The following is a 131,807-nucleotide window of genomic DNA, read 5'->3' as shown; positions in this document are numbered from 1 at the left end:
TCGCGTCATGTAAGTGACGCTAAAGGGCGCCTAAAACGTCAAATATTGAAGCATGGTCAAAGGTGACGCCTTGGGGTGAAAATGCGTTGTATTTAATGAACCATTACTGTAACTTCCACGCTATTATTGAAGTAATTATTCATTATTAATAAAAACAGAACATTCTATTGAAAGTTACAAGTTGGTGACAGCTGATAACGACCTGATTAAATGTAAAAAAGCTGAATACCACACATACAATCATATAAATCAGTCCATCGAGAAAAACACGATTATGCGATTGCATAATTCAATGCATAATCAGGCAAAATACATATTCATGCGGGGGACGCAATTTTTCAAATACGTGTTAATATAATATAAGTCACTTAGCTACTTAGCTGCTATGACACACTATTGACTGTTTTTGTTGTTTTTCACCAACAAAAAGTTACAAATCAAGAGGATCAACTACTACTTACTCGACTTGACCTCATCTACTCACAGGTTTAATAAAAAGAAATGTCTTTGCAATGTGCAAATTCTTTGGTTAGGCTAAATATTAAATATAAAAACTCTCATTTCATTATTTAACATCGTTTTAATTTCTCAGTGCAAGATATTTAATAATTGGTTTTGTGAAAGCTTAAAGTTGGTGATAACAACTTAATTTATTTATCGAATTGACATCGAATTGACCTACTAATAATTAATTAGATTTTACTATGAATTAAATATCACAAATGTGTAAGTTTTATTAGAGCTTAAAATATATTATAATATTTAAAACACAAGAAGTTACTTAGGGACAATCAAGCCTGTCGTGTAATCACCATTAATAGCCTTTGTTTCTGCAAACACAGTGTGCAATGTTTTTATAGTTGCATTATGTCACTGTCTAGATCTATAACAATTAAGTTGATAGACGTCAATGGATAGACGTTAACTCGCTTAGTGTCTGTGGCGAGGGGTGCGTGGTTTGGCGAGATCTGCAGCGGGAGAGTGGGGGCGGAGCCAGGCGGTGAGTAAGCGGGTCAAGTTCAAATGACGAACACCTGTCTGTGATTGCAGTAATTGGCGTGAGGAGACCGCATATAAGCAGCCCGGGCAGACAGCACGAGTGAGAGAGATTGGGAGCTCGTGCACGGACCGGCCAGACACAGGACCCTTTGTGGTCACACGGCGAATTGGGGATCTTAACTATGAGGTTCTTCGATCAGACAGGGACGGGACACATCAGATTTATCACCTCAACCTCCTAAAGAAGTGGAGTGAGGCGGAGTCGGCGATGCTGGCGACGGTAGTGAGTGGGGAGGAGGATCTCGGGCCAGAGGCGAATATAAAGTCTCGATCCGCTACTCTGGCCATTTGCGGAGATCACCTCTCACCGTCCCAGATCGCTGACATTCAAAATTTGCAAACAGGGTTTGCGGATGTGTTCTCGCCCCTTCCTGGTCGGACGAACCTCATACAGCACCATGTTGAGACCGACCCGGGTGTGGTAGTGCGCAGCCGGCCGTATAGACTACCTGAACATAAAAAGAAAGTGGTACAGGATGAATTGGAAGCGATGTTGGATATGGGGGTAATAGAAGAATCCAACAGTGACTGGGCGAGCCCGATAGTTTTAGTGCCTAAAACTGACGGCTCCGTGCGGTTCTGCGTGGATTATCGCAAGGTGAATGCTGTATCGAAATTTGATGCATATCCAATGCCGCGGGTGGACGAATTGCTTGATCGGCTCGGCACTGCTCGCTTTTATTCGACACTGGATTTAACGAAGGGCTATTGGCAGATCCCCTTATCTCCAATGTCTAAAGAAAAAACTGCTTTCATGACGCCGTTCGGATTACACCAATTTGTTACGCTTCCTTTCGGTTTGTTCGGGGCACCGGCTACCTTTCAGCGTCTGATGGACAGAATCCTCCGGCCGCATGCTGCATATGCCGCGGCCTACTTGGATGATATTATCATATATAGTAACGACTGGCAGCGGCATATGCAGCACCTGCGAGCTGTCCTCAGAACGCTGTGAGGGGCTGGGCTCACGGCCAACCCAAAGAAGTGTGCAATTGGGCACGTGGAAGTTAGGTATCTGGGCTTTCACTTGGGTCATGGACAGGTGCGTCCCCAAATTGACAAGACGGCAGCAATTGCGACCTGTGCGAGACCCAAGACCAAAAAGGAGGTTAGACAGTTCCTGGGGCTAGCAGGATATTACAGAAGGTTTGTACATAATTATTCGGACCTTGCTAGCCTGCTGACTGATTTACAGTTTTTCTCAATTGCTTTGGCTCAGTTCTCAAATGTTTTTTTTATTTCCCAAAACATTAAGTTCATATCTCTGAACAATTCGCTTCTTGTTCACATCAGATTGGAATTTCTTATTGATTTGAGAAAATTGCAAATGCTTTGGCACATGTGTGCAAAGAGTACATACAACTGTCTGCAGTTTGGACAACAAATAATTGTATATGGCTTGTTGATCAAAACTGATGATTTGATTCTCACTTACACTATCAAACACTTCAGAACTTCTCAGACATTTTTTATTGTGTAAGCCATCACATTCAAAACGATCTATTCAATTATCATAATTAGTATACATGAATGTATATTCTAAAATATATCTGACATTGACATTGTTTGTAATGTTTGCTAAATTGGCACATGACTTCTAATTGCATTCGCAATCTAATTATAAATTACCTCTAATATGAATCAACCATTTAACCATTTAACCAATCAACTTTGGGAATATATATATATATATATATATATATATATATATATATATATAGAGAGAGAGAGAGAGAGAGAGAGTATATATTTAGAGTATATATATATATATATATATATAGAGAGTATTTAGAGTATATAGAGTATATATAGAATGGAGGACATTCACAACCCTGAACTGCAGCAACATGCTCATGGAAGAGCAATTGGAAGGCGTGTAAGAATACGTGGTGGTGGTGGTAGAGAAAGAAATAATCGAGGAAGAGGTGGAAATAGAAGAGTCAGAGTCTCTGATGAAATCAGAGCCACACTTGTGGATCATGTCATAAATCTGACCATTGCAGGGGATGGGTGCGTCATTCAAGGAGATTTTTTCCACGTTGTGTGGCAATGGTAACATCAGATGTGATGTTGATGAAAATCTTTGGCCTGACCAACGTGAGCGACAAGATGTCCACCAAGAATAATTTGTTTCTTTTTCTTTTTTTTTCCATGAATGTTATTTGTTGTTTGTGTATTTGTGGTAATACACAAATATGAGATGTAATGTGAAATCTTGTTATTCTTGTCAGTTACTTTACATGTACAGTAAATACACTTGTATTGTGTATACACATGAAGTACAAAAATAAACACTGTAAAAATACAAATGTTCATAGAATTTTTTTTCTACATACTATTGACTTTTCTCAACAAATATGAGATTTGTTTACAGACAGTAAACCCTTAATTTTCATGGTTGACTTATGGTGAAAAAATAACTAAACATTTTGACCAGTGTGGCTCACACAATGACAAAAATACTTTAGATTTTGGTGGCCTTGGCCAAATTATTGACAAAATAACTAGGTTTTGAAGCATGAATTAAATGTTTTGGGTGAGTAACTACATTTTGCAGACATGCTATAAAGTTTTGAAGTTCCTGCAAACAGTTGTGACATTTGCACTCACAGTTTAGAGAATGTTAAGACTGTTTCGAAAAATGTGCCAAAGCAATTGAGAAAAACTGTAACTAAAAAGGAGGCGCCAGATACCGTTCAGTGGACGGAGCAGTGTCAGCAGGCTTTTACCCAGATAAAGGCAGCCCTGTGTGGTGGCCTGCTGTTACAGGCTCCTAACTTTTCTCTCCCTTTTTCCCTGCAGACCGACGCATCGGACAGGGGGCTGGGCGCCGTCTTGACCCAGGAGATAGAGGGTGAGGAGCGGCCGGTGCTGTACATTAGTCGCAAGCTCTCGAAGAGATAGACAATGTACAGCACCATTAGCCGCGTTTCCACTGCCGGGCCAGGGCCGGGCCGTGCTAGTGCGTGCCAGGGCCAGTCGCGTTTCCACTGTCACTTCCGGGGCTTGATCGGGGCTTCCTCAGGGCCAACGGCCAGGATTTCTGGCCCGTCGAATACCTTGGGCCAGAGGGGGCCAGCTCGGGCTAGAGGCGTGCTCAAGGTAAAAGGCGGAGTTTATCGGTGTTATGAAACGTTATGATCTGAAGCAAGATGCACATAGGGGTGTCCATGTTTAACCGATTAACCGTTTAAAATTGCATAACATTTTAATTTGAACTGTTAGTAGGCCTATGCCAAATGCTGCGCAACAATATGCTATATATAGCTACATATCGACGAATTTTCAGATATTTGTTTGATTTTTTTGCCCCTTAAACATTTAAAATATTTGACAAATTAATATGAAAAAAATATTTTACTGGTTTTCTGAGGCCAAATTAGAACCTGGAAATGATATTTTCCCCGCAGTGCTGAATGAGAAGAGCCGTAACCACAGCCTACAGAAAGGGGATTTATGGGTGATTTATAGGCTATAATAAATGTGTCTGATAATAAAATAATATAAAATAACGAGGCATTAATTGTTTATTAATAAACTATTGTTTTCTAAATGATTTTCGGACGGCTCCCCGGCCTGAGTCGGGCGGTGGGGGTATGTGGCGAGGGGTGCGTGGTTTGGCGAGATCTGCAGCGGGAGAGCGAGGGCGGAGCCAGGCGGTGAGTAAGCGGGTCAAGTTCAAATGACGAACACCTGTCTGTGATTGCAGTAATTGGCGTGTCAAAATTAGTTGTTCCAAAATAGCATGCTTCGAGTTAAATAATCATTAACAAACTTGAAGTATACTGATGATTAGTCTGGCTTTAAGTATGCTCAAATTTAATATACTTAACATGTTTATTTTTTCACCTGGGAACGCGCGTGCATACGGATTCGTTCGGACCTTTCTGTCACTGAATCATCTGAAGCGGTTTCTCGGTCAGTAAGAACAAATAGAGAACAAAATATCACTGGTTTCAGTTGTTTCACTAGTTTACTTTGAACTAGGCAGCACGGCCCAGTGGATAACGGAACGCGTTTACTCCCGGTCCCGGACACTGTTATTAAACAGCGTTGCGACATCCATTGAGAAGCGTTTCAATCGGACATCCTCTGTTACAAACCACACATCACTCAATGATTTTTTTTTTTTTTAAACTCTTTATTTATTCAAGTAACAACAAACATAACAAACATGACATAACAAAACAGAACAGCAGGGTGTAATGTTGCAAAGAATCCCTTTCACACTTGAGTCTTATAGAGTAACCATTTCTTCCATCTCTTTTCAAAAAGAGCTGATTTCAGCCTAACAAAGTGAGTGATTTTTTCCATTGTAAAGATTTCTTCCATTATCTCCTTCCATTGTGACACTGTTAAAGTGTGACTCTTAAGCCAGTTCCTTGTAATAGTTTTTTTTGTGGCCATCAACAAAACTTTGTATAGATACAAATCCTCTGGTTGTATAACAGTATAGGAAAGTAAACCAAGATACATAGTTTGGAAATCAGTTGGAAACGCATAGCCCAAGACAACTCTTATTTCAGTCGCTATGTTTACCCAGAAGGGACTAACTTTGGGACAAGACCAAAAAACGTGAGAGTGATTGGCGTTCATACTGCCACAGAGTCTCCAGCAGTACTGGGAGGACTTAAGTTGTTTACTTTTGATATGAGGTGTAATGAAATATCTGATTATGTTTTTCCAGCCAAATTCTCTCCACTGTCTTGAGCTGGTGGAAGTGTGTTGAAGTAGACAAATAGAATGCCAATCATCCTCTGACACCTTGATCTGTAGTTCAGATTCCCACTTTTGTTTTATATAAAGGGAATTAATGCCATTACAGTTTTGTAGGCATTTATACAGTCTAGAAACAATTTTTGAGGGTAATTTTTGGTATGCACCCGACACCAATTCTATCAGCTTACAACCCTCCTGTGAAAGGTGAGGCTTTATCTCAAAATCATAAAAGTGCCGTAATTGAATGTATCTAAACAAATCTGAATTGTTCAAGTCAAATTCCCTCTTTACTTCCTCAAATGATTTAAACACCAAACCCTCAGTCAACATACACACAGCTGTGATTCCCTTTCCAATCCACTTTCTAAATGTGCTATCCAAATTACCACTCCTAAAATCAGGAGAGAAAGAAGGCCAAACCAAGAATTTACAATCACCTTCGAATTTGTATTTTTTCACCGTGTCCCACCAGAGCTTAATGGTTGTTTCGACTATGGGGTTCCCCTCTTTCAGCTGTATATTAGTTTTCTCACCCAGTCTTGATTGAGGTAGAGACGTTGGGATATAGTTAATTTCAATTTGTTTCCATTTGGAATAATAATTAGGTGAACACCAATAGATAATATTCCTCAATTGGGCAGCTGTAAAATAATCTTTGAAATTTGGAAGGGAGAACCCCCCTTTCAATTTCTCCAGCTGAAGTGTTTTAAGTCTAATTCTTGATTTTGCCCCCTTCCATATAAATCTACTTACTTGCTTATCCCATTTAGCAAACTGAGAGTCGGGTATTACAACTGGTAGAGAAATAAATAAGTATAACAATCGGGGTAATATATTCATCTTAATCACCTCAATCCTAGAATTAAAGTCTAAAACTAGATTTGTCCATTTAGTCAGGTCCCTTTGTATTACCTCATTTATTTTACTATAATTAGCTTCATATAATGAACTGAGATCTCGCGTCAAAAAAATACCTAAATATTTAATTTGTTCCGAGTCCCATTTGAGTTTGTGTTTTCTCCTAATTTGCTCAGATGGGCTGTAATTGATACAGAGGACTTGAGTCTTGGAGATATTTAGTTTGTAGCCTGATTTTCCTCCAAAGTCTTCTAAGATTTTCAAAAGTTTGGGGAATAATTTATCCGGATTCTGAAGATATACTATTACATCATCTGCAAAGAGACTTACTCTTTGTTCTTCATTGGACACCATTACTCCTTTAAGGTCTAATGTTTGTCGCAAGTATTGGGCTAGAGGCTCAATAAACAGGGCAAAGAGGGAAGGGCTCAAACAACAGCCCTGTCTGGTTCCTCTGAAGAGCTCAAAGTAATCAGTCAAATCGCCGTTTAATTTGATTCTTGCCATCGGCTTATGATATAAGGCTTGTATACAGTTAATATTAGAATCATTAAACCCCAGTCTTTTCAGAACTGCAAATAGATAATGCCAACTGACTCTATCAAAGGCCTTTTCGGCATCAAGGCTTACTAAGGCTATTGGAATATTTTGTTTTTTAACTTCATTAATTATATGTAAGGAACGTCGTATGTTGTCTTGGGCTTGGCGTCCCCCAATAAATCCTGTCTGGTCCTCGTCTATTAAATCAGGAAGGAAAGACTCTAGTCTTTTAGCTATAATTGAGGTAAATATTTTATAATCGACATTTAAGATGGAAATTGGGCGATACGATTCACAGTTAACACTGTTCTTCCCCTCTTTTAATATGACTGAGATAATAGCTTCCCTCCATGAGGGGGGGCACTTTGCGTATTTTAAAGTATAATTGAATGAGTCCAACAGTAAAGGAGCCAAGTCATCTCGAAATACCTTATACCATTCATTGGGAAAACCATCACTCCCTGGACTTTTATTGTTTTTCAATCTTTTTATTGCCTTATCAAGTTCTACTTTAGTAATAGGTCTTGATAATATCTCGTTTTGGGTAGATCCTATGGAGGGGAGATCTAAATTTGTCAAAAAATCTTCAATTTCGTTATCGTCTACTTGAATCGGTTGATCATACAAGGATTTATAATAGGATAGGAAGATATCTTTAATTTTCCCTGGGTCAAAATTTACCTCTCCAGATGAATGATCTCTGATTTTGCTAATTGAATTTCTCAATTGTTGTGATCTAAGACGTCTTGCTAGAATTTTTGTCGCCTTCGGGCCTGCTTCATAAAAAGTTTGTTTAGTAAATCTCATTTTCTTTTCAATCTCTTCTTTTGCTAGATCTGACAATTGGTTTCTTAAGTTTTTTATACTCTCAGCCAGCGATACACTTTTATCTGAATGTTGTCTTATTTCTTGATTTCTCAATTGTTCTTCTAATTTTGACTGAGTTAGTCTTTTCATTTTATGCATATGAGCCGTTCTTGATATCAATTTGCCTCGCATGACAGCTTTTACTGTGTCCCATAAAATAATAGATTCTATTTGATCATCTTTGTTATCAGAAATACAGTCTTGAATTTCTTTTCTCAATTCTTGCACCACCTTATCATTATTCATGATACTAACATTAAACCTCCATGTAGTTTTTCTAATAAGATTACTTAAATGAATAGTCAAATGGATAGCATTGTGGTCTGAGATATCTGCTATTCCTACGCTACAGTCTCTGACACAATGTCGATCAATGGTGTTCATCAAGAAAAAATCAATCCAAGAGTGGACCTTATGAGCTGCTGAATAGTGAGTATAGTCTCTTTCCAGGGGGTGGAAAGCTCTCCACACATCGAACAGGTCCGCCTCCTTTATCAGTTTTTTAAGATCTTTTGATTTATTATTAATATATCTTTTTTTTTTTGCTAGTTGAATCCTTAGCGTGGTTTAAAACAGAGTTCCAGTCACCTCCACAAATCAAAATTCCCTCACTGTTGGAAGCAATCTTATCAAATATTAGTTGAAAAAACTTCCGATCGCCTTCTGGAGGTGCATATACATTTACTAAAAAAACAATTGAGTTATTAATTCTGCCTTTGACAATCACGAATCTACCGTCCTTATCACAGTCTTCCTCCATCAAATCAAAATTAACAGAATTAGAAACAAGGGTGATCACTCCCCTCCTTCTGCTATTTTTATAAGCACTAGAAAAAGAATTTCTGAATCCTAATTTTTTAAATTTATCATGCTCTTCTTTTGGCAAATGAGTTTCTTGGAGGAAGATTACCTGTGCTTTACACCTTTTTAATTTAGTTAGTAATCTACTTCTCTTAATTGGACTGCCAAGACCATTCACATTTATTGAAACAATTTTAAGTTCACCCAAGCTACTTATGTTTGATGAACAAAAAAAAAACCCCGCAAACAAACATGAACTAAGAACAATAACTTCAAAAACAAAACAAACTGAATGATACTTGTGACTTCCATTCAGTGGGAATATTGCCTGACCCACCATGACCCCGTTGGAGGGTCTAGGGATAGTTCTCCAAAAAAAAGAGGTCCCTATGCAAAGGTTGAGAGGCGTAGACATCCCCTCCATCCTTTGTAAGGTCCACCCATTGGCCCAAGGACGGAATCCAATGGCTGGGCGAAGGGATAATGCGTGTATGTCTTTTCAGCGCTCCAGTTGAGTTCACTTAATTTATTAGAATTTAGTTTCAATATTGCTTTAGCTCTACGCTTAATCTGACTCCAATTTTTACTGATGATCAAGTTTAGATTGTGTTTCTTATTAGAAAACTATTGATTATAATTTAATTTAGATCTTTGATATGTCTGTGTTTCTTACACTTTCAATTATTCGTTCATTATGGACCCGATGCCGCACAGAGATCACGGTGGCCAGATCGTGTTTCTCACGGACACAAACCTTGTCAGTTCTGTATTTAGTCAGAGGGTGCAGGGTTAACTAATACTTCTTAAGTCGGTTGCCTACTGCTCACACGTACAAAGAATGTAGTTTATTTTAGCAACTTCCATACAACTTGCTAAATCAGTGATAGACAGAAATCAAAAGGTCTTCAGAGGACGTGCCTACTGCTCCATTCACATCTGTGCCTTTAGTTTGACCTATCCTGCAAGATTTGCGGTAGCACCAGCCTCCTATAATTTACTAAAATAATGACGTCAGAATACTCCAGAGTAAATCAAGATGTAACATTTATTTGTCAGGAAAAATGTATCATGCCAATTACCCAAGCAATTAACAGCCAATTCAGAAATAGTAAATACATGACATCAATTACTCAAAGATGATTCTAAAAGTAAGCAATGCATTCCTGACAGAGACACACAGTAGTGTGTGAGTGCTTTCCACCGGGAAAACACTGACACAGCACTGTATGGGGGTTTTCCTGGTTACAGGTTCCCGAAGACTGCTCTGTTACCTAGCCTTAAATACCCAGACCAGAACAAAAGGGTTGTACCAATCGCTTTCAGAGTTTGTTTTGGGTCCATTCCTATACCCCAGGGGGTAACACCTGGTCTCGGGGGAGAGGGGAGATATCTTGAAAAGACATCACCCTTGGAGGAGAACTGGAATCTCCTAAGTTCTCAATCTTTCTCCTATTTCCAATAACTGTAATGAAATGAAGACCATTTTACCAATCGCACTGAGACACTTAAAATGATACCAAACATGAAAAGGGAAAACCTTAGATTCACAAGCAAAAGAACAATAAACACCTATCACCCAAATCTTTATTGGGGCATCTCCCACAACAGAAGAACAGGCGTTGTTTTCTTGTTCTGCCTGTTCTGCTGCTGCAGGAATTAAACAATTTTACCACTCGCGCCAGAAGTATTTATTTTGCCCTTGCATAACACAGCTGGGGGCAGGAGGTTGGTGAGATTTGAATGCCTGAATGAGCCCTGGAGGAGAGAAGATATTGTGCAGAGTCAAGAACCACAACATGGGGGGGAAGATATCGGTTTGGGCCAGTTGTGTGGTGCCCTCTGTCCCTTTGATCTCTTTTACAGATTAGTAAGTTTTTATTGTTTTACTGCAGTTTCGAATTCCTAAATTCAGTCTTAGGAAAGTCCTTCCTTACACCTTAAAGTCCAACGATTCGACGCAAACAACATGTGCCGCTCTACAATGACAATGAATGCGCGAAGATTGCTTTGCGATTATGAAAATGTCCATATCCTAGAAATCAGATTCCGCTTCTTTGAAACTCCTTCAGCTTCAGCTTTGCCCTTTGAGCTGTAGCTGGTACGAAGCCTTTGGATGGTTGGCCCTCCCGCTGCCATACGTTTAGCTTTTGGAGCCAAGTTTCCGCGTCCTCTTCCGTCACAGCCGGCAGCTCCACATCGAGACCTCGCCTCCTTAGCTCTAGTCCTGCTTCACGTGCGGAGCCGTATACTTTAGCTCCGTCCTCCCAGTGAATACGCATATTTGTGTACGGTGTTTGAAAGCGAATGCCTTTCTCCTTCAGCACCTTTTTAATCTTCTGGTACTCCTTTCTCTTTTGGACAATTTCTGATGCGTAGTCGTGATCAAAGTAGATGTTCCTGCCGTTTAGTTGAAAAACTCCCCTTTTCCACGCTTCCTTTAGTATCATCTCTTTAATAGTGAATTCCTGGAAATTGATTATGATAGGTCTTGGTGCGTCACCGGGCCGCCTGGAAAGAGCTCGATGGGCTCGCTGTATTTTAAGGTCCAATTCAGCTGGTAATGCCAGATGTCGCTGGAGCAGATCTGCAACGAAATTCGCCATTGACGCCGGCTTTTCTCCTTCGTCAACTCCAAAGATCCTGATGTTATTTCTGCGGGATCTTGACTCCAGATCGGTCAATTTGTCTTGAAGGGCCTTTTGTCTCTTCATACCCTCCGCCACCTTTACGGCCAAATCCAAAGTAACGTCCTCAACACGCCCCACCCGAGACTCCGCTTCTTCCACTCGGTCGGTCAGGCCTCTCAAGTCCTCCGCCATCGTGTCAAGTTTGCCGCTTAATTCCTGCTGTAGAGAAGTAATATCCTGTCTCACTGTGGCGTTGTCCTGTTTCAGCTCAGTTCTGAGAGATTCGATAGCTTGAAGCAAGACGCTAGCTGTAACACCGTCTGTAACGTTAGCAGGGTTAGCATTAGCTTGCTGCTCTGCGTGGCTAGCCTTGGACGACGAAGCGTTTTTATCCCGAGTTTTCGACATTTTTGTTGAATTACCGTCTTCTTCCTTTCTCAAACCACCTTATTGCGTGTTTAATCACCGTAAAGGATATACCAGTCTCGAGTGTGGTGGAAAATATTATTAAAATTGAAGAGCGATCCACACGCACGTCTATTCTCTACGCCATTACACCGGACCACATCACTCAATGATTTTAACTTTTAAATCGGATGAAACAGCCTTAACATTCCCAACACTACTGATGAGGTAAATAGCAGAAACATGAACAAAGTTAGAATACTATAAATGCCCTAATCACCACCCTACAAACATTTACCATGAATGTAATAATACCATGGTTTGGGCACAAATGTGGAATATTTATATTGAACACTATGTTAAAGTAATTTATTTTGCATTAGATTTATTAGGGGGGTAGAGGAATATATAATTAATTGTGTGTATAATTGCTTACCTGTTTAAGCATTTTTTTATACAGTGGTAGTTAGCCACAAGTCTCACTGTCAGGATATTTTAATTTAAGCCTATAATAATTATTAATAAAATAATTCTTACCAATAGCTATGATATTGTATAATTCAAAATATTTGTGTATAGCTGTAAAAAGTTATTTATTATGGTCTGCATACTGTTGGGTACCACATTTAGTAAATGCAAAACCTTTTTTTTTTGTTTACTTTAGCTTACTTATTGATACTGTTATGTGTCAATAAATAAGCTAAACCCACCGGCCCAGCTCAATTTTTTGATTTAATAATGCGGCCCTCGAATGAAGCTAATTGAATAGCCCTGACGTAGATGATGTATAATATAATAGTAGTTAATTAATGTACATATAATAAAACACACCACAGATGCATAATATAGAAAATAGACGGACAGGGACAATAAGGAATATTGGAACCTTTGTTTATAATGTTTATTGAACATATTTTGTATTTTAATGCCTATAACACAATATACATTCAGACGCAGTCAATAATACGAATCTAATGTTGTATTTGATGCGAGACCCGTGGCCACGTGAGAAAAGAACGACGGACTCAAACCCGAAGACTCAAATGAACTTAATTTCTCTTTCCGGTACTGAAAGCATAGACTTAATGGGACTGACAGGAAGAACGAAAGACTCAGACCCGACCGAACCCGAACTCGAGAGATGAACTAATCATTCTTCTTTCCGGTACTGACAGCATAGACTCTATGGGACTGACAGGAAGAACGAAAGACTCGGACCCGACCGAACCCGAACTCGAGAGATGAACTAATCATTTCTCTTTCCGGTACTGACAGCATAGACTCTATGGGACTGACAGGAAGAACGAAAGACTCGGACCCGGCCGAACCCGAACTCGTGAGATGAACAAGGTGGTACGATGACGGCGAGTTGAGCAGTCGCGTTTTCTGAAGCTCGTTATAGCTGTTCCCAAAAGTTTGTCTGAAGTAAGTAAATCCAACTGATTTGTCACGCGATGACTTCTCAAAAAATAATTAAACCTGCTAAACTAAAACTAGACCCCAAAGGAAAAGATATCTCGCCTAATATTGAAAAGAAAATTGAGGTCAGAGAATCGGAACATGACTACGCAATGGAAGTCTCTGTAAACAGCAAAAGGGGACGCGGTGAGGCCTCCCTTCCTGCAACGCCGAGTAAAAATCCTGCGGATAAAAAGGTCAAGCCTACTACTGACAGTGAGAAGATGGAAATCTCCAACGAAACCATTTTGGAGGCAATTTTAAAACTTGAAAGAAGGGTGGATGAGAAGCTGGCGGATTTAAGCGAGCAAACTAAGCAAAGCAGCGTCATGATTGCAAGCTTATCAAAGGCGATTCAGTTCAACACAGAAGAGATAAAAGAGTGCAAGAAAAGAGTCAAGGACTTGGAGATTCAAAATGAGCTTCTTCGTAAGGATAATGAGGATCTTAAGGAGAGGGTGAGAGAACAAGAAAGATATAAAATGAGATGGTGTCTTCGAATCAAAGGCATTGAGGAAAAAAAAGATGAAGATATCAGATCACATGTCATTCAGATTCTCAACAAGTTTGCACCAGAGATGGAGGGAAAGTTGGATGAGGCTGTTGACATTGTCCATAGGCTGGGGAAAAGGATCGACAATAAAAACAGGAATGTCATTGTGCTGTTTACTCAAAGACGGGTGAAGGATGAAATCTGGCGTCGAAGCAAAAATTCTCCTATTTGCAAGTCGGAAGGTGTTCGGTTCGCGGAGATGCTTCCTCGAGAGGATTTGGAAGACAGACGAAAGCTTTGGCCTCAAATTGATCAAGCAAGGAGAGCAGGGAAGGTTGCGTTTTTTCGCGGTCCATATGGCTTCATTGAAGGACGACGGATCGGCGTTGATGGGTGAAATTATACATTTTTAAGTGTCAATAAGGTAACTTAGTTGGTAACTTTTCAAGGGGACACTAGAGCTCTATTTGAAAGTCGTGGTTCATACGTGACTGAGTGAGCTTAAGTGGTTCGATTTTTGGTTTTATAGTTCTCTTGTTTTTGTTTGTTTTAGTGTAATGATTAAAGACAAAATCGTCTTCGGTTCTTTGAATGTTAGGGGCTTAAAAGACATTGTTAAAAGGAAAGCAGTTTTTTTATTTTGTAAAGGGCAGAAAGCTAATTGCATTTTTCTACAAGAGACTCATTCTTCGGACTCGGATGAATCTTTCTGGACTAATCAATGGGGGGAGAAGATGTTTTTCAGCCATGGGTCTAACCGTTCTGGAGGAGTGGCAATATGTTTCAACAAATGTCCGGGGGAAATCATCGTTCATAAAGATGATGGAAGTGGGCACTGGTTGATGGTGGTACTGAAAATTGATGGTATTTTTTTTTCATTCTAATTAATATTTATGGATTCAACAATGCTGCACAAAACCAGAAATTAGTAGAAGATATTTCTAATATGATCTCTGAAACTAAAGTGAGGTACCCATCTGATAATGTGTTGATAGGAGGGGATTGGAATATGGTTCCTGACGAGTGGAAAGATAGATGGCCTCCCAGACTTAACAAGGGGCGGCTTAATGCCAGTGTTGATTTTTTGATGACTGAAAAAAATTTGAGTGATGTTTGGCGACACTTAAATCCTGAGGTGGAATGCTTTTCATGGTTTAAACCAAATGGGGAGAGCAAATCTAGGATTGATTATTGGATGGTCAGTGATAACATTCTAAAATATGCTTCAAAATCTGCAATTTCTAAAGCTCCGTTAACGGATCATTGTTTCATAGATCTTGTTTTACAACCCACAACTAAGCATTTTAGAAACAAAGGTTATTGGAAGTTCAATGCCTTCCTTTTACAAAATGAAGAATTTTGCAATAAAATTAAGGCGTTAATAAGAGATATAGATAAATAATTCTTTTGATTCTAATATAAATAAATGGGAATTTCTAAAATTTAAAATTCGTGAATTTTCAATTGGTTTCTCTAAGAAACTAATAAAAGAAAAAAGAGAATTTGAAAGAAATTTAATCTGTGAAATAAATCAATGTTGTAACAAACCTATTTTAAATGATTATGAAAATGGTAAGGTGATTGAGCTGCAAAGTAAATTAGATCATTTATATGTTGAGAGGGCACAGGGTGCTTATATAAGATCGCGCGCCAAGTGGATTGAGGAAGGTGAGAAGAACTCTTCTTACTTCAGCAATTTAGAAAAAAATAGGCAACAAAAGAACTCTGTCAGTAGTTTAATGATCCAAGGAGAGGAATGCAAAGATCCTAAAATAATTGAAAAAGAAGTGTTTCAGTTCTATTCCAAATTATATTCCTCAGATTTCTCCTCCTATGAGGCAGATCTTTTTTTTGCTCAAATTCAAAACAATATTCCACGTATTATCATACTCTTTCAAAGTTTTATGTGATTCGGATCTTAAAATAGAAGAATTGGATTCAGTTGTTGAGAAGATGCCTTTAAACAAATCCCCAGGGACAGATGGGCTCACTAATAATTTTTTTAAATATTTTTGGGGGGATTTGAGAAATCTATTATTCTCCGCCATAAAAGAAGGTATTGAAAAAAAAGAGTTGATTGAAAGTATGAAGCAAGGCTTGATTACATTGATTCCAAAAGCTGGTAAAGATAAAAGAGTCTTAGACAATCTGAGGCCTATCACTTTGCTTAACGTGGGCTATCGCTGCTAGGCTGAAAAAGGGTATTTCTACTATAATTAGTGAGACACAATCAGGTTTTTTGGGTGGAAGGTCCATTCACAATAATATTAGATTGGTTTTAGATTTACTTGATTATAGTGAAATGGTTCAAGAGAGTGGGTTTCTTATTTTTTTAGATTTTTATAAAGCTTTTGATGCTGTTGAACATCCTTTTATTTTGAAAACTTTACATAATTTTGGTTTTGGAGTAAAATTTATAAATTTAATTGAAATGCTATATAACGGAATCAATAGCTCTGTAGCTCTAGGGCATGGAACCTGCTCAAGATTTCCAATTAAAAGAGGGATTCGTCAGGGATATGGTAGCTCTCCATTATTATTTATAATGGTTGCAGAGTTATTATGGATATTGATTAAAAATAATGGTATGGAAGGTCTTACAGTGTTGGATAGTCACGTTGTTTCTAAAAAATGAACAACAAATTCCACTAGCTTTACAGTCTATTAACCAGTTTTCTAAAGCCTCGGGGCTACATTTAAACCTAAACAAATGTGTAATTTTATCTTTGCATGAGTTTCCTTTGCAGTCATTATATAATATACAAATTAAAAGGGAAGTTAAATATTTGGGGATTATAATTTCTAAAGATAAAGAGGTAATGGAGACTAAAAATGTGTTGAACAACTTAGATAAATGTAAGTCCATTCTAAATAGATGGCTGCAGAGGGATCTTACGATATTTGGAAGGGTTCTTTTATCTAAAATGGATAGTTTGTCCAGACTCATCTATCCAGCCTTCTCCTTACCCATATCGTCACGAATGATTAAATTAATAAATAAAGCTAATTTTAAATTTATTTGGAGAAATAAATGTCAGTACATAAGAAAGGATGACATGATTAAAAGATATGAAGATGGTGGGGCGAATGCTATAGATTTTGACATTATGAATGGTGTTTTGAAATTGAAATGGTTAAAATCCTTCATTCAAAATAGCCACTCCTTTTGGTTTATTGTCCCCAATGCTATCTTTAACAAACTGGGGGGAATACATTTTTTGTTATGTTGTGACTTTGAGTGCACCTCGTTACCAGTTAAACTTTCAGCCTTTCATCAGCAAGTGCTGCTCTATTGGAAATTATTGTTCAAACATAACTTCACGCCTCACAACACTCCGGTTTGGAATTGTAGATATATAAAGTTGGGCAGAAAATCTGTGTATCTTGAGGAATGGAAATCTAAAGGGATTTGGGCTATTGCTCATTTCTTGGATGAGAATGGAAATCTGTTACTGTATAGAGAGTTTTGTGAGAAATTCCAAGTACAGTGTACCGTTGATATGTTTAATAGAATGATTAGAGCCATACCAATTCCTTTAAGATTAATGATTAAAGAAGACATGTTGTACTCTCAAATCTCCCCAGATCTGAGACAGCTCTCCTTAGATGGTTATGATTTTTGCGATAAAAAATGTACAAATAAAGTTATTAGAAATTGTATTTTACAGGCTAACTACCCAAACCCAATTAGACGGCATTACGTGCTTAAAGATTTTGATACGGTAGGAGGTGAACTTCAAAATTTTAAACGAAATTTATCCTACTAATGAATTTTTGAGATTGAAATTTAATTTTGAGGTAAATAATTGTGTTTTTTGTGAAAAAAATATTGAGAATTTAGAGCATGTCTTCTTTGATTGTGAAATGGTGCAACCCTTTTGGAGTGAGGTGCAGAACTGGTTAGTGGCTAGGAGGGTTGAACTTCCACCTCTCTCGGTGAAGTTAATTAGGTTTGGTGTTTGTCTGGATAACAATGATTGTGAGTTTGTTATTAATTTCTTGTTATGTTTTGGAAAGTTTTTCATACACAAATGCAGATGGTTTAAATCTAAACCTAACTTTAATCACAGGTTGAATGAGGTGAAACTCTTGTGCAATTCTCTAAAATTAGTTAAAAATCAGAAAGCCCTTAAATTGATTTCTCTTTTGGATAGGTTTAAATTAATTTAAAAGTCCCTTGTTATATTTATTTATTTTATTTTTCCTTCTTTGTATTTTTTTTGTATTGCTTTTAATTATTTGTTTGTTCTAGTCTGTTTTTTTTTCTTTCCTCTGTTGTGATGCTCAACTGTAGGCTGTATAATTGAGATTATTTGCTGAGATGTGTTAATGTACCTTGCTGTTTTCTGTTGTTGAAGAATAAAAAAAATAATAATAATAATAATTAAAAAAATAAAATAAAAATAAAACTCGTGAGATGAACTAATCATTCCTCTTTCCGGTACTGACAGCATAGACTCGACAGGAAGAACGAAAGACTCGGACCCGCCGAACCCGAACTCGAGAGATGAACTAATCATTTCTCTTTCCGGTACTGACAGCATAGACTCTATGGGACTGACAGGAAGAACGAAAGTCTCGGACCCGACCGAACCCGGACTAGAGAGATGAACTAATCTTTAATCTTTCCGGTCCTGCTATATCGCATGGCACGGCCCAGACAGCACAGATCAGTCAGACACTGACGAGTCAACACGTCTCGAGACACGAGAGGAGAAGAACAAACCTGATAAATATGAAGTTCCAAAGGAAAGAACGTCTCGGATCAGGAGGTGAGGTGAACTATAACAGAATCAGACGGCAATAGCCTGAACTTAAGACCCAGCAACTAATTAATACAGTTATTTCAGTTGCTTTTGGCTTTGGCTGCATTACCCTAGTTATTTATGTTATTTTTACAAATGTAATTAAGATTTTCGTAAGTAGCCTACTATGTTTTGGGATATTTAACATGACATTTTAATTATATAATTATGAAATGACCGAAATGACTCGATAAAAGATTCGTTCATTTTACTGAACGTGACTCAAAGATCCGAGTCAGTAAAATGATCCGAACTTCCCATCAGGATGCAACATTTGGCTGCACAGTTTGACCAGCGGGCGGCAAGAACTTGCAATGACTATTTATCAGACCGGCCCTCGCAGCCTCGAAACCATAGAAACACTACAGGACCACTGTAAAAAAACCCGACTTACCCGATTGCCACTCCGCCCCTGCACGCCATTAAAAAATATAGCCTATGAATCGATTTTTGGAATTCTATGAATCGATTCTGAATCGGTAAAGATTGAATCGCGATTCAAATGTGAATCGATTTTTTTGCACACCCCTAATTATCAATGATGTAACCGTGAACATTGTATTGAAAATAAACAACAAACTGTGTTTCAAAACAAACGTCGATTTATTGATTGATTGAAGTTTATTGCGAGCAAAAAAGAAAGAAAAGAATATATATATAGACATATATATTAACAATGAAATAAAAAAAAAAAAAGTTTATTTTTAGATTAATTCTTTATTTACTTTATTTATAAGAGTATTATAATTATCAGAACGAGAGTGCAAATGTTAAAAATAGCGCTAATAGCGGGATGGGGAAATCGGAAAAGCTACACTCCTGAAATTATGCATAATCTGACCAATCAAAGCCCTTGCTGTCTGCGTCGCCTCGACGCGTAGTTACAAATTTTTGGAGGTGCACGTCGAGCTGCGGCGGAGGGGTCGGAGAGGGGTTCGCGTCGACGGATAGGGGTCTGCAGGGGTACGCCGTCGATACGACGCAGAAGCATAAAACAGGCTTTAGCCAGGCTAATCGACGTGCAGAAAAATCCACAAATAGTGGACTCCACCCACCGTTGACTCAAGCCAATCAGATAACAGCCACATTGAGCTGACCAATCGAAGCATGTTCTTGCTTCAATCGCTTCAAGTAATGAACAAGGCACTCAAACAACACTTTTGCGTATGTTCGTTTAGGCACTGCAAACAGTGAAAATCGTATACTAAAGGCTAAAGCAATCCAAGCAATACCAAGCAAAAAAAAAAAAAAAAAAAGCAAATAAAGCAAACCAAGCAATCCGACGTCTTTTCGTCAGGTCAGAGACTCTCCCTGATGCTGCTGTGTCCATTTCGGTAACCTAAAAAACTGTATTCCATTGTTCCTATGTTTTCCATATGTCTCGTGTGAGTTACTGGAGGAGTTTTTAACGCAGCAGTGACTTCCAGGCATGGTAAAACAGTGCGGTATTGCGAGAACCTCCTCTACTACCGAGCTAAAAACACACGTAAACAATACTGTCTTGCCGTGGGAATCCAACCAACATGGCGGAAAGGGCTCTGTACAATGACGTCAACTCCTCATTCTCAATACTATACCAGTCTCTGGTTATACTTAGCAGCGTCTGTTATCAAGAAACTCACCGTATTCTACATTAGAATTCTACCAAGCCATGTAATAAATGCCTATATTTAAATGCAAATATTAACAATTTCCGTCTATAATAAATCACTAATATATCACTAATCGTGCACCTGTCCTGTCCATGCTGGGTCCTTCCTCATCTGCACCTCTGGCTGCCACAGAACCCTTTTCAGTATGACTGCCCATTTCTTTCTCTTCTTTTCCCGATGACCAATCCGCCTCTGGTGGGAACAGACACCGAACTTGAGACCAACAACAGTTATGGTCGTGATGTGCTTCCTTCGATGACCAGGAAGCCATCACTGAAGCGCTTATTTATTATTTTATCTTTTTCTTTTCAGGGGTATTACATGGGCACTGAGAATGCGGAGCCCAGAGCTGACTACAGGAAAAGGTGCCATGGATGAGTCCCTCCATCCCTCCATCTGCCCTCATGAGTCCCTCCATCCATCCATCTGCCCTTATGAGTCCCTCCATCTCTCCACCTGCCCTTATGAGTCCCTCCATCACTCCATCTGCCCTTATGAGTCCCTCCATCCCTCCATCTGCCCCTTATGAGACCCTCCATCACTACATCTGCCCTTATGAGTCCCTCCGTCCCTCCATCTGCCCTTATGAGTCCCTCCGTCCCTCCATCTGCCCTTATGAGTCCCTCCATCACTCAATCCATCCATCCAGCCCTTATTAGTCCCTCCATCTGCCCCTTATGAGTCCCTCCATCCCTCCATCTGCCTGTTATGAGTCCCTCCATCACTCCATCCATCCATCTGCCCCCTATGAGTCCCTCCATCTGCCCTTATGAGTCCCTCCATCCCTCCACCTGCCCTTATGAGTCCCTCCATCACTCCATCTGCTCCTTATGAGTCCCTCCATCACTCCATCTGTCCCTTATGAGTCTCCCGATCACTCCATCTGTCCCTTATGAGTCTCCCGATCACTCCATCTGTCCCTTATGAGTCCCTCCATCACTCCACCTTCCCTTAAGAGTCCTTCCATCACTCCACCGGCCCTTATGAGTCCCTCCATCACTCCATCTGCCCCTTATTAGTCCCTCCATCACTCCACCGGCCCTTATGAGTCCCTCCATCACTCCACTGGCCCTTATGAGTCCCTCCATCACTCCACCGGCCCTTATGAGTCCCTCCATCCCTCCATCGGCCCTTTTGAGTCCCTCCATCACTCCACCTGCACTTATGAGTCCCTCCATCACTCCATCTGTCCCTTATGAGTCCCTCCATCACTCCACCTGCCCTTATGAGTCCCTCCATCCCTCCACCTACCCTTATGAGTCCCTCCATCTGCCCTTATGAGTCCCTCCATCCCTCCACCTACCCTTATGAGTCCCTCCATCCCTCCACCTGCCCTTATGAGTCTCTCCATCACTCCACCTGCCCTTATGAGTCCCTCCATCACTCGAGTCTCTCCATCACTCCACCTGCCCTTATGAGTCCCTCCATTACTCCACCTGCCCTTATGAGTCCCTCCATTCCTCCATCTGCCCTTATGAGTCCCTCCATCTGCCCTTATGAGTCCCTCCATCTGCCCGTTATGAGTCCCTCCATCACTCCATCCATCCATCTGCCCCTTATGAGTCCCTCCATCTGCCACTTATGAGTCCCTCCATCTGCCCTTATGAGTCCCTCCATCCCTCCACCTGCCCTTATGAGTCCCTCCATCTGCCCTTATGAGTCTCTCCATCCCTCCACCAGCCCTTATGAGGCCCTCCATCCCTCCACCTGCCCTTATGAGTCCCTCCAGCTGCCCGTTGAGTCCCTCCATCACTCCATCCATCCATCTGCCCCTTATGAGTCCCTCCATCTGCCCTTATGAGTCCCTCCATCGGCCCTTTTGAGTCCCTCCATCCCTCCACCTGCCCTTATGAGTCTCTCCATCACTCCACCTGCCCTTATGAGTCCCTCCATCACTCCATCTGCCCTTATGAGTCCTTCCATCACTCCATCTTTCCCTTATGAGTCTCTCCATCACTCTACCTGCCCTTATGAGTCCCTCCATTCCTCCATCTGCCCTTATGAGTCCCTCCATCTGCCCTTATGAGTCCCTCCATCCCTCCATCTGCCCTTATGAGTCCCTCCATCTGCCCGTTATGAGTCCCTCCATCACTCCATCCATCCATCTGCCCCTTATGAGTCCCTCCATCTGCCACTTATGAGTCCCTCCATCTGCCCTTATGAGTCCCTCCATCCCTCCACCTGCCCTTATGAGTCTCTCCATCCCTCCACCAGCCCTTATGAGGCCCTCCATCCCTCCACCTGCCCTTATGAGTCCCTCCATCTGCCCTTATGAGTCCCTCCATCCCTCCACCTGCCCTTATGAGTCCCTCCATCTGCCCTTATGAGTCTCTCCATCCCTCCACCAGCCCTTATGAGGCCCTCCATCCCTCCACCTGCCCTTATGAGTCCCTCCAGCTGCCCGTTGAGTCCCTCCATCACTCCATCCATCCATCTGCCCCTTATGAGTCCCTCCATCCCTCCACCTGCCCTTATGAGTCCCTCCATCTGCCCTTATGAGTCTCTCCATCCCTCCACCTGCCCTTATGAGTCCCTCCATCACTCCATCTGTCCCTTACGAGTCCCTCCATCACTCCATCTGCCCTTATGAGTCCGTCCATCACTCCACCAGCCCTTATGAGTCCCTCCATCCCTCCATCTGCCCCTTATGAGTCCCTCCATCACTCCATCTGACTTTATGAGTCCCTCCATCCCTCCACCTGCCCTTATGAATCCCTCCATCACTCCATCTGTCCCTTACGAGTCTCTCCATCCCTCCATCTGCCCCTTATGAGTCCCTCTATCACTCCACCAGCCCTTATGAGTCCCTCCATTCCTCCATCTCCCCTTATGAGTCCCTCCATCACTCCATCTGCCTTTATGAGTCCCTCCATCCCTCCACCTGCCCTTATGAGTCCCTTCATCCCTCCACCTGCCCTTATGAGTCCCTCCATCACTCTATCTGTCCCTTATGAGTCTCTCCATCACTCCACCGGCCCTTATGAGTCCCTCCATCACTCCACTGGCCCTTATGAGACCCTCAATCACTACATCTGCCCTTATGAGTCCCTTCATCACTCCACCGGCCCTTATGAGTCCCTCCATCACTCCACTGGTCCTTATGAGACCCTCAATCCCTCCACCTGCCCCTTATGAGTCCCTCCATCACTCCACCGGCCCTTATGAGTCCCTCCATCCCTCCATCTGCCCTTATGAGTCCCTCCATCGCTCCATCTGCCCTTATGAGTCCCTCCATCACTCCATCTGCCCTTATGAGTCCCTCCATCCCTCCATCTGCCCTTATGAGTCCCTCCATCACTCCATCCATCCCTCCATCCTGCTCTTATTAGTCCCTCCATCCCTCCATCTGCCCCTTATGAGTCCTTCCATCCCTCCATCTGCCCGTTATGAGTCCCCCCATCACTCCATCCATCCGCCCCTTATGAGTCCCTCCATCCCTCCACCTGCCCTTATGAGTCCCTCCATCACTCCATCTGTCCCTTATGAGTCTCTCCATCACTCCACCTGCCCTTATGAGTCCCTCCATCACTCCATCTGCTCCTTATGAGTCCCTCCATCACTCCATCTGCTCCTTATGAGTCCCTCCATCACTCCATCTGTCCCTTATGAGTCCCTCCATCACTCCATCTGTCACTTATGAGTCCCTCCATCACTCCACCTTCCCTTATGAGTCCCTCCATCACTCCATCTGCCCTTATGAGTCCCTCCATCACTCCATCTGCCCCTTGTGAGACCCTCCATCCCTCCATCTGCCCCTTATGAGTCCCTCCATCACTCCACCAGCCCTTATGAGTCCCTCCATCCCTCCATCTGCCCTTATGAGTCCCTCCATCACTCCACTTGCCCTTATGAGACCCTCAATTACTCCATCTGCCCCTTATGAGTCCCTCCATCACTCCACCGGCCCTTATGAGTCCCTCCATCACTCCATCCGCCCCTTATGAGTCCCTCCATCACTCCATCTGCCCTTATGAGTCCCTCCATTACTCCATCTGCCCTTATGAGTCCCTCCATCACTCCACCTGCCCCTTATGAGTCCCTCCATCCCTTCATGTGCCCCTTATGAGTCCCTCCATCCCTCCACCGACTCATAAGGGGCAGATGGAGTGATGGAGGGACTCATAAGAGCAGATGGAGTGTCTCAAAAAGGCAGGTGGATTACTTTAGTCTTTACCGCTGAAAACCTAAAACGCCATTCCATTACCCAACTCTCTACCTTCCCAATTGCCTCTTGCATCTTCCTGACTATATATTCTATATGTATTCCCTTTTTCCACATAACACCTTCATCTGCAAATAAAGCAACACTTATAGATCTATCAACTGCTTTACTAAACACTTCATTTATCATAATTGAAAACAAAACTGGACTAACTATACTCCCTTGAGGAGTTCCATTTTCCACTAAATACTTTGTACTCAATTCTGTCCCTACTCTTACTGCGACCCACAATATAGGAACAATAATTGATTCTTTCCACTGTTTTGGCAAATACCTTATTATATAACTTTAATAACGTTTCTTTACTCTATTTAAATTTTTTATCATACAATAACTTATGTGATCATTCTCTGGCGTTGTTTTTCCCGATTTTCTTAAGACATTATTCAACTCACCCACTGTAAACATCACATTTATGGTACTTTCATTATCCCCACCATCCTGTATTACTTCAACACTATTTCTTATTGTTTTCTCCCTCTGTATCTTTTCCTCATTACTCAAATTACTATTATGTATTTTAACAAATGTCCTTGCCAGCAACTCTGCTTTACCTTTGCTCTCTATTATAGGAGAGCAAAGGTAATTATTATTAGCTTTCATTATAGGATAACCATACTCTCTTTTATTTCCTGACATTCTCTTAATCATACCCCATCTAATGGTGTACTTCTTCCTAGAGATTCACAATACTTCCCCCAAAAGTTTTTCTTAACTCTCTCTATTGTCTTTCTTACTACAGCCTGCTTCCTCTTATACTCAATTAAATTCTGGAAGTTATGTGTTCTTTTCAGGATTTTAAATGCTTTATGTCTCTCTTTAATTACCTTTGTGCATTCTTGTGTCCACCTCGGGACAATTTTCTTTCTAAAACTGCCTCCTCTTTTTGGTATCGACTCTTTTGCTGCACCTAACAACAGATCGTCAAATCACAACCACAATAAACCACTCTATGATATATTAATTATATAGTTATTTATTTATTTAAAACAACCCAAGCACACCTATACACATGTGGATGCTGCATTAAACAAATTCTTAAAGGTGCCATCTGGAACTAAAAATCAAAACATATTCCATTTTCCATACCAGATGGGGGCAGTATACCTCCAGAAATTGAGTTGTGCCGCGGCCGCGCGCACTCTCACGTCTTCAAACAACACAAGCTAGCGCTGTTTTGCTCTCTCTTTCTCCGCATATTATTCAAATCATTTGACACGATAGTAAAAGGTCGGAAGACCGCAGTTTGACGTGGAGCATTTGGAGATTTTTAGAGATCATCTCAACATCTCAACACTAAATGATGAAGCTGGTGCATTTCGACGATATAGGAAAATAAAAGCCTGGGCTATTATTTTAAGTTTACGGTATTCGTTTTGTTCATATTACACTTTTATTGTTAGTTTGAATTAATTTGACAGACAGCATTCGCTGATATAGATCAAGCTAGCGCCATTCAGAGCTGCCAAGTGCCAACTCTCACGAATTGGCTTTATGCCCAGCTGCACTACTTCCTGAATTTCAGCCAGCTCCTTGTTTCCTGTCTGCCATTATAGGACAAATTTATTAATTCAGGTGTGCCTGTACTCAGTAGTCATGGCAACAATAATCAGACACACCTGCATTAATCAAGTTTGGCCAATAATGGCAGACAGGAAACAAGGAGCTGGCTGAAGTTCAGGAAGTAGTGCAGCTGTGCATAAAGCCAATTCACCGTGAGACACACGCAATTGACACTTATCCAGCAGGTTAGTTAAGCTCTCAGATTCTGTCAATTTTATTACGCAATTCAAACAATAAATACAGTTTTGGCGCTTGTACATGTTACACCACATCCCTAACGCACGTGAACCGATCATCTCTACTAGCTAATGGAAAAAGGACATGAACACTGTTGAAAGATAGGCTACAGTATGCTACAACTTACCAAAATGTATTCCTCATGCATGATGTCGACCAATCATTTTTTTAACTCATCCCTGAACTGAAATGTAGTAGTGGGCTGTATTTCCACACGACTGACTGACATCAGGTTCAAGTACACACATAAGCTGCGCAACTTACTCATCTATTGCAGTTTGGCTGGTGGTAATGTTGCCCGCCCGCATACCGCCTCCCATGGCCGAAACTGGTATTACGACACCTGACGGGCCGGGGCTAGTAATTTAGCATGCTAATTCAGGTTTATATCTCGGCAGCACTATAACTTGTCAGTTTTTTATAATGACATCATTGCACTTATTTCTTCTCATTCTTTTGATGCGTGTAGCTCATTTCCTGTATATTTTTACCTCAATTATTACATATGGCACCTTTAAAGGGAAAAAAGTTACAAATAAATCAACTCATAGCTGATTCAAAGTGATCAAGGGCTTAGGACGTTCCAGTTCAGCCCATTGCAGTTTCCGCCAGTAGTGGGCAGTCGTGCAACGTAAGCAATGACGGACATCCGAGTAAACGGGACGGAGGGAAGTTAGCGAGTGAAGGGCATGACAAATTTGGACTGGATCGCATTCATACTCAACAAGATTTGGCTATAAAGTACCTCTTTTAGCCTCTTTTAAAGTACCTCTTTCGTTAAGTAAGTATACTCATTGAAATTAACTACCTACTCATTGAGTATGCTTTTTGGAACGTGGAGTCCACTATTTGTGGATTTTTCTGCACGTCAACACTAGAAGTGTTTCAAAATCCACAGATGTGCGAGGGGATTTACAAATGCACAGGAACCGATTCACAAATAATTGCCAGGTAGAGTTGTGTTTGTGACATGAAACACATTTGTAAATATATTTTTTTAATTTACAAATCTAATTTTATTTATTTGTGAGTTTTATATTTTTTTGTGAAACTCTTTACATTTATTTGTGGATCTTAATCTATTTATTTGTGAATTTGATATATTTTTGTGAATCTTGTTTATTTGGAATAATGCAACAATTCTCACCCCATACACAATGATTACAGATTTTCAAATCCAGGCCTTTTTACTTATATTATTTTAACCGTACCTTTGGAATCAATGACACGCAGCCCAGTTAAAAGTGTTAGAAACAAAACCACACGCATGGCCATCCTGAAATAAGACAGAACAACACAGCATATGAAGGAATCATTTTTAATTTATCATCCTCGTTTAAACAAAGAAACACATATATTGATATTGTAATGATAAAATAGTATGTTGTAAATAGGCTAAGAGTAATTAACTATAATTCATATAAGGAAATACCTATTTGAATGTTTGGCTTCACTTTATTTTGATGGTCCCTTTAACACATTCTGTTGGCTATAAGTCAACTAACTCTCATTAGTGTTAGTAGAGACTAAGTCTGCTTGTGATGCTCCTCCAACAGACACTCTACTGACTATAAGCAACTTTGCAACTATGTCAACTTATTCTTACCCTAACCCTACCAGTCTATTAATACTCGCTTAGGGTAAGAATAAGTTGACATGTAGTTGCAAAGTTACTTAGAGTGTCTGTTGGAGGAGCATCACAATAAAGAGTTAACAGATAATAAAATACATATACAGCAGTATATAGCAGACAATTTAATAATATTTTTCGACAGGGATTCAGCAAGGCGCTACAAAACTCAGAGTGGTTGTGTTAAGTCAATTAGTGTATTTGACAGGACCTCACTTTAGAGCCTGTTACAAAAAAAAATGGGACTATGGTCTATTCGCTCGATCACTCGTTTTGTAAACAAGCTAATGGAAACCTTTCCAATTGAAGAAAAAAAATCTTTGGGGGACTTTTTTCCGGGGGCCAGTCTCCCTGATAGCGAAGACCCATTTCCCTGTTTCAGACGAATTTTGAAGTGTTCGGGTATTTTATTAAAACAAGAAAAATATTTTTTCCTGTAAAAGAAAAAACCTGTATAAAATGTGTGTTCTTATCCTTAACAAAAAAAATAATAAATATATATAAAAATAATAATAAACAAAAGAATTGATACCCCATGGCATTCAGTTTCTAAATTATGCAATGATGTAAAACCTGAATGGAGAGTGTTATATAAACCACCATTATTAAAAAAGAATTCTTCATGGAGCCATTGCTGTCAATACATTGAGGCCTATATCTGTATTGAATTCTAATAACAGCTCTGGTTGTCCTTTTTGTCTTTAAAAAGAGACTGTCTTTCATGCTTTTATGTACTGATTGTACTGATGAAGGCTTAAACCTTTATTTGTGTTTGTTCAAGAAATGTGTGACAAGTTAAATGAGAATTTTTATCCTGAAACTTTTATTTTTGGTTTCAAGTATGCGCAGATAAAACGTATCGAGTTTCAATTACTGAATTGTATTTTTGGACAAGCTAAATTGGCGATTTATACGAGTAGAAAAAAGTAAACTAGAGCAAGGGTGTAATGATGATGTGATTGTGGGTTTTAGGAATGTTGATTGATTTCAGCTTTTATAATGCAACCTTTTAACTTTTAAAATGAGATGGTCCAGTCATGATGTGTTGTGTACAATAATTGAAGATTATTTAATTTGTTTTGTTTTTGATTCTGAAGTAAATATAAATTATTAATAATAATAATGATATCTGCTTTGTGAAAATGGTATGGACTGCATTTATTTAGCACTTTCACAGACTCAATGGCCACCAAAGCACTTTAGATTTGAATTCCATCAATTCAAAATGTGGATTGATGTGTTTTTTTGGCTACTTGTGAATAAAGTTTTTTCAAAAAATCCCTCCCTCCCTCCCTCTCTCTCTCTCCCTGTAGGGACAAATTGACAATATAATCGATTCTTCATTAATGTTCTTTTGTCATTAAAGGATAGCAGTTAGTGCACCAAGACACTTCTACTAAATATTATATGTTTACACACTCACTTGAATTGTCCAAACAAAAGTTTTAAAGTTGTATTAGTAAAACCTTCAATGCATATCATTCTCCAGAAAGTGCATAAACATTCAACTCACCTGAATTTCATCAATGTATCAACCTCAAAGAAGACCTGCTTGCAAACCTAATTAAAAAAATATATATATATATATATAGTTATTTTATATAAGTTATTTTATAACTTAAAATAACTTATAAAATAACTTAAATATATAAAATAACTTCAAAATAAAATAACTTCAAAATAACTTAAATATATAAAATAACTTAAAAATAACTTATATATATAAGTTAAAATAACTTATATATATATATATAAAATAACTTATTTTAGTTATTATATATATATATATATATATATATATATATATATATATATATATATATATATATATAGTTGTTTTTTTATAAACAATTGCTATATTTATTATTTATCCGATATAACATATTATTAGGCATGATTAATATTTACCACACTGACCGAGCAGTAGTGCTGCGTATATCCTCCCGGTCTGATGGTTTAATCCGATCTAAAGTATTTATTAGTTATTCAGTCAGTGACAAACATCAGATGAACCCAATCAAATTGTAAGTCCCACCCAGCTCGTGAACACAACCAATCAGACAGGCGGCAGCCTGAAGCTAACGATGACCATGGTGCAAGAGAAGGAGACCGACTGACTGGAAATTAGGGATGAGCGAGTACAGCATTATCTGTATCTGTATCTGTTAACCATATGAATTATCTGTATCTGTATCTGTATCCGGACTGGGCGGGGCATAAACCGGAAGTGGGCGGGATTTAAACCGGAAGTGGGTCGGGTTGACTTGAAATGGGCGGGGCTTTAACTGGTATGTTATTTTAAGCATGCAAGTGATATGGGTTGATCAGAAATTGCTATAATCTATTGCTGATTAGAAAACTATATTTAGATGACAGCATCAGCATTGAGCTTCAGATCAATGTTTTTTTATCACGATAACAAACGAACTATATACAGAACAGAACAAGTTTTGCAACAATGAATACAACACATGTGGTTGCAATTATTAAGTAAAATGTAATGAACAAGAGTTTTCATACACAAAATAACTTTCTTTTCTATTTTTTTTTTACTTTTAATTTTTTTATAAGTATTTTTTTCCACACCAGGTGTGTGTGTGTGTGTGTGTGTGTGAGTGAGTGAGTAAGACAGAGAGAGATAAAGGGGGTGGGGGGGTACGATGACTGTGTTCTACGGATCAAATAGTCCAACGCTGTTTTTCAGATCTGTATTGACTTTAATGAAGACCAGTTGTTCCACATGGCTAGGGTCTAAGTTTGAACGCTGTGGACTGACCACATTTCCAGCTGTGCTAAAAACACGCTCAGACTGGACACTTGTAGGTGGACAACTGAGATGCTGCAGTGCTAAGCGTGTAAGATTGGGCCAGCACTGAAGCTTGCCTGACCAGTATTTCACTGGGTCTTCGGTAAGGCTGATGTCCCCATCTGCCAGGTAGGCCTCCACATCACCTGATGGTAAATGTGTCCTCATTGGAATAGCCAATTTCTTTTTCTGCAGGAAAGACAAGACTGAAGTGCTGCTGGTGGCAGGTGTCTCTTCTGTGTTTCTTGCAGGTGTAACCACAGGGTCACAGAGCTCCATCCTAAGGAGTAATGTCCTCTTCAGTGTCTCCACATCAACATTGTTTGGAAAACAGCTGTCCTTATATCTGGGGTCAAGGAGAGTGGCAAGCAGAAATGTGGAGTTTGCAAAAATTGGTTCGAAGCGCCATTTTAGTTCTTTGCTCAGATTGGCTGCCAGTTTCCTTGCTGCTGTGCCTAACCTTTCCCTGGACTCAGCCGCAACATCTTGGCCCAGCTCCACTGTGGGATCCTGATCATCATCACCAGCCATGAACTGATCAGGTTCATCCTCAGATTCCTCACTAGCATGCAGTGACCTGATGATGGAGCACAGCCCATGCAGGAGGGGGATGACCTCAGAGATGGAGGCGCTGTGTTTTGAGAGCGCCCGTGTGACCTCCTCAAAAGGAATAAGAACAGTGAGCATGTCTGATGCTAACTCCCACTCATTTGGATAGATGATTGTTGGAGCTTTACCCATGTTAGATTCTTGTGTCATAATCTGCACAGCCCTGCGCTGCTCCACCAGCCGCTGGAGCATGTAGAACGTATAGTTCCACCTTGTTTTTACATCTGTGATGAGTGTGTGATGGGGGAGGTTCAACTGTGTTTGCAGCTCATGTAGTCTGTTGCTGGCTTTGCTTGAGCGATGAACATGGCCAGATATGCTCCTGGCTTTGGAGAGAAGGGATGTCACAACCCTGTCCTTCTCCAGTGCTTTGATCACCACCAAGTGAAGCGTATGGGACACACAACGGATGTGCCCATATTCAGTCAAAGCTTTCACCATGTTCGCTGCATTATCTGAAACAACAAACCGTATTGTGACAGACTGACCAACAGACTCTTCCCACTCTCTCATCTTTTCCTTAAGGCAGCACAGAATGTTGTTTGATGTGTGCTCAATGTCCAGCACACCAACATTTAGCAGCCCTGCTTTCCTCTGTACTGAAGCTTCCCCTACACGTTCACACCAGTGCCCAGTAAGACAAAGATATGCATGTGCATTATGATTGCTGGTCCAGAGATCTGTAGTGAGATTGATGACACCTCCCTCAGCTGCCTTAAGTGACTGGACCAACTCCCCTCTCATTGCCTCATAGAGCTCAGGCACTACAGTTCGACTGAAATAGTGCCTCGATGGGATCTTATACTTGGGCTCTAAAAAGCCAACAAGTGTCTTGAAGCCTCTCCTCTCCACCACAGAGAAAGGTTCAAGATCAGTGCAGATCATTTTACCAATCATCTCTGTAATTTGTTTTGACCGGGGATGGTTTGCTGAGAATGGCTGTTTTGCTGCAAATGCAGTGAGTATTGTTGAAGAGGAAGATGAATGTGAGCCCTTAGCATCACCCAGCTGAACACCAGTGCCCTGAGAAGGAAGAGGAGAGGAGGAGGAGGAGGTGCCTGATACAGTGGGTTTTCTCATGTGATGAACATATAACAGATGGTTATGCAGAGATGTTGTGTTGTAATGTTTTGCATCTCTACCTCTGCTTAGCTTGGACTTGCATAGCTTGCAAATGGCTTTGGATGGATCATTTTCGGAAACAGTGAAAGAGTTCCATACTGTAGAAGTCCTCTTGATCTTTGGTGGAGGAGGACCTCCATCCGCAGATGCAATATTGGTCTCAGTGGGGGAAAGGTGTGTGCTACTGCCACTGTTTTCATTGTCACTGATTTGACCCTCACTGTCTTGCAAGGTTAAGCAAACTCTGACTGGTTGTGCAGTGTTAGCTGAAGTACTCTCTGTATCACTCATAATTCTGTATCACTGATCATGAGAGAGGGAGAAAGAGCGAGGGAATGGGGTGTTTGTGTGTGTATCTTAATTAATCTGTAATATTATTTATACCACAACTACCTTTATATTTTATATAAAATACCGCAATATATCAGAAACTCAGTGCATGAAGTCCAAAAAACAAACAAAACCTGACGGTTTAAAAAACAGCAGATGGTAAAAAATTAAAATAAAACCTCTGATGGCGGGCAGATAGAGGGAGTGTCAGTGTGTGTGTGAATCTATTCTAATTAATTTGTAATTTAGTTTATTAGTTTTATATCACTACTTCCTTTTTTTAAATATAAAATATACAGCAAGATGTCAGACACTCTGTGTGTGTGTGTGTGTGTGTGAATCTATTCTAATTAATCTGTAATATAGTTTATTAGTTTTATATCACTGATTCCTTTTTTTTAATATAAAATATACAGCAAGATGTCAGACACGTCAGTGCGTGAAGTCCAAAAAAAAAAAACGACGGTTTAAAAAAGCCAGCTGACGGTTTAAAAAAAGAAATAAATAAAACTCAGATGGCCGGCAGAGAAAGGTGTGTGTGTGTGTGTGGCTAATTAATTTGTAATATTAGTTTTATACCAAGTTACTTCCTTTATTTTTTTTTATGAAATACAGCAAGACAGTGTCAGACACTCAGTGCGTGGTGAGAGACAGCTGACGGTTTAAAAAAGAAAAAAAAATCTCCGACAGGCAGAGACGCAACGCGAGTCGCATTCAAGCACCACGTCTGAACAAACCCCAAGTTAACCAGAACTCTACTGGCTAATAAGTAAGTACAAATCTGAACCTGAAGAAACCATAAATGTTAACGGAAAAGAGAAGACACGGCCGCGAACCTGAGTGACTGAGGGAGAGACAGAGAGCTGTTCTCTTCTCAGTGTTCTGTGTGTGAGTGAGCAGAGCGGGACAGAGCAACACGGTGTTGACGCGCTGTGTTGACGCGCTGTGACTATAGCCTATCACAGAACGTAGACACAGTCAGCTACCCAATTAGGATTTTATTCAATCCGAGCACAGATATTGACTCGTATTACTCGTATAACACTCGTACTCGGCAAAAGTGCTTTATCCGTACCGGATACTCGTTTCAGCCGAGTATCCGGCTCAACTCTAATAGTTACCCTAGTGGAAAAAAGTATACTTTATTGTATTTGAAATATATTCCCTTTTTCAATAGTACATTGCAAATATACTAACAAAAAATGTACTATATTTAAATACATTAAAAGTATATTAGCATCATGCTTTTTACCTATTATTACAATACAACTTTAAACACACTTTAAAATAATTGTACTTAAGTATATTTTCTAGACGTATATTGAAAACAAGCATGCTTTTAACATATTTCTAAAAAGTGCAGTATAAGTACATTGGTTCCAAATATATGCTTTATTACACTTTTAAGAAATATGCTCAACACAAGTATACTTTTAACATATTTCTAACAAATGCACTAGAAGTACATTGGTAATAAATACATGCTTAATTATATTTTTAAGAAATATGCTAAACACAAGCATAATTTTAGTGAAGTTCTACTGCATTTAAAGAAAACATACTTATGTTGCTCTTACTTGAAAATACATTTTTGGAGTACTTTGTGTCAGCACATAGCAAAATTATTAAGCTTTTAGTGGGTTTAAAATATATGAACTTTATAAACATGTATGCCTACTGCAGTATATTTAAAAAAAATTAAGCATTTATCATTTTTATATATATATATATATATATATATATTAAATGTTAAAATGATAAATGCTTACATTTTATATATGAAGAGTTCAGATGCAAAAGCCTCTAAGTGCCATTTCAAATTTTCTTCTAAAATGATCATTTTATCAAACTTATATATTCAAGTTCAGTAATTTCACTTAAATTACAATTAATAGGTAATCCTCATTGCAATTTAAGTTAAATTACTGAACTTAAATATATAAGCTTGATAAAAATGATCTTACTAGAAGAACATTTCAAATGGCACTTAGAGGCTTTTGCATCTGAACTCTTCATATATATATATATATATATATATATATATATTAAATGTTAAAATGATAAATGCTTACATTTTATATATATATATATATACACAATGTACCAACTTGTATTAGAGACATTCACTGTCACTATCACCCTTTGCGAAGTCTTGAATGAAGGTATGACTCAACTGTTGTGTTCAGTTCCTAGTGTCTCCTAGTCTGTAATCCAGTCTGATATCTAGTCTTGATTCCAAGTCTGCTTTTGAGCGTTTCCTAGTTTGATTGCTCGTCTGTGTTTACGACCCTTGCTGAATCCTCCTCTCCTCGATTGTCTGCTGCCTGCCCTTTGACCTTCTGCCTGTTCCCTGGATCTCGTGTCGTGTTCTCCTGCTGGTATTTGGATAGTGATTTAGCCTTGTCTCCTAAGCTGTGTCTTCTGTCTGTGACCCTTGCCTGTCTGACTATCCTGTAAATAAACCTACGCTGTGTTTGGATCTACCGGTGTCTGATTGTTCATGACAATATGTTTAATTACATTTGTAAGAAATATGCTAAATGCAAACATATTTTAATGATATTTAAAAATTTGTTTACTAGAAATGCAATGGTAATAAATATTACACTTTTAAGAAATATGCTAAAAATGAACATAATTTTGGTGAAGTTGTAGTGTATTTACAGAAAACATACTTGTGTTACTAAATTAAAGTATTTTTTTGTGTTTACTTTGTGTGTAGCCTATAGCAATTTATAACCTTATAACTTATTTAAAGGGCATATTGCAGGTTAGAGGACCCAACGAGTCAATGCATAGAAAAACAAAGTAGGAACTGGATTTTCTTTAAAATATACTTATAAATACGCTACAGAAGCTTCTGGAGTTGTTTTTATGAGAAATTTTTACTTCCGCGTCTGAAAATGGGCGTGGCGCAATGAGCGGGAGAGCCGTCGATTCACACAACAGGAAAACAATGGATTGCATGACATTTCGGACGCTGAGGAAATACTCGTATGACGGATCAAGCCATAAAGTTATGAGCCTGCTATGCTAAAGAGATCAGGGACAGGCCAGGATAATGTCAGACAGAACGGTCAGAGACACATTGAGCTGTGATGTGAGGAGAACCAGTGGAGAACAGGACAGGTGCCTTCTGGTGAGAGACGTGCTTATAGATATACACGTTCGCTAACAATATACACTGTACTCACAATACTGAACAGATTATTATGATCCTATAACAGGCCAGCAGACAGTATGTTCAGGGTATATTTATACTATTAAATGTATAAAAACTTCACTAGAGTATATTTCTATTGTACTAAAAGCACTCAGGTAAATTTTTAATACATATTTTTCACCTGGGTTATACCATAAACAGAACATTAAAGATTTGAGTATTTAAACAACCAATTTTGTTTTTCAATCCTCTATTTAGGGCATGACAAGACTAAGTTACCTATATCACACTATTTGATGCCATTGGTATAGTGTACGACGATCAATATTCTTGCTTCGGCATCTCATGTTGATCGGAGGGATGATAATCATTTGATCTGAAGTGAATGCTAGGCTACACACGACCGCGTTTTCCGAAGCCTCTCTTCACCTGCACAAATCGCACCATGAACGAAAGAAAGGCTATAGCACCGTCCCTTTTCTTGTAATGGAAACTTGTGGACTCGACCTTGAAGTACTGACAAGCCTGAGTTTATGCAACCTCCACAAACACAATAATTTACCATGACGATGATAAATTATAATACAGAAAGTACCGAAAGCACACTGATAGACAACCGCTCTAACTGAACACCAGCCTACTCTTCACTGAGCCGAGGCCGGGCTCCCTGATTTGACGTTAAATGACGCGATGTTGAAAAAAAGCCATTTTTACTAGCAGTCCAAGAAACGCTCACTTTATCTACTAAATTAGTGCCCTTATGTTGTTTTAAAACATTTTAAATCATGCATTAACTTTTCATATGGTATTTTCATACAAGGTTATCTATTAATTTCGATTTTTTTTTTTACCTGCAATATGCTCTTTAACCTTGTATAGGACTACTGCAATATATTTTTAATATTTATGTTATAGCATGTGCTTCAGCCCTGCTTTAAAACAATATTGTGAAAAACAAATAAGACATCAATATATATATATATATATATATCACAAGATATTTCTCTTCACTATATCCCACAGATTCTCTATGGGGTTCAGGTCAGGAAAGTTGGCAGGCCAATTGAGCACAGTAATACCATGGTCAGTAAACCATTTACCAGTGGTTTTGGCACTGTGAGCAGGTGCCAGGTCGTGCTGAAAAATGAAATCTTCATCTCTATAAAGCTTTTTAGCAGATAGAAGCATGAAGTGCTCCAAAATCTCCTGATAGCTAGCTGCATTGACCCTGCCCGTGATAAAACACAGTGGACCAACACCCGCAGCTGACATGGCACCCCAGAACATCACTGACTGTGGGTACTGGGATGGTACCAAGATGGCGCCGATCTATGGCGACGTGGTGTGGCTCTGTGTTTATGTTTGTCTCGTTTTGCTCTGTTTTGTTAACAATTCTGTCAGTCTGATTACATATGACAGACATGAACTATTATGTATTCGGGACACTTTGCAAAACTTCCCGGCCTCCGATTATTGGAGGAATGCTGCCGAAATTATTGACAGTCAATCTAAAGTTCACATCCACAAGCGATTTCCAAGGAAGAGAGGCAAACGAGCGGGAGTTTTGGTTCGACTAAGACAGAGGGTTCACCGCTCTCCGCTTCCCAGCATGATCCTGTCGAATGTCCACTCCCTGACTAACAAACAGGATGAGCTGGCTACCCTAATTCGATCTAAGCGTGACGCTGCTGACTGTTCTGTTATATGCCTGACCGAGACGTGGCTGGATGGCAGCACGCCGGATGAGGGTCTTCTCCTGCCCGGTTTCACACTTCTACGAGCTGATCGATCGCGGCAGGATTCACAGAAGAAGTCAGGTGTGGGTGTCTGTTTTTACATAAACCAAAGCTGGTCCACCAACTCTGTCGTTCTCTCGCGACATTGTTCACCTGAGCTGGAATGTTTCATTGTTAAATGCAGACCCTTTTATCTCCCGCGGGAGTTCTCCTCCGTCATTTTCGCCGCTGTTTACATCCCACCTAAAGCGGGAGCCAAAGAGGCTTGCAGGCAGCTGGCGGCTCTCATAACAGAGGTGGAGAATTCCAGCCCGGACTCCGTGGTTTTGATTTTAGGCGATTTTAATCACGTGGACTTAAAGAGATCACTACCCAAGTTCAAGCAGCAGATTCATACTGCTACCAGGGGTGTAAAAACATTAGATAAATGCTACTGTGTGATTGCGAATGCGTATCATTCTATTACTTGGCCCCCTTTGGGTCGGTCTGATCATAACACTATCTTCCTCATCCCTCGATATCGTCAGAGACTGAAATCTACTAAGCCGACAAAAAAAGTGATCAAACAATGGTCTATACAAGCACAAAATGAACTGAAAGAATGCCTTCATACCAGGGGTGTAAAGTAACGAATTACAAATACTCACGTTACTGTAATTAAGTAGTTTTTTTCAGAAATTTTACTTTTTTGAGTAAGTTTAAAATTGTGTAATTTTACTTTTACTTGAGTATATTTTAAGTGATGTATCGGTACTTTTTCTCCGCTATTTTTCTTCTGTTTGTGGCCGTTACTCGTTACTTGTTTTAATTTTATTTTTATCCATCAACGTGATTGGATCGAGTAATCGGTCTCGTGACTGTCATCAATTCAAATTAAGCATAGAAAACTTTAACCGCCTATTCCTGCTGTTACTCGTGACTGCTGTGGAAGTGCATACATCACGCATCAATTCAATCCAGATATCAGCGTCTTCCTCTAATATGCTAAGGTACATTTCACATTTCTGCCTAATATGATATTTATATAGACTGGCCTGTCTACATGGCCTATTTGGTCTGAGGTTGGGGGAATTGCGAGACGAGTTCACAATGCGGTGAATTCCCGCTCCCATTTACTTCATAATCACATTTTAGAGAGACGCGCGTCACGATCTGTGCACTGCCGCGTCGCGCTCGCCATGCCGCCAGATTCAGAATCAGTGCATGTCGTTAAAGGTGCAATGTGTAAATAAGTTGATTATCTATTAACAGAAATGCAATATGACATCCATAACTATGTTTTCAGTGGTGTATAAAGAACTTACTTAATTAACCGTAATGTTTTTATTACCTTAGAATGAGACATTAATAGCTCCATAACCGAGGGAATCCCCTTCTATGAAGGTCGCCATGTTGTGACGTCATATTCCTACCGTAGCCGAACGCGAACAAACAGCGCTACAGAACGCGTTTCATCACTACCTTGAAAGAGAAGTAGCGGAAAGCTGGAAGCTAGCCTTACACTCCGTGAGTAGTGACTTTTCCCTTGTGAGTGGTGTAAAATATGTAGTTGGGATTGTTTCATGTAACTTAGTTCTCCCTCGCTGTGTTATGGGTTTGTTATGTTGGGGATAGATGTGCTGTTACGTTCGTGAGACAGCTGATGATTAGTATTCATGTCATTGACCGTAAAACAGCACTTTACAGGAATCGCTAACCCGTTGATAGAGACTTTTACTAAAGTCTTTTATCACTAAAGTCGATCGCGAAGAATTTTCAAAATCAGAGAAAAAAAGCCTATTGTGTAAATAGTATCTATGGGATGCGGAGATGACATGATTGTAACAGCGCGCGCACTTCCGACCTTTGGACTCATGCAGACGCGTCCCAGCTCAGCCACAGTAACAGCTCATATTAGCCAGCTAAACTATTACTACCCTGTTAGAAAAAATATATAGCTGCTCCCTCGCTGTATTATGGGTTTGCTACAGTATGTGGGGAGAAATGTGCTGCTGGTTACGTTTGTGAGACAATCAGCTGATTATTATTTTATTAAATTATATATTAAAACCCTTGATCCTCACCTGACTATGGCTTTGTAAACAGTATTCATGATGTGGTTTATAATGGACTGTGGTACAGAAACAGTGACAATGTTACACACTCTTGGCTTACTCTGGCTATTCTCTGCTGTCTCAGCCGACGAGATGTTTGTCCCGTTTTAGCAACCGTAGCTTCTTCGAAAGGGAGGGGTGAGCAGTGGGCTAAGCCCTTAGTGCAAACCTGGTGCAAACTCGCAACCAAACCACTAGATGTCGCTAAAAGTCACACATTGCTCCTTTAAATACTACTGTTATTGTGTCACGCAATGTAGTTTTAATAGTTTTTCAGTCGACAATGTAGTTGTTTAAAGCTCAAATATGTGGTTTGTTTATAAAGATAAAGCCTATCTAAAAAATTGATCTGAAGTCTTCTGAGTTGTTGCGCCCCCGCCCAGCGCTCGTCTCCCCCGCCTGGAACAGCCGTACCACGGCCAGTGCTTCTGACGGTTGCCGCTGGCTCGGATGTCTCTAGTCTAGAGGTTAAACATGAGATATAATTTGTATAATTTGTGTTTATCTTTGGTCTCATTAATCTATTAATGGTTCCCTGGTAAATAGTTTTGGCTGAAGGCAAAGTAAAGTTTCATAACTTTATATTTAGGCTATTTTAACATTGTATGTTTGACTGAAGCTACTTCTGTTATAATGGCTAGCCTATTACTGATCAATAAAACTGAAATTTAGCACAAAGAGCTAAATATTAAATATATTTTTTGTGTGTGTTTATTCTGTAGTTGAAATGTCTTATTCTATTGCTATTATTATAGAATTATTAATAAACTATTATCAATATTTTTACATGTATTCATTACCATTTTATTTGCTGTATACTATTTGTTTATTTTATTGACTAAACTATTTACTAGTAGCCTACTTTTCACTTTATGTTATAATTACTATTTGCATTGCACTGCATGCCCAGTTGTACCACAACATATGATCCATCAGTTATCAATGTTATTGCTAAAATCTGATCAATCAGATAAAATGCTTTTTCCACAATGAGCAAACTTAAATATCTCAGTATGGGGATCTTCAGCATTCTTATCCAAGAATGTTTTTATCCAGAAAAACGCAGCTCACCCGTTTACTTACATTTAATTACAATGCAGTCTTGACCTCCGCAAAATGGCGGACCCGTTGACGTATCGCAGCAACGTTCCAAAGCGGCCAATAGGGCGTCTATGTATATATTATGTCTATGGGTGCTCAGGTGCTCAGCGCAGACGGGGGTTTTCAAACAACGTTCTGAGGGGAGAAAGGAAAATGATTGGTTTACAGCTCCAACCAATGAAACTGAAGCAAAGGCGGGGTCAAGGCGATGTTCGTGCGAGTTTATGCTGTTGAATTATGTGCTATAGGTATCGCATTAGAATGGATTGAGCAATCCAGGGATAGTAACATCTTAGTATGTAGTGACTCTGCATCAGCTCTTGAAGACTGGAAAAGCTAGTACTCATCAAGAAATATTATATGACATCTTGTTTATAAATTCAAGGGTATGTAGAGACGGGAAAAATATTATATATATATATATATATATATATATATATGTGGATACCAGCACATGTGGGCATAGAGGGAAATGAGAAAGTTGATAGATTGGCAACAAAAGGCATCAAAAAAGAGCGTATTGACATAGAAATTAAATTGTAAAAATAACGGGGGTAAGAATCTAGTGTGGAAAAACGTAAAATCCCAGATAGCAAACTGACATTGAATCAACGTGGAAACATGACATCGAAACAACGTTGATCTGACATTGTTTTGCTCATCGAATTAACGTTGAACCAACGTCAGACGCGTCATTCTTTCAAAACTAACGGAAAATCAACTTGAAATCAACGTTGTTTCAACGTTATGAAAGCAAACCAATTTTCGATTTTCATTTAGCTTTGAAGAATGTCGCGTCTGACGTCGGTTCAACGTTAATTCGATGAACAAAATCAACGTTGTTTCGATGTCATGAGAGACGTCGTTTCCACGTTGATTCAATGTCAGTTTGCTGTCTGGGATCAGGAAAGTAAAGGAAGACATCTATACTGGATTCAAATAAAGTAGGTATTGAAAGAGAGAGGTCAAATAGAAGGAAAGAGCAAGTTATGATAACAAGACTTAGATTTGGACATAGTAAGTTAAATGGAACTCTTCGTATTTTAGGAAAACATCCCACAGGACTATGTGATGAATGTCAAGAGGAGGAAACAGTCAATATAACAGACAATATAATGTTAAAAATATATTAGAATATGGGAAGAGTGAATAAGTAAAGAAATATTTATTTTATTTTGGACTTGACTGGAAGGACGAATACGAGTATGAAATGACAAGATAATAATCAGTAGATGGCAGTAATGCAACTTTTTGGATGCCAACTGCCGTAAAACACCAAGGAAGAAGAAGAAGATGTTCGTGGGAGAAAGCATTATTGCAATTGCAAGGTAAGTAAATATTTTGTTAAAATTCATCATCCTTTAACATTTATTAAGATAATGGCGAATATTAAAATGCACAGAAGTAATGATCATCGTCTAAATATCGTAACTTGCATTGACTGTTTCATCAGTGGACCGCAACAAAGCTGCTGCTTGTGGTGTAAATCATGCTTTCCCAATGCTACCCCGCTGTGTTTCTCAATAATATGTGCAATAAACCACATTTTTTGCTAATTCGAAGCAGCCTCATGATCTTGACAACAAATATGGTCAACTACAACATTTTCCACAATCAATCAAAATAGGCAAGTGTTGTTTTAATGGCACACTAACTTGTGAATGTCCAATGTAGTGTGGGGAACAAGATAGGGACTGTCTAAAAGACAACTACATTTTAGCCAACTACAGATGTACCAGCACACATCTCTCATATTATGTGTTCTGATGCAATAGAATCTCCTTTAGCAACAATAAAAACTGCATTATAATGATGGTGTTAAAAAAGGTATTCAGGAAATAATAAAGAATGAACATGTAGGCTACATGAACTGTAATCTGGTAACAATCCAGACTGTAGACAGTGGAAAATCATGTGTAATCTCCTGAACTCAGTTAATCGCTTCATTTTGTGGAGTGTGCTTTGTGGCTCTTCCACATTGTTTGTTGTTTCAATCGATATATATCTTAATTGGTAAGCCAAATTAATAGTATTTTGGTATCAAGAGGCTATAATGCCTCCAAAGAAGGTAACGATGGAAGAAACAGTAAAAGAAATGAACGAATCACTGAATAAATTGACACAAGATATAAGAGAGACGTTGTAGCAAAGCAAACTGAGATGATGAACCTCCTGGCAGAAATGAGAGAACTCAGATAAAGTGTGGCCGCAAGAGATCGGAGGATTGCTGCACTTGAACATAAAGTGTTGAAGATGGACGAAATGCAACGTAGAATCCAGGATACGGAATTGTTTACCCACAAAGAAGATGTAATAATAAGCGGTCTTGAAGTTAAACCGAGGACGTACGCTGCCGCGATTAAGAGAGATGACGAGAAAAGTCTAAATTCGAAAGATCAAGAATCCCTTGAAACGCAGGTAATCACCTTTCTTCAAAGTAACAACATCTTTCTGGACAAGAGTAACATCGCAGCTTGTCACATTATACCAAGAAAGGACGGCGCAACCAAGCCCAGAATTATGATGCGTTTTGTGAGTCGTAAACACAAAACTGAACTTTTGATGCAGGGGAAAAAGCTCAAAGGCACGGCAGTGTACATCAAGGAACATTCAACTTCTAAAAACGCCGAGATTGCCCGAGTTGCTCGGCAGCTATGGAAGGATCGCTAACTGGACTAGAGATTGCAAGGTGTTGATAAGACTGAATGGCCCCTCGCCTGAAGTGGAGAAAGTGTTGATGATTAGGGAGCTGAAAGATCTGGACTGTTACAAATGAAGACGCTTCTTGGGAATCTTGTTGATCTTTTCCACTACATATATTTTGTATCTATCTGAGTTGGGAGTGGGACACACACACACACACTACAGCCTCACGTGCGGCGAGCCACGTCTCTCTGGGCAACCGTTTAAACTAACGTTAGCGTTTTTCCGCCACAGCCAATCATGCTGCATGCTTATTCATTCTTTCACTGACATTGACTAGATTACCCTCTTAGGTTGGGCTGCACGATTAATAGAATTTTAATCATAATCATGATTTTGGCTTCCCACGATCAAATTTGCGTGATCGAGCGATATTTAAAATGCATCATTGCCTTCTGTATCAAAGCTTTTTGTAAGCTAATCTAGGCTCTGTAAACGACTGTGTGATCATGTGATTCCATGCACCGTGCACAGCTTGGTTGACCGTCACAGAGAACAGAGTAACGTATAACAGATTGCAGGTCATAAGGCTATAAACAAAGAAAACAAAAAAAATGTCTAGCAGAGGGCGAGGCTGAGGAGCTTGTACCGAGAATCAGATCTTCATCCATTGTGTGGAAGCATTTTGGGTTCAAGGCAAGTGACACAAAACAACAACAGGTTATATGCAAAGAGTGCCGTAAAGTTGTGTTGCCGCCACAAAGCAACACAACGAACCTCTTTAACCACTTGAAAAAAACATAAAGTTCATTACGCTGAATGCATAAGGAACAAGAAATGCGTTGCAAAGATTGATCATCCCACATGAACTCAGACATCCATAGAAGCAAGCCTTTTTAGCGCATCACCATACCCATCCATCTCCCAAAGACACAGTGAAATAACGAATTTGGCCAAAGACATGTGCCCAATAAACACGGTGACAAACGAAGGCTTCAAACATTCTGGATAAACGACATGCGATCCCCTCGCGGAATTATTTTTCCAAGGTGGCACTACCTGCGATGTACAGAAAACGCACAGTGGAAATAGAGAGTGATCTTGCCAATGTACAGTACTTTGCAACTACAACGGATCTTTGGTCAAGCAGGACAATGGATACGTACATGAGTTTGACAGTTCATTACATCCATGAGGATTGCAGTGCAGATTCGATGCTTGCAAACAGGGATGTAGTGGAGACCAAATGCACGTAAACGCCGTTTACGCACCTCCTAATATTCGGAAATTGCGTTTACCCAAATCTCAATTGCTAACCCTAACCCTAACCCTAAATCTCAATTGTGTTTCATATGTGTGTATATATGCATAGGCCTACTTACATAAATGCATATATATATATATATATATATATTAAAAAAATATATATTCCCTGATTGCTTTCTATATAAATGATTTAGCTCAAGAAATCTGGGTGTGCAAATTGAGGACATGAATCTAAGTATTCTGCTTTATGCAGATGACATTGTTTTGATAGCTGAAAATGAAGTAAATTTACAAAATATGTTGAATATTATGAGTTCCTGGTGTAGGAAATGGCGTCTTACTATTAATAATGAAAATACACAAGTTGTTCAATTTAGGGAAAAAAGTGAATTACAAAGTACTCATATATTCCTTAAAACATACTTGACATTATAAATACCTTGGTTTTGTTTTTGATGAAAATATGCAGTTTACAGAGGGAGGGAAAATACTAGCAGAGTCTGCTGGAAGGGCATTAGGTTCTGTGTTGAGCAAAATGAAACTATGTACAGATCTTGGTTTTTTGACATTTACACAACTATATAAATCTTTGGTTGACTCAGTTTTGTTTTATGCGGCAGGAGTTTGAAGAGGTTTTTGATTGTAATTCCGTTCAAAATCGTGCTTTAAGATGTTTTCTCGGTGTACATAAATATGCAGCGAAGGTAGCTGTGAATGGAGATGCAGGATGGGATCCATGTATTGTAAAACAAAGGTGGGAAATTGTGGGACCGTCTTGTTAGTCTGCCAGAGGAAGAAAATCTTTAATTGGGACAGAGCAAATCATCACCCCTGGTCTGGAGAAGTTTTGACAATATTGTCTGTGTCTGACTTGCATATAAAGTACTATAATAAGCTTCAATGTAACATTGTCAGGCAAAGACTGTTAAGTAAATATGAAAATCAGTGGAAACGAAAAATATGGAAGAAGCCAAAACTTAGAAATTATGTTCAGTTTAAGAATGATTTTGTTACAGAACCTTATATTTTCCCTAATTTAAAGAGAAGGCAGAGGTCCCTCTGTGCGCAATTGAGAACTAGTACCTTACCTCTGGCAGTGGGAGTGGGTTGATTTAAGGGTATACCTGAACATCTACGATTGTGTGAATTCTGTGATCTCAAGGTTGTGGAAGATGAATTTCACTTTGTTTTTTATTGCCCTTTATACTATGATTTAAGGAACTCTCTTTTTGAATTAGTTCCTGATATAAATCCTGATATATTTTGGAAATATGAAGGGGAGATTTCGGGCTGGCTGTTTGGTAATCATGTTTTTGGGTTGGCAAAATTTATAGAAAAAGCCTGGTGTTTAAGGCAAAGTATTCTGTATCCCATATGATATCCCGTATGTCATCTCTATTTGTATGTATATTTATTTTTATGGTTTAGTTATATTATGCTGGAGATTCTGCCTTATTTCACGTGGCTATTTTGGTGATATGTGTGAAGCTGTTGTGTCTAATAAGCCCATGAGGGCTGGGCACCATACAAGGTGTTTGACACGTAAATAAACAATTCAATCAATCAATCAATCAATCAATCAATCAAATATATATTATAAATAATATATACTTCAGGTTACCATAAGTTAGCTAACTTTAATGAAGAGTTGGTCATGTAAGCTATAGCTAGCTGCAATTAACCCATTATCTTCCGATAAGCATTAACTAAAACTGGCTACATAAAATGTAAAAAATACAGTAATTTCATTAATTTAGCACTTCCTCATTCCAGAGCTCCTGTGGCGGTCTATGGGAGTGTCGTAACTCTGTGGCTCTGGACCACACTATTGCAACAGGCAAAGAAACCATGGGCTTCTTTATATAGATTTGTTTACTTGAAACCTGCGTCTTTGTTCAGTAATCTTTGTCCTTGTTCAGGAAATGTTTAGTAACCATTACAAGCAATGCCAATAAATTGTTTTTTTCTTATAAAGATTCATGTGTTCTGTGTACTTTAGAACATTTTGAGGGCAATTGAGCGATCACAGCAGAATAAGCAATTATTATTTATATTAATTTTCATCCAAACGAGGCGATTGAAAGCCCTGGTAGGTCTGATATAGGACTTTGTAATTGTTGTCTGATGGTTGAAACCACACGAGAGGCTTCTTCTGTCACACACACACACACACACACACACACACACACACACACACACACACACACACACACACACACACACACACACACACACACACACACACATTAAGTTATTTTGCTAGATGAATCTAACTTTCAAGGGAGGAACCAGCACATTGGTTACTGCCTTGAATTATATGCATGGCACACTTTTAGTTATGACTTGTTAAACTATACTTTGTCACAAAATGGAGTTTTTAAAAGTGAACGAGTCAGAGAGATACTTAGGCCTATTTAGTAACACAATACTTAAATTAATTATCTCTTAAATAATTTTGAACAGCTCTCATATTAACAACTATCCAAACTGTTATAGACCTAAAATAGCCTTTGTAGCCCTATGTCACTCTTAAAGAAAAGGACAGAATCAGAGATTATTTAGAAAATAGAAAATTGTACATTGCATATTATAGGCTACTGTAAAAACACAAAGTTGATCATTATGTAAATTATTTTCATTTCATGAATATAGTGACCAACATGATCACATACACAGAATCTTGTTCAAAAAGCCTAATACACAATGAAATCAATTCACTAAGTTAATAACATTAAAGATTTGTTTTAAAGGAGTGTCCTACTAAACTTAAAAAAAAGGTTAACACAAAAAAGATTTAAAAAAATATATAAACCTCATATTTCAGCATTCAATCATCTCTATAAAAAGAATATTAAAGTCAATAAAGATACATTCCTGACATGTATAATGCACAGTAGCTTATCTTTTATTATTAATAGTAAAATTCGGTCCGATTTCCCCATGGCTGTCGTTGCTATAATACAACCATGCACTGCGCTCTCCACAACGACAGAGAAGTTTCAGTAACTAATGTATTTCCACCACAGAAAAACACTTTATTTAAAAAAAGATTTATTTGAAAAAGATTTATTTACAGAGAAAAGAAAAAACACCCAAGTGTTTGGGTGCACGTGCACTCCCATACTGAAAAGTTTATGAGCGCTCTTCCCGTGCGTGCGCCTATTTGAAATAACAACCTCAAGCGCGCAAAAGACACGATACGTGAACTAATCAGGAGATCCCCTTGATATCGCTTCTGCGCACGGCACCTTCTCAGCAAGCAGGGCGCCATTGCCAATAAATTAATCGAAATGATAAAAAAATAGAAAGCCTTCACGGCACAGAGGATTTTGTTTAACTGCACGTCACTTGTCACTTGTAACTTGTAACACTTGCACAACCTTGTCACTTGTAATTTTTTTAATGACATCATCAACCTTATTTCTTCTCATTCTTTTGATGCGTATAGCTCATTTTTTTGGCTATTCGAACCCCAATTCTTACACATGGGACCTTTAAAAAGCATCCAAACACAGCCTATAAATTCTTTTCTCTCCATTTTAAAAAAAGAAAAGAAAATTCAAACCTTTTTTACATTACTATTTACTGTGTTTTTGTTATTATTGTCTTGAGGCGATAACGCTTCTGTCTTAGTCAGGGTCGGCGCTATGGTGGGGCATTCGAGGGCCGAGATCTAATATGTGTTGGTGCCAAGAATTTTCACGTGAAGAAATAGATAAATCCAATCCGTCTTTTACTTTTAAGAGCTGTAATGGTCCAGTGGCAGAACTTTAGACTAGCGTGAATCCACACTCGCATAGGGTTTTTTCCCCCTCATTAAAACCGATTATCAGTGGTTGTCAAGCAGGGACATGTTTGAGTGCATTTTACTTTCTGTGATCTCACCGGTACGAATAGAGATTTCTCGGAAACAGATCAAGCGCGCGTCCGTGTTAAGATGCGAGCCACAAGACAACACTTTGTCAGCTCCACAGATCGAGTCAACGCGCACTTTGATCACTTAATTTAAATAAACAACACATTTCAGCGCTATATCGCCTCTTATTTAACAAATGAATGCTCTGCTAGTTAATCGGATATGTTTTATTTATTTGTATTGGTACATCCGTGCCACGAGATGTTTAAAAGTGCTGGGGACAATATCGACCCTGGCAAAAAGTGGTGGGGAAATTCGCAAAAGGTGTTTCGTTTTTTTTTTTTTTTTGCGTCAAAATATTTCTCAAACGGTGCCCCACCGCTGATGACCCAATGCCCGATCTGCTCTGGCGCCGACTCTGTACTTAGTTCTTCAAAGGTTGCTTTGTTCATTGCCATTTTACATGACACCAATCGCTTCAAATCAGGGAAAAACGTCTCTGTTTGCGAGTTTTCTCTTAAAACTGTCTAGAAAGTCATTGATTTGCTTTACTGTGAACAACCTGAGCTAAGCGACTCTCTCAGCATCATCCACATCAGAAAGATCCTGAACTGAATCATTTTCAGAAATAGCATATCATGAACTCACTCTGGACATCTGGGAGTAGCTTTCTTCCCCAGCTTCCCCTCTTTCACTTCTGCTTTATCATCCTCTAGAACTGCTCGCTCTTTTCCTGATTCTCTATGGATTTTTCTACACTTGCTAGATTTACAATCTCCTCACCTGTATCATGATTTTCTACGTCATTTATTAAGCTTACGTCAGTGTTTTCTTTAGGTGCTGTTTCAACACCAGGAACCAAAACATTATTTTGTTCAACTATTTGCAGATTCGATAACCTATCTGTTTGATTTTTTGGACATGTTTGCCTAACATGCCCGTGTTCTCCGCAAGCAACACTCATGTGCATGTGATTTGAGCTAATAAAGATTGTATAATCTTTGCATTCGTTGAGATTCACAGCTAAATTGAGCGGATCTTGTTGCTCATTCAATATCATGTACGTAAAGCGAATAAAGTGCTTGATATTCGGATTTGTCAGACCCAACGGAATCATTTTGATCGGTGCTGTTATTCTGCCATATCTTTCAAGAACGCTTTGGATAGTTTCGTTCTTTATGAACGGAGGATCGTTCGATAGTATGATGTTCTTAGATGGACTCGATAACGGCAGTACTGGCACAAACGTGTCATTAATCGTAATCGTAATCTGAACATCGGCAAGAAAAACAACAACAGCTTTGTTCATCCTAGAAGCTGACTTGATATTTAACCCACCAACCTGTTCGCAGACTGCAATCACCTCATCTTGCACAGATATTGAATCATCAGGTGTGCGTGAGAAATCTCCTCTTGAACCCATTTATCTAGGTTTGCCGACCTCTGTCAGCATTCAGGATAAGTTTGTTGAATAAACTAAAACGAAATCTTATAGTAAAGAAAACGATAAACAAGATTAAAGTAAATAAACTCTCATGTGCTGCCGAACTCTAATTCTTCCCACTACCTATAATCCCTAGCGAGAGAGAGAGAGAGATTTTTTTTTTTTTGATTTTTCAAAAAACATTTATTACAAAAATATAAAAGCATAAAAAAAAAATCATATTTATAAAAATTGGGGAAAGTAAATTTCATTATCCATAACAGAACACAACGCCACTCTATGACACGCTTCCAGACAGTTAGTAGCTTTAAAAAAAAAAAAAATCAATTAGCAGTCTAGATTTAATCATAGCTGCAAACATCATTACAACATTATAATCACCTTTTTGTTGAACTTTTTTTCTGTCTGTTAAAATATATTGACATTTTTGCCTACAATAAAAATGTTCAATTGGCATTCATATTGTCTTCTTCGGGTATATTTAAAACCAACGATAAAAACTGGTACAGTACATTTTTCATCAAAACAAATAAAAACATCCTTCAACAAGTCAAATCAAGGCTTAAAGTTGTAGTTCACTTTTAAAAAAAACTTTAGCTGATACCCCATGTCATCCAAGATGTCCATGTCATTCTTTCTTCAGTCGAAAAGAAATGAAGGTTTTTGATGAAAACATTCCAGGATTTTCTCCATATAATGGACTTCAATGGGGACCAAACGGTTCAAGGTCCAAAAGACAGTTTCAGTGCAAACTGTTCAAAGGGCTTTAAACGACACCAGACGATGAATAAGGGTCTTATCAAGGACCCTGAGAGTCAGGACTCGAAAAAAGATTTGTTCATTTTGATGAAGGAGCTTGAACAGGAGAGTCATGAACACTCATCACAGAACAGAGCAAGGCGAGCATTTGTGCTTAAAACGTAAACTTTTTAAATGAGCGATCGTTTCGCTTGATAAGACCCTTATTCATCGCCTGGTGTCGTTTATAGCCCTATATCGATATACGATATAGGGGAAGACACATAAATGCTATTAACCCCAGTGACGGGTAGGTTTAGGGACAGGGTTGGGGTCGGTCATATATTTAAACAGTAATGTAACTTTAAGTCCACTGCGTTCATAAACACGCTGAAAAGCAATTATCTGTGTTGATAGCACACCAAAAATGGAAATACGAATTGGTGTGTCATACACACGTCATGAGATCAGTCTGCTCTTGTGATGTTTTGAGTATACTGTCGACAAAAAAAACTTGAATTTGAATCTTGCCAAAATCCCACCAACTCTGAAGAGAAGAAAAAGAAACCTAAACCATAACATTTGTTAACTTTTTGGCTACTTCTATTGCACTTCTCCCATGGGTGTATAAAAATGTGTCAACAACAACAATGTTTGTACCCTTGCAGATCAAAGGCAGGTCATTAATATATAAGCAAACTAATAGAGGCCCTAGAACTGATCTTTGTGGTACTCCCACAGTAGAGTCAAGAGACGTTGACAAATCGAAAACAATGTGTGCAAATAAATGGAACTTTATCAAATGAGATTTTATCCAATTTTGGACATTTCTTGACATATCGTATTTGCCCAGCTTGTATATCAGTATCTCGTGGTTCACTGTATCAAGGGCTTTGCGTAAATCTAGGAAGACTGCTCCTCAAGGAGGTAACAGCATGCAGTTTCAGCAGAATGTTTTTTTCCTGAAACCAAATTGCGCATCGGATGTAAAAAGGACGTAGAGTTCAGATGTGCTATTAGTTGCTCTGCCACAACCTTTTCGATAACCTTTGACACAGCTGGTAGAATACTGATGGGTCGGTAGTTAGAGACCACTTGGGTATCCCCAGATTTGTGCACAGGGGTGACGATGGCATATTTAAACACACTGGGAAAGACATTTTCATTAAAAGACTTGTTTTTTAATCATCGCTAAAGGTATCATGATAGATTTCTTCTGCTGTTTTAAAAAAAGCTGTATCACAACCATATATGTCTTTAGCTTTACTATTAGATAGAAGTGAAATTACATTTTCCACCTTCTCTGGGTTGATTAAAGAGAACTCGAAAGCAGCATCACTACAGGTTAAAGCTTGTGTAATTTGAATGTTTGGAAATCTTAAACTCAATTCTTGTACTGAATTTATAAAATAATCATTAAAACATTCCCCAATAATCCTATCATCATCCTGAATACAGTGTTTATTTGCTGATTTTTCCCTTCCAAGTAATTTGTCAATGCTCTTCCATAATTTTTTAGGGTTTCCTTTTGCCTCATTAATAACATTGAGGAAGAAGTTTGCTCTTGCCTTTCTAAGTTGTTGTATTACTTTATTTCTTAACCTTTTAAAAATCAAGTGATCAGTATTTAATTTTGTTTTTAAAAACTTTTTCAAAGAAGCATCCTTTTTTTCATTAATTCCTAGAGATTAGTGTTAAACCGGGGTAGATAGAGAAAGGTTGAAGGAGAAAGCACAGGTGTAAAAAGACCACGAATTACAACTCCTCTTTCCACAACATTATTGGCATTTTCTACAGTGTCCAAAAAACAAACAACTGCATTGCTCATCCATGACGCTGCTTATGTCCATCAACCTCTCCGATAGCCAAGATAACCCCGTGGTGCCGCGTTAATGAACTGAGCGAGTCAATACCCTGAGAGAGAGAGAGAGAGAGAGAGAGAGAGAGAGAGAGAGAGAGAGAGAGAGAGAGAGAGAGAGAGAGAGAGAGAGAGAGTGGATTCTAGTGGGGGGCAGGGCCAAGAAGAGGAGGCATGAAAACATAATGAAGACTATATTTAAAAGATTATAGAGTTATAAATGTTTTGGTAACTATTAACAGTAAGGGTACATGAATTATCATGCATTCATGTATAAATTCATGCATCAATTATGCATTCATTCATGCATTAATATCTCATGAATCATCAGGAACCAACAAGTTCATGACTTCATGAATGAACAACACCTTAATTAAAATATTCTGATTCTGTTAATGAAATACAGAAGTCACCATTAACTAGGCATTATCCATCAATGACTTCATCATGTGTGTGGCCCCTCAACTAAAGTGGGGACTAGGTCCTTTGAAACACTGATGAACAATGTGATATTAATGGTGGCATAACTGTGAACATAGAAAACATCATGATCATGTGTAATAAATCATAATTCATGATGATGTACTCATCTTAGTTAATGTTTTAATTCAGGTGTTGTTCATTCATGAATGATAAACATTGAACTTGGGTTAGTTCCTGATGATTCACGAGATATTAATGCATAATTCATACATTAATTTACACATGAATTCATGATAATTCCCGTACCCTTACCGTAAAGTGTTACCGTGTTTATTTACTATTTGAGGTTTTATGTGTAGTTTGTCGACGAACAACTAGCTGCACATTGTGGTCAACGACTACTCATAGTACTGTGACGATCTCCTGATTTGTACAAGTTTCGTTAGCATGTTTTGATTGTTTTATGATTGTGTAAGGGGTTCAGTCTGCAAGACTGCCGAATGACTAAAGAAAAGTTATTAGCATGATGGTGGAAAACTGTACATTTCTTGTCTATTCCACCCACTGCTACTCATAACAGCGACGGAAATGAGCGCAGTTACAATAGCTTAGTCAATAACAAATCAAAAATATTTAGCACATTAGTTGTAATTGAAAAGTTTTAATGGTAAAATATGGTAATTACACTTAAAGTAACACCAGGTTACTTTAGTTCTCGGGGTCCCCCTACAGTTGGGAAGCAGTATTGTCCTCTACTGCTGTCGTAAACTCTGTTATCCCACATTTGTTGATCCTTGTTCTGCCTTTAACGCCATCACTTTCTCTTTTTCTCTTTTGGCTTTCGTCCGATAAAACCTTTGCTTTCTTGTTTTTCTGTGCTGCTTTGCCCATGACTATAACATTTGGATCGAACGTCCGATTTTAAGGTGGGGGTGGTGGTGGAAGTGACGTATATGTCGTCAAGCAGTCAAATTTTATAGTTGTAGTTTTGTAGTTCTCTGAGAAGTCATTCAACCTATTGTAAGTCGATGAAGGTTGAAAAGTTACCTGGTGTTACTTTAAAATAGTTACAAAATAGATGTATGAGATGATTATAATATATTATTATTTGTACCCACAGCATATATGTAAAATGTTACCTTAAAGATAGATAGAGAGAGAAAAAGAGAAAAGATGAGGTAAAGAGAGAGAGCCTAATGAGTCAGAAGAGAGCAGAGCAACAGTTACAATCCTCTTTTATCCTTTCCCTGACCATGTGACTAAAACCAAAATGTGAGACATTCGAACTGACCAATCAGATGCAACTTCCCCCACAGTACTAAAGGCGTGACGATTCATAGACCCTGAAGTGCACACTCGTCAGCATAGAGGCCTTGATCATGAGGGGGTGGAAAAAACAGTCAAATTTGTAGGATTATTTTCAATCCTGCAATTGTTTTATTAGTAATTCTGCTCTTTCGTGTTTGACAGGTTGATTACATGATCAAGGGTTTCATCACTGTATTATGGGATGGAAAGGTGTATTGGGGAAGTTTGAATTGTAATGGGGAAGTAAAGGAGGAGTTTGGCTGCTGTCACTTAATGGTGTTCACATTGTGTGCTGTGCCTCATAGGTTGGATTGATTCCCTCCACTGCATGTGTGTGTGTGTGTGTGTGTGTGTGTGGGGGGTTCTTTTGTATTTCTATTTTTTGTACATTTGCAGTAATTTTTTTTGCACATATTGGTAACAGGCCTGTGTAGGGCTGATGTTTCCCTGTGCATCCCAGATGGCATAGTCGAGTGTCAAGTATAGTTCTGGGATCTCTATTTTCCCCATTACCTGACGACCCTGACACATATGCAATGCAGCACCACTGCTGTAAAAAATATCTAAGAACCCACAAGTTTAGGCAAGGCAAGTTTATTTATATAGCACATTTCATACACAGTGGCAATTCAAAGTGCTTTACATGGAAGAAATTAAAATAATCAAAAGAAATCAGAATAATTAAAACAGTTTAGAATAAAAAAAAATAATAATAATAAAATACAGTAAATAATTAAAACATCTTTGAATCAAAAATAAAATGAAGTACAGTAACAGTCGGACGAACAATGGCACAGTGCTCATTCAGTGAATGCACAGCTAAACAGATGTGTTTTGAGTCTGGATTTGAATGTGACTACTGTAGGAGCACACCAGGGGCCCGTTTCAATAAGGAGGTTCAACCAACTCTGAGTTAAAGCTTGAACTCTGAGTCGACTTACCCTGAGATGGGAAACTCTGAGTTTTCCGTTTCAGAACAGCTGAAATGAGTTAGTTGACTGACTCTGAGTTAAGCGCGTGCACCACAACTATAAAAAGCCATTATCAATGGAGCGCAGATATTATGAGTCACCATGTCAACAGCGCCAGACAAAAAGAGGTGTTAGGTGTAATTAATTAACAAGTGATCTAAATATTGTAATTTAATTAAGGGGGTTACTCTTAATTCTTCTGTAATTTAAAATAAAATATGATGCAATTACATTAAAAAAGCTACTGCATAAACTATAGAACAATTCAGTATAAAACAATAGTGCATTTAACATACATTTTTAAAAGTTATATGTTTTATGTAACCTTCTCCCTCTACACACTTTGATCAATTCAAGAATAATTCATGCAATTGTATATTGTTAATTTGAAAGAATTAAAAGTGCTGTTTCTTGTCTCTTCTCTTTGTGTTAATCAAGTAGTTGAGGTTGATATAGGATTTAGTAATATGTAGACCAATACTTTCTAGAGATAGTAAGTATTACATTAATCTAACTACACCGTTTAAGATGTCATTTGTAGTTAATAATTCATAACTATTTTACAGTAACTTACTGTTATAATATCAGAGGTGAAACTGGAAGAATGTTATTCAACCTAAAGTAGGCTACTATTACTTTGATACATTTTTACTTAAGTAAAAATACCAGTCTAAAAATCTTAAAAGTAAAAAGTAGTTAATTTAAAACAGTAAAAGTTGCTGAGTAACTTGTTTAACAGTGGGGGTGGCGTGGGGGACTCCCCCATGTGGGGTATGAGAGTTTCACAGTATGAGAACCGTCTCAGAAAATATCACGGTTTATGGTATTAAACAATTATTAAATATATAAACTGCATTATTAAATTACGGTTATTAATATTATCATCAGTTAAAATGAAAATGAGTTAAATAAATTAAACATTTGTTCAATAAAACATATGTAATCAACTAACTTCAATAATTGATTATGAATAAGATTAGCGTCTTATTTTTATCATTAATAACTTATTAAATTATGTTTGAAAAACAATTGAGTTCTATTAAATGTTTTTTATTCCAATTTTTTTAATGATTTAATAGAAATATATTACAGTTTTTGCCCATTGCTATAACACATTTTGCAAAATTTCGCTCATTGTGCCAAAACTCTACACACAAGTAAACGTGACGCAACACTGGGAAATATACCATTCGCATCTGTGTCAAATTGAAACTCTACGATCAAAACCTAACATTCCTTTGTCAAAATGTAACTCTGATGACAAAATGACACATACTTGCACCTTATGCTAACACTTTCAGATCAGAGGGAACACACTAGTCTACTTTATATAAAACACTGCAGTCTTTGATTTTGACTGTTTATTCAGAAGGCATATTTTCAGGAGGCACATTTTCAAACAACCAAAAAAGCAAACAGGCCTACTCAATATTGTACATAGCACTGTACATTGCAGTAAGATAAATTCAGATAAAGCAAAAAAAAAAAAAATATATATATATATATATATATATATATATATATATATATAATAATTAAAAAAAAACACTATATATATTTTACATACATTATGGAGAGCATCTAGAAATGTGAGTATATGTTGGCTATTGTATGCACTATAGCATCTATTACTGCACTATAGTGCTACACATACCCTAATCGAACCCTCACCCCATCACACAGGTACCTGTGTAGCTCTCCAAATGGATCCATGTGGTCCTGATATGGTACATATTCAGCTGGTACTGGATTTCACCAATACTGTATTGTACATGTAAAGGACAGTTACACTTATCCATATATAAGTCCTTTGACCCTGTCACTGTTCCTCTCAAATGGGACTCTGTAGAGCTGCTTCATGGTGATGCTGTGTTTCCCCAAGATGCATCTGATGGTGATCCTCACATGGTTTATGTTGTTGAACACTGTTCTGTCTGCGAGTATTTTCTGGTGGAGACGGATGGCATTGTCTGCCCTCACTAGGTCCACAATGGCGAGTTCCTTTTGTTGTGTGAACAGTCATTGGCGTCCTCTCCCAAAAGGTCTTCTAGTCATTGATGTGATATACACTACAGTGCTGTAAATACCATCTGAGTGGAGTAGAAGGTAGAGAGGTGAAGACATACCTGTTTTCTAGTCGGAATGTTATAGATGTCATTGTGAAGCGGCTTACTGTAAATGTGTCTGGACTCTCTGCCCAGCCTCCCTCATCGTCAGGCCATGGTTGATTATGTGGTCCACCAAAGTTGATCTTACAATATATCATCAGAGTCCGTGCATGGCCTCTTCGACCTTGACCTCCTCCTCCTCCTCTTCCTCTTGCTCTCCCTCCCTCTATCCATGCTTGCAAAGTTCTTCAAATGGCTAAACTGAGGGCTTTTTGTAGTTGGCTGATTGGTGTTCAGTTTTGCAATTAAGTGCCTTCGGGTGAGTATTTGAGTGGTTGCAATAACCCAATGTGTTTTGTATTTTGAATACATGTGTTTTCCAAATGGCACCCTGAGATTTCTCTTTTGAACAAAGTGTCTTATGTATGAAATAGAGTGTAGTATGAAGAACCAAGTGTGTTGCATAAAGGAGTAAGTGTGTTGCAGAATTGCAACTAGAGTGCAAAGCAACGCTTTTGTTTAAAGTATGGGTACATGTGTTTGAGGCATGGTAACAAAAGCTTCAAGTTGTGTTACTTTAGTCTAAGCATGGGTCTATAGTGTTCAAGCAATGGGCAAAAACTGTATAAAAAATAGTGGTAATCAAATAAAAGTTTAGCAAACGTTTTAATCCTTTTACTTTTTGGCAAAGTGCTGCAAAACAGATTTAGTCAATTAAAACATGGACAAACAATATATATTCCTTAAAGAATGTGTAAATACATTTTATTGTTGGTGTTTAAACAGCACTTCCTCTTTAAAAAAGGGGAGGAGACCGCAATAAACTCTGGGTTTACTAAAGTAAACCTACTCCCGACCAGGTTAGGTTCACAGAGTAAGTTACCATGGTAACTGACTCTGAGTATAAGTTACCTCTCTTTCAGAAACGGGCTTGACTTACTCTGCTTTCTCGGGTTTGATATACCCCCCTTTCTGAAACGGAAAACCCAGAGTTTCCCTCATTTCAGGGTTAACATACTCAGAGTTTTCACTTAACCTCCTTTCTGAAATGGGCCCCTGATCTCTTCTGGAAGCTGGTTCCAGCATAATAGCTAAAAGCAGACTCTCCATGCTTAGAGTGAACCCTTGGTATTTCTAGCTGATGTGATCCTAATGATCTGAGTGATCTGTTGGGTTTATATTCAGTGAGCATATCTGCAATATATTGAGGTCCTAACCCATTGAATGATTTATATACCAGTAGTAATACTTTAAAATCAATACTAAATGTAACTGGCAGCCAGTGTAAAGACCTGAGGACTGGAGTGATGTGTTCATATTTTCTGGTCCTGCTCAGAATTATGGTGTTTTGGGGAAGGCCAGTGAGGAGGCCATTACAGTAATCCACCCTGCTGGTGATGAAAGCACGCACAAGTTTCTCTAAGTCTTGACTGGAAACAAAGCATCTAATTCTTGAAATATTTTTCAGGTGATAGTATGCTGATTTAGTTATTGCTTTGACATGACTATTGAAACTAAGGTCTGACTCTAGAGACACACCAAGATTCCTGACTTGATTTTTAGTTGTTCGACCCCTAGCGTCAAGGTATGCATTCACCTTGAGAACTTCATCTTTGTTTCCAAACGCAATAACTTCAGTTTTGTCTTTGTTTAACTGAAGAAAGTTTTGGCACATCCAACCGTTTACTTCATCAATGCATTGGCACAGGGAGTCAATGGGGCTGTAGTCGTTAGGCGATAGGGCTAAGTAGAGCTGTGTGTCGTCTGCATAGCTGTGGTAAGCTATTTGGTTCTTTCTCGTTATTTGGCTCATTGGGAGCATATACAGGTTGAACAGGAGTGGTGCAAGAATCAAGCCTGAACCATTTTAGGACTATCCCAGAAAGCCCCACCCAGTTTTCCAGCCTGTCAAGAAGTATGTCGTGATCAACAGTGTCAAATGCAGCACTGAAGTCGAGTAACACCAGTACGGATAATTTGCCTGTATCAGTATTTAAGCGAATATTGTTTATTATCTTTATGAGCGCTGTCTCTGTGCTGTGTATCTATTTAAGCTTAAGAATTTGTTCAGCTGATTGAAGACAACTTTTTCAATGATCTTGCCTATGAAAGGAAGATTTGAGATTGGTCTATAATTGCTTAAGATCTTATCCAGATTGCTCTTCTTCAGGAGGGGCTTCACCAATCGATGAGATGTTTAAACCCGTACTGATAAGTAAATCTAGAGTGTGTCCACGATTGTGTGTGGGACCGTGTACATGCTGTGTCAGATCAAAAGTTTTTAAAACAGTTTTGATTTCTTTTGCCATATTGTTTTCTGCATTATCTATGTGAATGTTAAAATCTCCAGCAATGGTAAAACAGTCAAACTCAGAGGCAATTGTTGATAACAGTTCTGTAAAGTCCTCAGCAAAGGCTGGAGAGTATTTTGGAGGCCTGTAAACAATGATAAGTAAAATACGTGGAGCACCTTTTAACACAATACCCAGATATTCGAAAGAGGGGTGATTACCAAATGATATTTGCTTACATTGATAAACATCTTTAAAAAGAGCAGCTAAGCCGCCACCTCTCTTACCCGCTCTGCAGACACTCATATAAGTAAAATTTGGAGGGGATGTTTCGTTTAGGACCGTTGTACTACAGCTGTCTTCTAGCCAAGTTTCAGTTAGAAACATGAAGTCCAGGTTGTGTGTGGTTATTAAGTCGTTGACTAGAAGTGATTTATTTTTGTGAGCGAATGTTTAAAAGTGCTAACTTAACAGTCTTACTTTTTGTCCCCACAGCAGTCTTAGTTTGGCGTGTAATAGGCACCAGATTAGATGGGTTTGCTGTACGGCTGTTGAAGACCTTAGATTTTCTATCATTTAACTGAACAGTAATAGAGAAAGATTCAGGCACACTGGGTTCAACGCTTGTTCTGTAAACATTTGATTAAGATATTGTTTTCATAGCGAGGACCCGACGCATATCACTTAGAGCTGGTATCAGTTGTTTTTGGTTCACCTCGAGCCGATGGAGGAGGGTGTGAGCCCTGGTGCTGTGGCAGAGGCCGAAGAGCTCTCGGTGGAAGAGGGGGAGGGCGAGCTGGGCCCGAAAGCTTTGGTGGTTGTGGGGCCTGCCGTTTTTTGGTTGGTATCTGGGGGCTTACAGCAAAAGAGTGTGATAGTTTGGTTCCAGCAGACACCAGTGGTTCCATTCTCTCTGAGAAGCACAGAAGTGGAGATACTGGAGAGACGGATAACGTGTCAGGTGAGAGGGGCTGTTGCTCTGGTGTTATCGGAGTTTAAAAAAATGCACCACACATTAAGCTTTTCACATGATTTATTTTATTTTCCCCAACATCCGTGACTCGCTTAGATTTATTTTTGCTTTGGTCTTCATATTTATTGACAAAGCTATGAATAGAAAGAAAATGTATTAAGAGGGACTACTGTATCCTTTCAAATGGCCACACTGTTGTCCACATTTCTGGGGCTCAGATAGGTGTAGGGAAGCTCCAGCTTCTTGTTCCGCTCCTCGATGAGATCGGCCAACTTCCCCAGATCCTTTTGGAAATCTTCAATGAGCTTGCAGGGGACCTCTTCATCATACAAATGTTCTGGGAAATTTCCCAGAGGGTACTACGGACAGGGCATCAAGATTGTAATCGTAAATAACGTTGATAAGAAACAAGTTTATAACAATGTTTAACACACTTCTAATGACAGCACTAATATTCTGCAAGAGCCCACTATGCTTACAGTTTGCTAAATCTCCTTTGTATTGTAACAGTCAGGTAATGCAAACTTGAGGAATGAAAGCAGTGTAAGCAAGTCATTGTCATCCAGAGTAATATGATGGCATACGCAAGAACAATATTCCCATTTTTCACAGCAAAATTGAATTTCAGTCTTTCAACATGCCCTGATGATATGAAAACTCACATGATCTGCAGAGTCCTTGCTCAGCAGTGCCAGCACAGCCATCCCGTTCACCGTCGTGCCCACATCAGGTAGGGTCTCCATGATGGTGCGCTCAGTGGTCTGGCCTTTCTCTTTGGGAGGGGGCTGTCTGAGGGCAGCGGGGTAGTTAGGCATCCAGCCGCCGAAGTCAAACTGGGGAAAAGAATGGGTGAGAATTGTGATATACAGTATACGCCAAACAGGGCTCATAATTAACATTACTTAGGCCATAGAACGTGTTTTTCTTGTCGTCATGGGCTACTTGCTCTATGGCAGTGGTTGTCAAACTTTTTTTAGTCAAGCCCCCCTTGAACACTTGACAAGTCAACGGTCTTAAGGAGAACGATTCAGTGGAATTGACGATCGTTGCTGATTTATCAATGCGGACCGCCAGCCACTATTCACGCACTTGAACGCTGCTGTAACGACTGTTCCCTTTCGTAGTCACTTCGAGTTACGTCAGAAGTGACGGAGATTGGGGGATTTCGCATAGAAAGCCAATCCTCTTCGAGTATTAAAACACGAGCCAATGGCATGCAATGCCTTGGGGCTGCGGAAATTTGCATAGCGTACTCCGCCCTACTCCGTGAGTATAAAAGGAGGAAGTGAACGCAACCGCAGTATGTTTTCGCTTCGGAGCCAAGAGAACCTCTTCACTCCTAAAAGCTGATTCAAGACTCTTCGAGAACGAGCGTCCTCTTCAGTGTTGGTGTGACGGCGGTACCCAGCGAGATTTTGCATTGCCTGCGATCTGAGCAGTGGTCTGCCAGACTTTGCACTTCTCCCTGGTAGCTTCAGCGCTGAAAGAGTGAATTTCTCCTTTCTCTAAAAGTGAAAGTGAAAGAGCTGCACGCGGCACGTCTTTTTAAAGATGGTTCGCCCGTGCCCTTCTGGATGTGGTAGATTTCTGTCATCATCTGATGGTCACGAACGCTGCTTTGTATGCCTGGGCATTCAGCATGCAGCAGCAGCGTTCGTGGATGACTCATGTTCCTTCTGTGGGAGCATGACCATCTCCACACTGAGGTCGAGGCTCAATGATCTCACTAGAGTGAGAGCCCCGGTCCCCCCTACTCGATCGGCTTCCTTCACGAAAGGGGGCCCGTCGACCCGGGGACCCGGCGATCTAACGGTGACGGTGTGGGATAGAGCCCCGACGATTCCTCGGGCCACACCTCCCGCCTCAGTGCGTGAGCCAGCGAGCGCCAGCTCGATTCAGTCGGCTGTCTCTTCGGCGGCGCCGGCTGCTTCTAGCAGCGCTCCAGATGATGATGTGATGTCTATCACTGCATCACTAGGCGGGCTTGAGTCCTCGGGAGAGGAAGATGCGGCTGCGTTGCCTCCTTCGGGAGTGCCAGCGTTGCCCGTGTCAGATCCCGAGCTGATGGCCATGCTGTCTCGAGCCGCTGGGAGTATCGGGCTAGAATGGAAACCTCCATCCTGCCCCGATCTCTCGCGGATGGATAACTGGTATCTGGACAAAGCTGCCGCCGCAAGGCCACGGCCAACTCCGATACCTTTTTTCCCCGAGCTGCATGCGGAGTTATCGCGCTCTTGGGGGGCTCCTTTGTCCACTCGAGAGCGCGATCTCTCCCCCGCCTTTCCCCCCCTCGACGGTGGGGCCGCCCGTGGGTACACTGGGATGCCCCCGGTGGAGCGCTCTGTTGCGATGCAGCTGTGTCCACAGAGCGCCTCCACCCGTGGTCCTCCTAAGCACCCATCCAAAGCCTGTGGGTTCTCGTCTGCTATGGCGGCGCGAGCCTATAGAGCGGCGGGACAGGCGGCCTCCGCTTTGCATGCCATGAGCACTTTGCAGGTCTTCCAAGCGAAGGTGCTCAGAGACATGCACGAGGGCGGGACTGACTCGACGGCATTTAAGGAATTGCGGTCCGCCACTGACCTTGCTCTCCGGGCAACGAAAGTGGCCGCTCGCGCCGTCGGTCAGGTGATGGCCACTTCGGTGGTTCAGGAGCGCCATCTCTGGCTCAACCTGGCAGATACGCGGAGCGCTGAGCGGACTCGTCTGCTCGACGCTCCGCTCTCCCAGGTTGGCCTTTTCGGCGGTGCGGTCGAGGACTTCGCCCAGCAGTTCTCCACCGCTCAGAAGCAGACGGAGGCCATCAAACACATCCTGCCCCGGCGACCAGCTGCTGCCTCCACCCAGTCATCGGCGCAGGTGCCTCCCTCTGCTCGCCGCCGAGGACGCCCCCCTGCGGCTCCCCTCCCTCCCGCCCGGCCCCAGCAGCAGCCTTCACCCGGGCCCCGGCGTCGAGGAGGCCGCAGGCCGGCGTCACAGCCCCCTCAGGCCGCTCGCCCCGCTAAACGCCAGGCCAAGCGAAGATCCTGACACGGGCCGCTCAGTGACGATCTCGAGTCTTTCCCAGGAGGCGGTAGCAGGCCCCCTCCTTCCCCCGGTGGAGGGCCGGGGGAGAATCTTTTGTTCTCAGCTCCCCGCTGCTCACCCACGGGTGGGCAGCACCCTGAACTGGTTAAAGAAAGACTTGACATCCTCACTGAGCTCACAGACTGGAGTGGGTGCGCTCGATGCCCCCGTGCGTCAGCCCACACACTCCTCTCTGTCTCTGAGGGCGCGGAAGGGTGTGTGTGTCGTCCCAGGGCTACACCAATCCCTTCCCCCTCTGTCGCCAGACCCCCGGCAGAACAGACCCCCGTGGAACGCTCCGCTTTCCCTGGTCCCTTCTGTCGGGGAGCGGGCTTCGACGCATCCGAGCGGGGTAACTCCTGCACGCGTGCCAGTCGACCCGCACCGCTGCCCCTCCGGGGGGACGTCTGTGGTTCGCATGACCCCGTTGGCTCATTTCCTGGAAGCCTGGCTAGCGCTTCCTGGGATATCCCGCTGGGTCATCAGAACGATCAGACTCGGCTACGCGATTCAGTTCGCACGGTCTCCTCCCCGCTTCACGGGAGTTCGCTCCACGATGGTCGGTGGCAATGCCCCAGTCTTGAGAGCGGAGATTGCGACCCTGCTGGCGAAGGGTGCAATCGAGACGGTCCCTCCAGCCGAGGTGAGGTCCGGGTTTTACAGCCCCTACTTCATTGTCCCCAAAAAGACCGGTGGGTTACGACCGATCCTGGACCTGCGCATTTTGAACCGTTCTCTCCATCGACTACCGTTCAAAATGCTCACGGCCAAACGCATTTTCGAATGTGTTCGGTATCAGGATTGGTTTGCAGCGATCGACCTGAAGGACGCGTACTTCCATGTGTCCATTTTACCTCGACACAGACCGTTTCTTCGGTTTGCCTTCGAGGGCCAGGCATATCAGTACGCCGTTCTCCCATTCGGGTTAGCTCTGTCCCCTCGCGTCTTCACGAAGATCGTCGAGGCAGCCCTTGTTCCCCTTCGCGAACACGGGGTTCGCATCCTGAACTATCTCGACGACTGGCTGATACTAGCACACTCTCGAGCTCAGCTTTGCGAACACAGAGACCTGGTGCTCCGGCACCTAGCCCGTCTGGGCCTTCGGGTCAACCGGGAGAAGAGCAAACTTTGCCCCGTGCAGAGGATCTCTTTTCTCGGCGTGGAGATAGACTCGGTCGCCATGTCCGCGCAGCTCACGAACGAGCGCGCGCACTCACTGCTGACTTGTCTTCGACAGTTCGAGGGCAAGAGTGCGGTTCCACTGAAACTATTTCAGAGGCTCCTGGGGCATATGGCATCCGCGGCCGCGGCAACGCCGCTCGGTTTGCTTCATATGAGACCGCTTCAGCTGTGGCTTCGCGATCGAGTCCCGAGGTGGGCATGGCATCGCGGCTCGCTCCGAGTCCCAGTGACTCCGGCATGCCGGCGAACCTTCTTCCCGTGGTCGAACCTCAGCTTCTTACGGACCGGCGTCCCTATTCAGCGAGTTTCCAGGCATCTCGTTGTCTCCACGGATGCATCTACCACGGGTTGGGGTGCCATGTGCAATGGGCATGCAGCCGCCGGTTCCTGGACAGGAGCCCAGCGCCTCATGCACATCAATTGCCTCGAGCTGTTGGCAGTACGGCTCGCCCTACACCGCTTCCGAGCGTTACTCAAGGGCCAGCATGTGCTTGTCCGCTCAGACAACACTACGGCAGTAGCGTACATCAACCACCAGGGGGGTCTACGCTCACGCCAGTTGTCGCAGCTCGCCCGCCACCTCTTGATATGGAGTCAGAAGCACCTGAGGTCCCTTCGTGCAGTGTACATTCCTGGAGACCGGAACTGGGCGGCCGACGAGCTGTCCCGGGTCCGTCCCCTCTCCGGCGAGTGGCGACTCCATCCCCAGTCGGTCCAGCTGATTTGGGACGAGTTCGGGGAGGCACAGATAGACCTGTTCGCCTCTCGGGACTCGTCCCACTGCGCCCAGTTTTATTCTCTGACCCGCGGCACTCTCGGCTCGGATGCGCTGGCGCACAGCTGGCCACGGGGCCCACGCAAGTATGCGTTTCCCCCAGTGAGCCTCCTTGCACGGGTGTTGTGCAAGATCAAGGAGGACGAGGAGCAGGTCTTGCTGGTAGCCCCCTACTGGCCCACCAAGACGTGGTTCTCCGATCTCATGCTCCTCGCGACAGCACCTCCTTGGCCTATTCCTCTGAGACAAGACCTACTCTCTCAGAGACGGGGCACTCTGTGGCACCCTCGTCCCGATCTTTGGAGGCTGCACGTGTGGCTCCTGGACGGGACGAGGCAGGTTTGAGTTCGCTGCCACCTGCGGTGGCGGCAACCATCACTTCCGCAAGAGCGTCGTCCACGAGACACCTTTATGCGTTGAAGTGGAACCTCTTCGTCAATTGGTGCTCTTCTCGCGGAGAAGACCCCCGGAGATGTTCGATCAGTGTCGTGCTTTCCTTCCTGCAAGAAGGGTTGGAGCGCAGGCTGTCGCCCTCCACCCTTAAGGTTTACGTCGCGGCCATTGCCGCTTCTCATGAAGCAGTGGAAGGTAAGTCCTTAGGGAAGCACGACCTGGTCATCAGGTTCCTGAGGGGAGCGAGGAGGCTGCGTCCGCCTCGTCCTCCCCTCGTACCCTCTTGGGACCTCTCGGTAGTTTTAAATGCTCTGCAGAGGCATCCCTTTGAGCCTTTGCAATCGGTAGAGTTAAAGTTTCTGTCCATGAAGACAGCACTCCTGGTTGCATTGGCCTCCATCAAGAGGGTGGGGGACCTGCACGCATTCTCCGTTGACGAAGCGTGCCTGGAGTTCGGGCCGGCTTACTCTCACGTGATCCTGAGACCCCGGCCTGGTTATGTGCCCAAGGTTCCCACCACTCCCTTCCGGGACCAGGTGGTGAACCTGCAAGCGCTGCCCCCGGAGGAGGCAGACCCAGCCTTGGCACTGCTCTGTCCGGTACGTGCTCTCCGCACCTACGTCGACAGAACGCAGTGTTTCAGGACCTCAGACCAGCTCTTTGTCTGTCATGGAGGGAGCCAGAAGGGAAGGGCTCTCTCAAAGCAACGGCTGTCCCACTGGATTGTGGATGCCATTGCTTTGTCTTACCAGCAGCAAGGCCTTCCGTGCCCCCTTGGTGTGACGGCCCATTCCACTCGGAGTGTGGCCTCCTCTTGGGCTTTAGCGCACGGTGCCTCGCTAACAGACATCTGCAGAGCTGCAGGCTGGGCGACACCCAACACCTTCGCCAGATTCTATAATCTGCGAATTGAGCCGGTATCCTCTCACGTACTCGTTTCGGCCAGTTCTGGATCCGCTCAGGTGTCTTCGCTTGCTCGCCACTCCACTCCCCGGACTGGATAAGTGCGATATTTCCTCAGTTCTTCCATTGAAGCCTTGAGTCCTCCAGCACCGACGATGCGGGCACCACTGCTGTGGCTCTGGATGCTGGCTAGGTGCCTCCATGCGTACGGTTCCCCCCTGGTAACCGTCTCATGTGTATTATCCACTGTAAGCCTCTCTGAGCATGTGTCTTCCCTTGGCAAGCCATCTGCCACCCCTGGAGCTGAAATTAGTAGCCACCTGCGGTTGGTGCTCCAGTGATTCCATATGTGTTCCTATGTGGCCATATGTGTATTCGTAAGTCCTCCCTTCGGTAGGCAGCTGGTAGCATGTCCCCTTCGGGATATGTTTCCCAGTGTACCTTGGTAATCCTGTGTCTAAGTCGGATCCCCTAAGGAAAACAGGTAAGGCTCGGGGGTTAGACTTTCGCAGGGCACTGGAAGACAGCCTGAAGTTGGCGTGATGGCACAGACCCCCAATCTCCGTCACTTCTGACGTAACTCGAAGTGACTACGAAAGGGAACGTCTCGGTTACGTATGTAACCCTCGTTCCCTGAGTAGGGAACGGAGACGTTACGTCTCCCTGCCACTTCTGCTGTATCGCTGGGTAGAGGCCGAGTTCAGTCTTGGCTCCTCAGCGAAGACATACTGCGGTTGCGTTCACTTCCTCCTTTTATACTCACGGAGTAGGGCGGAGTACGCTATGCAAATTTCCGCAGCCCCAAGGCATTGCATGCCATTGGCTCGTGTTTTAATACTCGAAGAGGATTGGCTTTCTATGCGAAATCCCCCAATCTCCGTCACTTCTGACGTAACGTCTCCGTTCCCTACTCAGGGAACGAGGGTTACATACGTAACCGAGACGTTTTCTGTTTGCCTGCATCCACTTTAAAGCAGAGTCTGCAATGATGGGTGTATGAAAGGTCGGATATTTGAGCTCAATTGCCAATCAAATGAAAACCCTCCCCTCCATGCTGCTGAAGCTTGATTGGCTGGAATGGTTTATGGCTCGGTCCAAACCTCACTATGTTTGTTTCCCGTTCACAGAGCCAGGACAACAGGGGTTTTTTTGAGCTTGAAAACTGAGGCCACATTTACACATAGCCGGGTATTTAGAGAAACGAAATATCTGCGTCTTCTTTCACCCCCAGCGGGGCATGAATGTCACTGTAGTTTGCAGCAGAGATTAAACAAAATCAAATTGCAGAAGTCTTTTAATTTAATTTTAAGGACAAACTCAAATCTTCACAAAACAGAATTTCATGAACAGGCACAAGCTCAGGGACAGAACAACCAACAAAACAAGACGTTACAACTGACAACTGGATAGGACTCAACAGGCCTTAAGTCCACCACAAACAGAGGAACTAATGAGACTAATTAGTGTAAACAATGAGTGACGTAGACGCGCAAGCGATCACTTCCGTCGGAATGTTGAACACAGTTCAGTTGGACATTGGATAACTGATTCAGATCAGTTGGACATGGCTGTGTTACAGGAGGTAAAAACGATATAAATACTGTTTGTTTTCTCACACAAACCGCTTGTTTCGTGTCTTTGGCCATCAATGTGAACTTACATTTACGAGTCATTAAATCATGTTTAATTTTGACTTCTCTGTGCTGCTCTTTGAGGTGGACCCCCTAAACCTGCATTATATGACTGACAGACAAGAACGGTTTGACCGAAAAATGTCAAAATTGAAAATACTGTGGAAACAAAAACACCTACATCTTGGATGCCCTTGAGGGAAGATAAAACATATCAAAAATTAATTTCAAAGTGAACTATCCCTTTAAGGAGGAAACAGTTAATGGGCTGGTTTACAAGGGATAATAATACACATCTCACTAAAGCAGTACTTATGGGAAAGAGTATGGGAAAAATTTGACAGATTGGAAATGATATAGCCAAAGAATTAGAGGTGTATAATTTGAGGATGAGTCCCACGATAGTTTATCCAGAGGTTGCTCCATGGAAGATAGTTTGGCCTGTGTCACAGGAATAAAGGAAGGCTCAGGAGGAAATTAATTTAGATCGAGTGTTCAAAAATCGGTTATTGGAAAAATATAATGCATATATCCAGGTTTATGGAGATGGAGCTAGGAATCCAGAGACAGAAGCAACAGGATTGGGGTGGTGATACCAGATAAAGGAACAGGAATCAATAGGAGAACATCTAATAAATTAGGCGTTTATACAGTGGAATTGCTTGCAATATTAATTGCATTACAATGGGTAGAAAGGACGGGACAGAACAAAGTATTGCTATGCTCAGATTCATCATCAGTTTTGACAAGCCTAAGGTCATTCAAATCCAAAAGTCATCGTAACAAGAATAGTTAACCAAGGTAGACAGGTAAAGTTTACATGGGTGACAGGACATGTAGGGATAATGGGGAATGAAATGGCAGATCAATTAGCAAAAAGGGCATTAACAAAAGGAAATTTTGCAAAGCAGAAGTGTGATATGGGAGAAAACAAATCAAAAGTGGCAAGATAGGTGGGATAGAGAGGGGAAAGGGAGACACTTATTTCAAATTTGATCGAGAAAATAAAATCTTTTCTTGACAAGGGGGGAGTAGTAGGGGCGGTATTCTTGGATCTCAGAAAAGCTTTTGACACAGTGAACCACTCAGTTCTACTCAATAAGCTTCCACAATTTAAATTCTCTTGTGATTCTGTTAGTTGGTTTGAATCCTACCTGCATGATCGTACACAATCTGTACGAATTAACAACTGTATTTCCGAGTCTCTGAAGCTAACTACCGGGGTTCCTCAGGGCTCAATATTAGGGCCCCTCTTATTTAGCCTTTATGTCAATGACTTGCCTAATGTCTGCTCTGAGGTGGAATGTTTAATGTATGCGGATGACACTGTTCTATTTGTTCATGGTCGCTCTAAAGACATTGTTGCAGATAAACTAACTAAAGCCATGACTCGTGTTACATCCTGGTTACAGGAGAACTGCCTGCAACTAAATATTTCAAAAACTGTTGGTATGTTCTTCAGTAAAACCAATTTAGCTTCATTTAATCCGGACATAATAGTTGCTGGAGAAAAATTACAAATTGTAAATCAATACAAATATCTTGGCTTAGTAATAGATTCACATCTCTCCTTTAAAGCCCATATTAAAAAATTATGTAAAATAATTAAGTTTAATCTAGCAAATTTCCGCTCAATTCGAAATGATATGTCAACCGAAGCTGCACAAATTTATTTACATTCTATGATTTTCAGTCACCTTAACTACTGTTTAATAAGTTGGTCTCAAGCAAGTCAGATTGCAAAAAGACCTTTGGAGACATTATATAAACAAGCCATTAAAATCATGGACAAAAAACCAAGGCACTATCATCACTGTGCAATTTTAAAAAAACACAGACTTTTAAACTGGGACAGTATTCATAAGTTTTTTGATTTGAGTCTTATATACAAAGTGACACATGATTTGGCCCCAGCTCCTCTGGCTGAGTTCATCACCCAAAGAAACAGCTCTGAGCGCATCACTCGAGGCTCTGCCAGAGGGGACTGTGTCGTCCCTCTGCGCAGGAGCGCTTTTAGTCGCTCGGCCTGGTCAGTGAGGGGCGCTGCTGAATGGAACTCTATACCTGAGGAGGTTAGACAGCTCAAAACTTACAAGGCTTTTACAAAAAACTTGAAAATTTGGCTTATTAACAATTATGTCTGCCAACATTAAAAGCCGAACCAAGAGCTGTATTATATATTTAATATATAGTCTTTTTGTAAATGTGTTTTTGTGTATTTTATTATTGGCATAGTGTACCCTATGTTATCTTATAGTGTTATTTAGATATTTTTTAGTCAATTTGCTTTAGACCTATAAATGTATTTTCTTGTTTGTATTGTAATGTTTTTTTTACATCTTGGCCAGGGGACTACAGATGAAAAATAGCCTTTTGGCTAATTCTGGCTTTTTTAACCATGTTTGTTCATGCGTTTTGTGAAATTGCACTGTCCCCTTTTAAATAAACCAATAAATCAAATCAAATCAAATCAAATCAAATTCAAATGAAAGTTAAAGAGACGAGGGTTGGAAGTGGAAATAGGAGAGAAGAAATTGTGATATCTAGGTTAAGATTGGGACATTGTTTCTTAAATAAAACACTTAAAGAGCATATTGCAGGTTCTGAAAAAAAATCTAAATGAATAGATAACCTTGTATGAAAAAAAACATATGAAAAGTTCATGCAGGATTTAAAATGTTTTAAAACAACTTAAGGGCACTAATTTAGTAGATAAAGTGAGTGTTTCTAGGACTGCTCGTGAAAACGTCGCGCCATTTTACGTCACGCTAGGGAGCCTCAGCCTCGGCTCAGCGCGGAGTCGGCTGGTGTTTAGTCAGAGCGGTCGTCAGTTGGCTAAAACACACGTAAGCAGGTCTTAATACAGTATGTAGTGAATAAACACCCAATCTGGCAACACCAGCCAGCAGCCGCCGTCGACAAAGCAGCGAGCGAGGAGGCGTGAGGTGTCGTATGATCATTTAAACGGATTTTATGACGAGGTCGGTGAGGATCTTACATTTCTGTGCAAACTGCCCGTCGATAAAATAATTGTTGTCTGTGGTTGTATAGCTATGGGCTCTAGCAATAATAATAAAAAAGCCATATGGAAAAAAAGAACTGTAAATGAACTAGTTCATTTTTTGAAGTATGAACTGAACTATGTGTGAACTGAACTTTAAACTAGTTCATGGAGAAAGTGAACTTTCCCAGCACTGGCATTCGGTAGTTTTTGTATTTAAATTTATCATCGTCATGGTAAATTATTGTGTTTGTGGAGGTTGCAAAAACTCTGTCAGTGCTGTCAGGACTTCAAGATCGAGTCCACAAGTTTCCATTACAATAAAAGGGACGGTGCTATAGCCTATCTTTCGTTCCTGGTGCGGTTTGTGCAGGTGAAGAGACGGGATTTCTCTTCCGCATCGGCTTCGGAAAACGCGGTCGTGTGTAGCGTTCACTTCAGATCAAATGATTAGCATCCCAGCGATATGATGGAGTTCAACATGGGATGCCGAAGCAAGAATATCGATCGTCGTATACTGTACCAATGGCATCAAATAGTGTTATATAGGTAACTTAGTCATGCCCTAAATAGAGGCAACTTGTACTGTAATTGAAAAGCAAAACTGGTTGTTTAAACACTCAAATCTTTAATTTTATAACCAGGGGTGTAAAGTAACAAATTACAAATACCTGACGTTTCTGTAATTAAGTAGTTTTTTTCAGAAATTGTACTTTTTTGAGTAAGTTTAAAATTGTGTAATTTTACTTTTACTTGAGTACATTTTAAGTGATGTATCGGTACTTTTTCTCCGCTATTTCCTTCTGTTTGTGGCCGTTACTCGTTACATGCTTGTTTTAATTTTATTTTTATCCATCAACGTGATTGGATCGAGTAACGTTAATCGGTCTCGTGACTGTCATCAATTCAAATTAAGCATTCCCGCTGTTACTCGTGACTGCTGTGGAAGTGCATTCATCACGCATCAATTCAATCCAGATATTACACGCAGGATTGAAATGGTGGCTACAAAGAAATATCTAATGTTGATTTTGGTCAATCTGACGGTCGTCGTTGACGTCATACTGCAGGACTGAGAGTCAAGTCTCATGACGCTGCCAGAATTTCAAAGGAGGTAAACTGTGATCGCAGCGGTCTTTAATCGGCTGTCGGTGAGCATGTCAAACTAACGATCAAAGACTTCAGAATTTAGCCAAAGATCAGACGACTGTTTTAGGATTTGCTAAATTTGTCCCAGACGTCCGAATCGTGGCCAGAATCCCACAGTGTGCGACACTAGAACAAAACTATACACATGACTCAAAACATGAACATGTGACCCTGAACGGACAGCTAGAGGAATGCGTGGAGCAATTCGCTGGATTTGAGGAAAAGTGTATGCGATTAGGACTGAGGCTTTAATGGCTCTGTGTGATTGGAATTGAATTGATTTAACTGACCTGTCCATTGTTCACAGCGGCATGTTGGGCTGATACAGTGAAGATCACCATGGTGACAAACTTGATCAGCTCTTTCAATGTCTGAAAAGATGATGGTATTCCTGGGAAGAAGAATGTAAGGCGGTTTCTCAGTGAGGAACTCAGTTCGGGATGTTTCTACATGCGCACACACACACACACACACATACAGAAAGTGGAGCCATAAACTAAACTAATTTTGAATATTGACCTGGTTCAATTATTTTGCATAAAACAGTGAATTACAGTGGGGTTTATAAAAGAGGTTGTTCCTCAAAGCAAATATGTCTATCTTATGCTGTGCAAATACTGAGTTTTTACTGAACACACACACAAAGAAAATAAACCTTTGTTGGATTATATGTCCTAAAATGGCAACAATTCCGTTGGAAATGCATTCTCATTGGTCTAGACACATTTGTATTCCACCAGAAATCACTCGTGCAGCATTTCCACCTGCAACAGTCCCGACAACGGATTGATAACAGACCTGAGGAATCTCTTCCCAGGAAGCCTTTGGTGAATATCTCACTGATCCAGCTCTGCAGCTCTGTGTCCTTCTGCACGTTTACATCATGTTGATAGTAGTGGGACAAGAGCCCTGCAACAAACCTGTAGGCAACCTCACAGTCAGATGTTTCCCAGGTTCACATATTAACAGCTTTACTTGTTTGCATTTATTTCTTAAGCCGGAATTTATTCAAAGCAACACAGTACATGTGTTGAGCACAGTACATGTGTTGTACATGTACAGCATGTGTTTACTGAACCATGAACCTGTATAATTGACACTGTATTTGTTGAAATATGAATCAGAAATTGCACCAGGATGTATTAGTTCAGCCCTAAAAACTGGATGTATTGTGTAATACACAGAGAGAGAGAGAGAGAGAGTAGAAAGCACACACTCACCTGAAGGATTTTAGGAACACCAGTTCAATTTCTCATTAGTGCAAATATCTAATCAACCAATCACATGGCAGTTGCTTCAATGCATTTAGGGGTGTGGTCCTGGTCAAGACAATCTCCTGAACTCCAAACTGAATGTCAGATTGGGAAAAAAGGTGATTTAAGCAGTTTTGAGTGTGGCATGGTTGTTGGTGTCTGAGTATTTCACAATCTGCTCAGTTACTGGGATTTTCACACACAACCATTTCTAGGGTTTACAAAGAATGGAGTGAAAAGGGAAAAACATCCAGTATGGGTCAGTCCTGTGGGCCAAAATGCCTTGTTGATGCCAGAGGTCAGAGGAGAATGGGCCGACTGATTCAAGCTGATAGAAGAGCAACTTTGACTGAAATAACCACTCGTTACAACCGAGGTATGCAGCAAAGCATTTGTGAAGAAGACACAACACACACAACCTTGAGGCGGATGGGCTACAACAGCAGAAGACCCCACCGGGTACCACTCATCTCCACTACAAATAGGAGAAAGAGGCGACAATTTGCAAGATTGGACAGTTGAAGACTGGAAAAATGTCGCCTGGTCTGAGTCTCGATTTCAGATGGTAGAGTCAGAATTTGGCGTAAACAGAATGAGAACATGGATCATCATGCCTTGTTCCCACTGTGCAGGCTGGTGGTGGTGGTGTAATGTTGTGGGGGATGTTTTCTTAGCACACTTTAGGCCCCTAATGGCTCGTTTCCACTGAGTGGTACGGTACCGTACAGTTCAGTTTGGTATGCAATTATTTGCGTTTCCACTGTCAAAAGTTGTGAATGGTACCAAAAAAGCCGAACCGTACCGTACCACTTTTTGGGTACCCTTTCGTTAGGGTACCTAGCACAGTGAAAGGGTACTAAAAGGTGGAGCTAGACTCACTGCAGAACGCTGATTGGTGGACAGAGTATCGTCACTCGTGCGTGCCACAAGGGCATTAAAGCATACAGTTGAAATATAATACTATTGTTATTGTGTCACGAAATGTGGTTTTAATAGTTTTTCAGGCGAGAAAGTAAATCTGGCTTAAAAGCTCAAATCTGGTTTATTTATAGATTTATGATCATTTGAAGATCCATTCCAAGCGATCACCGGACGCTCGCGCTCGTGTCCCCCGCCTGGAACAGCCTTTCATCGGCCATTCATTCTAATGTTTGCCGCTGCGCTGACTCTGACGTCTGTGTGGTGATTAAACATGAGATATAAACATGAGATATTCGTCTTGTACAGACCTAACAGGCGATCTTTGGTCTCGTGAATCTATAATTCTTTCCCTGGCCAATAGTTTGGGCAGAAGGATCAGTGAAGTTTCATATATTTGAGCGCTGAATTTGTATATTTGACTGAATTGTTTGCTTTATGTTATTAAAGCTTTACTGTATCTTTATTACAAGATCATCTGTAATGTTTATTGCAATATTTGTAGGGCCTACCAATGCAATATGCAATACATTACATATTGCCTGGAATATGTTTAATTTTGTAAAATTTAAACGAAAAGAGTCAGGGTTGTGTTTTATATTTAGCTTTGTTATAAATATAACGTTACATACATGCATTGAATAATCAATAGGTTATGCGTTGCCTGAACCACATTTGAAATGTATTTAAATGAAATCGAAAAGAAGCAGAGTGGTGTTTTAAAACATATTAAGTTTTGTTGTTGCCTCAAATGTACATACAGAGATAACCGGAGTAGCAGCACGAGCTGAGAAGTGCATTCAAGAACGTGCGGTTCCATTAGCAGAATTAACGTTACTGGACTCGCATCCTCGGGAGTCATTCTCCTGAGTCGGGCTTAGCGTAGGCTACTTGGTATTGAGAAACGCCTAATGCCAGTGCTTGTTTCCTGTGACAAACATGCCGAGAAGCAAGAACAAGATCTGCTATATGTCATCCATTGTTGTTTGCTATGTCGCTTTCTTCACGCGAGAATGACGTCGATCGCTTCTTTCCGGCAAACACCACGCCTATCAAGTAAGGGTACTGTTGGCAGTGGAAACACAAGCCTGATCATGGTGTACCGACCCGTACTGTACTGTACCATACCGCACCGCACCCCTCAGTGGAAATGAGCCATTAGTGCCAACTGGGCATCGTTTAAATGCCACGGCCTACCTGAGCATTGTTTCGGACCATGTCCATCCCTTTATGGCCACCATGTCCCCATCCTCTGATGGCTACTTCCAGCAGGATAATGCACCATGTCACAAAGCTGGAATCATTTCAGATTGGTTTCTTGAACATGTCAATGAGTTGACTGTACTAAAATGGCCGCCACAGTCACCAGATCTCAACCCAATAGAGCATCTTTGGGATGTGGTGGAACGGGAGCTTCGTGCCCTGGATGAACATCCCACAAATCTCCATCAACTGCAAGATGCTATCCTATCAATATGGGCCAACATTTCTAACGAATGCTTTCAGCACCTTGTTGAATCAATGCCACGGAGAATTAAAGCAGTTCTGAAGGCGAAAGTGGCCAAACAGTGTTAGTGTGGTGTTCCTAATAATCCTTCAGGTGAGTGTAATGCCTATCAATTAAACACTAGACTAAACTCTACTGGTTGTCATACTTGTTGATGAAATGCCACAGTTTCATCCCATCATCTCTGTAGTAGTAGTTTGGCACAGTCTCCAGGCCTCTCTCTGAGATGTTATCAGGAAGACAGAGGGCGCTGTAGGTCAGGGAGGCAGTGGCACGCTTCAGCAACTTCTCCAATGACTCTCCACCTACTCCTGCATACTACGAGTGGTAGAACGGAGAGAAGACGCGACATAAAGTTAGGGCAAAGGCTACTGTATAAGCAAAGTTCTCTCATCACAAATCCCATTATAATTTCCTCAGCATTTAAATACAAAAATATTAGTTAAAATTTAGTAAAAGCAATCTAGCAATGTATTGATGTAAGACGTCAGTCATCACAGAAGACGTTAAAGAGCCATTCATGTATTTATTTTTTTTTTTTACCAATCTTACAAGATATTTTTGCACGTATTCAACAAAAAGTGTATTGGATTATAATTGAAGACTGATCCTTTAGTGCCTCTTTTAACCATTGAATGTGCACACCTTTGTAATGGCCCCATCCTTGGATATCAGCTGATTCCGGGCCATGATGTTGATCTGGAGCGTGTATCGGATATGGGGAAAGAGGAGCTGCAGAAGGAAAAGTAAGAAAGACATTTGTATTCACTGCCTTCACATTCTTTGAAGATATATGAATAACGAATGAATTTTAATTTCTTGTCTGTGAGTGCGTGCGCTATTGCACCTGTGTGTGTGTGTAACTCTACCTGCAAGCCTTCTTTTGTTTGTGACTTCCTGAACTCCACTCCAGTTATTTTTACACAAATTACAGAACGATTACATTTCTGGAGAGAATTGTTAGAGGGAGGTGACTGGGTTTGAGTGAGACATTACTTGTGTGCCTAATGTTCTGTGTAGTCTGTGTCCACAAGCTATAGATGAGCCAGTCCTACCCTATCTCACGACCAATTCGTACGAATTCGTACGAGTGATTAAAAAGTGCCTAATTCGTACTAATTCGTATGACCTCACTCGTACGAATTCATACGATTTGTCTAAACCGTCTAACACGTGACGGTTATGTTTAGGGGCGGGGTCAGGGGTAGGTCATTCGTACGAATTCATACGAATTGGCCAATTCGTAAAATATGTACGATTTAGCAAAAATCGTACTAATTTGTACGACTGAGGTCGTATGAATTGTTATGAATTAGCCACGAATTAGCCACCTCGTAAAATTCGTACGAATTCCCGTGAGATCGGGTTGGCCAGTCCCTCTCTCCAAAAGGCCAATAATGAAGGACGGGCTTTTTCACTTGGTAACAATAGATACAATAGGTCAAATAGACACAGCTGTGACCACACACTACACCTGAAAACTCCCCTGCCGTCAAATAGTATAGAAGTGCCATACATTATTGAACTCGCTATCATTCTCTCTCTCTGTGGGTGTGGATGTGGCATCTCTGGAGCACGCCACTGTTGTAGCCCTCATCCTTCACACACGTCAAACCGCCTCATGCGCGGCAGATTCAATACCTTGTGGAGAGGGTGTGGCGAGGGGAGATTGCGCAGCGTGGCCACGGTGAACACCTCCGCCAGCAGGTGAGTCCTCAGCAGGTGAAAGTCCACCTCGTGAACGCTAAACTCTGCGCTTCGGACGAAGATCTTGGCCAGTTTCCAGTCAGCCTTTGAATCCGTCGGGAGGAAGATGGGATTGTCTTTGCCGGGCTTCTGCCGTAACTGTGGAGATTACATTTGAACATCCGTGAAAATGCTACAAATGGTTTCTGAGGGAATCTCTGCAATTATTTTTCTCCCTTTTTATGAAATGAGAAAGGATTTCCACGACATCTGTCGTAATTACTCTATAAAGACATTGACATCATTCAGACGTTTGCCTACTCTTCAGTTGTACATTATATATCACATTTTATTCTTTGTAATAATTTGGTTATTTACCTCATCTTTCGAGATGTATTCATCTGTGTTTAATTTAATAAAGACTGAGCAGGTAGTTCTGTTTCAGTCTGGGATATGTCGCTTCTTGAGCATTTCCCAGCTGAAGCAAGTTCGAATCTCTCTAAATGCTCAAGGAGCGACGTCCCGTTCAGCGTGATGTCTTGTGTTCTCCCTCAAAGAGCCGAGGTTTTATTCGTAATGTATTTCTGCTTGTAGATCCGCACCTGAATGGCGATGGGCAGCATCAAGCCTTGAGGGTTGCAGTACAGCAGGACCAGGGGAGCCGTGAGATACTGCTGTCTGCCACTGACCACATTGCCCACCAGCTCATCCAGCATCTTATAGTCAGACAGGAAGATGTTCCCTTTCTGGGTGTGGGTGCAGATCACACCAAATATGAAGACACACACGAAATTAGACAAAACCAAAGCAAACCAGACCCAGTCTTTCCAAATCATTGCCAGTGGCAAGAAAGCGTACCTCCATCTCCTGCTCCAAGCTGCTGCCTCCTAGGGAGCCTTTGACCATGTCGTCTGTGACGGGGAAGTTCTCGGGCAGAGTTGAGCAGAGCTGGATCATCATAGGATTGAGGCCATTCAGAAACTGGTAGCCAAAGAACTCGTCCTCATCCCAGTGCTCCTGACAGTATTCTGCAAAGCATGCCGTGTCAGAACATATCCCTTACAGAACCAAGATATATTTCCCATGTGTGAATGGTTTAACAGTATATTTGAAAAAATTCAGAAAAATATATTGTGTTTATATGTTACAATCTATTGAATTATACATAAGGTATTTGCCGCTTTTCATGTATTGAAAAATATGTGGCAGTATATTTACTAATATATCATAATGTATGTAACTTTATATTCAGTAATACACTTCATAATATATAGATGTATACATGATTAGCTATGGCACTGCAGATATTTTATTTAATTACTCAAGCACCACATAAACACACGTATATAGAGATACTCGGATATACCAGAAAACCTTTTAAATTAAAAAAGGAAACACTAGCATATCTCGGCCCTATACTAATATTGAGCAAAACAGATTAAAATAACACTTGATTTTAACATTTGCTCTCCTTTAACAGTCAGAAGCAAAGCATGATGGGAACTAGAAGTCTGATGTAACTCATTCCGTGACTGTGTGTGAACATATATATTTGTGTGCCATTCACATTGAACATACATTTACAATATTTTGGGAACATGTATGTGCAGCACATGTACACATAAAGGCCAAAACCTTGTGAATGTTATTGCTGTTTTTGTCTCTATTTATAAATATTTTATATTCATTAATAGCCGTAAATGGTCAATGCATATATTGCAGTATATTGGAAAAGATGAGCACTAGTTTCCCATATATGGAAATGTGTTATGTAATTTATCGCATTAAATTTTGCAGTATATTCCCATATATTTTTACTCTGTAAGGGATGATATAGTATAGACAGTACTTTATTTGCCATACAGTAATTTTGAGCAGTTTTTTCATTTAAGAGGAGTACCAATGGTTTCCGATCTTTTGTCACAAAGGATTGGTTCCAGTTGGCTGATGCTTTCCCATGAATCTCTGCAGTCAGCTAATCCAGTTAGCTTTAGAGCAACTAACCTGCACACACAGAATACACAGTGCAAACATTCATAGTGTAACAGCCTTGATATTCAACTATATAGTTGTGAGCATCTTTGTAGTTACTACTTTGGCCGTGTGGAAAGTGCACATTTTCTGACACGTTTGTTCAAACACTATATACAATTTTCAACACTTGACGAGCTATAATCCTGGTTGTGGGCGCTCCGTTGCCGACAGTCTCTGCCTACGGTTTACCAATAACAACTGACTGGGTCATCTGACCAATCGCCGCAGATTCGCGTCACTCAAAGGAGGTGTTTGGGAAAATGAATCGTGGAACGAATCATTTGGGAGTCATTGATCAAATCAGTTAAAAATAAATGCATATTATAAGACAAATAAAGTGTTTTTTATCCTTGCATGCACGTTAAACCGCTTTTTTGGGAACTCCTGAAACAAAAATAGGAACATTTCAAATGCTATGATAGGGGCTCTTTAATGCAATTTTGAGACAAATAAATGTACATTTCTGGTCAGGATTTTGACCAAGGTCCTGAGCCGTTGCTGGGCGCTGCGGACAGACACTGAATGCTCGCCGGTGTACACTCCTAGAGAATAAAGTGCTTCAATTTTAAATATGTGGCGCTGAGCTTCTCGTCAGGTGTGCTAGAAACCAGCATGTCAGTGAATAAAATATAGTATAAAGTAGGCCTATAGCTTGGGTGTCAATGAGTGACAAAAACAGGATTGTTGTTGTAACGTTATATAAATACCAGAACTGCTACCAGTGCAAGTCGGATATTACTACTGTTCTTATTATATAATAAACATTCACCAGTATTTCTAATACACGAGTGTAAACTTTGCACTGGCACTTTTGAAAAAAATGAAAAAGCACAAGAATCTGTCAAGAAGCAGAGTGAAACTACACCGACGTGAACCTGCTGCTGCTGCCGATAATCTGGAAGAGGAAGCCAATATGGCAAAACCATGAATAGGCCTACTGAATATATTGCTTGTCATTCAAATAAGAAATAGAGTTGACACCAGTTCAGTTGTTTCCCTAAATTCTTAAGGTTGTGTTGTTGTAAAAACCCAATATTGGGTCCAGCAGACCCGTGAACTCTGAACAGTGTGTAACAAAGAGATGAACACTACAGGAGGGAGTGAAAATGACTTGGTCACTTACTGCTTTCCTGCGGAGAAGTAAAACTCGGATTCCTTTGAGAAAGAGAATCGGACTTCAGGCGGCAGAGAGCAGGCACTGTCGCAATCGATAACTTGAGGCATGCCCTCAGCATACACACGCCACCTAGGAGTAAAGTATTTCAACACAAGGAATTTCATTTCTCTTTATCTTAATATAACGCAGACACTTGGCTGTCACACTCGACTTGTATAGGCAGGCGTGCTGTCCACCAACCTAAATAACTTCTGTTGCTCGTCCACCTCCCTCATCCTTAGTTTTTGGGCTATTAGGTTGGTGTCCTGGAACACAAGTGAAGCTGAAATACAAATGCCAACATTAATTTACAATCTAAATTTCAGTTTGGAAACACTTTTGAAAAAAAAAAAAAATGGAATCTATATTTTGTATATATATTAGGGTGACCAACTGTCCTGTTTTCAAATAACAATTTTCTATCCATACAGAGGAGGCATAACCTACTTTAAATGTATTGAAATTAATAAGGTATCTTTGAGTAAACTTCGAGTATCATTTGAGTAGGCCCATCTGTTTGCCAGGCCGAGTGTCCTGGTGTTTGGTAATCAAAATATGGTCACCCTAATACATGTATGTATGTATGTATGTATGTATATATTTATCGTGTCTTGACTATACAACGATGACTTCTCAAATGTGCTTTATTAGTAGCATAATAAGTAATAGTAGCATTAGCCTATAGCTAATCTTCTGAGATACATAAAAAAGAACCATTTGAATGACAACTACATACGCAGTACATCTGCAAGCCATCAGCCATATGGAAAAGGTTTGCTAAAAACACCTGTGATTCTTATATGTTCCAACAGAATATTGAAAGGGACATATATGCTGCAAAATCCACATATATAAATTGCATAATATTAATATATTTTTTGAATCATATACTGCATGTCCTACACAAAAGCCATATAGATTTTCTTGATGTAAAAACATAGGAAAATAATGCTAATTTAATATTCATGTCCAGCATCTTAAAGTATTAAGTTGACTTTCAAACTCACCCTGATGTCATCCAAGATATCCATGTATCACTTAAATTTTTTATACACAGAATGCAGGGGCGCAACTACCCAGTTTCGGAGGGGTATGCAGCAACAATTTTAGCCCTAATAAGTGAGTAATAAGTGAGTAATAAGTGAGTAGGAAGAAATGAGAGCTAACAGAAAAAAAAGTGCAAAATTGTCGTTTATTAACACAATTAAACTATAGATACTTGATGAACCCCCCCTAAGAAAACTATAAGCTCCATTGTAACAGTAATACCAGTGTTTCTCACAGGATTTTAGGTAAAACTGTGGTAGGTGGACCTCTGTTTCTCTAGGGGGGTTCGGGGGCATGCTCCCCCGCAAGAAAATTTTGTGTTCTGTAATGTTAAATTCAGCAGTCTGGTGCACTTTGAGAGTTCCAAATTAAAAGCTCCAACCCATATTCAGGGTGCAAGTTAAACAGAGAAAATTTTGATCCTCTTTTAGTTAGTGTCTGTATAAATTACACTACTACAAAATAATAGTTATAATATTAATCCCATGATAGTAATTGCCATAAAGGCTATTGTAAAACAAATGCACAGAAAAATAAAGGAAACTTTCATAATTAGTTTTGCACTAATTTCTATACTTGAAAGATACTTGCGCATAATGACATATTTCATGGGCCAGTGTGTCAGAAAAAAAAAAACTAAAGCTGACTTTTTTTGACCAATGCATTACACCAGCACAGCGCCGCCAATTAAGCAAAAAACAAAACAAAAACAAACAACAAACAAACAAATGGGCCGCCGATGTATGAGTTTTGTGGGCCGTTAAGACAAATAAATTAAAAAAGGATGAAATGTATTGTCTGAAATACATTCCCAGCGGGAATCTCCCGGTAGTCCCGATGGCCACAGAGATATAGATAGCCATGCCTGGATGTCACATTTTAAATCCTACCTGTTGGATTTCAGCAATGCATGCAGTTATTTAGGTGCTGTCGCATCAATTGACATGCCATCTCCTTTTCTCTCTTTCTTTTTCTATTTTTAGCCCCAGAGCATTTTGTTTTATCCATCTTTTTCGACGACAACTAACTACTCGTACCTGCTCGCTCAGAGCTCACGGCGCCCCCGCCCGCTCGCGATATTACCCGCCCCCCTTCTCCATGAGGGCGCCTACTCTAGCCTGGCTGTTAGTCCTCTAAAATTTTATATAACATTGAAGGAATGCAGAAATGATTTAGAAACGCACAACGGCAGCTACATATAGAAATAGCTGCCGTTGTAGCCTATATATATATATATATATTTTTTTTTATTTTATTTTATTTTTTTTACCATCGCTTTGGCGCCCCATTGTGCTGCGCCCCTATGCGCCGCATATAGCGCATACCCACTTTTTGCGCCACTGACAGAATGGACTTCAATGGCAACCAACTATTCAAATGTTCAAAGAAGTTTCAAAAGTATATATATATATATATATATATTATTTTTAGTAATTTTTTAATTATTTTTATTATTTTTTTATTTTTATTTTTTAACGACCGTTCGTTTCACTAGATTAGACCCTTATTTCTTGACTGGGATTGTGTCGAGACTTCGAAGCTACATTGAAAATTTGAATCTTTGGTTCCCATTGAAGTCCATTCTGTGTAGAAAAATCCTAGAATGTTTTCCTCAAAAACCTTAATTTATTTTTAACTGAAGAAGTGAATTAATAGAATTGAGTGAATTAATAAAACAGTGAAGTTTACCAATAAGTGTAAGGCTCATAGACAGTAAAAGGGTAAGGCTGTAGTCAATCATGTCAATCATGCTCATATACTGTATAATCAACATTTGATGAAACTTAATAGAAAACTATTTAAAACTGCACACACAAGCACACATTTAAATTACAAAAAAAAAAAAATTATTAAAATCTATTCTACAAGATACAGTTGAATATTTTACATATATCAATGGTTTTGTTTTAAATTCTGTATCATCAGATTTCATTTTCATTTGTGACAATTTCTGTAAACTTTATCACAGTAAGCCTACTAAGTTAGTACATCTACTATTCTTAACCTGAAAAGGATACTTAATGTATTAGAAAGATGATTGATGTGAAATAAGATGCAGAATTGTGATTATTTTTGTTTCATGGATTCAAATGTCTCTGTATTTTCCTTTAACGTTTTCTCAATAAAAATAAAAATAAAATATATATATATAATACTATTCTTAACCTAGTACAAACATAAAACTTTCCTTAAGTTATTCTTATGCATATCACCACCAGAGTTTGTCACATACAAAAATATATTCTAGCCAATTTTCAACATTTTATTCATTTGACGCAACTTTGTTAAATTGCTGGACCCTCTGATTGAAATAAACACTGTGATGAATTACATCCGGGGGAAAAAGCACAAGAAAAGAGAGAGGTGGATGTTAGAGTACCTATGGGGAAAAAGGAGGCAAAATCGATTTTTAAGAGGAAGTTAATAAATAAATGGCAAATTAGATGGGATAGTAGTAGCAAAGGGAGGTGGTGTATCACAAAGATAGTAGGGAGGGTAAACTGCCAGGGAGGAAATGGGAAAGAAGAGGTTTTGCTGTCTAGGTTAAGACTGGGACGTACAGGGTTAAACTCAACACTGGCAATTATGGGATTATACATGAGACTGGATTATGTGATGAATGTGGTGTATCTGAAAAGGTTTGTCATGTATTATTTAGTTGTAGTAAATATAATATTTTTCGGGATGTGTTGAAGAATGGAGAGTGAAGAATGAGGATATTGTAGGAAAAGGTTTAATGGATAGACAGATATATAGAGCATTATTTACATTCATATACAGTATGATTCAGGTTTGGGATATAGATTATAATAAGTGTGTAATGTTGAACCTGCCATGGGGAATGAGTGTGGACGGAGGAGCTGAACACACAGCGCCGGATGAAGCCCAATGAAACCTCTATTGCAGGTATGATAGTGAATGTTGATGTATGTGGGATGATATAGACCATTTCACAAGATGTAAACAACACTAGTCCAGAAGCACTTCCTGTTTCAGTTTTTTAACACTACATAAAAGCTGGGATAAAATACAACCAACAGAACATATAAAACTGAATCAAAAAGTTAAACAACATCTTTAAGATGTTTTCTTTACATGTGAAATAAAGAAAACAGTTACAAACTGAAGTTATCGAGCATCCTTAATCCTTCACCGGAAATAACGCCGTGCATAGAGCCCATTTTCTTTGATTCGCGATGCAAGCCATCCGATGAGGGAAAACGCATGGATTAAGTGTTTTATCGCATTTATATATGCATTGTATAACGTCTTATTGTTTTATAACAATGTGTATGTGCTGTGCGTGGCTAAACCGCTCTCAGGGGGGCACTTAATTCCGTCGACGACCTAGCCAGGATGGGTTTGTTTTTTAACAGGGAAACGGCGAAAGTAAGTGTTTTATCTAATTTACAACATGTATTTTATAATATATTGATTTATAGCGATATTTAGATGCTTTGTGCACTTAAACGAGCTGAATATTTTCTCTAAGGCGACCATCTTTGACTCAATACTGAGCTCAATACTAACGTTAACAGGAAAAACACGGAAAAATGTTTTTAATCTAATCTACAACATGTATTTCATGGCATTATATTGTTTTGTAACAATATTTATGTGATGTGCGTGCTTAAACCTTTCTCACAGAGGCCTGCATCTTCTTTAACTCGCGACGCAGTGCAGACATGGAGTGCTTTTAGCAGTAAAAACGAATAGTAAGTGTTTTAACTCATTACAATACGTGTTTTATATTGTTTATGACAATATTTGTGATGTGAAAATATTAAAAGTATGTATATTTATCCTCAAACTATCTTTTACTCTCGTTTACCAGAACACCTAGTGTAGTTAAATGAAAAACAGAAGAACAACGAGTGGGGGTTCAATCTTCAACTGGCTGGCAGGAGCTGCCACTGGCAGGTCACGTGACTGACTGGCAGCTGCCAGTGGTTGTCTGTCAGTCTGCCTTTGGCAAGTTTCAGAAACCATTGATTTTTGACAGTTTTTGTGTTTTGTGTTCCTCCCTTTATAGCTCATTTATTATGTATCTGTTGAAATTATTCGTTATTAGTAGTAGGATCCCAATTTAATAGTCAAATGGCCGTGATCAGACTGGCAGTTGGACTCATCCAGTCAGCCGCGGGTGATCAGCGAATATAACGCGTTGCCTGACACTCTCGCTGAAAGGAAATAAAAAAATTTCTTATTATGAATATAATGTCATGCCTTTATTCTTGTGTATGATTGGTGTTTTGGGTACTGTTGTCGCGATTAAACCAGTGAAATGGCCGTGATCCGACTGGCAGCTTACAGACGCTCATCCAGTCAGCCGAGTCTGAGACTGCGAGTCTAACGCGTTGCCTGACACTCTCGCTAAAAGGAAATAAATTGTTTTCTTATTATGAATATAATGTCATAATGTATAATGTATAATGTGCCCACGGCCATTTGACTGGTTTAATCGGGATAAACGGCCCCAAAATACCAATCATACACAAGAATAAAGGCATGACATTATATTCATAATAAGAAAACAATTTATTTCCTTTTAGCGAGAGTGTCAGGCGACGCGTTAGACTCGCAGTCTCAGACTCGGCTGACTGGAAGAGCGTCTGCAAGCTGCCAGTCGGATCACGGCCATTTGACTATTAAATTGGGATCCTACTACTACTACTACTACTAATAATAATAATAATTTCAACAGATACATAATAAATGAGCTATAAAGCGAGGAACACAAAAACTGTCAAAAATCAATGGTTTCTGAAACTAGACTGACAGACAACCACTGGCAGGTCACGTGACCTGCCAGTGGCAGCTCCTGCCAGTGGCAGCTCCTGCCAGTGGCAGCTCCTGCCAGCCAGTTGAAGATTGAACCCCTACTGAGAACAACTCCACAGACTGCAGATCAGCAATGCACGTGAAATTGTCACTTTATTTCCTTTTTTGGAGGACCAAGTTTCTTAGAATGGGTAACTAATTCTTTCAGATTAAATATTTATGCAAAATGTACTTATCAGAATAACTTTTGATGTTGGGTGGTTATGCTTTCATGTTTAAATGTAAGTTCCCTATCGAGGGAACTCAACACTGCGTCGATAAAATCGACTCTTTGGGGACGCTCCCTAATGGCTCTTTCAGACTGCACGATTTTCAAAGTAGTCAGGTCGCTGCTCTTTTCACACTGCATGACTATCTTGGCCAGCATTCAGTCGCTGCTGTGTTCACACTGGACGATGGATCGGCGACAGAAGGTTTCACACTGCATGACTTTAGAAAAATCGCCGACAGACTCTGTCTAGCACGCTGCACGCAAACTACATTTCACAACAAACACGCGTGAGATATGAAAAGGAAACAACACGCGACACCACACGTGCAAGACCGGAGTTCTCACGTGAGACTTTTTTTTTTCGACCCGGTTGTGGTACAGCTGGTGAAACAGACACGAGTGCTCCTGCCAAATTTCTACAAATTTTTCTTCCATTTATTGTGTCCAAATAGACTGAGAAGAAGCTTTTTTTGTTGAAACAATGCCATATCATGTTGATATGTGATCTATAACTCCTCCCCGAACTCCCTGCTGCTCTGTATCTTGCTCTCTCACTGGCTGCCGGTGATCGCCGATGTAGTTTTCAGTCAAAACACTTTTCACACAGCAGGATTTTGAATCGCCGACAGGTCTAGATATTTAGCATGCCAAATATCTCACGGGCGTCGGCGACTCGTCGGTGATTCTCTCAGTTCGCGTCTTTGTTCATTCACACTGCGTGATTGTCACTCGCGTGAACGAGCGCCGATTTGCCTGTGATTTCGGGCATTTGTCGGCGATTTCTCAAAACCTGTCGGCGAGCCAAAATCGTGGCTAAAATCATGCAGTCTGAACTCGGCATAAGCGTGCGCCTCTGAAGTATGAATGAAACTAATCCAATCCTGATTGGTGTTGCGTCGTGACGTAACATGTGACGGCATACCCGGAAGTATAAAAGTGACGCTGTCACAACACACACTAGCTTTCGCTCTTCAGCAAGCGCTTTATTCATTCATTCATTCATTCATTCATTCAACTTTATTTGTCCCCAGGGGGAAATTTAAAGGCACATTACAGTAGCTTACATAAGCAAAGCACATTGCACAACCAACACTACACAGCACATATCGTTAAAAAACTAAAACCTGAAAAATCATTAACTCCTATTAAAATTCAAGTTCATAAGCTGCACGGCCCTCGGGATGAAGGTTACTTTCCTCCTCTGTGTCCGACAAAGCGGACAACGGAGTCTGCTTCCCGAGGGTAGCCATTCAAACTCCGAAAACAGAATGTGAGAGGGGTCATTAATAATCCTACGTGCCACCTTTACAGTCTGTTGGTCGCATAAGGCATTAAGAGTACGAACAGGCTGGTCAATGATCTTTGAACAGACCTTAACCACGCTCGACAGACGGTTCCTGTTTAGGAGAGTGATGGAATGAAACCAGCTAGTAAATGAAAAAGTTATTACATTTTCAATGAAAGAATAATAAAATGTCTTGAGAATAACTTTGTTAACCCCGAATGACTTCAACTTCCTAAGTAGGTATTGTCTCTGATGACACTTTTTAAGGATTTCCTCTGTATTGGTGGAAAACCTTAACAGGTTATCGAAGGTCGATCCCAGGTATTTGTATGTCGCCACTATCTCCACTGGCTCCTGCTGAATAATAGTGGTGACAGCCTCTGCTAATTGTCTTTGTTTGGGTGAGAAGGTAACAATCATGTCTTTGGTTTTATCTATGTTCAGCTCTAGACAAGACTTTCCGCACCAAATTAAAAAGTCCTGCAGGGCTGGTCCGTGATGTTGTACATTACTGGAAAGCAGAGACAAGAAGACTGTATCATCAGCAAATTTCACACAATGGCAGTTTGGCTGGACGGATCTACAATCATCAGTGTAGAGAATGAAAAACAGTGGAGAGAGGACACAGCCTTGTGGAGAGCCTGTGGAGGTGAAGAGGTTGTCCGATAGAGTGTGGTTCACCAATACCCTCTGTGATCTTTTGGTGAGGAAATCTAGAATCCACAGGATGAGTTGGAACTGTCTGTCTTATTTGGTGTTGTTTGTCTTATTATTGGAAAGAATGGCCAGTGAGCAGTTCAAGAATTGTGTGCATCCCTGCCCTCGTTTCATCACGGGTGGGGACGCACACTCTCTCTGTGTGAATTGTTTGGGAGTGCAGCACGCACGGGCAGCTCTCGAGGGGGCTGCTTGTGAAATGTGTGAGGCTATGCCTATTAGAGTGCTGCGCTCCCGGCTGGCGTGCTTTGACGAGCACGGTCAGGCTCGCGTTCCCCAGGGTTCCGGTCCCGCATATGTCCAGGCGATGCGGCGACTGAGATCCTGGGGTTCGCAGCGGGATCTGGCGGAGGAGAGTGAGAATGCTGAGGCATTTTCTCGCTCTCCATCGGCTGATCCCGCGGCCTCTGAGAGCGGTGTGGGAGCCCGCGCTGCGGTTTCTCCTGCCCGCGATCAGGTCCCGATGCTTGAGCTGTCTGCTTCTGAGGAAGTGGACGTGTTTAGCATTGATGCGGACGACCGTGATCTCAGCGCGCCATCACGTGGCCTGAATTATGAGGAGCTGGTGGAGGTTGTGACGCGCGCTGTGGCCAGACTAAACATCAGCTGGCCACAACCTGAGCAGGAAACGCAAGTCACAAGTAAAATGGACGAGCGTTACCTGCAGGGTCTGCCGTTTTTTCCCGATCTCCATAAAGAGATCTCGAGAACGTGGGAAAGACCGCATTCGTCCCGTATTTCGAGTCCCAGTATAATAGATTACCGCAATGTTGTGGGGGCTCGAGATATGGGATATGGGAAGATGCCGAAGGTGGAGGAGGCTTTAGCGAGCTATCTCTCTCCCGAATCGGCGTCTTCCCTAAAGACCCCGGTGTTGCCTAGTAAGCCCTGCAGGGAAACATCTGCATTAGTGGGCAGGGCTTACATGGCGGCGGGTCGGGCTGGTTCATGTCTGCACTCGATGGCGATTTTACAGGCATACCAGGCCGACCTCCTGAAGGATTTGGATGAGGGGGAGGGGCCTACTCATGAGGACATCTCGGAGTTGAGGAAGGCCACAGATTTGTCTCTCCGGGCCACTAGGGAAGCAGCCAGCGCTATTGGCCGCTCTATGGCGGCCATGGTGGCCACGGAGAGGCATCTGTGGCTGAACTTATCTGTAATTAAGGAAAAGGATAGGTCCTTCCTGCTGGATGCGCCGCTTTCGGCTTCTGGCCTGTTCGGCGACGCCGTTAATTCGGTTGTCGACAGGTTTCAGGAGTCGAGAAAACAATCTGCGGCGTTCCAGCAGTACCTCCCCCGGAAAGCGAAGGCCAAATCTAGTAGGGTGGGGCAAAGCGATCAGCCCCAGCCATCAGCCAGCTCCTCCCACAGGGCAGTGCAGAAGGAGAGCGTTTCCTCTAGAGCCCCCCCTCCGGGGTCTTGGCAACAGAGGAAACGCTCCCAAAAACCGAAGTCCTCCGGCCAGAGGGGCGACCTGAGGGACGTCATTCAGGCTAGGAGGACTTCGGAAAAGAGGTCCTAGCCACGGCAGGACTTCAGAGGGCTGCCCCCTCCGCAGTGAGACAACCGAGGTTGTTCTCACAGCGGGGCCCTCTAGGAAAAGATGCAGGTCCGCCGTTAACAGCGTTTCGGGCCGCATCAATTTCCAGCGAAAAGACGATTTTAAAACATCGGTTATGGTCGCAGGGACCGAATCGACTACAGCCTGCCAATATTCAGCTTCAGGTAGTCGAAAAGAATACCCTGAAGACACCAGAGGCCAGCCTCAAGAGGCTGGTACCCTTAGTAGATTTTGTAGAGGAATGGTATCATCTTCCCAACATATCTCCATGGGTCCTGCAGATAATACGAGTTGGGTACAGACTGCAGTTCGCGCACCGCCCCCCAAGTTTTCTGGGGTGGTGCTCACTGCGGTGGTCCCAGAGCAGGCTCAGGTGCTGGAACAAGAAGTACAGACTCTGCTGTCGAAAGGAGCCATAGAACGTGTTCTTCCGGTAGACAGGGAGTCCGGGTTTTACAGCCGGTACTTTATAGTTCCAAAGAAGGATGGAGGGTTAAGCCAATTTTGGATCTCAGGGTGTTGAACCGGTCTCTGAGAAGGTTCAAATTCAGAATGTTGACCATTCCAACAATCGTGAATCAAATCAGGTCCGAGTACTGGTTTGTCACGATAGATCTGAAAGACGCCTATTTTCACATCTCCATCCTTCCATGTCACAGGAGGTACCTGAGGTTCGCTTTCGGGGGCGAAGCGTACCAATATCGGGTTCTTCCGTTCGGCCTAGCACTCTCTCCCCGCACATTTACCAAGTGTATGGACGTGGCCCTTGCTCCACTGAGACTTCAGGGGATTCGGGTATTGAATTATCTCGACGACTGGCTTATTCTGGCCCAGTCTCGGGACATGGCAGTTTGGCATCGAGATGTCGTTCTTGGCCATATTCAAAAATTGGGGTTAAGACTCAATTTGAAGAAGAGTGTGCTAGAACCGTCCCAGGGCACGACCTTTTTGGGAGTCGTGTGGAACTCGATTACAATGCAGGCACGTATGTCTCCCGCACGTATCGAGTCAATTCTGGCGATGGTATCCAGGGTGAAGCTAGGCCAGGCCGTCACTGTGAAACACTTTCAAAGGATGCTGGGCCTCATGGCAGCGGCATCCAACATTATTCCTCTGGGCCTCCTTCACATGAGACCCCTCCAGTGGTGGTTGAAGACCAAGGGGTTCTCACCCAAAGGGAATCCATTCCGTATGATCAGAGTAACGCGCAAGTGCCTTCAGTCTCTGCAAATATGGAAGAAGCCTTGGTTCCTATCCCAAGGGCCAGTGTTGGGGGTGTCATGTCGCCGGGAAACCGTTTCGACAGACGCCTCCCTTACTGGCTGGGGCGCGGTCATGGACGGCCGCTTTGCCAGGGGTCTGTGGCAGGACCATCATCGCACTTGGCATATAAATTGCCTGGAGATGATGGCTGTGTTCAGGGCTTTGAGGAGCTTCCTCCCAGACATCGAGGGTCGCCACGTCCTAATACGGACGGACAATACGTCAGTGGTGGCCTATCTGAACCGACAAGGGGGACTCAGATCGCGCCCTATGTGCAAACTGGCGCATCAGATTATCCTTTGGTCCCAGGGGAAGATATTGTCAATAAGGGCAATGTATATCCCAGGGGTTCAGAATCGGGGAGCAGACATCCTGTCGAGGCAGGGGCTGAGGCCCGGGGATTGGAGACTTCATCCGGAGGTGGTGAAGTCGATATGGGAGAGGTTCGGACCGATGGAAGTGGATCTGTTTGCGTCTCGAGAGACGTCCCACTGTCCACTTTGGTTCTCCCTCTCACATCCAGCCCCGCTGGGGTTGGATGCCATGGTACAGGCTTGGCCGAGGCTTCGCCTGTATGCTTTCCCCCCGATCGCTCTGCTCCCAGGGGTCCTGGAGAGGGTCCGTCAAGAGGGCATCAGTCTACTTCTGGTTGCCCCGAGATGGCCGACACGAGTATGGTTCTCGGATATAATATCACTCCTCATAGCTCCGCCGTGGCCGATTCCTCTGAGGAGGGATCTATTGTCCCAGGCGGAGGGCACAATCTTCCACCCTCGCCCAGAGCTGTGGAAGCTGTGGGTCTGGCCTCTGAGGGGGTTCAGTACCTGAATGCTGGCTTATCAGCTGAGGTGGTTGAAACCATACTTAGCTCTAGGGCTCCATCTACCAGGAGATTATATGGCCTCAAGTGGAAGGTGTTTCTCACTTGGTGTGGAGAACGAAGGTTGGATTCAGTAAACTGCCCAGTGGCTTCAGTTCTGGAATTCCTTCAGGATCGTTTCTCTGCGGGTCTCTCCCCGTCCACTCTTAAGGTGTACGTGGCTGCCGTTTCGGCTTTCCACGCGCCAGTAGATGGTGGACCTCTGGGGAGGCACCAATTGGTCATTAGGTTTCTCCGTGGTGCTTGGAGGATGAGGCCGGCGACCAGGTCCAGGGTTCCTGCCTGGGACCTGGCGATAGTTCTGGAAGGGTTGTCCCTCGCTCCCTTCGAACCTTTAGAGTCGGCCTCGCCTAAGGACTTAACGCTAAAAATGGTCTTTCTCTTAGCGATTACCTCTCTTAAGAGGGTGGGAGATCTCCAGGCCCTGGCGGTAACGCCAGCTTGCTTGGAGTTTGCCCCTGGCAAAGTAAAGGCCTTTTTGCACCCTAGTCCGGGCTACGTGCCTAAAGTTCCTTCGAGTACGGCTCGCTCTGTAGTCCTTCAGGCATTCCATCCTCCACCTCATGTGTCGGCGGAAGAAGAGAGGCTTCACTTGCTCTGCCCCGTCAGAGCTTTGAGTGTATACCTGGAAAAGTCTGCTTCTTGGAGAAGATCTGACCAGTTGTTAGTATGCTTTGGGTCACCTAAGAGGGGGCTCCCGGTGACCAAACAAACTATAAGTAACTGGATTGTCCAGGCTATTACTGAGGCTTACAAGGTGCGCGGGGTTCCTTCACCTTTGGCCTTAAGGGCTCACTCGACTAGAGGCATGGCTTCCTCTAGGGCCCTTCTGTCGGGAGTAGGGGTGCACGATATTGACAAAAATGTGATATTGCGATATCGATAATGAATATTGCGATATCGATATTAATTTCGATATTTTTAAACGGATGTAAAACTATAAAAGTTATTGGAAAACGCATCAAAAATATTAATAAATAAAACAAGTTTTCTTACAACATAAGATTTATTTCAACTGACAGTCATATTGGACTGGTACAGCATTAATAAATAGGCCTAAATAATATGTCTACAGAACAGGACACGTTAGTTGTGTACACTACAGTGTAAAAGATAATAAATAAATAACAAGTCTACAGAACACACTATGCAACATAAACGACACTATGCGTTTTCTTTGACCGGATAGCTATGATCGTGAAAAGACCAGCTGTAATGCCCTGTGAAACGCATTCGTGACGTATTTGAATCTAATCGCTCAAACCACTTCAGGAAGAGGTCTGGGCCGCATTTCAGTTGAAACTGGACAAATGTAAATGAATCTCGTTATTGAATAAACCACATATGTAAAATGTACTCCTTCTAAAAACGCTAAAAATGAGAACGTTGCAGGCTTGTCATGTTATTGCCAGATATGACGACGCGCGCGACTGCAACACGCATCACGCAAATGAGCAGCTGCTGAATATTTCCTTTTCATCAAGCCAACGCGCAAACTATCGCAAATCAAAGTGAAAGTAAGTCGCAGACGCTTTTCACATTTATCTTCATTAAAAGTAAATAAACGAACTGATCTTATTTTACCTGATGATCATAAAATGCAGCTCATAACTGTTGCTTTCGGTGACGTGCACTCCATTAAATCTGCATATAGCGCGATAATTGAAGATCGTATTTTGATAAATCAGATAGCTATCCGATCAGTGAAAACGCATGAAGTTGCCAGGTGGACCGTGGCCTGATGTTTATACTTGTGCGCTGGTGTGCGCGTCGAGCCGGGGCAAGTGTGTGTGTGTGGGACTGTGTGGTTGGAGAGCAAGGGAGAAGTGAGAGAGTTACGGCGGTTAGCTTTGGAGCGAGTAGCGACTTTATATTGAGAAAAACAAAGTGTCTCCCCTGTTCTTTCTGACCACTGTGGGAAATCTGTAGCATGAAAAGTTAAACCTCTCTTGACTTAATATTGTTTATGGAGAAGGAGAATCAGGAAATGAGTCGGGGGGAAATGCAACGGTGCATGTCGGACCAGATCGCATCATAAACAAAATATTGCATAAATATCGCGACACTTTCGATATGGATATCGAGCAACGTGATATCGCGATAACGATATTGATTCGATATATCGTGCACCCCTAGTCGGGAGTACCTCTGCAGGAGATTTGTGAGGCAGCCGGCTGGGCTACCCCACATACTTTCATCAGGTTTTATAGTCTCAACCTTCCCAGTACGCCCGGTGCACACGTACTCGGCCCTTGCTGAGTGCCTAATCAGTTTCACTCTGGGGCGGGTCTGTTCGGTGCGTGGCCTAGTGGGTACTCATTCCCCAAAGAGTCGATTTTATCGACGCAGTGTTGAGTTCCCTCGATAGGGAACGTCTCGGGTTATGACTATAACCCTTGTTCCCTGAGAAGGGAACGAGACACTGCGTCGTGTTGCCACGCCCCTTTTTAGACCCTTGAGCGTCTTGCTTCATCGCGAGGCTAGTGTGTGTTGTGACAGCGTCACTTTTATACTTCCGGGTATGCCGTCACATGTTACGTCACGACGCAACACCAATCAGGATTGGATTAGTTTCATTCATACTTCAGAGGCGCACGCTTAGGGAGCGTCCCCAAAGAGTCGATTTTATCGACGCAGTGTCTCGTTCCCTTCTCAGGGAACAAGGGTTATAGTCATAACCCGAGACGTTATTGATTTAGCTTTTTGTGTTTTCTAGGAGCATTTCTATGATGCACCGAGTGGCTAATGCTAACCAGGCTTGGTGTTTAAAGACTGTACGTTACAGACTAGAACTTGGTGATGGTAAGATTTAACAGATAACATAGAGAGAATCATGGACACAAACATAAAAAAAAAAAATCATAGCTTTGTTGCTATTTGATATAACTAAGATTTTCTGTGTTTCATAACAATCATTTTGAATTTGTCCAGTCAAAAAAATTTACAAATGTTATTTTTATTTTTTACTTATAATTAGTTTTCAAACCAATTGTTTTCATGACTTGACGGGTAGATGTTTTCTTGCTGTTTAATTTTAGACTCCACTGACTGGGAAATATCTGCCTGTCCAACATCACAGCCACAAGAAGGGAACACAGATTCTTCCGGCGGCTGACTACTAGGGAGATTTCTTAAGGTGGGTGTCTACATTTATTCTTAAAGGGTTAGTTCACCTAAAATGGAAATTCTGTCATTAATGACTCGCCCTCATGTTGTTCCAAACATGAAATAATTTCTTTTATCGTCACAACACAAATTAAGATATTTTTAATGAAATCTGAGAGCTTCCTGCCCTCCATTGACCTGGAAGTCTATGCAACTACCACTTTCAAGGCCCAGAAAGATATAGACCATTTCACAAGATGTAAACAACATGTGGGTGAATAATTACAGAATTAACATTTTTGAATGAATGAAGTCTTTAATTTACTTGAAAAAATTCTTGAGTACGTTCTAGTCTTAATCGAACCAAAATAGTTTCTTGTGTGACTCAAAGTCTAAGATGATTGAACTTTTTCCACCATAAACTTGCTGTATTTATAAAACACAAATTGTATTAATTGTGATCGATCTGGTTTTGTGTGGTGTTGTCCAGAGAACCGGCACTCCAGGATTTTTCGAGGAAGTTGGATCTCCACAGCCGTTCCTGCTCTATGAAACTCTACTGTTAGCCACTCGACACAACTGATCCGCTCGTACCCTGCAACTGATCCGCTCGTACCCTTAAACTGTTCTTCATCTGCTGAATGTTGTTGAGTCGAGCACTGCTGTACTGTTGCAGAGTCGAAGGTACTGAATCAACTTCACTGACACTGGACTTACATTCACTGACATGTTCAGGATTTGAAGTATCACAGACCATTTGACAGAAATGCCTATATTGTGCATTCATTGTTTATTTTAAAGGTTAACCTATGATGTAAAGGGGCTTGTTCGTTAATAAAATAAATAGTTTGTTAAAGCAACACCAGGTTACTTTAGTTCTCGGGGTCCCCCTACAGTTGGGAAACAGTATTGTCCTCTACTGCTGTCGTAAACTCTGTTATCCCACATGCACGCGCATTTACCACGATAGCCCTGAACACTGTCGGAGGACGTCACATGCAGGTGTTCTGCTTGCGTCGCGTGTGAAATGTCTTCATCCCAGGTACAGTGGCGTATATTTCAGCATGTCATATGAATATCATTTCATGGGTTTTAGTTTAGTTTTCTAACGTCAAATGATCGCGATGCTCACGTTTACAAGCCAACGTCATTATAGTAGCCTAGTCTGTTGGTTACCGTTTTACTGAATCTATATGATACTTCAACGCAATGTTTGAGTGGTAGATAATAACCATATATCGTCAATATTATAATATCAAGCTACCATAAATGAATCAGCAAAGTTAAACCTCGTTCTGCCTTTAACACGATCATGTTTCTCTTTTTGCTTTCGTCCGATAAAACCTTTGCTTTCTTGTTTTTCTGTGCTGCTTCGCCCATGAATATAAAATTTGGCTCGCACGTCCGATTTTAAGGAAGTGGTGGTGGAAGTGACGTATGTGCTGTACAGCAGTCGAATTTTGTAGTTGTCTTTGTTCGCGGGGTTACTACCCGAAACCCGAAGTTTAAAAGTACAATTAAAAACGCTACAGGCCCCGTCGGGCTATGGCGGACGTGTCATTCAACCCATTGTAAGTCAATGTACCATCACAAGAGACTTGGAAATATATTATGAAGGTTGAAAAGTTACCTGGTGTTACTTTAAACCCACTGTTTGAATTTGCCCTTTTTTTACTTTACAATGAACAGGATTCTACACTGTACAATTTCCAAATTTGCAAACTTCATATAAGTGATGTTGGTCATCTAAACATGAAATCTGTATGAAACACTTTTTATAACGAGTATAAAAATGACACAAAATGTGTATAAATCCTATATGACTTTAATTTGACTAGCATATGATTCAATAGGAGAACTTTAAATGATTAGTATATGACTTTAAGTTGTTTTCTAATAAAACCATATACCATTGCATATATGTTTGTCATTTAAAATTCATATGATTCAATATAAGAACTTTAAATGATGTATACGAATATTGTGTGTTTTCTACAAGTACCATACACCATTGCATACTTTTGTCATGTTCAACTCATATAAGACTTTTACAGTATTCGTATATGACGCAAAAATCCCCTATAAGTTGTATGTGTGCTATTTAGTATGAAAGGGGCCATAATTGGTCTGATTTTTTTATAGGACATGTATTGGTCTTACATGAAACACGTAAGGTAATTCTGGCCAATTTAAGCAAGGAAGATGTATGGTTGCTGTATATGAACCATGCTGTTTTTTTTTCATATGGGACAGCCCAACAATCATAGCCATGTAATCTCTAGTCCTGACCCTGTGCAGGAGTTATACTGTATTTGAGCATCTGACACTCTGCAATATACAAAAGCGTGTGTGTGTGTGTGTGTGTACGCACATGCAGTATATTTGCAAGACATCACCACTGAACTTTCCATTACTCCGGTAAATGTGAATGGGGGCTGCCATGACTTGAAATGGGAGTGCCTACCTTTAGCTGGTCTTAAAGCGAGCCTCTCGTTCCAGTCCAGCCAGTTGTAGCACGGAAACAAAATCTTGTCTCCTTCTGGCGTGCTGATGGTGATCTTATCGCAGAACCACTGGTCGTAAAGAAGACCCATGAACGGCTTGGAGTGGAGCTTGACATCTATGAGCTCTCCCAGGGGTGCTTTACAGTCTATCTGAAATTCTTGCACCTAAACAGACGTATGTACAATGGCGTATTAGGGCCACTGTGTGTAAAACAATGAAATAATATGCAGTCGGGGGAGGGGGTTCAAATTCACAAAAGAAACTCCAGAGTTTACATGAAATTTTTTATTTTTTTTTAAATAAAAAATGCATTTTTTTTATCATTACAACTTTTATACTCACTCTTTCAATTATCGTTAAAGGGACACTTCACCCATTTGCATTAAGATTTCCATTGTTAGAAATAGGGCTGAACGATTTTGGAAAATAATCTAATTGCGATATTTTTATTTATTTATTTATTTTTTTTAACCAATATTGCGATTGCGATTAAAAAAAAAAGTTATTTACCTTCTGTATTAATCGACAAAGACAAGCAATAAATCATTGTACTACAGTAGGGATGGGAATCTTTAGATGGCTCATGATCCGATCTACTTTTTTTCTTATTAATTAATCTTAATAACTCTTAAAATATGTATTTAATTACATGTGTAAAAACACATACTTTAAAAAAGCAAGAGTAACGTTATTACATCAAGCAAAGCCGCAAAACCTGTTCAATGAAGCCCGCGAATGTCCTTGTAGTTCGGTTCAATCCCGAACTTTATGAAATAACGTTACTATGTTTTGCGCTCCAAGGTTTGGCTGCATTTCACGTGTAGAATTACGTTTCAGAATCACGCCCGTATAGACGAATCCGACGAGCGTTCTTGTGTAGGCTGCCATCTTGTGGCGACGCCATTACCGAGCTGTTACACCGGCATAGACATATGCACCAGTATGTAAACAAACCTCGGAGATAAGGTGATAACGCACCCTTAATGACAGCTAGAGCCAGGCAGACTTGTTGGGTTGATGATGTTAGACATTGGCCTCCAGTCACAGATGAAGGTACAAACGATCTTAAAGATTATTTATGAAAATAGCTTGGCAAGCAAGCTAGGCTAACGTTTGCTACCGAGGAAACTAAAAAAAGATCTGTCCGTTTGGCAACAATAAATAAATGAAATCAAATAAACAATTTCATGTTTTTCATTTGTGTGCATTATTTATCTAATTTTTACATTGCAACGGGCATGGGTAAGGTAACGTTACAGCTAGAAAGTATACATAATATCGACCAACTACTGTTTTTAAACCATGGAAAGAGGTCAATATAACAGCAGGAGAACAATTGTGTCACATAACGTTACATTCAGCTCAGGAAAGCCATTTAATGACCATATTGAATAGAAAAAATAACAAGAGAGGAGATTTTGCTGATCACTATATCACACATTTATTATATTTTTTTACGTATGTCATTAAATAATTGTTATTATACGCGAATGTCCGCGTCTTGTACTCGCCCAGGAAATCTGTGTAAACCGTACGACACAGTCGACCCGGGGTATTCACAATGTTTTCTCTTCAAAATTGAAATTTTACTGCCACCATTGAAACAATTTATAACGGAAACTTTTTACCCACTCGACATTACACAAGGGCTAACGTTGTAACGTTAGTGACAGTCGTAAATCGCGAGCTGTTTATTCCAGTGGACGCAAGTTGCAACTAAAACAATAGGAGGCAATGGCGCAACGCTACCCAGCAACAGCTCAGTAATGGCGCCCGCTTACTTCCGGTAGTTTCGCCGGATTCGTCTATAGAATCACGCCAGTCCATTGGCTGATGGCGTCATATTATATTAGCGCGCATTATCTGATTTCATTGTGCGAAATGATTTCCAGGTGGTGGCGTAGAGTGGAGCTCAACTCTAGTCTACCGTTGATGGGCGGAGTAGTGGGAGTGGCCTGCGGAGCTGAGCATTGCAATGCACTGTGGGGATTGTTGTCTACAATTCACAAGCACTAAAAAGTCATTTTCTGCCTTTTATCGGCCAAGAAGGACCCAAATTAGAAACTTATGATACTATTCTACTATATATATATATATATATATATATATATATATATATATATATATATTCATGTCTCCACCAGTGGAATTACCCTTTAATACTGTTTTTTACTTACATAAACACTTAAGTCAATACTGTTAACTACTAAGGAAGATATGTTAACTAATCATTATGTAATAGAATTTTATGTTAAGTAACAGTTAGTCAATTAATATGAATTCTGTCATACCTCCTGAATAACTATTAATGATCTACTAATTAAGGTTCAAGAAAATAACTATGAAGTAACTACTAATGAACAGTCATACACAATAGTCACTACATTAATCCATTTTTTTTGCAGTTTAGTGGTAGATGAAGTACACAAATCAAGTACTTGAGTAAAATTACAGATTATATATATATAAAATATCACTCCCAATAAAGTGAGTTAATGAGTTAATATTCTGAGACGAGATGGCACCGGTGCTGGCATGCCGTCTCTCTGTCCTCTCCTGTTTGTTTTTTATGATTGTTTTGTTAACAACATTGTTTATACACGACGCTACCTCCGCTCTGATCTATGATCGTTATACACTTTTAAATATTCGAAGCTCATATGAGAAATATTTTGAGGTTGGAAGAGGTGATTTGCGACCCCCAATTAAGCCACCGCTGATCATTCCCTCTTGGCTGAAACGTGAGCCCTGGCCTCCCCTGGAAAAGAAACGGCGCCGTCGGGGAATGCGGGGGGGAAAGTTGGTGAAACTTAAAGCGTACCTGATCTCTCTCCCGAGAGTGCCCTGTCCAGCCGATGTGTTTCTGTGGGAGTGGAGTGGCGACCGGGTGCTGTGTCGGCGCTCGGGGGGAGTGATGCCGCGGTGGGTGCGGCCCGTCGGACTAACGGAGCCTGTGAGGACACGTCCGTGGGTTGCTCTGCGTCCCTACCGGAGGGGAGCTAATCTGCGGAATCTTCGCCTTGTACCACTTGGCCTGCAGCAGCCAAATGGCATCTCAGTGGACGATGTGAGACCAGAAATCAGGTTGGCGCTGATAAACGTTCGTTCTTTGAGAAATAAGACTTTTATTTTAAACGAGTTCATTAAAGCTCGAAAGTAGATTTTTTATTCATTACGGAAACATGGTTGAATGCCGGGGATATGTCTGTCTTTGGAGAGGTGGTACCTAGCAATTTTGCAGTTCTTAATACCCCCCGAGAAACGGGAAGGGGAGGCGGTGTGGCCTATATTTTTAAGGATACTTTTATCTGTAACAGGCTCAATATAAAGCGCTTTTTTTTAACTCCAAGTATTTGAAATGCAACTGTCATTTCCTATGCTTTGTGCTAATGTTTACCGACCACCTGGACCTAATAAGAACTTTATGTCAGAGATGTCTGTGTTTTTAACGGATATTGTTGTGAAATATGACAAAATATTAATACTGGGTGACTTTAACATCCATGTATGTTGTCCAACAAATCCTCTTTCAAAAGACTTTTTAAATCTCATTGACTCTGTTGGCCTCCAGCAAATATGTTAACGGTCCCACACATATCCACGGACACACTCTGGATTTGATTCTGTCACTTGGTTTATCAGTCAGTGACATTATCATAGATGATCTCCTGGTCTCTGATCACAATCCTATTTTATTTACTGTCCTTCCCCCGTGTCAATCCGAAAAAGTCTGCACTACAAAGAGACTGGCTCAGTCGATTAAAAATATACATGGGGATTTTAATAAACTTTTTATGGACTCTATGCAGGATAAAAAAATTGACCTATTAGCACCCCGGTTTAGCGTGGAGGAGTCGGTTAATATTTTTAATTCTGTTTGCTCAGACACACTTGATCAGGTAGCACCTCTTCGGCAGGTGAACAATAAGCGCAAACCCACTCCATGGCTAAATGAACAAATTAGATCCCTTAGAAGGGAATGTAGAAGATGTGAACGGAAATGGAAGAAAGATAAGTTGCAAATTTCCTATGAAATGTTGAAAGACTCGCTGTCTAAATTTCAACGGCCTGTAAAATCTACTAGGACGAGCTTCTTTGTAAATGCTATTGAGAAAAATCGCCAAAATCCACGATTTCTTTTCTCAACAATTGATTCTGTTTTGAATCCTAAATTGGAGGCACCTCCGGTTTTTTCAACTGATTTATGTGAAAGTTTTTTGCACTTCTTTATCGATCGTATATCCGAGGTCCGGAATAATATACAGCAGTGTACATATGATGGTACATCTGTGCCATCATATGCACTAGAAACGATCGTTAACTTATCGCAATTTGAGCCTATTTCTATCCCTATTTTTAACAATATGGTTTCTAAGCTGAAATCCACTTCTGCTCCCCAAGACATTTTTCCGACATCTCTGTTAAAGCAAACCATAGAATCGGTTGGCCCATATATGGTTGCTATAATTAATAAAAGTTTACTCTCAGGGATTGTCCCCGAGTATTGTAAACATGCCGTAGTTCAGCCTTTGCTGAAAAAAGAAAATCTAGATAGGAGCGCTCTTTGCAACTATAGACCTATCTCAAAACTTCCATTTCTGGCAAAGATCCTAGAGAAATGTGTTTTGCCTCAATTAGAGGCATTTATTGATGAAAATCATGTTGGTGAAGTACTTCAGTCGGGATTTAAGAAGCACCATAGTACTGAAACAGCTCTATTGAAGGTCTTTAATGACATCTTTTTGGCAACCGATCAAGGGAATGTGACTGTTCTCCTGCTGTTGGATCTCACAGCGGCGTTTGATACGGTTGACCATAATATTCTTATCTCCCGGCTTGAAACATGTGTAGGCATTTCTGGCAATGCCTTAAATTGGTTTAAGTCCTATCTCTTGTTGAATTGATTGTTTTTGGTCCCTCTGACCTTGAAAATACACCCGAAGCCAAATTGGGTCCTCTGAGCCTGTTTAGAAAACATCATGTAAAAAATCTGGGGATTAAATTTGACAAACAGGTAAACGAAATCGTTAAAACGAGCTTCTTTAAACTGAGGATGATTTCAAGAATTAAGCCTTTTTTATCCCATAACAATCTGGAAAAAATAATTCATGCATTCATCACTTCAAAAATAGATTACTGCAATTCTCTATATTATGGTGCCCAAAATAAAGTCTTAGATAGACTTCAGATGGTACAAAATGCGGCTGCAAGTCTGTTGACAGGCACTCGCAAATTCGACCATATTACTCCGGTATTAAAATCACTACATTGGTTGCCTGTCACTTTTAGGATTCAGTTCAAAATGTTGCTTTTTGTATTCAAATCTCTACATGGGTTAGCCCCATCCTATATTGCAGATCTAATCCAGGAACAAAAGTTGATGAGATCACTACGATCAAATTCTCAGAAACGCCTTGACGTTCCTCGGTCAAAGATGAAATCTAGAGGGGATCGCGCATTTGTGGTCGCAGCCCCTAAATTATGGAACAGTTTACCTCTATATATTAGGGACCTTCCTACACTTAGTCAGTTTAAAAGTCACTTGAAAACCTACTTTTTTATGATAGCGTTCGATCAAGATAAGCGTGAAGGGTGCTAGTGTTTTTCATTTTTCTTTATAAATACATGTTGTTGATTGATGAAGCCTATATTACCTAATTAGATATGTGGATGTACATTTTTTTTTCTTTTATTCCTCTGTCTATGGTTTTATTGTCTGTACAGCACTATGGTCAACTCTGTTGTTTTATTCAGTGCTTTATAAATAAATTTGAATTTGAATAAAATATAACTCCAGTAAAATGATAATTAGTCCTGGAGTCAGTCCCAGCATGTTTCTCTAAGTGAAACGGTCTGAAGTTAGCAGTTTCCCCGCCGAACACGAGATCCAGCACCACTACCGTGGACACGGGAGGACAGACACCGTCTGCTTACACTTGTTTTAAACCAGTTTCAGGGATTAAAGTTCTCCGTCGCTACGACGGATTTCCGTTAATTGCAGCGAGTCTATGACGGATATCCATCAATTGCAGGGTTCCCGTCTGCCCTTATGTCTTAAATTAACTTTTCATAATTTTAAGGCCGTAAATAGGCTTTCATTTCGCAAACGGTGTGATAAATGTCTTAATTTTAGTTTGAATAGGTCTTAAATTAAGGAAAGATGATGCGTATTCACCCTGCTGAGGGGGGATGTGATAAAGCCTGGAGTGGAGCGAAAGCACGTAACTCCGGTTATCAACTCTGCCTTTTTTCATCAACACCACTGTGCCTCTTTTCATTTATAAATGAACATAATTATTATCATAAACATATAAATGGACACACAAATGTGGTTCAGGCAACGCACATTGATTATCATATATTTATAACAACACGAAATATAGCTAAAACACAAACCTGCTTCTTTTTGTTTTCATTTTAAAAATATGAAACATTATTTATCATTAAAACTGACATTTAACAAACAGACAGGGTTGTATCATTTTATTGTATTATGCGTACACATACAGTGAAGAGAATGCATAGTAATATAATATTTTATATATTTTAGAATATATAAAATTACACAACCATGTCTCTTTTTTTGTTAAATGTCAGTTTTAATGCTAATATCCCGTTCAAAAGTATAAGTAGCCTAATAGGTAGGCTATAATAAGCTATACAATGAGAAATAAAGCAAACAATTCAGTTAAACATAAGTCAGCTCTCTAATAGGCTACAAAGTTAAAGTTAAATATAGCCTACATAATAAAGTTATAAAACTTCACTTTGCCCTCAGCCAAAACAATTTGCCATGGCACAAACTATATATTAATATAGTTTAGCATTGTTTGGTCTCATAAGATAAATAAAAACATGCACTGAAAAGTTATGTATATGGTTGATTATTTGTCAAGATAAGTAATTGTTTTTCATAGATTAAAATAGCTTTTAAACTGGCAGTAGATCGGTTTTAAACATCTCCCCTTTAAAACGCTATTGGTCTCGACTATTTAAATAAAGTTACAGGAATATGACTTGGCCTGAAAAAAAAATCAGTCAGAAGAATTTTTTTCACTTTAATCCCTGCAGTTTAAAATTAGGCAGTGTTGTAGATGTAATTAAAGTCAAAATTAAGTATCTGTTCTGAGTTTGTGACACCACAGAAAAATGTGTTATTAGCCACCCAGCCAAAATTGAATGATAAAAAATGCTAGGAAGTGCATAAAATAAGCTATCAAAATCATGAAAAAATGAGCAGTATTCTGTGCTCTCAAACGCTGGGGGCGTGTCCGCTGGCTGCGCTGAAACCACGCCCACTCACGGCTGTCGACGGTGATATTACCGTTAGCTGATTAGCTTAGCTTTTTGAGACGGGAGGATGAACACTGAGGCGGGAGATCGTCGTTTCGGCCCCGTTCGCCAGTAACAGCGGATTATCAGTCAATCCAAGTTGTCTCGGAGGAAAGTTTATAAAACTATCCAGTGTAAAACGATCACTACAGAGGCGGGTGTTGCTGTCGGTGATCCTCAGCTCTTCATCACGGTAGGCTCTCTAAAAACCTCTTCTTGATGTGATCGTTTTTAGGGGAATTTAAATGAAGATACCGATCTGTTTTGTACATGATCGCATCCAGGCAGGCTCAGCTGTAGTAACTAATAGTACTGACAGTCACTCGCGATTGAGCGGTGAATGCGAATGTGCTCGGGGAGTGTGTGTGGAGAGGGGGAGATCAGACTGTGCGTCATCAAATAGGGGCGTGTCCAGCAGCTCATGGGCTCCAGTGCGTCATCGAGCCCTGTTTCAGCCCCGCCTAATTAATCCGTAAAATTGCAATGCTGAAAAACTGTTTAACGGTCTAACTCCACATTTCAGTACTTCACAGTTCACAGACTTTGTAATATGTTTTAGCAATACATGTAACATTTATAATGTGTTTAGAACTTTTTTGTAGAATTGCCTTTACAGGGACTTTAATAAATGTTCTGATTTGAAATATAGGAAGATATCATGTAAACAAGTCATTGTCGTGTATTTTAAGGTTTAGATGATTACGTTAATAGTGATTTTTCACTGTAAGTTTGGTTTGAGTCAGAAGTATTTTTTTTATTAATTACTAATGAGCACTATATTTTCACTTTAGAATACTGTTTCAGGTTCTAAGTAATTCCTGCAGAATTGATTTATTAATTACTAATAAGTTCCCTATTTTTTCAGTTTCCCCCAGTTGTTGCCTCCAATAAATGAATTTACTGATGCATGACATTTAATGTAAAACACAGCACTGAATTTAACATATAAAAATTAATCTGAGGTTAGTTATGGCAAGGCTCTTGAGTGGGCTTCCTTTCTGAAGTTGATTTCTTGCAGAACACAAAACCACAACGGCAAAAACATCTTTGACAGTTAAATGTCTTTGATAAAATTTTCACAATACTACTATTAATAACAGTAGTAAATTCAGAAAGGGTCACAATGTAGTTTTTGGTCACTTCTTAGTAGGGATGGGACGATAACCGGTTTCACGATAAACCGTGATAAAATGTACTGACAGTTAGTATTATCGTTTAAAATTTAATTATCATTAAAACCGTGTTTGATTATCGCGATTTTAATAACTCACTGAATCCTGTCGGCCAGTCTGACGCAGGCGCGCAGCACGCAATATTTATTTAAATTACTATTCGAGAAGGAATGGTGGAAGGCAGTGACCGTGCTCAGGAGATTTTTCAGCCTTTTAAGAGGACCAAATCTGAGGTGTGGTCATATTTTGGGTTTAAACAAAAGTCCTGAGGGAAACTTGATCGAGGATGGTCACCCTGTCTGCCGAACAAAAAGTCACTGCAATAGAAACACTTCAAATCTGCTGAGTCGTCTTGTGTGATCATCACCCGAATGCAAGGCAAGTTAACTTTGACCTTAATACCAAAACTACGTCTGGGAAACAATTGGGCACGAAATGTTGTTTTGAGTTGAAACATTTTATGTCACTCACTTGAAATAGACGTCAAGCTTCCGCGAAGAAAAGTTCATAGCAAGTAGATATATCACACCAATATTATCAAACTCTGTAAGCAATAAATCAACTCTGATTTCATTTTTGCAATATAGTTTTTTGTCCAAAACACACTCCATACTACTGGTTTAATTGGGTGTACTTACCGATCCCTGCCAAAACCCGCGAAAGCATTTTAGACGCTGTTCGTCACTCTCATCCTCAGTCCCACGCAGCTGGATGTAGATATAGTTGGTGGTGCCCGCCAAAAGCCTATCTCCTGTGTAAGTCGTTACTGTGTAGATCACCATGGCTGCTCTGCAAAGGAACGGACAGCGATTTTTAAGAGAAAACACAAACATGATGAGACCAGCAAAGAGTATCCCAGCATACAGAGAGGGAGAGAGAAAGAGAGAGTCTCACCTCTTACTGTAAGAAATGTTACTGCTGTAAGAATTGCAACAACCGCTGTAACTAGATTGACTGTAAAGAGAGAGCAGTTTATGGCATTGAAATTACAACAAAAATGAAACCCATTGTAATTGAACACTCCATTGCAAAGATCTTTAAAGTTTTATTACCAGGTTTCTGCCAAAACAAGGACCTTGTTCCTATGATAATGACCTGAACAAGAAGAAGCCAAGCATTTTATACCTTCCTTGTAATGTATGCATTTTTGTCAGGGTCATGACATCCAATCAAAAGAGTAATACCTTTTTCTTTGTAAAAATAAGGGAAAGTTTAGGATTGTGTTTTTATGGGACGTGCTCTGTAATTTGTGCTTATCTCTTTTCGTTACACTGAATAGAGTCTTATCTTTATCAGATTTATGTGGAAAAACCCTGAGGCAAATTACAGTCAATTTCCAGAAACACCCAGATTGATAATCTTTAACTATACTAACTTCCTAAGTGATAAAGGGGGGGTCTGAGTCAGAGAAGTTTCAAAACATAGTCTTACTATTAAATATTATTAAACAGAGCTAGCTTATAGAGCATCTCTATGTATGGGTTAGTTCACTCGTTCACACTCCTCGAGGAGTCGTTCAAACACATATCTAACAGCTACAGACTGAAACACTGTTATCCGGCACAGTCCTTCAACATCATGCACAACACAGAGAAGACTGACTAGCTGCATTGGGGAAAACTATTATATGTGTCAAATTAAATATAGGCTATTATATGTATTTATGTTGTATTTTTTCTGAGGTAATGTTTCCTCTTTTCCACAGTATCACACAAGAGTGGGTCAACTAATCTTCAAAGATTATAAACAGAAACAGAAGTTCAGAAGGTTGTTGCAATCTTTTAATTTTGTATTGTTTTACCTAACCAATGAAATATTTACTGTTACTCAACATATTTGATGTATCCTGCAACATTTACAATGAGGGCATGAAGAAATATTCGTAGATTCCTCCCGGGAAGGCCCAGCTAAAACACTCAATCAAAGTTGTGGCAAAAAAGCGTCAGTGACAAAAAAGCCAAAGTGAGATAGCAAACAGTGGATCAGTAAACGGACATGATGCAACTCTTCTTAAAGAGGCCATTATTTTGTTGTATTTTCAGCGGTTACATTATGTTGTTTAGCAGTTCCCTTTCAAGGCACATGATGCTGCGTGGAGATTGACGCTGAGGGAACGCGTTGCGCGATGATGTGTTGAAGCACATGTGAAATCAGTCCACTAGTGTGACGGAACGTCAGAGGTGGGTAACGTCACGAACCACCAACCAGGGAACGGTAAAGCCTGCCCAAACAAAGCGGCGGTGGTGATGGCGCAGTGAATAAGACACATGCCTCTCCCACCTCTAGCTGACGTGGTGTGACGAGGCGCTCAAGCTTCTGTGCGACCCGAGAGCAGCAGCGTGAATGCTATCGTTGCTTTTATATGTGTGTTCACGTTCGTTTGTTGTTATGTCGGCGTGCACTTTTTAAACCTTTTTAACGTTTTTTATCTGTTAATCCGGAGCCATGAATTGTGTCTATTTGTCACTCTTGATTGCGATACTTAATCGCTTTACCTGGGGAGAGTGATGGCAACGGCAGGGCTGGTCACAGGATTACCTACTCCCGAGAGCTACTGCTTGAACTTCGTCCACTTGCATCTGCTGCTAATGATAACAGTCCATATCTGGTTCGCAGCAAGGAAAGTGCTGCAATAGGGGATATTCACAAAGTCCCCAAAAGTCGACAGAGGAAGAGAGGAAGGAGAGGCGGTGTACAACGCCGATTAAGGAGATGTGGGTTGTCTGATAAACGCCGGCTCCCTCCGCTTCCCACCATTCTTCTCTCTAATGTACAGTCCATTCGGAATAAAACTGATGAACTGGAAGCTTACGCTAGGTGTAAGTGTGACTTCAGAGACACATGCCTGCTAGCTTTCACTGAGACATGGCTGGGAGACGCGGACAAGAACGAGGATCTACGCATTAGCGGCTTTGGGTGCCCTGTGCGCATGGCACCGCTTCCTCAGCCGCTCACGTGATCGCGGAAGTGACCAATAGACTCGATGCTCTCTCACCTGATGCTCCAAAATTTGTTATGGGAGATTTTAACCACTGCCAGATACACAAGACACTGAAAACATATGAGCAGTATATTACTTGTGCAACAACCATGAACAATTCCACCATTGACTTATGCCTCGGCTCAGTGCCTGGTGCTTTTAAATCCGTGCCAATGCCTGCTTTTGGAGCGTCTTACCACAATAGTGTCCTCCTGTTACCTACCTATAAAGCCATCTGTATGCGACAGGAAAGGATTGTTAAGACGGTGAAATGCTGGACTGAAAATGGCATTGCCAGCTTACAAGCTTGTTTGGAATGCACAGACTTGGATATGTTTTATAGTTCCTGCCCTGATTTAAATGAACTTACACAAACTGTGTCATCTTATATATCGTTTTGTGTGGACAGTAATATTCCCTGTAAAAACATTACGCTATTCCCTAACAACAAACCATGGGTCACTAAAGAGTTAAAAAGTGTTCTGAATAAAAAGAAACGCATTTTTTATACAGGGAGTAGTCAGGAAAAGAAATAAATAAATAGAGAAGTGAGGAAGGGGATAAGGAAAGCTAAAATTAAGTATAAGGATAAGGTGGAACACAAGTATAGCAGTGGGGATCTTCGTGCAGCTTGGAGGGGAATCAAAGCAATGTGCTCAGTTACTCAGGGAAGCGGAGACAGTAGGAAACCTGTAACAATTAGTGGAATAAATGATGCTGATCTCCCAAATGCTTTTAATATTTTTTATTCCCGTTTTGAAAAACATGACTTTTCTGAAAATATTTATTGCTTGAGACAGTCTCTATTTTCTCAAAATGAGGCTACCATCAGTCAGGAGTGTGTCAGGGACCATCTGAATAGGGTCAATATCAGGAAGGCCCCTGGACCTGATCTTGTCTGTGGGCGGACACTACGCTATTGTGCCGATCAGCTGAGTAGCGTCCTCCAGCACATCTTTCAGATGTCACTGGACAGTAGTGTAGTCCCCTCTCTCTGGAAATCATCCAAAGTGATCCCAGTTCCAAAGATTAGCAAACCTATGCAGTTAAATGATTTCAGGCCTGTTGCTCTAACATCACTAATTATGAAGGTATTTGAGAAAATCATTAAAAACCGGGTACTATCAGCTGTAGAGGAAAAACTTGACCCCCTGCAATTTGCATATCGAGCGGGGAGGGGAGTAGAGGACGCAAAGCTTTTTATTTTGAATAATGTATACAAGCATTTAGAGAAACCAAAATCCCATGCCAGGCTTCTGTTTGCAGATTTTTCCTCAGCTTTTAATACAATGCAACCGCATATTCTAATAGACAAGCTCCTGTTTGATTTTAATTTGCCTCATCAACTTGTTTTATGGATTTTAGACTTCCTAACTGTTAGAGAGCAGAGGGTCTTTGTAAATGGGCATTTCTCAGAATCCTTATTGCTCTCTACAGGATCACCTCAAGGGTGTGTTCTTTCACCCCTTCTTTTTATCATGTACACAAATGACTGCAGAAGTGCCCAGGAGAGTAGCTATTTGGTCAAGTTTTCCGATGACACTGCGTTGTTGTCACTCCTCCAAGGTCCAGTATCTGACCACGCGAATGCTCTGACTGATTTTATCTTATGGTGTGATAACCATTTTCTTAATTTGAATGTATCAAAAACCAAAGAATTAATTATTGACTTTAGGCGGAAGAGAGATACTGCTTCAGAGAGCATTATTTATAATGATAAGGTGGAAATTGTTTCATCATATAAATACTTGGGCACTGTTTTTGATGACCATCTTAAGTTTGATATAAACAGTGCTGCCATTGTGAAGCGAGGGCAACAGAGAATTTATCTTCTCCGCAAACTAAAATCCTTTTCTGTCTCGCCAGTCATCCTGTGTAGATTTTACCAGTCTTTTATTGAGAGTCTCTTAAGTTTTTCTTTTATTTGTTGGTTTCACAACCTGACAGTCAAAGACAGAAATAGCCTGAACTATATTGTGAATATCTGCTCTAAAATCATTGGTGTGAAACAGAGAGACCTCACTGTTTTCTGTAACCAACAAATAGTTCGGAAGGCAGCGAGTATCCTGGCCGCTCCGGGACACGCTGTGGCAGGCGAATTTTCTCTGTTGCCCTCAGGGCGTCGTTATGCGCTTCCCGTATGTAAGACAAACCGCTACTCCAAATCTTTTATTCCTTGTGCGATTAAACTATTAAACTCTAGGTAGGGTTTTTGAGGTTTTTTAAATGTGCACATAACTGACTGACAGTATGTTGTGAATATTGTGTCTGATTGTTCTATGTATTCATTCATGCTGCTCTAAATGAATTGCCCCTTGTGGGATTAATAAAGTTGACTGAACTGAACTGAACTGCCTTTGGTGTGAGAGACCCGGGTTCGAATCCACTGTGGTAGAGGTCTTCGCAGTGCACCCGTGACCCGTACGAGTTCAGGTCTATATCTGACTTAAAATGATCATCCGGGTCGGGTCCGAATCTATTACTTCGGGTCCGGGGTCTGTTTAACATTGTGTGTAACACCGTGCGATTGGAGTCATCAGACTTGATCAGAGTCAGAATGAGTCAGTCAGCACTGCTTGTGTTTTTTTGCAACTTGTAAAATTAGGTACAGAAAAGTGTGAGCCAAAAAAAGAGCGATCTCTCTCTCTCTCTCTCTCTCTGTCTCTGTCTGTCCGTGCGTGCAGTCTCAAGCACGTGTCATGTTTCAATGGCAACCAGAGCTTCTGCCAAACCGTGCTTTACATTTTCTCCCTTTTTTATAATAATATCAAGTATCTCAAGTATCAAGATGGCGCCAGTGTGTGTGGCCGGCCGCCTGTTGCAGAGCGAACTATTTGTGATTTTACTGCTTGTATTATTGTTTATGCAATGTATTGACTCTCTGCTGGTTTATGATCGTCAAACGCTGATTGATCTCCGTCTCGCGTTGGAGAAGTTGCCCAAGTGTGACTGGGATGGTCGGAAAACTTTTCTCCCTTCTCCCTTGCAAAACATACCTGCTCATCTTGTACGAAATCCGGCTTCCCTTGTCCGGAGAGGACGTTCGAGACGCCGTGGGAAGCGCAGCGGCCAGCTGGTGAAGTGGAAAGCTTACCTAGCGGACTACTCTGCCTGTGGATCCCGGCGTCATTTTGGTTCGCCTTCGGTTCACTTTATATCCTGGCGTGTTATGGATCCTGCCGGGACTTGGTTGATACCGATTGTCGGCTCAGATATGGAGTTTTCTTGTCAACGCTCACCTCGCCCTAGGAAAGGCGGTGTTAACCATGGAAACCTTCGGTCTTTGAGTTATGTAACTCGTACGACCAGTTCCCCTGCTCCTGTCAGAGCTGCCTTGATCAACGCCAGATCATTGGTGAATAAGACCTTTATTTTAAAAGAGTTTTTTTCCCAGCATAATTTGGATTTTTTATTTGTGACTGAAACTTGGTTAAATATTGGTGAGCTGACCCCTTTTTCTGAACTTCTACCGCTGGACTGTACATATTTTAACTCCCCGAGGTCTACTGGTCGAGGAGGAGGACTTGCCGTTATTTTTAAGGAAAAATACAACTGCAGGCAGTTGTCAACGATAACGTTTTCGAGTTTTGAGTTAACAATGTTTGAATTGGGCAAATTTCAGCCCATTCTGTGTTCTCTTATCTATCGACCTCCTAAATATAACAAGCATTTTATTAGGGATTTTACTGATTTACTGTCTGAAATTATGCCAAAATATGATCGGATTTTAATTTTAGGAGATATGAATATTCATGTATGCTGTCCCATGAATCTGTTGGCTAAAGATTTTTTAAAACTAATCGATTCATTTAACCTTACACAGTTTTTAAGTGGTCCAACACAGATCCATGGCCACACATTAGATCTTGTCTTGTCATGCAGTTTGCCTATTTTAAATATTGAGATACAAAAGCCAGTTTTTTCTGATCATTCACCAATTTTATTTGATGTTTTTCTTTCAAATAACACTGTTAAGTTTTGTGCTCCACCTCGTATCCGCAGGATGATTAAACCTGCCACTGCTGCACAATTTTCTGAAGCATTTACTAATGTTATAGAGACTACAGAGCCGTCTGCCTCCCTATGTACAGATCAGCTTATTTCATGCTTTTCATCCACCTGTATAAATATTCTTGATAAAATTGCACCACTAAAGCCCAGGCGCTCCAAACCTAATTCTGAGCCATGGATTAATGATTTAACTCTAGGAATGATTTAAAAGTCTAGGAAAGCTGAACGCCAATGGAAAAAACATCCCACTGCGCAACGTGACGTCGATGTGACGTCTTTTTCGTGTCATTTTTGGACGTCCAAATTCGGTCCAATGAAGGGGTTGTTTTGTAACGCCAGACGACGTCTTTTTTTCGACGTCAACTGCACGTCTAATTTGGACGTCTGTGGGACCGCCGTGTAAGGGCTATTTATAGTCCAAATGTGGTTACTTATGGACGTCTTTTCAACGTCAAATTTAGACTTATATTATACGTCGTTTTTCTAACTTATATAACTTTACAACATTACAGTTATACACATACAAATAAATCACAATTCAATAATCACCATTTTAATCTTTATTCAAAAATAAATTGCCATGAATAGCATCAGAAGGGCACCGGACATATCAAGCACAATTATGTACAAATAATTAGATTGTAATTTAATTATGAACAAATAATTAGATTGCAATTGAAGGGCACCAAATATATCTAGCACAATTATGAACAAATAATTAGTTAGTAGATCTCTATGAATGTAGTGTAAGACATTTACAAGTGATGAATAGTTCACACTTTATGCAGAAAGTGCAAATGATTAATTCATGCCTTTACACATCTATAACAGGTGTTGAACACTGTAGTGTAAAATTGTAATTTAATTATGAACAAATAATTAGATTGTCATTGAAGGGCCACAGTAAAGCACAATTATGAACAAATAACTAGATTGTAATTTAATTTATAATTCAAGTCCTCTCGTCTTGGCTCATCAGGGAGTTGTGAATCTACCTCCAATCTTTGTGGCGCGTGCTTGAGGTGCTCAGAAACATGCATCTTGATTTACTTCTCTGTGGCTGCAGAATCAAATTTCATGATCCCTCCTACACAAGCAGAAAAATATATGATTTAGATATATGCAACGGCAATCTGCAATCATTCACCAAAGGCCCCACATTTGTAAGCAAAAATATGTTTCCTTGCATCCATTACTGGATAAATACTAAGCCATCTCAGCAACTGTTAACTAACACTTAGGCTGTCTACAAAGAGGCACTAAGCAGACTGCACTTTTTTTAGAAAGCTTGCATTCTTTAATGTGTGCATTAGAATGTTGACCATTGTCAACACCTTATAATAACGTTCAGTTGTAAGTCTGTAAGTGGTTAGTTAATGAACTACTTTGAAAATATTAGTATCATTTGCTAATCATTTATGAATGTTTTGTCAATTCCGTTACAAGTCATTTACAAGTTATTAGTAAATTATTAATGTATAAAACATGAATATACATTTCATAAATGAAAAAAATAATAATGTATGCATCTAGCAATTAGAGGGGGAAATGTCTTGTATTCATGTACATATCATTTGAAACAGGTAAGTAACAGTTTTTAACAGTGTGTAAATGCATGAATAAGTCATTTACAACACTTTCTGTATCCCCTAATCTAAAGTGTATAGTAATCGCTAGTAAATGTGTTACAAAGCATGCGTAGATCTTATGCCTTATTGATTCTTGAAGTGGTAATCTACGAATGAAGTGTAAGACATTTACAAGTGATGAATAGTTCACACTTTATGCAGAAAGTGTAAATGATTAATTCATGCCTTTACACATCTATAACAGGTGTTGAACACTGTAGTGTGTACTGCAGTGTAATTGCTGACTAGTGAGGTTGTAGACAGCTGTCTTCTCTAAAACACATGGAGTCTAACCACTGGGCACCTGACATTTATGAAACGTAATGATTAATAATTTACAAAACACGACTATTCAATTGTAAATGACTTGTAATAATTTACAAAACATACATGAAGTGTTAGCATATCACTTGCTAAACATTTATGAATGTTTTGTATATGATTAGTTCATCATCAACCACTTATAAATTACTTAAAACACTGAAATAACAGTTTGTAATAACGTTCAGTTGTATCAACCTGTTGTGCTTTGTGCAATTTACAAAAGTTAGCTTTGTGCTTGGTAGAGGGCTGCATTGGGATTGAGTACCGCCGGGTCCCACGGGAGTGTAACATCCGTTGCGGGAGCGGTAATGGTCAGAGATTCGGCGGGGTGAGGAAAATAGTCCTGCGCAGGGCTCTACTTGGAAACACATTGGACTCAATAAAAATTACTATTGAGAATAATTTTGCACAAAATAAAAATAAAAGGGATTAAAGGGATACTCCACTTTTTTATGAAATAGGCTCATTGTACAACTCCCCTAAAGTTAAACAGTTGGGTTTTACCATTTTCTAAATCATTTAGCAAATTTTCTGATATTTAGAAGAGTATATCAGTAACCAGATAGTTTCTGTTCTCATTGACTTCCATAGTGGGAAAAACATATATTATGGAAGTCAATGGGACATTATGGAAGTCAATGGGACCAGAAACTGTCTGGTTACTGATACTCTTCTAAATATCAGAAAATCGTAATTAGTAAAACTCAACTGTTTAACTCTGAGGGATTTGTAAAATTAGACAATTTCCAGACAAAGTGGAGTATCCCTGATAATACAACACATCAACTATTTGTCAGAGCAGACTGTTTTCAGTTGAAGGCTACTTCAACTTCAAAGTAATAAGGACCACCACAGAAAGTCATTCATACCCAGAGGTATAACAGTTTGTACTGACTCCTTTATGCCATGAGAGGAGAATAATATTGAGATCTGTTACTTTTAACTTTGCTTTCAAATATGATTTAATCAGTCAGACTTTGAAGGGTTAAAGGAGTAGTTCAAATTTAAAAAAATAAATAAAAACTCCATTATATGGAGAATAATCCTGGAATGTTTTCATCAAAAACCTTAATTTCTTTTTGACTGAAAAAAGAAAGACATGGACATCTTGGATGACATGGGGGTGAGTAAATTATCAGCAAAAGCTTTCAAAAGTGAACTACTCCTTAAAGAACTCTAATGATATATTTACCCCCTGATTGTCACGGGTAAAGGTGCAGGAATGCAGGAGTGTAGGCGGAAGGAACGGGAGGAGTCCAGATTAACAATGAAGATATAAATTTAATAGGGATACAGGCAGGAAGGCAGGATAACACCGGGTAACATACAACATCGACCGACAATCATGGGTAAAACAGAGGGAACTAAATACACAGAATAATCAAACATAATGGGGTGAGAACAGGTGAAACAGATGATGATGACGAGGAACAGGTGGCTGATGAGGGAGTGAACACGGGATAGGGTGACGAGAGGATCCTGGGAAGTGTAGTGCTGCTGACGGGACAAACAGGTGAAGACGAAGACTGTGACAGAACTCCGCAGACCAGAGGAAGGAGGGGGGACGAACTTAGGGCTGAGAGGGGTGTGGCCAGGGTGGAGCAGGCTGAGGGCGTGGCCAGGGCGGAGCAGGCTGAGGGCGTGGCCAGGGCGGAGCAGGCTGAGGGCGTGGCCAGGGCGGAGCAGGCTGAGGGCGTGGCCAGGGCGGAGCAGGCTGAGGGCGAGACCAGGGCGAAGCAGGCTGAGGGCGAGACCAGGGCGAAGCAGGCTGAGGGCGTGGCCAGGGCGGAGCAGGCTGAGGGCGTGGCCAGGGCGGAGCAGGCTGAGGTCGAGACCAGGGCGAAGCAGGCTGAGGGCGAGACCAGGGCGAAGCAGGCTGAGGGCGTGGCCAGGGCGGAGCAGGCTGAGGGTGTGGCCAGGGCGGAGCAGGCTGAGGGCGAGACCAGGGCGAAGCAGGCTGAGGGCGAGACCAGGGCGGAGCAGGCTGGACGGTCTCCGGCACAGGCTGGACGTTTTCTGGCGCTGGCTGGACGGTCTGTGGCGTTGGCAGGACGGTCTCTGGGGCTGGGCTGGTCGGGCCCAGCGAAGAAGAGAGCTCGGCCTCGGAGAGACTGGACGGAACCAGCATTGATGAGCGTTCAGTCTCTGGAGGGCTGGACGGAACCAGCAGTGAAGAGCGTTCAGTCTCTGGAGGGCTGGACGGAACCAGCAGTGAAGAGCGTTCAGTCTCTGGAGGGCTGGACGGAACCAGCAGTGAAGAGCATACTGTCTCTGGAGGGCTAGACTGAACCAGCAGTGAAGAGCATACCGTCTCTAGAGGGCTGGACGGAACCAGCAGTGAAGAGCATTCAGCCTCGGGAGGGCTGGACGGAACCAGCAGTGAAGAGCATACAGTCTCTAGAGGACTGGACGGAACCAGCAGTGAAGAGCATTCAGTTTCTGGAGGGCTGGACGGAACCAGCAGTGAAGAGCGTTCAGTTTCTGGAGGGCTGGACGGAACCAGCAGTGAAGAGCATTCAGTCTCTGGAGGGCTGGACGGAACCAGCAGTGAAGAGCATTCAGTCTCTGGAGGGCTGGACGGAACCAGCAGTGAAGAGCGTTCAGTCTCTGGAGGGCTGGACGGAATCAGCAGTGAAGAGCATACTGTCTCTGGAGGGCTGGACGGAACCAGCAGTGAAGAGCATTCAGTCTCTGGAGGGCTAGACGGAACCAGCAGTGAAGAGCATACAGTCTCTAGAGGGCTGGACGGAACCAGCAGTGAAGAGCATTCAGTCTCTGGGGGGCTGGACGGAACCAGCAGTGAAGAACGTTCAGTCTCTGGGTGGCTGGACGGAACCAGCAGTGAAGAGCCTGCAGTCTCTGGAGGGCTGGACGGAACCAGCAGTGAAGAGCATTCAGTCTCTGGCGAGCTGGACGGAACCAGCGGTGAAGAGCATTCAGTCTCTGGAGAGCTGGACGGAACCAGCGGTGAAGAGCATTCAGTCTCTGGAGAGCTGGACGGAACCAGCGGTGAAGAGAATTCAGTCTCTGGAGAGCGGGACGGAACCAGCGGTGAAGAGTATTCAGTCTCTGGAGAGCTGGACGGAACCAGCGGTGAAGAGCATACAGTCTCTGGAGAGCTGGACGGGACCAGCGGTGAAGAGCATTCAGTCTCTGGAGAGCTGGACGGAACCAGCAGTGAAGAGCACTCAGTCTCTGGAGAGCTGGACGGAACCAGCGGTGAAGAGAATTCAGTCTCTGGAGAGCGGGACGGAACCAGCGGTGAAGAGTATTCAGTCTCTGGAGAGCTGGACGGAACCAGCGGTGAAGAGCATTCAGTCTCTGGAGAGCTGGACGGAACCAACGGTGAAGAGCATTCAGTCTCTGGAGAGCTGGACGGAACCAACGGTGAGGAGCATTCAGTCTCTGGAGAGCTGGACGGAACCAGCGGTGACGAGCATTCAGTCTCTGGAGAGCTGGACGGAACCAGCAGTGAAGAGCATTCAGACTCTGGAGAGCTGGACGGAACCAGCGGTGAAGAGCATTCAGATTCTGGAGAGCTGGACGGAACCAGCAGTGAAGAGCATTCAGTCTCTGGGGGGCTGGACGGAACCAGCAGTGAAGAACGTTCAGTCTCTGGGTGGCTGGACGGAACCAGCAGTGAAGAGCCTGCAGTCTCTGGAGGGCTGGACGGAACCAGCAGTGAAGAGCATTCAGTCTCTGGCGAGCTGGACGGAACCAGCGGTGAAGAGCATTCAGTCTCTGGAGAGCTGGACGGAACCAGCGGTGAAGAGCATTCAGTCTCTGGAGAGCTGGACGGAACCAGCAGTGAAGAGCACTCAGTCTCTGGAGAGCTGGACGGAACCAGCGGTGAAGAGCATTCAGTCTCTGGAGAGCTGGACGGAACCAACGGTGAAGAGCATTCAGTCTCTGGAGAGCTGGACGGAACCAGCGGTGACGAGCATTCAGTCTCTGGAGAGCTGGACGGAACCAGCAGTGAAGAGCATTCAGACTCTGGAGAGCTGGACGGGACCAGCGGTGAAGAGCCTTCAGTCTCTGGAGAGCTGGACGGAACCAGCGGTGAAGAGCATTCAGTCTCTGGAGAGCTGGACGGAACCAGCTGTGAAGAGCACTCAGTCTCTGGAGAGCTGGACGGAACCAGCGGTGAAGAGCATTCAATCTCTGGAGAGCTGGACGGAACCAGCGGTGAAGAGCATTCAGTCTCTGGAGAGCTGGACGGAACCAGCGGTGAGGAGCATTCAATCTCTGGAGAGCTGGACGGAACCAGCGGTGAAGAGCATTCAATCTCTGGAGAGCTGGACGGAACCAGCGGTGAAGAGCATTCAGTCTCTGGAGAGCTGGACGGAACCAGCGGTGAAGAGCATTCAGTCTCTGGAGAGCTGGACGGAACCAGCGGTGAAGAGCATTCAGTCTCTGGAGAGCTGGACGGAACCAGCGGTGAGGAGCATTCAATCTCTGGAGAGCTGGACGGAACCAGCGGTGAAGAGCATTCAATCTCTGGAGAGCTGGACGGAACCAGCGGTGAAGAGCATTCAGTCTCTGGAGAGCTGGACGGAACCAGCGGTGAAGAGCATTCAGTCTCTGGAGAGCTGGACGGAACCAGCGGTGAAGAGCATTCAGTCTCTGGAGAGCTGGACGGAACCAGCAGTGAAGAGCATTCAGTCTCTGGAGAGCTGGACGGAACCAGCGGTGAGGAGCATTCAATCTCTGGAGAGCTGGACGGAACCAGCGGTGAAGAACATTCAGTCTCTGGAGAGCTGGACGGAACCAGCGGTGAAGAGCATTCAGTCTCTGGAGAGCTGGGCGGAACCAGCGGTGAAGAGCGTTCAGACTCTGGAGAGCTGGACGGAACCAGCGGTGAAGAGCATTCAATCTCTGGAGAGCTGGACGGAACCAGCGGTGAAGAGCATTCAATCTCTGGAGAGCTGGACGGAACCAGCGGTGAAGAGCATTCAGTCTCTGGAGAGCTGGACGGAACCAGCGGTGAAGAGCATTCAGTCTCTGGAGAGCTGGACGGAACCAGCGGTGAAGAGCATTCAGTCTCTGGAGAGCTGGACGGATCCAGCAGTGAAGAGCATTCAGTCTCTGGAGAGCTGGACGGAACCAGCGGTGAGGAGCATTCAATCTCTGGAGAGCTGGACGGAACCAGCGGTGAAGAGCATTCAGTCTCTGGAGAGCTGGACGGAACCAGCGGTGAAGAGCATTCAGTCTCTGGAGAGCTGGGCGGAACCAGCGGTGAAGAGCGTTCAGACTCTGGAGAGCTGGACGGAACCAGCGGTGAAGAGCATTCAGTCTCTGGAGAGCTGGACGGAACCAGCGGTGAAGAGCATTCAGTCTCTGGAGAGCTGGACGGAACCAGCAGTGAAGAGCATTCAGTCTCTGGAGAGCTGGACGGAACCAGCGGTGAGGAGCATTCAATCTCTGGAGAGCTGGACGGAACCAGCGGTGAAGAACATTCAGTCTCTGGAGAGCTGGACGGAACCAGCGGTGAAGAGCATTCAGTCTCTGGAGAGCTGGGCGGAACCAGCGGTGAAGAGCGTTCAGACTCTGGAGAGCTGGACGGAACCAGCGGTGAAGAGCATTCAATCTCTGGAGAGCTGGACGGAACCAGCGGTGAGGAGCATTCAATCTCTGGAGAGCTGGACGGAACCAGCGGTGAAGAACATTCAGTCTCTGGAGAGCTGGACGGAACCAGCGGTGAAGAGCATTCAGTCTCTGGAGAGCTGGGCGGAACCAGCGGTGAAGAGCGTTCAGACTCTGGAGAGCTGGACGGAACCAGCAGTGAAGGGCGTTCAGTCTCAAAAGGACTGACGGTGAGCGCGGGCTCGGCAGGGCTGACGGCGAGCGCAGGCTCGGCAGGGCTGACGGTGAGCGCAGACTCGGCAGAGCTGACGGTGAGCGCAGACTCGACAGGGCTGACGGTGAGCGCGGGCTCAGCAGGGCTGACGGTGAGCGCAGACTCCAAAAACTCGGGAAATGGCAGATGGAGGTCCTCGAGCAGTAGAATTTGGGCTAATGGGTCGTCCAAACCTCTCCAGAACCGTAGTTTCAGGAAATCCTCCTCCCAGTATATGTCCTGGCGTAAATGAAGATAAACCTCTACGAATTCTTCCAACGAGGCCCCATTCTGATCAAAGAGGAAAGCCTCCATCTGGTCGTCCATCTTTGTTGGTTGTGGTCGGTCGATCTGTCACGGGTAAAGGTGCAGGAATGCAGGAGTGTAGGCGGAAGGAACGGGAGGAGTCCAGATTAACAATGAAGATATAAATTTAATAGGGATACAGGCAGGAAGGCAGGATAACACTGGGTAACATACAACATCGACCGACAATCATGGGTAAAACAGAGGGAACTAAATACACAGAATAATCAAACATAATGGGGTGAGAACAGGTGAAACAGATGATGATGACGAGGAACAGGTGGCTGATGAGGGAGTGAACACGGGATAGGGTGACGAGAGGATCCTGGGAAGTGTAGTGCTGCTGACGGGACAAACAGGTGAAGACGAAGACTGTGACACTGATAGGGTTAATATTGCAAATATTCTATTGCAGATATAAATTCAAACATTTTAAAGGCTAAGAGTATGAGCCATGAGTAAACTGGCCAGATATCTGTGAAAAATAACTCGACCCCCTGAATTCAGCATTTAAAAGTAAAAAGAATTTCAGTATGTATCAGTAAAAAATACATAAAAATAAATAAATACCTTTGAGTTGGACAGTACGATGTCTCATTGGCCAACTTATTTCAAAACACACCTAGAGAAATAAAATAAAAATACCAATGACCATGATATTCTGTTATCATAATAGTTAAATTCATTATTATAACTATGACCTTTATAACATGATATTTGCCATCTCTTATTTAGCTGATTATTTAGCCTAAAGGCTTCTTAAGGACAATCTCACAAAAAAAAAAAAAACTGGGGTTAAGACTTCTTTCAAAAGCATAAATCCTACAGACCTACAACTTTTGAACAGTAGAGTACAGTATGTTTGAGGTTTTGCTTACTAGTCGAGTTCATAGCCGTGGAGATTGTCTTGGACAGGGGGTGCAGTAACTTAGGACATCAACATGATCTTATAAAATAACATGCAATGTGTCACAGCCAACAATGTTACATAGGATTAGAACATAGGGTTTATTACAAGGAAGCAAGCATATATAATTTCTCTTTTCTGCATTTCACCTCTCCTCTAGCTAAGAAAAGAGAAAGTATATAAATATTATTAAATAAATGCATGACATTACTATCATGAATAAACAATAAATCCCCCTTTTATTGTGGACGTTTTTTCCTCATGAAATCACTTTTTTTAATCAATCTTTGTAACGTTAAGTGACGTCACTGATTAATAATACATCACATTATTTTAGGCTAAATAAATTAGCTTAACGTTACTTCCAATCACCCATTGTAAATTACCAGCAAAAAAACTATCAAAAATTATTATATACACAAAGATAAAACCCCAAACTTATACAAAACAGCTTCAGAGTAACTTACCTTAGCTAACTTAGCTGATAGCCTCTTCTGAAAACGATTGAGATGCTAACGGACTTTTTCGAAGACCCAAAATCATTTCAATAAAGTAAAGCCGTGTCTGAAACCGCTCACTCGTTCACTCCTTCACTAATCCCTATATAGTGAATGGCAGTTGAGTGCACTACATCAGCAAAGAGTGAACGAAAAAGAGTGAGCAAATTCGGACGCTGAATCATCATCATGCGCCAGAGAGAGCGCGGACAATTTCGTCATTGACATTATTACCCATCTTATATTGGGATATGACTATTGGTCCATATCACCCAGCCCTAGTTGAGATGAAAACTCTTGTTTGTTACATTTTACTTCATATTTGCAACCACATGTGTTGTATTCATTGTTGCAAAACTTGTTCTGTAGTTCGTTGTTATCGTGATCAAAACCATTGATCTGAAGCTCAATGCTGATGCTGTCATGTAAATAGTTTTCTTATCAGCAATAAATATAACAATTTCTGATCAACCCATATCAATTGCATGCTTAAAATAACATACCGGTTAAAGCCCCGCCCATTTCAAGACTACCCGACCCACTTCCGGGTTTAGGCCCCGCCCAGTCCGAGTACAGATACAGATACAGATAATTCATATGGTTATACAGATACAGATACAGATAATGCTGTACTCGCTCATCCCTACCCATCTGTAATATTTCCTTTTTTTTGCCTGGATGAATTGTATGTAACTGTTCATTTTTCACGTTATTGTACTATTTGATAAAAAATAAAAAAAATAAAACACCTGCTTTTCATATTTACTTACATTTACATTTAAAAATACAAAGAGAACAAAACACTACCCAACGGTATATATAATATATATTTATTTGTTCATAAAATATAACGGTATATAAATTAAAACTGAAAAAAAAAAAAAAAACTGTCAACAAAAACCTGTTATTATTTTCGCGGGGTTTCCAGTCAGTGTCCTTCAGCTAACTCCTGAGGTAAACCTGTCGTAAAATGTACTCCATCCTGTTAGTTTTCGTTCTGATGAAACTTCTTTTCCTGAGGAGAAGGAAACGGCTTTTTTTACGAAGAGCAACAGCTCAAAGGCGTGCTTTGTTAGCTCGCAGATGCCACCTATCGGTAAGAAGATATTTTGAAGTACACATTCACAAGTACACATTACAAGTACAAGTACACATTATTTTGAAGTACTTCCTATTCCTCTAAGAAACAAACGAAGAGTTCAGATGCAAAAGCCTCTAAATGGCATTTGAAATTTTCTTCTAAAATGATAATTTTTATCAAGCTTGTATATTTAAGTTCAGTAATTTCACTTAAATGGCAATGAAGATTACCTATTAATTGTCATTTAAGTGAAATTACTGAACTTAAATATACAAGCTTGATAAAAATTATCATTTTAGAAGAAAATTTCAAATGCCATTTAGAGGCTTTTGCATCTGAACTCTTCAAACATTTATCAATTCAGTTTCCATTGTTACTTATGATAATTGGAAGAACAGATTTGCAGCTGGATGTAGCTATTTTGCAATATAAAACATCTTAATTATATTTATTAATGCTGAAATGATCATTGATCACATCATATAAACAGCAAATTTGATTTAACACTTTTTAATAGTAACTTTGATTAATGCATCCTATTACATTGACATAAATATCATTATTAACCATTTTAGCATATTTACTCTTTCAGTCTGGCACTCGAGGTCCATATTCCCTGCTGAACCAGTCAGTGCCTGTCCTCAGGCTGTACCTGGATAGAAGATGTGACACGAGGCCAGACTTTCGTCTTAACAGGCAAACACTGACCTACCTCATCAACACACTCCATGAGGATCGTGATCATGGTTGGGCTCAGGATATAGAAATTCTGGTCTTCCTATTCTGGCTCGCAAGTGCAACATCTTACCGGGTTGTTTGCAGAGCATTTGATATGCCCCGTTCAACAGTTCACATGATTGTACACAAAGTCTCAAAACTGCTCCTCAAAATCAAATGCAAAATAATTCACTTCCCATCTTTAGAGGAGCTAGAGGAAATCGGCACAGGCTTTGCAAACCTGGCTGGCAGCGCTGTCTTTAGTTCAGTTGCTGGTAGCATTGATGGTTGTCACATAAGAATCAAGCCTCCATCTGCTGATTCTATGTGCTACCTAAACAGAAAATTATTTTATTCGATACAGTTAAGCACTCTGTGACCACCAAGGCAAATACCTGGACATTTTTGTGGGTTATCCCGGATCAGTCCATGATTCCCGAGTGCTCAGAAACAGCACTATCTATTCGAGGGCACTGTACCCACCAGAGGGATACCACATTTTAGGAGATGGGGGTTACCCCTGTCTTAGCCACCCAATCTCTCTCATCACTCCATATAGAGAGCCACTACAAAATCAAAGTCAGCGTCGCTTCAACTTGCACCATGCAAAAGCTCGATCCATCATTGAGAGATCCTTTGGCATTTCGAAAACACGATGGCGGTCACTTTTCTTCAAGGCCCTTGAAGTCAAGCCAGAATTTGCTCCAGAGGTGATCACTTGTTGTACTATACTGCACAACATTTGCATCACAACTGGTGATATCATAGAGCCAGAGGAAGGACAACTGAATGGCGATGATCCTGATGACCTGCAAGTGAGAGAGCCACAGAGTGGAGAGCACACCAGAGACCGCTTGGCTGCAGCCGTTTCTGCTCCAGATGATGATGATGATCTTCCTTCAGCACTGAGACATCATGATTATTTATAAAACATGTTACAACCACATTTATATAATAGTTAGATATGTTTAGTTAGCATGTAATTAAATAAAAAAACTAAACAAGTGTAATTATTTTAGGTTAGTTATGTATTAGTAATTTTTTTTTCAATTTACATTTCAGCTAATTTAAAACATGTATTGCAGTTCATTGTTATAAGTACTTGCCTTTACTTTAAAATCTTAATGTGTTTAGATGTACATGATATTGTTAATTTTCTCTAACAGTTTATATTATTGGTAGTATTAAAACAAATTTAAACAACAAAAAACAACAACATTAAAACTCAAAATGATTTATTTAAAAGAAAGGTTACATTTTATTTTACATACTTATAAGAAAGGGTACATTTTATTTTACATTTTTTCAACTATTTTCTCCAGAATAGAGAGAAGTCTCTCCTCTCTCTCATCCTCTTTTCTCATTCTCTCTTCTGTTCTTTCAGCTTCCCTCTCCAAAAACTCCAGTACTGGATCTTTTCTCTGCCTCTTTGATGGCCCTGCCTCAACACTCTCTCTCCTATCCTGCTGCTCTGGCTTCTTGGGGACTGAACCAAGAGAACTCACTGCAGGAAGAATGGAGTCTTCCTCTGATGAGGCAATGAGGATGGGGGGCTGGATGGATGGCCTCCCACCTATTGCCTCATCCATGAGGTCAAACCACTTCCATGTTCCTGCAGTGGACTCTCCTGATTCAGTCCCAATACCGGTTGGTGGCTTTCTTAGCTCCTAAAAATGATGTATAACCCAACAGATGAGTAAGAGTTTTGTTATAATACTAGGCAAGAACAAATCCATCTGCTTCAGTCATACACATTTTTATGATCATCTGCCATATTTGTGACCATCAGCGGGGCAAAGTAATGACAGTACAAACATGTGAACAGAGATGCTTTACATTACATTTTTACAGATCTCAAGCTAGCGCAGACCTGACCAAAATATAACATTCATGAACAATTATGTATATTTAATCCACAATACATCTCTGTATGGTGGAGATCTCCATAAATTGGCACTATACATAAATTAATAAATTAATTGCTGTGAAATGTCTGTGAAAGTGATATTTGGTTTCTAGCTTGAGATGTGTAAAAATTATTTCTGATTTGGATCAAATCCAGGGATAAAATATTGCCCTTAGCAATTTATTAACTATTTAAAAACATTTGTCAGATTCCGCAAAGGGAGTAAAGTTGCAAGCAAATATGTAAATAAATATTATCATACCTTGTATTTCTTTTTAAGATTTTCCCACTTTTTGGCCACTCTGGCAGGGGTGACCACACCCAGCAGGCCGATCTCCTTCAGTACGGTTCTGTTTAACATACAACGTAATGATTTAGACATTAATAAATAAACATTAAACCATATTATTATTAAACTGTTTGATTCTGAAACTCACTCCCATCCATGCTGAGCAGCGTTTCTCCGCCCAGAAAAGAGATGACCATATTCGGATCTTTTAACAATAATTTGTTGTATGTCCTCATCTGTCCCTAAAGCAAATAAAAATTCGTCAGTAGGCCTAGATCATTTTCTAAGACGTAACGTAACATAAGTGAATACTGTACGAACAGATCACTCACAGATATGAGAACAATCGACCAATTTATGTTATGTACAACTGCAAATTTAAGAGTTTCAGCACTAAAAGTGACTAAAAAGTAATTACAGTACCAACAAATTAACCTCTATCATTTCGCTCCACAATATCTTTACAAATGTTTTTTTTTTAATTAATAAAAAGTTAAACTTACATTTGTAAAAGTTGCCGCCTCCGGTGTTGCCGTCCGCCATCTTTATTTTTCTTTTGCGCTCTATCGCCGTATCGCATTGAATCTTGGGTAACGGCAGAGCCCCGCGCTCCAACGAGTGTACATCGGATGTACACTCAAAATCAGAGAGGATTGTGGGTAAGAGTAGTGAACGAACGTAGGGAATGACGTCGTTCACTCAGAATTCGGACACCACTACAAAATGGCCGACACCCGATATAGTGCACTATACAGTGGATAGGGAGCGATTTCAGACACAGCTATACAGTATATTTCTGTTTATCTTCATTCAATAATTATGATGTCACAACTTTAACAAGGTCAACCCAAAATTCCTTCAGACACTAACCCTTGCCCTTCATTGCAACATGATATGAGGAACCATTCTAAATTAAGGAATAACACCACCTACAGGTCATGAGATATTTAAATAACTACATTAGTTTTGAGCTACATTTGAGCAGTTTTTTTTTTCCAGAAAATCACAGTGACATTACAGCAGAACATTATAGTTGAACAATAAATTGTGTTTTTTTACATGTCAGGCTAACCATAAGATATATTAGCATTGCGCTAGCTTAGCATGCAAATCTGGATAACATATCATGGAACTTTTTGTGAACTCATTCTCACACTGAACCCTCTCCCCTGCTTCTTTGAAATTCATATACGCTGATTGTCACAATATGCTAAACCATGTATCTCAAATCCTGAACCACTCTGGTTATGGGTACGAGTCCCATGTGGGGTGACTTTAAAATTGTGTATCAAGTTTTCATTTCAATTCCTTCCTGCTCTGCACTGCTGTCAGTGCTTAAATACTCACCTCTGCTTCATTTACATGTGTATTCAATTTGTGTTGTTTTTGTTCTTGCAGCTCTGCACTGCTCTGCAGTTCTCAGTTTTTTCGCTACTCCTCCTTCAAATTTTGTCCAATTTTCTCCAAACATGTACTCAAATGATCTTCGGACTGGGCCGCATAAAAGTACTGTCTCCGATTTTTTTTTATTCATCTTTGTTCAAAAGTTATGGTGTCGCAAACTTAACGAGGTCCACCCAAAATTGGCTAAGAGGCTGTATCTTGGCCAAAGTTTGATCAATCAAAACGAAAATTGGTGCTCTTCATCAGAACCATGTTCTGAGGTTCCATGCCAAAGTTGGGAACAGCGCCACCTACGGGTCGTGAGATATGCAAAATTGATATTTTGGCCAATAACTTTTGAACACTTTGTCAGAAAATCATAATTGTGGTATCTATGGATTCCTTGCGTCATGCCAAATCCGTGGATATCGATTTTTCCATGATGGGATGAACCCTGTGGCCATTTTGAATTTTGACATAATTTGCAATATCTTTTAAACTATTTGAAATTTCTTCACCAAATTTGGTATGGATTACCATTAGCATGGCCCAGAAGTACCTGAGAAGTTTGGTCACAGCGCCACCTATTGTTCCAGATATATCATTGTTTTTTTAAAAAAATGCTTATAACTTTTGCTAACATTGCTTGAAATTTGATTTCTATATGTCAAAATATTCCTTGGGTTACACCAATTTCAACGATATGTCATATGTTACTTTTGAACAATGTGACTAGCCGCCATATTGGAGCAAATGTGAAACAGTTTTTTTGCTACTCCTCCTTCAAATTTTGTCCAATTTTGTCCAAACATGCACTCAAATGATCTTCGGACTGAGTTTGATCAGTCCGCATAAAAGTACTGTTCCCGATTTTTTTATATTCATCTTTCTTCAAAAGTTATGGTGTCGCAAAATGAACAAGGTTGACCCAGAGTTGGATCAGAAGCTGTAACTTGTGAACGGTTTGTCACAAAATCATAAAATTGGTATCTATCGATTCCCTGCATCCTGACGAATCCGAGGATATGTATTTTGCCAGGATTGGATGTACCAAGTCATAAGATACATTAGCATTGAGCTAGCTTAGCATGGTAATCTGGATAACATGTCATGGAACTTTTTTGAGAACTTATTCTCATACTGAAACCTCTCCTCAACAGGCATGAGTGATTAGCTCAATGTGTTACACCACGGATCCCGATGCTTAGCGTTGTGGGTTTGCCACTCAGTGTGACACGTGCCTAGACTGCATGAAGTACTGTGGCAGGAAAAGATGCAGAAGTTGCGTCTGTTCCAGGCATTGTGTCTAAAAATTATCTCATCTGAAGCTGTCACATACAACATGCAATTCTTATATGGAAAATTAATTGTTCTTCTTCACCCAGAATGGTTGTCAGTGGCAGCCATATGAACCACAAATAGGAAAATTTGCTCACATGTAATGGTAATGAGTAGTAAGCTGATCAATTTTGGATGATTTAATCAAACTTTTTAAATATAATATGCTCTGCATTCTCTTCAAAATACTTCATTTTGACCTGATACTCTCTTTAAACTATTGAATTTTGGCAGCTGTGTAGCTGCATGGTGGCCAAGTGGCGCAACGTGATGAGTGACAGGCACCTGATCTATAGATAGTGGGTTTGAGTCTTGTGTAGGTCAACTTTAAAATCATGCGTAAATTTGTCATTTCAATTCCTTTATTATCCATGTGAAAGCTTTTTAAATACAATATGCTCTGTAATTTCCTCAAAATTCTTCAGTCTCGCTTCCAACTACTGAATTTTGGCAGCTGTGTACATGCATATCTGCCAAGTGGTGCAATGTGATGAGTGACATGCACCTGACCTATAGATAGTGGGTTTGAGTCCGGTGTGAGTCAACTTTAAAATTATGTATTAAGTTGTCTTTTCAATTCCTTTATTATCTATGTGAGAGCTTTTTAAATGCAATATCCTCAATTTTCTTCAAAATTCTTTATTTTTACCTGAGTCTCACTTCAAACTATTGAATTTTGGCAGCTGTGTAGATGCATGTCTGCCAAGTGGCACAATGTAATGAGTCGTTCGCACAAAAAGTATTCTCGTCGCTTGATAGTTGAGCCATTTTAGGCACATGGAATATTTAAACATTTTCTTCCTTGACTTTCTGGGCAATCAAGAGTCAATCCCTTAGGCAGTGTATGGAGGAGTGGTCCAGCTCTCAAATTTAATCAAAAATATCTTCATTTGTGTTCCAAAGATGAACGAAGGTCTTACAGGGTTGGTACAGCCTGGGGGTGAGTAATTAATGACTTAATTTTCATTTTTGGGTGAACTAACCCTGTTAGCAGCCCCTAAATTAATAACTAATGATGTTTGCAATGGAAGTGAATAAATCAAAATTAACTTTAGCTTGACAATAACTTTATTCTAGAGTTGCTGTATAGCCAAAAGAATCTATGTTACTTTAATTTCCCATTATCATTGTAAAGCTGCTTTGAAACAATCTATATATTGTTAAAAACGCTGTATAAATGAAGCTGACTTGACTTTAGCATATTTCTTAAGTGTAACAAAGCTTATTTATTACCAAAGTATTTCTAGTATACTTT

At 41.1% G+C, this 131,807-nt stretch overlaps 2 protein-coding genes and 3 long non-coding RNA genes across 7 annotated transcripts; all 5 read right to left on the bottom strand.

Annotated features, from left to right (window-relative positions):
• Positions 1-27,517: 27,517 nt before the first annotated feature.
• Positions 27,518-30,008, bottom strand: LOC120485809 (uncharacterized). The gene is made up of 3 exons (XR_016168941.1): positions 29,854-30,008; positions 29,450-29,496; positions 27,518-27,582 (listed from the first exon to the last, which is right to left on the bottom strand). It is a non-coding gene; the product is annotated as an uncharacterized LOC120485809 (long non-coding RNA).
• A 599-nt stretch (positions 30,009-30,607) lies between these two features.
• LOC148997361 (zinc finger BED domain-containing protein 4-like) lies at positions 30,608-32,764 on the bottom strand. The gene has a single exon (XM_089119874.1). It carries the CDS (start codon positions 32,762-32,764, stop codon positions 30,608-30,610), a length of 2,157 nt encoding a protein of 718 aa, XP_088976000.1.
• Positions 32,765-60,817: 28,053 nt separating this feature from the next.
• Positions 60,818-113,438, bottom strand: LOC120474964 (hydroperoxide isomerase ALOXE3). 2 transcript variants are annotated; one of them, XM_089122389.1, is made up of 15 exons: positions 113,424-113,438; positions 107,988-108,138; positions 98,805-99,009; positions 81,628-81,709; positions 81,394-81,516; positions 80,137-80,240; positions 79,095-79,264; positions 78,839-78,982; positions 78,192-78,395; positions 77,196-77,282; positions 76,699-76,868; positions 73,671-73,792; positions 73,163-73,263; positions 61,438-61,608; positions 60,818-61,134 (listed from the first exon to the last, which is right to left on the bottom strand). In XM_089122389.1, the coding sequence occupies exons 2-15, from the start codon at positions 108,129-108,131 to the stop codon at positions 60,955-60,957; spliced, it is 2,007 nt and encodes a 668-aa protein (XP_088978515.1). In that variant the 5' UTR covers positions 108,132-108,138; positions 113,424-113,438; the 3' UTR covers positions 60,818-60,954. The 2 variants fall into 2 exon arrangements, with proteins under 2 accessions (XP_088978515.1, XP_088978512.1); XM_089122386.1 differs by lacking the exon at positions 113,424-113,438 and adding an exon at positions 108,244-108,259.
• A 1,449-nt stretch (positions 113,439-114,887) lies between these two features.
• Positions 114,888-123,867, bottom strand: LOC120474966 (uncharacterized). Of its 2 annotated transcripts, none has more exons than XR_005621868.2 (5): positions 123,809-123,867; positions 123,313-123,380; positions 123,005-123,056; positions 116,488-116,650; positions 114,888-115,427 (listed from the first exon to the last, which is right to left on the bottom strand). It is a non-coding gene; the product is annotated as an uncharacterized LOC120474966 (long non-coding RNA). The 2 variants fall into 2 exon arrangements; XR_005621869.2 differs by having other exon boundaries at positions 116,488-116,647.
• Positions 123,868-125,426: 1,559 nt separating this feature from the next.
• LOC148997360 (uncharacterized) lies at positions 125,427-128,608 on the bottom strand. Its single transcript, XR_016147162.1, has 4 exons — positions 128,335-128,608; positions 127,980-128,073; positions 127,805-127,892; positions 125,427-126,541 (listed from the first exon to the last, which is right to left on the bottom strand). It is a non-coding gene; the product is annotated as an uncharacterized LOC148997360 (long non-coding RNA).
• Between the last annotated feature and the right edge of the window lie 3,199 nt (positions 128,609-131,807).

The sequence above is a fragment of the Pimephales promelas genome, chromosome 2 (genome assembly GCF_988280905.1).
Source record: "Pimephales promelas chromosome 2, fPimPro1.hap1.1, whole genome shotgun sequence".
NCBI lineage: Eukaryota > Metazoa > Chordata > Actinopteri > Cypriniformes > Leuciscidae > Pimephales > Pimephales promelas.
Note: the sequence above shows the minus strand (reverse complement) of the source record. Positions and strands in the feature narration are given on the sequence as shown.

Excerpts from the sequence above, each read along its gene's own strand:
- LOC120474964 (XM_089122389.1), bottom strand. The coding sequence starts at position 108,131 with ATGGTGATCTACACAGTAACGACTTACACAGGAGATAGGCTTTTGGCG. Across the intron at positions 81,517-81,627 it reads GAGCAACAGAAGTTATTTAG|GTGGCGTGTGTATGCTGAGG; the intron begins GTTGGTGGACAG and ends CTTTACTCCTAG. Across the intron at positions 78,396-78,838 it reads TGCTGCCCATCGCCATTCAG|TTACGGCAGAAGCCCGGCAA; the intron begins GTGCGGATCTAC and ends TAATCTCCACAG.
- LOC148997361 (XM_089119874.1), bottom strand. The coding sequence starts at position 32,764 with ATGAGTGATACAGAGAGTACTTCAGCTAACACTGCACAACCAGTCAGA.